The following is a 121,896-nucleotide window of genomic DNA, read 5'->3' as shown; positions in this document are numbered from 1 at the left end:
GCTGTGTGCAGATGTATTAAAAGCAAGCAGCCATTGAGTGATAGCACTGGGCTTCCTGATACATTGGTATTGCAGCACTGAGCTCCTGTGAGGCACAGGGCAGACGACTGTAAATAATGATAGACTCATAGAATCAAAGAATCATTTGTGTTGGAAAAGATTTCTAAGATCACCAAGTCCAACACTGCCAAGCCCACCACTAAACCATGTCCCCAGGTGCCACATCTATGTGGTTTTTGAACACTTCCAGGAATGGTGATTCCACCACTTCCCTGAGCGGCCTGAACACCCATTCAGTGAAGACATTTTTCCTGATATCCAATCTAAACCTGCCCTGGCATATCTTGAGGCACAACATTTCCTCTTTTCCTGTTTGCTACTTGGGAGAAGAGACCAACCCCCATCTGGCTACACCCTCCTGCCTGGCAGCTACACAGAGCAAAAGGTCCCCCCTTTGGAGCCTCCTTTCCTCTGGGCTGAACACTCCCAGCTCCCTCAGCTGCTCCTCATCAGATTTGTGCTCCAGATCCTTCACCAGCTCATTGCCCTTCTCTGGACCCACTGCAGCCCCTCAGTGTCTTTTTTTGCAGGGAGGGCCCCAAAAGTGAACTCAGGATTTGAGGTGAGCTCTCACCAGTGCTGAGCACAGGGGGACAATCACTCCCTGGTCCTGCTGGCCACACTATTTCTTTTACAGGCCAAGATGCCACTGGTGTTGTTGGCCACCTGGGCACACACTGGCTCATGTTCAGATGGCTGTCAACCACCCCCTGCCCCCCTCCCAGAACATTTTCCACCTGGCAGCTTTCCATGAATTCCACAACTTATGGAAAACATGACTGAATTCTCTTTGTGAAGTGTAAGAACCAGCATTCATTGATGCATTAACCTGGCAGTTTTGCTCATGCTCTCATAAAGGCACTCACAGGACAGATGTGCTCCTGCAGGTGTGTGTGCAGGGGGTCAGTCTGGCCCCGTGTCTGACTCCCAACAAGGAGGAGCCTGTGCATGGGCACACACAGGGCAAAGGCACACTGCACAGTGGCAAGCAGGCTGCCAAGCCACACACATGCTAAGCAGAGGCTCCTAGTGGGCAAGGATAAGAAGGTGAAAAGAAAAAATCCTTCATGCAGCTCTGCACCACAAGCCAGCCTGAGGGGTGCTAGTTTAGACACTGGAAATGCAACGATGTTAAATTGGTAAATAATTTTTGCCATCTGCCTCTGGGAAGCCAGGTGCATGTCAGGCTGACCATTTACCCATGTGTTTTCTCTACCCCAAAGTGCTGTGCAGAAGAGAAGTCAGCTATCAGGACGTGCACAGGTCTGGATTGCTTCCTTGGGCTTCTGCATGAGCAGAGGGAAGGGGACCAAAGGATACTTGAGGTTCTCCCTGAGATCCTCCCATATTCTGGAACTGTGCAAGAACCAAATCAGTCAATCTCTTCTCCTTGAGAACCTCCCATATTCTGGAACTGTGCAAGAACCAGTCAGCCTAGGTCAGAGAGTCTTCAGCTGTGTGCTGGCAACTGAACCTGCCAAGGTGGCAATACAGGAGGGCATTGGTGTCAGCCTGATTTTATACAGCATTGCCACTGCAGCTAATCCAGGGCTGCCTGCATGAGGCCCATGGAGCATCACCCACGATGGAGAAGAGCTGTTGTACAGCAGCAATCCAGCAGCAGGCCTCTCTAGCCTTGCTTCATCTTGAGCTGCAGTTTCTGACCCAGATGGGCTTTTGGCTGCTTTCCTCTGCCTTGTACCGTCTCACAAGCAGTGCTCGATGCTGCTGCATGGAATAATTTGAGTTACAGTCTTAGGCTGAGTGGGTGGGGGGGCAGATAGAAGGGCCCTTTGGGAAGATATCTCCCCCATCAAGTTTTAAGCAAGTAATTTTACAAGTAATCCCCTCTCTCCAGCCAGAGGCAAAGGCAGTCATGGGGCACAATGCAGGGGAGCAAACCCTGCCGTGGGAATTCAGGCCAGGCAGGAGACAGAACAGCTCAGCCCTGTATCAGTGCCAGCTGTGCATTCACCAACAATTCAGGTGTGCATTTACAGCAGGTATGAACTGCTCTGTGAAGGAACCTGGTGTGGCAGAGCAGTGTCTGCACAGAGGAAGGTTTTTTTATTGTGAATGGGCATTTTTTTCCCCAATAACCAAGAGTGTGCAGCCTGCCAGCTTCCACACACACCTGCTCAGCTCCTCTCTTGCTGGTGATGTGTCTGTGTCCTTGACCAACTTTCCTGCCCAGCAAGCACAGCCCCTGCAGCGCTTTCAGCAAGCTGCCCATTGTAGCTCAGCCAGGGGCAGCTGCCTCCAGGCTCTGCTCATACCTGGACGTTCCTCCCTCCCCACTCCAAACTTCAACTTTAAATGAAAAAAGTAAATTAAAAGCGGGGGAAAGGCGGCATTCGCTGATGAAGGCTCTTGCAGCTGCTGGCTGCACTCATCAAAGGGGAGGAAGTGGCAATTACTTCCTTGTAGGAACTGTTTCTGTAATCAAAGCGCTCTGCGGCGGAGCTGCCAACGCCGATTCCCGCCCGGCACAGCCCCTGGCTCATGAGCCACAACAGGAGGCAGCCGGCTGCCCACGCCCTCATCCCTGCACACTTCCACACAAGACACTCACACCTCTGTTTTCCTTGGGACACTCAGGATTTCCTGGTGAGTGAGGGCAGGCCAGGCTGCTGCTGCGGGCACAGTGTCACACTCAGAGCCCAGCAAACTCCCCAGCAACAAGCACAGGTGCTTCCTGCTCCCAGCCCAGAGCATCTTGCCACACTGGGAGGCTGGGAGAGCGAGGGGAACTGGATCACGTTTTTGCTGGGAAATGTCCTTCCTGCCCCCACCATTTGCTGTGGTAAGGCTCTTGCAGCCAAACAGGGAAGCATTACTTGGGGCCCATGCATAGACATTCAGGAAGAGTTGAGAAGAGCTCTTCCCAAGGACCTCCCAGGCTCTGGAACCTCTGTGCCTTGTAACACTATTCACAGGGGCTCAGACTTCATGGCAACAAGAAAAACCGTGTGCAAACATGGCACCAGAGAAAACATATCACCAAAAAAAAAAAAAAAAAAGGCTTTTTTGTGCTGTTATTTTTTTCCCAATGCTGGCAGTAATAATTTTGTTGAACTTTTTTTGTGTGCACCTTTAAAAAAAAAAAAAACAGTAGATACAATATTTTCTAGAGAAGCTTCTCTTATCCCCTAGAAGAGCACACACTCTAAAGTAGGAAATGAAGCTGGAAGAATAACAGATCTTTGCCCCTCCTATTCTTATTTTTTTGTACACTTTATAAACCCAAGACTTGTCTCAACCAAATAGTATTTTTTTCAGCTTTACTCTTCAGCGTCTTATCCTTTCCTCAGTTACAACGTTATATTCTCCAATTAATGAAGTGTTTAAAATAACAATTTTAATGATGCACCCAAAAAATCTCTGTAACTGTAGCAAGTGGAGTGCACCAGGAAACCCCATCCAAACACCTGGGAAGGCAGAGCAGTAGCACAGAGGGAGGTGCTGGCTCTCTCTCCCTGCTGCTGTGCCCCAGCACAGCCCCGTGACCTTACAGCAGCTGATGTTCTCATCCAGAAGAGAATCTCTTCTGCTTTGTTCATCCCAGCGTGCTCTCCTCCCCCCCAGATTTCGTACAGAGGAATACAAAGAACACAGACACACAAGTTTAGCTTGCTGACATAATGCCCATATTTAATCTTTTAAAACAAGAACAAAATCAAGAATAAAATCAAGAATAAAAATTTCATTTAAGTCATACAGTACATTAATCTTTCAGCAATGACCCAATCTACAGTACTCAAATGCCTGGCATGAAGTCTATTATCTCAGCATTTAACAAGTGTATAACCAGTGACACAGTAAAAGAAGAGCTCACAATACACAGCTAACACAATGAGTTTAGATTTTCTTCTAAGAGTCCAGTTAGGGTTTGTAATACATGGGTCATTTTTGAACCATACTTTAATCAGCTTTTTGTTCAGTCAATCTGTTTGGGGCTTTTTTTTTTTCTGTTATGTGAGTTTTTCCATTATGTACAGGAAGATTATTTCAAATGAAATTGCACAAGTTAGAATATCTATCTATAGGCATACATGGTCAATCTAACTAAAAAAATTTAATAAGCAGTAATTACTCAGTCCTGGTTATACATTCCTAAAGGCTTAATAATACAGTTTTAAGAAGAAAAAAAAATTAAAACAAAACACAACAAAACACAGCTGTAGGGTGGCAATCTCTGTAAGAAGCCTTCTTCCCTCCCAAAACAACCAAGGGCTAACTGTATTTCCATGTTTGAAATGGGGTCTACAAAGAAGTCATTTCAGCAAATAAACAACAAAAACCATGTGACTGTATCCTCTCTAAAGTCTGAATGGTTCAATGCATAATTCAGTGAAGCTCTCAAACAAATAATACTGGTAGGATGCAGACTGTTAACAGAAATTAGGACAATATGCCCTGATAGAACATTTGGGTAGCAAAACTGTATGTATGAAAGGGCCATTACCCAGTGGTTAAAGCAGCTTGAAGCAGGACAGCCCTGCCTGGGGAAAGGGTTGGCTCTTCTGCTCCTCAGCCAAGGCTACAGCTCAACTCTCCCCATCCCTTACCAAGCACCTGCCCTGCCTGCCCTCAGCCCCTTCCTCCTGTCTGAGCTGGAATCCCCAGCCCAAGGGCCAGGGGAGCATGCAGGGTGTGAGCTCTCTTCTTCCCATCCCAGATCCTGATGCTGAGCAGCAGGCACGGCTCTGCTTCTGCTGCAGCTCCACCACAGGCAGGAGGGCTCCTCTCAGCCCACCGTGGTGCAGGCAGGAGGGCTCTCTCAGCCCACCATAGTGCAGCAGGAGCTCTGCAGGCTGGAGGCTCCCTCCATCCTGGCCCTGACTGCCAGGAGCAGCCGCCCTCCCAAGAGCAGCCAAACACTACAGACCCTGAGGGCTACCTCTAAGGCAAGTTCACTGAACTAGGGTGATGGAGCATCTTCTTCCCACGTTAGCAAAACATAAATGTAACTAATTAACACAACTGCTTTGACTTCTTTTAGTCTCTCTTTTCTGGTGCCAGGTCCTGCTACAAATGAAAAAAACCCCATAGAGAGCTGCTTTCCTAGATGGAAAAGCAGCAGAATTTTACGCCTTGTGGATCTGCCCCGTAATTTGCTACTGGCATAAACAACAAAAAAAAAAGTCCCATTTATTTGGTTGGTTTTTGTGGTGTTTTTTTACGAAAAAAACCAAAACATTCCAGACCATCTAATGCACCTTCCCTGCACATCACACACGCTCACATGCACACACACCAATGGAGAACTCCAGAAGAACAGGCATGGGAACCACAAAGCCCAAATGGAGAAAAGACATGGGGAACCTCACACTTCTGTTTTCAATTCTCATTTAGCAATGAAGCAGCAAAATGATGTATTGCAAGAAATAAACAGTCACAGAACACACATACACCCGAATGCAACCATGGGTACATTTTTCCCATTTTTTCTTCTTCTGACAGACGTTGCTATTAATCTGACAGTTTCTTTCTGGCTGTGCTGAAGTTTTTGAAGAGCATCTGGTGCTTATTTAACCTTTATCAAAACACAAGAACCTCAGTGGCAATGGACAATCCATCTCATTAGTGCCACAACCAACCATCTCTGCTTGAGATTCTCTACAAAACCCTTCTGGAAGCTGAATCTGACTGCCTCTTTAGTGCCACTCTTGGTCGTTGTTTTTTTTTTTTTTTAAATTAACAAACACAGCATATTAATGCAAATTTGATGTTTTCTAAAAAATGCTCAGATAATTAGTTCAGCAGTATGCAAAGTGCATCTATTTGGTTCTTTCCATAGATCACCTTCTGTTTTAAGTTTAAATTCCTTCACAGTTTAAAATATTGTGAAGAAATTATATGTATACTTTATGTATAGAACTATTTATATACATACACATATATACACACAACTCTGTACTTTATATAGCCATAAACACTCACTACTTAACTATTTATATTATATACACATGGCATGAACACACGCTCAGTGAAGAGTTGGTGCAGGCTGAAACCATTCCATCGGGTTTAATGGAATAACAACAGTGAAACCATGAGTGAGTTATCAAGAGACACAGACGTACATCTATTAGATAAGTGAAAGACCAATTAAATCAGCTCTTTCATTTTCCTATTAGCACAGGATTGTTCCCACCCCATTCCATGCTCCATAAGCACATACACAGCTACTCTGCATTCAGTTTAGGTGAGAGGGCAGTGGTGGTTCTTTTTCCTAGATGAAAGAAGAGTCCATATTCACTCGGGCTCACCGCAGCCTCTCCTGCAGGAGCGGGCACAGCTGGGCCTGGATGCCGTGCACGATTCCGAGGGCTGCGCCGCCGCCAGCTGAAAGCACCTGCCAAAGCTTTATTGCATGGTTATGGGACAGCTATCAACTGTTCACAGTCTGTGAACTCGCTCCAACAAGTGGTACAACTGTATAAATACATACTTTAGCACAAAACAGTTTAACACGAGGCAAGTCCAAGTACAAATGAGACCTAAAGGCCTATGGGTGAACTTTAAAGGCCAGCAGTTCTTCAGAGTGCATGTTGTTTAAGGAACGCAAGTCGGGTAATTTCAAAAGGAGTTTTGTGAAAATAGAGGCTTCGTTTGGGTGATTTTTCATAATTAAGGTCCTTAATGCACGGATTAGTGTTTCCTGAAGTGCCTCCACAGAATTGACATTTTCTATTCCGGAGCGATCTAAACAAAAGGGCAGGGTGAGAGGGAGAGAGAGAAATTAAAAAACAGGAGGGTAGGGGGGAAAAAATTGACTGAACAGATGTAGCCTGCAACATAAAACCAGGGCAAGAATCCCTTACTAAATTAACAAGCACAAGAAAAATCAGATACTTATGCCAGAAGTTTTAAATCACACACCGGAAGTCTTTCAAAGGTTATTTAGCATTAACTTTTCAAAGTACTAAGTTCATGCCAAACTGGAAGCATTCAATCACTATTTCTGTGATCCCTAACCCATGTTTCCAGAGGATGACAGATTGAAGCAAATGTTTAAATATGTTGCTGAATCACAACTTTCAACCCAAGGAAAAAGACAGGGTGCATGAAAGTAAAAATTTCAAATGTTTCTTAAGGCTAGATATAGAATCCTAAAATTAAACTGAAGGTTTGAGGAGGAAATCCCACTTTGGACAAGCCACAGCTGTTATCTGCACAATGGAATTCTCAGGGGTAAAGGGAGTACAACCCTTCATATGACTGGGCACTATTTCCAAGTGTGTTCTGAAGCACTTAAAAAAATGAAACATGATGCACCCAAAAATTCCCAGCTGAGGAAAAGAAGAATGTCAACATCAAGACAAATATTGTGTTCTCGCATATTGCACTCCCACCACACCTGAAGCACTGCTTTCAAGAGAGCTGTATTTAATCTGAACACACCTGGTATCATTAGGTGGAACCTCAGTAAGCGGCTTGAAAGGATGAATTTTTAAGTAAAACATCTCACCACATAATCATGCACAGTAGCTGGGTTTTTTTCCAAGCTGTAGCTTCTTTTCTTAAACACTATGTAAATTCAGCAGGGCACACAGAGCCGAGTGACTGGCACAAACAGAAATGTGCTTTGATGTGTACATGTACTTAAGCACTTTGCAGAACTGGGACGTGGAATGACAACAGCTTTCTGGAGTAACACTGAGTCAGATCCTAAAGAGTGGGAATCCCTTCCTTATGCTGTCAGTGCCAATCCCATCAGATTGCTCAGGTGAACAGGCTAAGTCCTCCTGGACTACTCAGTGCAGTTCCCTACTGTTATAGGAAAAATTATTACGTAATCCAATTAAGGATGCATCTTGAAGCAGTTGCATGTGTTTTGTTCCTTTAGGATGATTGTTCCAGAATCTTCTACAATTAGGAGCTGTGGTTAGTTACTATGAAGCAATTTTTATTAGCACACATTCCACTTTTCTGTGAAGACTGTCCAATAGGTTTGACAGCTGCTGTCCAAGAGAACATGAGTGAGGAGACATCTCTGCCTTTATTTATTAAATTATCTCTCCTGCTTGTCCCCTGCTCTGCAAAAGCTTTGCTCTATTCTGAGCAGGTACAGTGACATTTGCACAGAACATGCCCAACAGAGTTCCACAAGAGCTCTGGACAGTGAGAACAGCACTGCCTTGCCTCTGAAGGTGGAAGAATGCAGCCCAGCCTCTCCTGGCTGCCCTGGGTGAGTTACTGTAGCCTCCTCACTTCCATTAGTCGAAGTCTTTCTACCCCCTCTCAGTCACTTCCAGTTGCTCCCAGTGGCCAGCAGAAGATTTTAGTATTATGCCAGTAAGGGAGAATAATAGAGGGTGTGTACTTCATATTCTTCTACCACAAAGCAAGACCCTTAGTTAAGGGATTATCTGCTCTCTAGACCTGCACAAACCACATTCCTTCAGCTTTGCTTCCGCCCTGCCTTTTCCTCCTCCAGTGGCCATGATCCACCTTACTACCTCTCCTGCATCTTCAACACATCCAGCCAACTGAAGCCAGAGGTGAAGCATTCTTTTAATTCTGGAACAGCACCAAGATAATTCTTCAGCACCACCCAAGTGTGATCCTGCTTTTTCTTTCTTTGTCATATGACATGGGAAGGAGAGGATGTACAAAGTTACAAACAGTCCTTGCTACTACCCCTGCTTCTTCTGTACATTCTAAATACTACTCCTAAGAGTGGTTATTCATCCAGTGTTAAGTGGAGATGTTTCTCACAAGCATTCTCCCAGCTAGCAGTATTTAGAGACCTAACTTCTTTTTCCATTGGTGGGTTTTGTTTTTTTCTTAGTTTTAATCAACTAAAAGTCTTTAAAAAGATCTTTATTACTGCAGCACCGTACTTTATATTGTGGATCACTTAATCAACATTCAACAGTCACACTCCTTTCTGCTTTTGGAACTGATGTAAATTTTGGCTACTATCTTCCTTTCAGTCTTTTCTAAAATAACTTGAGTTCTGAGATGAAGAAGTCATAATGGCCTTTTTCTTCCACCTTCAGTCCTTCTTACACTTATGGCATTTTTCCCTTTGCCTGCATCCCAATGACAATCTCTGATCCTGTTCTTCAACTCTTTATCTCCAATGAAGTGCCACCTCCCCTTACAGGAAATTACTTTTTTGGTTACACTACTCCTCAAAGAGTGGGATGCAGGGATCTGTCTTTCAAGATCTGTTTTATCAACACATGCCCACAATCCTTCAGTTCTATGGGCACCTTCTCCTCCTGGCACTCCCTCTCACTGTAAGCACCTTCCCCAGGAACTCTGCTGAGGCCACTTCTGTTCTGCACTACCTGCCTGAGCATGAAGCCAGCTCATTCACTCACTTGTGCAAAGTAACAACTGCAGCATTTCAATCCAGTCTCATGTAACAGAGCAAAGTTGCTCTGAAAATTTTTGAACTCACAGTGATCATCAGGGTTAGCCTTGTGTCTGGAATACAGCCCCAACACTGACTAATAAAGCTGTACTTTATAAAACCCTATAAAATTTTGTGAAGATGTCCAGGAAGGCCACGATCAGACTGCAGATCAGATCATGAGGCAGCTAAGATAGACAGCAATAATATCCAAAATATGACCTGAAAAACCCTCAACAACTGCAAGAACCCTGAATACCAAACACCTTCTCTTTGTCCTGCTGCATGTCCTGCTGACACCACATGCTGCACATGTTACATGCCATCCCTAAGCCAACCCCTGCTGGGAGCTGGCAATCAGCACAGTGCATTAAAGGCTGGGGAGATGGCACTGTGCTGGAACCATATTTAACAGAACAGATACACCCACTTAGACTGAAAACAGGTGGCAGAGACTGAGATATTCTAGGACCCAGGAGCTGAGCAAGCAAGAAGAATGGCTGTAAGCCTAGTAAGAGTGCACAAGAAGAAAAGAGACCTGGTTGTCAGTCCTTATTTTACAGGCTGCCTGCAGTTCTTGTCAAGAATTTCCAGAGTCTGGGAAGGCAACTAAGACTTCAGGTTTCTCTGTGCTACCTGAACATTTTCATTAACAGATTCCATGCTTCCTTCAGATCATAGTGCCATGTTTCCTTCACACTGCCATTTGTTCTGGCCCTTGAAGCTTGCTAATTCTGTGCCACCCTCTGCTCATTATCATGGCTTACAACCTGAGGAAGCGACAGCTGCCCTGTCCTGTGCTGTGACATTTCAGCTCAGCCATGCACAAAGCTAACAGACTGAACTGTCCTACCTTGTTGCAGAGGCCTCACGTGCCTAACGCACCATGCCCGAGTGCCCTTCCTTGGTAACACAGGGATCTAAATTGCTCATGTGAGAGGGCTGCCCTTGTTCAAGGAGTTCAGTGCTCCCAGCTGCGGCCTTGCTGTCTAAGTGGGCACTGTGAGCATTCCTGCTACCTACCCCTAGGAGAGCTTCTTACCCAGGAAGCAGGGATTCTGCATCTTGCATTCCAGGCATTATATGCAGAGCTAATGTACCTAATTTGAGGCTTGAGATAATACTGCAGAAGTAGGTGCTTAATCCTTCTTTGAATCTGGGCCAGGGTGTTCTGTCTATCCAGGGACTGAAACAAGATAGGAGGCTGGTGAAGATGTCAGTGGATTGGCAGGCCTTTAGTGGAGAGAAGTCACGATGCAGATGATGGGGCTTTCTTGCTGACATAGGCAGAGATCAAACTGGTGGATTTAGACTTAAGCAAAATACGCAACAGACTTAAATGACAGCACTGGGAAGCAAAAATACCACAGACTTATGCTGTGCAAGTCAGGAGTAATTTCAGTGATGCTGTCCTGTGAAACTCAGAGGAGCCAGACAAATAGCATCTTAATGGCCATGGAGCAGCTATTCGTTTTTGCATTACACAGAAAGCAGTAGGAAACATACGCCCATTGTCACCTTTTTTTTTTAAAGGCAATATTAGAAAGACTAGGTATCTTAAAAAGTACATTACAGGCTGCTAGTACCTTAAAACCTACTCAAGTGCACTTATACATGAAATAACAGGGTATACATTTTACAGAAAACTTTTAATAGTCACACTCAATTTTTGGCAAAGGTGCAAAAGTTAACTTTCTCTCCTTACCAGCAGATACCAGGACAACCGCTGTAAACAAACTCATCTCCTCATCACTAAGCTGCAGGGCATTTAGTTTCTCACTAAATTCAAACATTGAGTTGAGCAGATCACCAGCTCCCATTGAATGCAAGTCATCCACACTGTACTTCTTGCCACTCAGAAAGGTGACAGTACGTTCCTTTGCATCAAACAAAGATGCAAATCGTACCATTAAAACCTGGAGAAAGAAAAAGGAAGGAAAAAAAGAACAACAAAACCAGATAAATGCAGGTGCATTTGTAGAAAAGCCAAAGAAAAAATTAAACCTTTTAACATCATTCGAAGTGTCTCATTAACCATTCTAAAAGCATTCTATACAGAAACTGTCAGCATGCTATTGAGCTGCAAAACACAGTGCAAGCTCTGGCCCCGTAATCTGAGAGAAACAAACAAGTGACAAAATTAGGGAGTGGATGCAAGGGAGGGGCTACAGCATATGAAAGGCAGGAAAATTAAAATTTAAGCCTCAGACAGCCTGAGCCACACAGACCATGTCATTCATAAATATGCCGGTAGGACAATTTCCTTAAGCCACACAACAGCCAAAGGCACACAGAGCATTAAAAGAAATGTTTACTGGGCCACACTCATGAGGAGCAAAATGAAGGTACTGAACCAGATTCTCACTTGGCATAAAGTGGAGCAGCTCTATGGAAACAATGCTGATTTACACCACCTGATGATCGGGCCCCCTAGGCATTCTTTGGAAAAGTACCATGCCACATCACTGTACCCACAGGAATGCTAATGAGCTCTGCTAGAAAGGAGCCACATGTACAGCTTTGAAGAGGCTGGGGAAGCACAGCTTGAGATGGCACCTGGTCTGCAGCAACTGGGAATACCCCTTTGGTACAAGCACCTGGGCTGGAGCAGTTGAGGTGTGCTAAACTTACCCCTTTGGGCTGAAATTTCTCTTGTGGTTTCTCAGTTGTACTGTGAATGTTTCCCTCTGGAATGGCTTGTAAAGTTTCATTTGCTCAGGTTCAACAACCTTATTTACATTTCCAAGGTTTAAGTTGCACAGAACAACTTTCTTATTTGAAGAAAATTAACTAACTGGCATTGGTTAAAACTTCAGACTCACTGTAATCTCTTGGTGTGACAGCTGTCTCTTCTCATTTGCCCTATTAACTGCATGAATTCAAATGTTTACTACAGGTGAGAGGAGAACCAGGTTTTCAAAGACTAGTACCTTTGACAAGCTTAAAGAAAGGAGCGTTCAGAACAAACAAAAATATTTGAGAATTCAAACACTGTTCATGCACATGACATGACCTGCTCCTAAATTTAACGAGCCAAACAACATGCAGCAACCTCGATGGACAGAGGAGCACTATATACTATCCACTTTGGTCAGCTAAGCTATCTGTCCTTTGATGACATTAACTACAGAGTGCAGAAACCCAGATGCAGAAGCCATCAGAATACAACAGAAACAGGCAAAGGGCAGGCAGACAAAGCTGAACTTGTGCATTAGCACAGACCCACCAGGTATCCAGCAACCTTTCAGTTCAAAATGGTTTTCTCCCTATAGAACTGGGCTTTAGAAACATCTTTAAGTAACAGGAGCAACCAGGATTAGTGCTGATATTCAAAACTGAGGCCCATAAAGTCGCGCTGACTTATTCCTAGGTAAAGACCCCACCTATTTCAGTGCCACCATTCTAAACAAAGAAGAACAGTTTGGACTATGGCATAGCACAGGATTGATTCATCCCACTTCACTTCAAACCAGGCTCATACTTGTGCATGCTGAGGACACACCTGATCAATCCTATCACCTGACCATAGCAACACAGGCACATAAAAACCTCCACTCTGGAAGGTTGCTTGATCATGTCCCTAGCAGCTGTAGTCAAATCTGAGTCACTACTCAAAGGGATCCAAGGCCCTTGTTAGCTCTACCATCAACTACATTTGGAGGGGAGGTGGAGGAGGGCCCACTCAAAACCAGTCGAGTTCCTTATTTTAGGCTCAGTGCTGTTTCTGAGCTGGCTCTCAGAAGAAGCCATGCAAATGCCACCACGATACACTGAGCTCCCCAGTACTCCCAGTTCTGAGAGACCTTTACAGCTTGCCTGTGTGTGAATATAAATATAGCTGTGCAGCTTCTGCACCAACATTGTCTCCATGTGTCCTCGTACCCTCACAGGAACAGGCACTCCTCAAACATGAACTGCTAAGAAGCACAGTGCCAAGCCAGCCATACCAGACCTGGAGGCAGCACTTTCACTCAGGTTCTTCTATTAACATGCAGACATTGGAATGTCCTGGTTCAGTTACCCAGAAGACAGAAATGACCTTGAACGCACCAGGCTTTCAAGATGCTTCTGCCTCTATCGCAATGGTTTCGTTAATCCTGTTGTGGATTTTTCTCCACTGTTCTGCAGCCCTACCTTATTTTTTTTTCCTGTTGCTAAGATGCCACATAGGCCTTTAACTGCAAGTTGTAGCTCACTAACAGGAATCATTAATGTTTCTTATAAATAAGTGAATAGTGACAAGCATGCAGCCATACATTATTACTAATTCCCTGGATACAGAAACCTCCTTATCAGCAGGGCTTGTAACCAGCAAAAAAAGCACAGGAGTGAGGCCTGAGAAAAGCTTCAGGTGAAGGAAGGCCAAGACAAAATGCTTTACTTGCAAAACATGAAAGTTTGGCTTTACATTATAGAGACAGTTCAAGCCAAATTTTTCACTCTCCTCCTCCTTTCCAGAGGAAGGAACCAACATTTTTGTGAAAGGTAAAAGTAGTGCAGAAGCAAAAATACAGTCCTTTCACTACAGGAGTTGTAGATGAATATTAAAAGGTCAAGAGTAAGTATAACAGAAAAAAATACATAACAGCAAAATGAAGGAAACAAGAAAACTAAGAGACTCCAGGCAACAAGTCTTCCTGTATAACTTTTATCTTCCAACCCAACAATTATTCATTTTAGAACTGAGCTGTATAAATGCAGACAGAAGACCCAACACATCACACAAGAAATGTCTTCATTTCAGGTAAATATAAAATCCAGCATCTCTCTTTGAAAGAGTAAATAATGTAAACAAGAGCAAAAGCATCACCAATGCTACACTCCCCAGAAAAGCACAGTAACACCAAATACTTGGGACTTCGGCTCCTCTGACCCTCTCTATTCAAATTTCACATTTTAATATTTATGAAATGTGTTCTCTCTACTAAAATTTCACATTTGAATATTTATGAAACATGTACGGTCTCCAGTAGACACAAGGGTCTGGAAGGGCAACTAAAACATGATGTAAAGGTCATCTAGTGAAGGTCACTAATTATAAAACAGCACCAAGCTCTGTGGTATCATTTCCAAATTAATACCACTAATTCACATATACGTCATGACCACAAGTGGATGCAATTAACCACGAGGACCTAGTGGGATTAGTCTAGAGTAAGTCAGGCTGCAGCTGGCACACAGCATCTACAGAGCTGCAGCAGAACACGTATTTATCATTGTTACTGCATTGGACATGGGTGCTTCAGACACTCCCAAGGTGCCACCTAAGTGGGGACTGGACAGGATTGGATACTCTGGCTTTTGCAGGAAGCAGAGTGGCACAAGGAAGGACATGCAGAGCAGTAAACACATTCCTTGACAACACCTGTAAGTCAGACAGCTTTCTAACCTATCCACCCTTTCAGATGCAGTACAGCTCTCCAGAGTAAGCAAAGGTAGCTAGAAACCCATAATTATGCATTTATTCACGTCCAGGAAGGAGGGAAGAGTAGAAGGGCTGAGTAGTTTTGAGCTCAGCGGAAGAAGGACAGGTCACCAAAGTCTGACCAAACAGATCCCTCCGACACCATCACCTCAGAGAAGGCTCAGAGCATCCATGAACAAGGTGGTTTCACCTGATGCACCCCAGTTCTATTTGTACAGGGTCAGACTGATGCACAGCTTGTCAGGTTTGGAATACACACACAGTGGTCTCACCTCAAAGGTCCCAGCCTTCAGAAGATTGACCTGGTCATGCTGGGAGAGGTCTCGGAAACCTGGGATGCGCTTGGCAAACTCCACCACTTCCTTTACTGCAGGAGTAAAACTCATGGAAAACTCTTCCCAGATTTCATGGCCAGACTTGTTTGGGTCCACATGGGGAGTCTTACTCATTGGGCAGACCTGATGTTTGCAAAACACAGACAGAAAACAACTTTTAAAGGTATCATCATTCCAAATACTGACAAATACTCAAGAGAAACACGTTTATTATTCAGCAAAAGTCTGCAATAATGACATGGAGAAAAAAGGAGATCAGTATTCATCAATCAATTCCCAAAGAAACTGGATTTCTTCCCCTTGCTTTAAAACAAACAAAAAAATCCACAGGATTTTTAGCAATCTGTTTATAAATTCGTTAACTCTGGAAGCTACAACACTGTGTACTGCAAAAGACCTGACACAACCAAGGTTATGCTATTCTTCCCTGATCTCAACTGATCTGCTCTGACATCTGAATTTCTCTTTACTTGTATTATCCCTGTAATTTCACAGTAAATAGCAATTTCACAATCAATCAGTTGCAATCTCACAGTCACTACGACATTCATTCTCCTATCTTTCTTGTTCTGCAGGCAACTGAAGTGCTTCAGTCAAGGCGACAAAGATGTCAACACCAGAGCAAGAAAGCAAGCCTTGGTTTCCTGAGTCACAGGTTTACACCCTCATTACAAGGATAACCCTCTTCTGCAAGTTTGCTTTTACTTGTATCACTGAAGGAGAACACCAAGGAACTGGTATTCCAGTATTTCTCAGTCACAAGATAATAAAATGCTCTTTCTTTTATACAAATATACAGCAATTTTTTGTAGGAAAGTCTGAATCCATTACAGTGAGATCAGACATATCAGTCAGGGCTGACTGCCAATAAATTCCCTCTGCAAGATCCAACCAGAAGCTCTGCGATATTTTCAGTTCTAGCTTCTAAAATTTACATCTTTTAATGAAGCTTAAACCTTTTAATATTCATTTCACCTGTCACCATCAAGGACAAAAATTCCTTTTAAGTATTCCTCACAAGTATACTAAATGGTGTATGTAATCCTCCATAATGTCAGCAAAACAAAGAGAAAACAGTGAAATAAATTAGCAATTCCTCAGAGCTGTGCTATTTTTTCAGGGCATCTTGAATATGGTAACTGCCTAGCAATTCTTTGCGTGGGAGGTCCCAAGATTACAAGACTTAATATTTTGGCAAAAGAAAAGGTCTAGGCACACAACCAAAAGGACAGCAGATGCCAACCACTGCTCTGCCTGTGATATTGCAATGGTTCACACATAGGTACTGTTATAAATACAGCACTTTCCAAAAATAAGGAATGTCTGGTTCAGTACCCTGCTCTGTAATGGACACAAAAATCACCTCAATTTCTCTTTCTACAACAGCATACCCTTACCCACAGGCACTCAGTCCCAAGGGGAAACTACCACTTCCACACCCAGTGCATTGTGTCTGTGGTCTCTTGATAGACCTCAGCCCAAGAACCAAAATATTTCAAGTTAGAGGAGACCCATAGGGATTGAGTCCAACTCCGTGCTCCTTGCAGAACCACCTAAAACTAAATCATATGCCTAAGAGTTCCATCCAGGCACTCCCTGAACTCTGACAGGCTTCCTATGGAAGCAGCTGTCAGCTTGTACAGTCACCAGTTCTCTTCAGAGGAACCTCTTCAGGAATGACCTGTTCTGCTTTTCTGGTTACAGGGTTATTGAGTAAAAACGACCAAACCCCTGAACATTTGTCTCCATACAGGTTCAGAGCCTAATTACTTGCCCTTATTGCTGATGACTCATTTTGGTCAGATTCTGAACTCACTGAGTTCTTGGGCAAAACCCTCATTCATATCAGGGATGTGGGGCGGGGAGGGAGCTGCAGTGCTCTGCTGGATATGGCTTTGTCTCTTGATCACTGATTAACTCCTGCCTGCAGCTGCCATGCACAGGTCAACCTGACTGGTTGAGTCTCTGCAAGGCAGCACCACTCCCTGCCCGCCCATACTGCCAGGCTTAACCTCAGCTTCTCAGGAGTGCCAAGAATGCCGCTGTAGTGACACCACATACTTTCCCTGCAAGGAAGAAAAGGCTAGGAATTATTATTTGCCATGTTGCAGCGCCTGGAGTCTGGAGTCTGCAATTAAGGTCAGACCCTGCTAGGGATGGCATGGTCTATATATGCAGTAGACAAAAAGATCTTTTTCTTTTTTTTTTTTGAGAAAAACCCAAAAAACCAAAAAAGCCCCCATGGAAGTGCAGCACCAAAATAAACACCTTGACTGTGGAGACCTTTGGGGGTCTTCAAGAACATGTGAAGGATCTTCACAAAGTAGGAGGCAGAAAAACACTGGCAGCTCAAGTACCTCAGAAAGGTCAGGGGCTCGCGCTTCACACCAGGAGCGCAGGATGAGAACGAGGATGTTATGTTCTGTCATCCCAGGCTCCAGTGATAAAGAGAAGGACAATCTATTTTAAGGGGCTTACAGAACTGGTTGCCTGAATGGCAGAGAAACAGCAGGTGCAAGGCAAATGAGAGGGACCTGTTAAGCAAAGGCAAAAAAAACACCCAACTAAACCAAACCAACACCCATATGCAAAAAACCAGGAAGCATCCTTGTTAGGAATTCAGTGAGAAAATGATCTAGCAAAGTCATCTAAGGTACCCAGAAGTGTGTCCAGAGCCTCATTTGCATAAGTACTACAGAGAAGACCCTGAACTTCTCTCTAATGGTTTAACTGTGCATCTTCCCCCTGCCTCTGTTCAGATGTGAACATGTTCTACAGTGTAAAGGATGCACAGCCTCATTAAAACAAATAAAATCAAAAAATCACCAAAAAAGCAGCCTACCCTGCAACAGAGATTTTAAAGCCCATAGTAAGGCCTGTAGACTGGCTTATAATCCTAGCCCTGGGGTTTGACCCCAGAAATTTGCTCTTAAAACCCTTAAAGGAAATACAGTACCTCTGACTGTACAGATTATTTGAAATTAAAGTCTTCAAAAGGACCAAGTGAAAAGGGGAATTTATAAACTCCTGTTTTCATTTTAAAGTCAAGTCACATAAAAAACCCATGACTTTTTTTCAGCCAATACTCTTTGATGTTATTTTACTTTCAGTTAGCTAGAAACCAAGCCAAGAAACCCTATTACTTGTATGATTTCAAATCCTTCACATCTTGAGCCATTTTTGTCCCTGATCACAATTTGCACTATCAAACTTGTGTCACCCTTTAAAATTTCAGCAGTTGTGCCAACTGTGTGCAGCTTCACTGACTACTGAGGCACAGCTGGATCACACCCACCAACAACTAAGTCAAATCAAACAACTGATATCAATATACCAGATGCATTCTTCCTCCAGTGCTGCAAGAGTAAGTGGCGTTCTTGTTTGGAGAAAAGCCATCTTCTGGGATCCTCTCACACATTCGCTGAGTGTAACCACTGGTGAAGTTCATGCAGTGGCTGTTTGTGAAGCACACAGGGTGCCCACTTGGATAATGCATTGTGCTTCTCCCTTTGTACTGTCCACCAAGGTGCTGCTCCCTGTCAGGGTACTGAGGGCCACCAAGGCCACCAACACAGTGCTCGCTGCTCAGCATGTAGTGCTCGGTGCTCTTTGACACCCTCTCCCCACTCTGGGGCTGCATCATCTCTGCTGGGTTTTGGGACTGTTCTTGGTTGTACATGAAAGTGTCCTTGTGGGCCCTGGTGACCATGCCGATCACCTCCTCCTTGGCCATGTCAGCACTAGGAGGGGGAGAAGGGCTTTTGATAGTTTCTCGCTCTTGTTTGGGCTTGGAGGAAAGATCTTCTTGAGGTGCTTGGTCTTGATGTTCTGCCAATGCTTCGTTGGGCAAGTGACCGCTGAACTGACTGTTCATCATGGTTTTCATGGCACTCTGCATTTCAATCAACATCCTCTGTTTTTCACGTTTGGGAATACGGCCAAATCGAACAGCTACCGAGGTGGAGAAACGGATAGTGGTGGAAAGGGGGAAAAAAAAAAAGAAAAAAAGAAAAAAGTCAGTCCTGAAAGCGTTAGCATGCACACACAAAATAACACACCCCAACAAAAAAATCCTGTCTTTTAAGGCAAGATTTTAACTGCTCTCACCAATACTACAGCTTGGGTATTACCAGTGAAGTTAAAGAGCTTTTGGGGCACAGGACTGGCATGAATACAAATGTATGGCATTGTTTAGGGAGAAGGCAGCTCTAAGGCACACAGTCTGTAATGCCTTTTCCCCTTTTGCCTCAACCCTGGCTATGCATTATACACATAGTTGTGTTAACTGCAGAAGTGTCTTTATTAAATCAGCACACCTTCATGAGCTGATAATTAGCTGAATGTAAACACAGTTCATATCATCTTTGCATAGAAGTCCTACAAGACAGGTCCTTACGGATCAATTACGTAACTTACCAAAACAAGAGAATCAAAGCTGAATGAAGCTTACCTTGGCAAATTTTCTTGGTAACTTTGACTTGAAAAGGACACTTTCTGCTGGCAAGGGGATGGGCATCATTGTGGCTGCAGCACTTTTGACCCTGTCCTAGGGAATCTACAACTGCCTCTACCACCCTGTCCAACCGCAGCCGCACAAGGGCTCATAACCAGTTTCGACTGATGTAATTATGCAGCAGTCCTTCATTAATGTAACTCTCTTTCATTAAAGCAGGTGCAACCTTGTGCGCAAACAAGCGCCTAGGGGATGAAATAACTCCTATGCACGACAAGAACTCGGAACAATTATTTAAAATAAGTTCTGGCACTCCACCCACTAAATTATTAACAGCCTGAGATTCCTAGTTCTTGTGAAATAAACACCCAGAGAAAATTTAAAAGTGAAACAGAAGGAAGAGTTCTGGTTGTGGCAGTAAGTTGTAGCACACAAATGAACTACACTTTCAGTATTATTTATTAAAATGGCTCAAGGAGTGGACAGCAAGCAAGGCGGTCAGAGGCACAGACCGATATCAACATTTCCTCCTTGCCTTTCCTCTCCCTCTAAGAAAAGAAAGAAAGAAAGAAAAAAAAAAGGAGCAGATACATGCTCATCCTATACACCCAAAGCTAACTCTTTAGGCTCTATGGTGACTACTCTAAAGCTATCAGGTTGGGCAGAATTCCCTTTCATTGAAAAAGTAATAGTAACAAAAGAAAATAGAAAAAAAAAAACAAAAGACAAAAAAAAAAGAAAAATATGAGTCTTGTTCAGATTCAGGTAGGATACAGCTGTAAGTCTTAACATTAAACAAAAACTGAGACACTTGTTACAACCATCCCCCTAGCAGGCCACTGCAGCACATCCCACTGCATCAGCTCCACAGGCAGAGAGGTCAGCTCTGCAGCTGCCTGCAGTACCACCTCACCAGCCCAGGACCCTCATGGAGCAAAAAGACAAGCTGAACTAAATGCTCTCAGACAGGGAACCTCTCCTTGACAATAGGCCTTGGCTGCATTATCTGTCATTAAGACCTCAGCAATTGTTTTTGAGGTGGGCAGCAGATTCCCTCTCAGAGGATCCCTGCTCAGTACAGGAACGTACCATCTCTTGACATCCCAACAGACAGGCATTTTTTGAAACGACACTGCTGGCATCTGTTCCTATTCATTCTCATTATAGAACAGTTGTTATTCTTCAAGCACTTCTTATACTGGATGTTTTGCTGAATGCTTCTTCTGAAAAAACCCTGTAAACAAGCAAAAAAACCCCACAACTATCATTACAGCACATGTCAAATGCTTCCACCAAGATTCGTGTCTCTGCGAGCACAGTAAACCTCACTGCATCGCATCAGCAGCTTCAGAGCCATCAGCCCCAAGAGATTTTAAAGAACTTGGTACTCCTCATGACTTACTTCCCCTTTGTGTGTGATCTGTATGTAATGTGAACTAGTTATGATTTCTAATTACAGAAGATGCTAAGTCGCTCCCTGCAGAGTCAGCACCTAAGAGCAGAGTATCTCCAATATTACCCCTATCACTGCACCAACAGTTCCTAAGACATGCTCTCAAACACCTATGACATCAAGTGCAAAGGTGGGAGTCAAAACAACTTATTCTGACTTCCATCTCTGCAGTTTGCAATGTTACAGATTAAGAAAACACATATGTAGTTCTGGCTTTCCTCGTGGTAAAGAACTGCTTTTCCAAAGCTGTTTTGTTCTGTGTCCCAGCCCAGGTGACAACTCACACCCACTATCTGTTAATGCCATTAACATGCACATGTCTTGCGTGACACGGTCCTTACCACCTCTGCTTCCAGCTCTTGCTCTCTGCTGTGCGCTCCAAGTCAGGCAGGACTGGACAAGGGGTGGGAACAGAAAGTACTGCAGAGTCTGGAAAATGCTGTATACTCCTAAGCGGTTTGCCTGTTCCCTACAGCTTCTGAAATTTCTCATATTTAACAGAGAGCTATACCAAAATCTGTTTTGGCAGTATCACCCCTTTTTCCCCTATGGGGAGAATTTGAGCATTTCACCAGCAGAAAGGTGAGCAGAAATATAGCTCACCTTGCAGCCCTCACAGGCATGAACACCATAATGAAATCCTGAAGCGACATCTCCACAGACTTTGCAAAGAAGAACCATGCCATTAAATTCTAGAATCAAACAAAAAAGTCAAGGATATAGAAACCAGTGACAACCGCAGGAACACATTTCCAGCTTTTAAAACCTGGACTTAAATTGAAATATGTCAGGTCAGTTCAACACATGAAAAAATACAGCCGAAGAACAGACAACATGAATGTACAAACCCCCTGAACAGTTCAGAAGGTACCAGTGCAAGGGTGGGGGGAAAAGAGGACAAACATGAAGCACTCAAACAAACAGGGAGAAAGCACACATTCACTGGGCTGCCAGAGTAGCACTGCACTCAGCAGCAGAAAAAGAAAGTCTGCTTACATTTAAGCACTTTTAAAAGGACCATTCAGTTAACTAGGCCACCAAAGTTCAGGCTCAATCTGTTTTTTCCATCAGGACAAGAAAGCCTGTGAAAGGCTACAGTTTCCCCAACAGAGAATAAATACTTTTTCTTAAAAACCAGAAATACTAAAGGACACTTTAGAATATATTCAACACTGGCTATACACTGTACCTATCTGATAACAATTTAGGATAACTCAGCCATATCTACATTTGTAGAGACCACTCATTTGAGTGCATACCCAGAATGGCTTGCAAACTTGAAAATACCTTCTCAATCCCATAAAAATGCTCATGGCTTGGGTTTTTTTAAGCTTTTCCCCACCTAGTTTATTTCAGCTTGTCAATAAAATTTTTTTGCAAGTTCTTAGTGCTGGTCTAACATGGGTTTCACTGAAGCCAATGAGAATTTTACCAGTGATTTTAGTAACCACAAAGTTACCTTAATTCAACAGAGACAGCTGGAAATAGTCCCACAGAAACATATTCTACCAGAAGAGTAACTTATTTGACATTTGGGTTTCATTTGTAAAGTGGAACTAAAACCTTTTTTTTTTTAAGGTTTTCAAAAAGAAAAAGAGCCAAACCACAACTTTTTCTTTTTTTTTTTTTTAAGCATAGTTAGTACAGAGCTAAAAAAGTTACCTATCTAACTGAACAATTTACAACAGGTTTCATTCCAGGAACCTCTGCCCTGATACCAAAAATCTAGTTACTTAAGAATTTTTTAAAAAAGGTTCTTACTAAGAACTTAAGATAGGAATACTTAAAAAAAAAAACCCCAAACAACAACACAACAAAAAAAACCCTATTTGAGGTAGAACTATTAGACAGTTATTCTAGCTTCATAACAATCCAAAACAATAAAACAGTTCTGCCAGTAAAAGAATTCAGCCTCCAAAAGACTAAATTCTAGCTGTTTGCTGAATCACTCATTCCAATACTTATTTTGAATCCTGCCCTTCCAAAACTGTTCAAATATACTTCTCTATCACTGATCTTTTCTGATTACCAAAAGAAGTGTGAAGTAAATATGTAGAGATAGATTGTTATGTGTATTTTAAAAGGCCATTCTTTAGTTCCAGTTTATTAGTATTTTGTTTTTCACATCCACAGAATTATGACTTGGAATCAAAAAGATAACTGCTCCACCCACAGCTATAAAAGTATTACGCTTGGGTAATTTATTTTGTTCCTCACAGCTGGTGGGGGAGGGAAGGTGAAGGAGCAGGGGACAGAGTATGAAAGAACAGAAAAACTAGATTTCCAAGACAGCTCCATAAATACTCTTGAAGGCAATTTCCGATTATATCACCTTTACTTCATCACTTCTTCTTAACAGACTCTTTGATTTTCCGAAGATCAGTTTTCACTAGTGACAATTTGAAGTAAAGCTGGACTGTATTTATGGGCTGTTTGAGGTTGGCAGCAATGGGACCCCCATCGTATGAGCATTGGCAATGGCAATACCTTATGCATTACCACACACATAATGCCAAAAGATAAACATGGAGGCTTTGCTATGCACCTACACCACAAGCCAAAGGGAGACCTGGTTGTAACACACGGGGCTGTAACACAGAAGGGGAAAATGGTGTTTTCAGGAACTGGCACCAAACATACTTGTGACTCCATTATGGCCTTTTGTCAAACCAGCAACACTTGACTGGTTTGTTTTAATAGTCTCCTCCAGCCGATCGCTCTTGGGCGCCCCGTCAGAGCCTTCACTGCTCCGGCCATTGCATCCGCCTTCCGAGGAGGAGCTGTTTGGAGGAGATGGAACAGGCGAAGAGGACGACTGGAAACCGCTGTCTGAGCTCTCGCTGTGACATGAGGCTGGGCTAGATGCCGAGCTCGAAGAGCTGATGTAAGCTATCACACCCCCTAAGGCAAGAAAAAAAAGGCAGCACGTAGTGACATAACCAGCAGACATGCACCGCTGCCATGTGAGCCACGCCGTGACCCAGCACCACCAGATCAGCCATTACGTGCTCCTGGGAGCACTCCCTGCCCTCCCTCTCTCCCTCAAGCTTGTTTGTCTCCATTCGTTTTCTACCGCTGACCTCCCAGTCTGCCTCATCCCCTTCTCCCATCCTACCAGCCTCCTCTGGTCCAGGCCAGGATGAAATGGCATAACCAAAAGATGGAGCAACAAGCCATGGTGCTGGAAGGATGGGGCAGCAGGGACAGGGCATGGAGTGACCCAGAGAGGGTTTCCCTGGCCACCCTCTGAGCAGAGCTCATCTGGAGCCAGAGCCAAGACAGGATCTTACAGCGCTGTGGAGCCAGAATGCAAACAAGCTAGGTTAGGGACAGAAATAGGGCAGAGAGAAAGACTTCATGCAGGCTACACGCCAGAGGCACAGAAAGGAAGGGCTGGGAGGTGCTCACGATGCAGAAGGAAAGGGGGCAAGGGAAGGAAATAGCACTGCAGTCTGGTTAGCCTACTGAACGCCATTTGATGGACTGCAAGCCTTTGTAGCCTTCCTAGCAGCAGCTAAACTCCGAGTGCCAGGCTGCTATTTGCAAACAGCCTCTGTCCTGCCGCGTCTTGCAATCTGACACACTTGAGAATCCCTCCTATGAAACAGCTTTTTGTCCTCAGGCAGATCTGGGAGCAGTTCTGGCTTTTCACAGGCTCCTTCTTCTTGCTCGTAAGCAAGAGAAATTGTTTGCACTTCATATGAGTTTGTCTCCAAGACTCAGCATTTCAAAAGTCAATATAAAAACATTTGATATTTCGCTCAAGAATTTCAAAAGCCATAGCCATGGAACTGTTTAAATAAATTACACTCAGTATGTTCTACATTTTATGCCCTTATTGCTCAGTAGACTCTCTTCACTGATGACTCAGGACATTGCAGCAAGGCACTCCACACACCAGTAAGAATTCAAAACTTTAAAAGGGCCATGCACTGCCTGCCTTTGAAAGAGAAAAGCACTGGTGTCTGTAGAATCCTTGATCAATAGAACTGGCACGGCAGGCAGAGGCTGTAGCATCTTACATCAGCCATACCCTCCTCGCAGATAAAAAGCAGTGGTATTATACAACCCTGAAACATCACTGCTTGCAGGGACCAATTCTGACTTACAATTTTTCAGTACTTTTATTAGACATAACGGTCCCTTTGCAGCAGCAAAACTGGCCCACTTCCTCTTCAACATTTTATTTTTTCTACCAAGTAAACCTTTGGCAGGAGGGTTCCCTAAACAGGACACAGCCCAGGAGCTCCTGGCAGCACTGCCTGGGAGCAGAAGTCAGACCAAGGGGCCATGTGACACGTGCAGGACAGACAGACTGCTCACGTTCCCAGACAGCAGTGTCCCTGCACCCTGCCACACGGGCTGGTTCTGCACAGATTTTTTTTTTTTTTTTTTTTTTTAAGAAATCCTCCACTCAGCATAGCACGCATTCCGGATCAGGTTTTCGGAGAAAGGAGGATTGGCAAGGGGGGGGTCATGAGTTCAGCCAGGGCATGAGAAGCAAGGCATCATCAGGCACCCGTGCTGGGCTAAGGCACCACCTGTTTGACAAAGGTCTGTGCCATCCCCCAGCGCCGCACGCGTCTCTGCCAGGTGCCAGGGCAAAGCTCACTGTTCACCTGGCCCCAGGGAGGCACCGGGCTTCCCAGCAGGCGCCATCCTTATCGGCAGGGGCAGATCGGGACACGCAAGCACAGCCAGCCCCTGCAGGGAGCTCCACGTTTCTCCACGCTGCCACCGCGCCCCATTATCTTTAAACCCTGCTCGTAAAAGAGATGCTCTTTTCCCTCAAGGGTAGGGCCAATGTCACCGAGGAGCACAGAAAGTGTGTGCCTGTGGGGCAGTTTCACCCCTCTTCTCCTCAGAGCTGGAGGAGCTCCAGAGAGCTGGGCTGCTCTGGCACCCTACAGAGCTTGGCAGGCTTGCCAGCGTCACAGTCGCAATTCCTTGTACTTTCTGTTATTTTAGAAATTACACTTCCCTGTAAACCCTGCTTTTGTTTGGTCAGCAGTCAAAAGTTGACTCTCACGCAGAGCGCAGGGTGACATCTCAGAACAAAGAGCACAGACACGGAGCACGTACACGTGCACACGGACGCCGGCACTCCGCAGAGAGGGGGCACCGGGCTGCTCGGTGGGGGAGGCCGCCCCGGTTCTGGGAATTGCCAGGGATTTTCCTAGGGAACCCACCTGCCAGAGGGTGGTGAAATGAGTCCTCTGGGCTATGCGATACTGCTGCTGCAGCGGCGGCACCGCCGGCTCGATGACAAGGACCCTTTGGACTCTATCTGGCGGGATTTACTTTAGGGATGGGGCGGGGGGCACCGCAACCTGCTGGTGCTCCATTAACACAGATCTGGCAAGCGGTAACGCCGCAGGGGCGCCAAGCAGGCGGCGAACTGCCCGGGCGATCCAACCGGCCCGCGGGACGCTGCGGCTGCAGGGGCTCCCCGCGGGCAGCCCCGATCTCCCCGGCTAACAAAGCGGGAAGGGAGCGCGCTCGCCGTGCCCGCAGCCGCCCTCCCGCCTCACCCCATTCCACCGCACCGGGGCTGCGGCTTTTCCCTGCCGCGGTCACGCGGCGCCGGGGCTGGGAGAGCCGGGCCCGCCCTGCGCTGCCCCCGGGCCGCCCCCTCCCCGTTACACAACACCGCCCCCGCGCATCGGGACGGGCCGCGTGCCGCCGCCGCCGCACACGGCCGCACCGCGTGTCCCCCCGCGACCCCGCGCACTCCCCCGCATCGCGCCGCGCCGCCGGCCGCCCGGACACCCCCCGCTCCACCGCGGCGGGGGCGGAGCCGCGGGAGCCGCGGGGGCGGGGCCGTCCGGCGCCGCAGCTGCGGCGCGGCCCCACGTGTCCCCGGCGCGCCCCCGCCGCCGCCGCCGCCCCGAATGTAGGTCACCAAAACAGCGGCCGCCCGCGCGCCTCACGTGTCCGCGCCGCTCGCCGCCTCGCGCCGCCGCCCCGCCGCTATTATGCAATGCGCGCGTCACCGCCCCGCGCGGCCAATGAGCGGGCGCGCCGCGCGGAACGTAAACACAGCGCGCACATGGCTCGCCCGGCGGGTCCATGTGAGGCGGCGCGGGGCCGTCCCGGCCACCAGCGGGGCCGGGGCCGGGCAGCGCCGCCGCCCGCCGCGTTCCCCCCGCCCCGCCGCGCCCCGGCCGACCCCCGCCCGCACCCCCGCGCCCGCCCGGCCCCGCGGGACCATCCCGCACAGCTGCCCCCCGCGGCGGCCGGCCTCGCTTACCCGCGCTGACTTCCATGGCGACCTCCTCCCGCAGGGGCACGGGCGGCGCCGCGCTGGGTTCCGCCGGGCCCGGCTCGGCTCCGGTCGGCGCGGCGCGGCTCCGCTCGGTCGTTGTCTTCCCAGCTCCGTGTCCCCGCCGCAGCCCTACATGCAGTCGGCGGGAGGCTGGCTGGCAGAGAGAGGGAGGGAGGCGACCGCGCTGTCTCCTGTCAGAGCAGCGGGTGCGCGTCCCCGCCGCGGCGCCCTCCCCTTTACAACAAAAGCGCTCTCGGGGAGCCGCGCAGAGCGAGTGCGGCACCGCCGCCCGCCCCGCCCCGCCTCTGCCCCGCCCCGCCCCGGCGGCCGCCCCGCCCCGCCCCCGGCCGCCCCCCTCACCCAGTGACACACTTTCCGCGCCGGCGGCCCCGCTCACGTGCGGCGGGAGCGTGCGGCAGCGCGGGGCACTGCGGCGGCGGCGGCCGCGGGGGCAGCGCCGAGCGGGCTCCCCCCGCCCCTCGCCGGGACAACCCCGCCGGGGTCGCCGCCGCTGCCGCAGCCGCAGCCGGAGCGGCGCTCGCCCACCGCGGCCGCGGGGCAAGGTGAGGGGCGGCGGTGTGTGTGTGTGTGTGTGTCAGCTGCTCCGGCGCTGAGCACCGGCAGGAAATGCCACCGCTGTGACTGCCGCAGCTGACGAGCTCCCTCCTATCCCGACACGGGCATCTGACAGCTCCCAATTCCAACTGTCAGCGCTCCGTGCCCTTTTAACCGCGTGTTTTCTCACTGCCTGGAAAAGGGAATATCCGGGAGAGACCCTTCTCGGCAGCGCACACACACCGCTGCAGCCATAGTCTCTCCCTCTGCCGCCATAGGGAGAGGCCATCCCAATCTCCGTCTCCTGTTTTCTGCCAGGTCGTGATTTTGTCACTCCCAGAGCGATTCCAGCCTCTAATACCTTATACCATGCAGTGATGTCCCTGGGAACAGATCCCCCGCTACGGGGGAGGGATGCGCCTCCAGAGGACCTAAAGCAGGGGTGCCCCCACCGGGGCCCCCAGACTCCCGCTCCCAGAAGGAAACCCGCGAAGAAAATGCACCACAACAAAAAAGGGAGCAGAAACTTGGGGAATGCTCTCCATTAAGCTAATACGGAACCCAAAGTGAAGCTCTGGCCCTCCCTGACTCCGGGGTTCAGAGGCAGATGCGTGGCTTCATGGACTATATTGACCTCCAAACTGAGAGCAAGGCAGTGGAGTTAAATGAGGTTAGCCAGTGGAGGTTAAATGCAGCTAAATGTAGTTTACTGCCTCCTAATTTGGGTGAGTTTCCTCTCCTCTCAAATTAGGTAAACAGGTCAGTTTGTGTGAGCTTCATTGCTTCTCAAATAAGGTAAGAGGGTGAGTTTTCCCATTTTCCTGTGCGTGGTCAGCAGCTGGGAGGCATACAGCTTTCCTCTTGGTCCACACTCACTATCCATCACTATCTCCAGACCCTTCATTCCCCAGCCCCAATTTCCTACCGAAAAAGCTCCTCATATTCCCAGTTCTCCTCCTCATACCAGTTTTAAACTACATTTCCTAAGCCCTGCCATGCTGCCCTCTGGGCTCTTGTACAGTCCCTGCCTGCATGACTGGCAGCCAAGCAGAGCTGCCTGCCCTGGGCACGGTCAGGTGCAGGGCACAATGGCCCACACTCCCTTCCCGTGCTCAGGGCTCTGGCTCACTCCTCTGCCTGGCTGCTGGTCCTTGTGGACAGAGCAAAAATAAAACATATTTGATATCAGCCTATCACGGCATCTCAAACCTCTCAACAGATTAAATTGGCCTACAGACTCAAAGCAGAAGGTAGTGAATACATCAAATGCTATTAGAAAACCAGCTTGGACATCAGGAACAACAGCAGAGCAAGTTCTCTCTCTCTGTCTGTATTCTGTGTCTCTGGGATTTCCAATGCTATATTTGGACTTTAACAAAAGAGATGTTTGGGTAATGTTTATTAACTGGTGGGTCGTCAGCCCCAGGGTCTGCTAAAAAAACCCTACAGAACTGCACTGGGTGTGCTAAAAAACCCCTACAGAACTCTTGCTTTTGGATAAGGCTTCAATTTGCAGGTTGTGGTGGAAGCACCCAGAGATGAGTACGGAGGCACTGGCACTCAGACCAAAGGTCCACCTGGCCTGCAGGCCATTTGTGGTGCTCAAGGGAGGCTCCTTGGTGCATGGGTGCATGGACTCCATTCCACAGAGTGGTCAGTAAGGGAAGGACTGCTTGTTCACTTCCTTTGTGGGCAAGGATAAATGCTGCTGCTCCTGCCTGGCGGGACAAATGGGAAAGGCAATGTACGCAGGTTCATGGGGAGAGGCCATCACATTATTGCTCCCAATCTCAGTCTATCCTATTTACTGCCAGGACATGATTTTGTCACTCCCAGAGAAATTCCAGCCTCTAGTATCTTTTACTATCTACTTTTGAGACTCTCAGGGATCATTATAGCAGTTTCAGCCTGCTCTTGCCTCTGGTGCCACGCTTGGCAGTCCTGAAGCCAATCCCCATCTATCTTCAAGAATATATTTAATTTGCTTCCCTCTCCTATCTCAGAACAACCCATCCAGACCTAGGAGTGCTCTCTGTGTTCCCATACTCCATCCTTTCTGGTTCTTTCCCTGAGGTGGCTACAGACATACACAGTTTGCAAGAGCCAAGCACTTCCCTTAGGGATGTAGTATGGCAAAAAGCAAATGGTGGGCCCACCACCCAGCCTCACACAGCATCCTTGTCCGCATCAAGGGCACCAAAAGGTGTGTTTCCTGAGAGGGTCCAGCAGGTAGAGCTGTCTGTGGGTGGCCACAGGATGCAAACAGTGTGATTTCTGTCCTGGAATTTCCACAGGAGGTGTCAGAAATGGCCCATCCACTCCTGTGCTCTAGTTCTGCTGTTCAGCACAGAGCTGTGGACTGCCACAGCAGACCATGAGAGGCACTTCAATGTTTGGAGAAGAAAACTGTCTTAGAGAGCATTAAGGTTTTTATTCTGCCCTCTAACCTGGAAAAAGACTCCACTCTGCCAATGTAATAAGAGGGTCAAATTTTTCTTAGAGCCTCTTTCTGCCTACCTCTTCCAAACCCACACAAGCAAACACCTGGCTAACTAACAACTTGTGGCTCTGGGTGCTAGCCAAGTCGTGGTGCCTGGGCTTCTTCTTGAGGAGCTTCTCTTTGACTCTACTTTGGCTGCTAAAGCTTTAGTGTTACTTGCTGAGTGGCAAATAACATTCCCGTAAAGATGTGATGCTCAGTGGATGTTCCCCGGTCCCCACAAGGGTCTGTGATTCAGCTTTCCATGAAAGGCAAAACAAATCCTGGCTTTATGGAGAAGCAGTGTACTGCTGGCATTCACAGTGGCATGGCACCTCTCCAACCTGAAGGCTGGGCAGGCACTTGAATGATCAGTGGAGGAGTGATTGGGAATTTGTGTGTTTGGTCAGTCCTTAGAATCCTTCAGCCTCTGTTTACTGCTGCTGTCTGCAGAGGACCTGTGGTTCTGGGAACAGACTGAAGCGAGGCATTGAAACATGAAGGGGCAGAGGAAGGGAAAAAGCACAGAAGGTGGGACAGACAGCTTCTCCAAACCCCTTCCCACCCTTGGGAAGGAACACAAACATTTATCCCTCTTTCCTCCCAGCCCACACACATGGAGCAGCTCAAGCAGCATATTTAAATTCCAGAGGCTGCAGAGTGATTCCCATCTGTCCTACCTCTGGGTGGGAGATGGCACAATGTTGTTGCAACCAGCTAATGCTGACTTAAATGTTAAGTGCAGCCGATAGCTGGATGGTGGGACAGGATGCACTTTGGCCACCTCAGGAGAGGTATGTAGAGGCTGATGACTCTTTTTCCTCAGGCCTGAAATGCTGGTGGTTCCTCAGGTTGGATCCGAATGCCTGCACCTTTCTGTCCCCGTGGAGAGGCCCTCCTAATCCTGGTAAACATCCACACATCAGCCAGGAACGTGTGAGTTTCCATCAGCAGGCATTTCTGCTTTCGGATGAGTTGGATTTCTTCAGTGCCTGGCACATTTACAATAGTACTAGTTTCATCCCAAAACATAAACTTTGCTAAGAGAAAAAAAAATTGTTTACTTGAACAGTGCCAAGGAGCAGCATTTTTTCATGCCACAACAGCTCCTGAAGTTTTCTATTTCTTTTTTTCCTTATTACCTCAGGAAAAATTCCTAACCTCTTATTTGTCTTTTTGACTGATGCTCAGAACAGTGCTGACATTTGCACAGTAGATCTACAGTAAGGCCAGGTTCTCTTCCCTGGTTGTTTACAGCATACAATGGTTTAAATAGAATAAAAGATATTTTCCCCCATATAAAATTCTTTGTCATTCTGGTCAGTCTGTGTGAGGATATCCTCATGAAACCCTCTGTCTGCCCTGAATAATTTGTGCTCTACAACTTCAGATGGAACTAGTTCATACAAGTACACGTAGGTGAGGCAACTGATACCAAACCCATGCTTGCATTTCCAGTTTCTTTAAAGCAGAGATTCACTTGCTATCTACAGTAACTGCCTTAAATACTGCCCTCTAAAAGTCTTTATAAAGATAGCTGTAACTGTGACTTTCTTTCGTACATTAAGTGATATAAATAGCCAGAAGTCATCTAACTAATCTTAGCCTCTGGAAGCCAGTGGAAATTTTTCTATTGATTAGAGTCAGCTTGGGTCAAGCCCTACACAGTGTTTTCTGACCCCCTGCCCTACTTTTTCTCCATTCCAATTTAACATATATATCTCTAACTCTTTCAGTCGGTGCACTTTTTTCTCTCTGTCAAACAGAAATCCTGATAAGGAGGTCCCAGAGATCTTTAGCTTGTCATCACATCCCTTCATAGGCTGAATGTGTGCAGAATGCTTTAGGAAGAAGCAAAAGCTAAATATAGAATAATTTAAAGCTGCCCATTAAGGGCATGCCTACATGACACAAATGCAGCTAGCTTAGGTCCTGGGAGTGGTGCAGTCACAGAGCTAAGTATAACCAGGCAGAGGATGTGGCTCACAAACCATTCCCTTGCACTCACATCCTGTCTCTCGGTATCAGAGCCTTAGAGGAAGATATAAAAACTCATAATAGACAGTCATATACTAACTTGCCCATAGGGTAACTCTCTTCCTGATTAAGCTCCTCAGCAGTCAGTTTATAGCCTGAAGCACATAACCCTGCCACTTTTTTCTCTTACCCAGCATTATTGCAGGCGTGCTTTTTCTTCACAGACTTTGGTAGTACAACTGGTGGCCTGGGCTGGTCAAATTGATGGGAAATAACCTCATGCAATAGTGATGTATTACCACTAGCCTCATCTGCCCCTGTAGATCTTAATGGAAGGTGATGACTTGGACTTTTAGTCTAGGAGGATAAAGCATTAATTCTATGTTAATCAAGCCTATCTGATATGGCAGTAATATCACTGCCCTCCTTTTTCTTTTTGTGCTATAAGTTCCTTAATCTGTCAGTATATCATCTATTTATACAGAAATCAAATCATCACCTAACGAGACAAAGATGAGAATATATACTGCTTGATTGGGCCAAGTAGTATTTTTGGGAGAGAAGCAGAATGGATAGTGCAAAGGATGTACAAGGAGCTACCCTTTGCCTTCACTGAAAAAGACTCACACAACTTAGCTACAGGTGATTTCTGACTGTGCTGTCTCAGAGAAGGCATCAGCAATGTTGTATTGAAGGCACAGTCAGCATCCACCTGCTGCCTTATGCTCTGACAGCTGCCAGTCCCTTCTCCCCACCACCCAAACCTCTCCAGGGGCAACTGCATTTCCCATTCTGGAGTCTTTTGTACTAAATACCCTTCTAATTCTGGATTTTTATATTTTCCTCTGCCTTTTCCCAACTCTTTTATATCACAGTGTCCTGAAGAGCACCTTATTTCAAAGCAGTGATGCTCTCTAGGAAGTTAGCTAAGCTGGAGGCTGGCAGCAATCACCTTGGCACTGCATGACATGGTGCTGGCCAGGACATCCCTGGTGTGGTGTCACTGCTGTCACCAGATCAAAACCATTGCTTCAGAAGTCTTCTCGTAGCTCAGCTCCACCATTCCCCTTCTAAACCCTCCAGGCCACCAAAACATAAGCTCAGTTTGATTATTCTCTTCATAAGCTATGTTCGTTCTTGGAGAGATGTAGTGTCGCAACACAAACATAAAGCTCACCCTGGGCAGAGCAGAGATGCAAATGATGCCTTCTCCTTGTTTTGGGGAAATTCTGCAGGTTGTATGAAGGGGACACACAGACAGGAATGATAGCCCCAGCTCCTGCAAGGCTTTATGTATCGCCCTTTCTTCTCCCCTCTGCAGCAGCACAAACTTACTGTGATTACTGGTGTAATTTACAAGGAAAATTCCAGAGAAAACTCAGCTCAGTCACCAACAGAGGCAAACAGGACTTGCATCTGGGCCTTAAATATCATGAGTTTGTAGAAAATTAACAGCTTTCATTACAGGTGCCATTGGTCCCTGTGCACTGGCCCAGAGAGTGAGAACTGCCTTTTACGTCTAGGCAAAAACAAAGGCAGCTATAGTCAAATATGAAAAAAATCTCTAGGAAATAAACCAAAATGCATTTTTCCCCTGAGACTTATTATCTGTAACTACCCAAAGGACAGCTGGCAGCTCAAGGGCCAAGACAGCTCCAGGCTCTACACAGCACAGTGGTTTTTCCCCTGACTGTTGTCTCACTTGGAGTCCAGAAGATGACTTACAGCTTCAAGGTGCTGAGTTGAATCAAGAGATGATGCATGGGACTCTGCATTGGACCTTGTGTGCTGCTGGATTAGGCCCAGCTGGTCTAACTCTTCTTCTGAAAAGCTGGCTTCTGTATCCTGCTAAGAGCCTAAAGAGTTAAAGTTATTAACTGGCTTCTGAATAAAATGCATTAGGAATAAATATGCTTTAGGATAAACCTATTAAATGGATAAAAATGCCATTACCAGGGGTGAAATATGATTGTGTGACCTTTTTAATAAATAAGCCTGCTATGCACCAAATTATGTCAGATAATAAGCTTTATACATTATAAAGTCATGCAGTAGGTCTCAATCTTCAGGCATTCAATGAAATATCGCTAGCCATAAAGGGCTCCTGAAATGTTACACTAAAGAAAATTGCTTCCAGCTATAAAAACTTAACTGTTAAAACAAATGGAGTCTCTCTCATAAAACCCTTTGCAAGGCACTGGTAGCAAGAGCAAAAGCTTACTAGAAACAAACCTGAGGCATTTGCAAGTACACAGCGCTTCTTAAAATAACTCAGGCTCCAGATAAATCTGGAATAACTCTGAAGCAGAAGGGTATAACCCCAAAACACCAGCATGAGATCCAAATTATATTTGTAGGGCCTTAGAAATATGCTGGTGGGATAGCTCTGGGTACAAACATTGCTGTGTATCCAAACTGATCTGACTTGCAGTTTTGGCACTTGTGCAGGCAGTGGAAATGCCGACCTCTCTGTCTGTCCTGAATCTTGGGTCTGGCTGTGTCATGCCTCAGCGACTTGCCCAGATTACTCCTGACACAACAATATTCCTGCTAAGGGACCATTTGTATTTGATGGGATGGAAACAGAGCTGGATATTATCAGCCTTGTGAATAAAGGCAGACGTGCATTTAGCCAGATTCAGCTACCAGCTTCACATGCAGAAAAACTGGCTCTCTGCATCAAGTCAGAGTAAGAACTTTCTGCTCTAAACCATTACAAATAAGAGGGAAGGAAGCCAATTCTCTCATTCCTTCTAGTGATCACAGGCAAACCAACAAAACCTCCTGGTGAGGCGCTTGCAGTTTTAATAAAATCATCATGGTCACTTCATCTCTTGTTACATGAACATCAGCAAATAAACACAATTCCCAGCTTGGGTCTTGTGCTGGTTTTGGCTGGAACAGAGTTAATTAGTTTCAAACATAGTTCCAAGGACTGGAAATACTCTTGGAATTCCCTGACACAATCAATTATCTTCTTAAAAAGTTGCTGTCAGACATTGACAAAAAGGACCATTCCTGTTTCTTCTGGGTTTTCATTTTTTTGTTTGTTTGTTTGTTTGGCGGAGTTTGTGCGGGGGTGCTTTTTTTTTGCCTGTGAACTGGGAGAATGCATCCTAGAAAGGATCTTCTTAACCTTCATCTACAAACACTGATAATTTTCACCAAAGCACAATCCAGTGCAATCTTTTCCAGGAGGGGCACTTAGAGAGACATAGCAAAATTCAAGCACACAAAATTAGCCAGCCCTGCTCCAGTTCCCAAAGAGTTCACTCTCTGATCCTTAGCAAAGAAAGAGGTGCATTCTCCACAACTAGTTTTGGTGCTCCTGCTAAACACAGCAAGGTACACTATGGCAAACACAACCTAAGGCCAGCAGTGAAATTTTATCTTGTTTTCCTGAACTGGAGTGCAATGTCTAGAAGCAAATAATAGATCTGTTCCAGGCAGGAGCTCAGCTGCATCCTGAAGATGCCTCCAGGCACTTGCCATTTTGTTTTATTGCTGTTCCTCACACTGGTGAATGGTAAGCATTAGTCTCACAGAGAAGATACATTACTGGGGTGAAGGACAATGGCTTGTTATATAATCCTGCCAAATCCTTGATACAGCAGTTCTCAGCAAACAACCATCTTGCTCTGAGTCATCTGGAAAGTCTCTGGTTCAGTGAGCTTCCAGGAGCAGACCATCAAAACAGGTTGTATTTCCACTTCCCATTTCAAATTACAGGAGGCACTTATGAGTCAAGGCAGTAATTTTCTCTTTATCTGCCTTCAGATGCCATCCCGCACACGGATCCAGCCCGTGCACCTGCTGAGCCAGAAGCCCTGTGGGAGTTCCCAGCCAGTGCTGGATGTCACAGCTTGCAGCTGTCCTGGGTGGCTGCTGGCACGAGGGCAACCACAGTGCGAGGAAATCCTTACCCTGCTCTTCAGAGAACTGGAGATGCTCCATGTGGGGCTGGACTTGCTCCACACTCACCAGCCTTTTTCCAAATGCCCATGGCTGGTCCCTGCCAAAAGCAGGCACTGTGCCCATTAGACCTCTGGGCTGGCCCTGCATGGCCATTCACATTTTTTTCTTGTTTCCCTTTGAGGCAATGCCAAATCTTAATTCAGTGGTGGGGCACAGATCCCACCCAGCAAGACACATTACACTGTGTCTGTCTTGGAATAAGGAGGTCTCCTGCCCCAGAGCTTGGCCAGCTCAGACTCACTGCTCTCCCATCTCTGCCCAAACCCACTGCTCTCCCACCTCTGCTCTCCCAGCTTTGCTCAGCCCCATGGCTCTCCCACCTCTGCTCCTCCCCACCATGCCTGACAGACAGTCACAATCAGCTCTTGTGACAACAGCATTGGCACAAGAAGCTGACCAGCTCATCTTTTACAAACCAAACAACCACAACTTTGGCAATCTCACTCCTACTGAATAACAACAACAACAACAAAAAGAACGGAGTCAGCAGCAAGCAGTAGCTGTTGCACAGAGCTGTAAATAAACCCAGGACAAATGAGATGAGGCAGCTTGGGTTGGCTGGTGGGTGCTGAAAGGGCTGGTCCAGGGTTACCCTTTCAGGGTGGGCCAAAGTGGGGGAAGATGGAAGGCAGTCACTTCCCTGGTTTTCTAACTCCCTGCACAGGACAAAATTACACACTTCCTATGAAAGTACCATAGAATTCAGTGCTCAAGCTGTAATGCAATTAATGTGATTCTAGGACAATTTGCAGCATCTGCAAAAACCATCAAGTTTCATATCTGTGGTTCATTTCAACAGTCATAATTTGGCTAACAAAATTATTCATGCTCAAAACTTCTCTTAATTTTTTTTCTTAAAACAGGTTAAAATTTCAGAATGTGGTCAGAATAGCACCTACTAGAAGGTGAGATTGTTTGCTAGAGAGGCATTTTGAAGTTTAAGTTCTAAACAGATGGGACCATCAGTGGAGGAAATAGAACTCATGTATGCCATATGCTTTACATAGTTTTATGATTCTTGTATTTTTTATTAAACTAGCCAATGAAAGTAATAACTATACTGGAGATTTTCATTTAGTCTCAGGAGTCAGAATAGTGATTCAGTTTTTCATGGTGTTTTCACTTCTGTTTTCCTTCTCAGCAACATAAATCATAAATCTACGAGTTGTATTTTCAGTGTAACTTACAGTAATCAGCTTATTTTGTGTTTCCCATTGATATGGTGTAACTATTGCTTTAAAATTGCTGTTTACAATGGGCAGCAATCAGCTTCACAGCACAAATCATTGGTCTAAAATTAAAAACTTAGTATCTTACTATTAGCTTATATGGATTTTAGACTCTGCTTCTTAAGAAAGGACTACCAGGCATCCATCAGAAATAAAACTACTTAGATTAAGATTGGGGGTTAGATTCTACAGATTCAACAGAACCAATTGAATCAAGTATTTTCTATAATTCTATTTTAAAAAAAACCAAACCTCAAGAGAAGTCCTTTTATTTGCACACTGACTTTTCAGCTACACTGTGCAGCTGAATCTTAATTTGTGTCCTTTTCTGTAAAAAAGATCTTAAGCAGATGTTCTCCAACACCCGTAGCAGTAACTTGCAAAGTGAAAATAATACAAAACTTTCTGTTTTGCTTAAAAGGTTCATTATGACTTTGTTTAACTGTGCCTTGGCAAAACTGCTTTCCAAATAGTTGCAAACAAAGCAACTTATAACACATTATTTTTATATATGGCTCTGAAAGAGCTGAAAACACAAAGCTCAAAACACATAATTTATAAAGGTTGTGTAACTTGCTATCTAAACTTATCTGACTAATCATGAAACCCGTGAGAGAGGCAGGTGGATTGTAACAGCAGATGAGTTGAAGGGCTGCGATTCTCATACAAGGAAAGGGTTCAAATAATTGCTTGTTAGTCACAGAAAAACAATGCTGCAAGAAAACTGTATGAATAAATGAATGAGTGAACACTGGACTAATGAGCTACTTCCTCTGCTTGGTGGATGAGCTCTCAGGGGATGATGACTCGTTTTCGTTACACTCGTGAGCATAGTGAAGAGTTAACAGGGTCTTGGTTTCTGCCTGCTGCTCTAGTGACACACAGCCTGGTGACAAGGCCTGGGACATGGAGGGCTTGAGCACTGGACACAGGACATTTACTTCACAGCACCAACTGAGAGCTGTCCTCCTGCACTAGGTTTGGTGAAGTGCAGCCGCTGCCTGGTGTTTCAGGAGAGCAGATTGATACCAGAGACACGGTGGAGCTGTTCTGAGAGCTGTAGGTTTGTTCAGCCAGGTTTATACTGTGGGCACTGCGCCACACAGGCCTGGCTGATGAGCCCTGAGGGACCCTGGCTAGCTGTGGCCTTGTCTATCAGGTGTTCCTGACCCTGAGCAGCACCAGAGTACTAACAAGCCCCACTGAAAGCCAGCTTACTTGTTCTCTTCTTTTTTTTTTTTTTACTTCTCCCCCTCCCCTTCATGTGCCTCTCCATTCCTCTGTTTCCCAGAGAACTCCTCAGCTTGCACATGGACAGCCAGCTTGGGGCCAGAGGCATTCCTCTGCTGCTCTTGTGCAAGGAGATACAGACTGCAAAACCCCTATGGAGTCAGCTAGGGTCCAACATACTGACTAGAGAGGTTTTCCCAAAGCCTGGCACCAGAAGAGCAGGGAGACCTGAGAAGGCTTGGAAGAGGGATACCCGCCATTTGAGAGAGCAGTGTCAGCCAGCATTGGTCTTATCAGAGCCAGGCTTAATTTAATCATTCATCTGCTCTCTGATCTCCAGGATACCCCTGCTCTCAATTTCCCTGAATGATGGAGAGATGACAGTACTTAATGAGATTGACTGTCATCTTCATTACAATAACAGCCTTTCATTATATCATTGAACATCATTTGATGCCAAAGAAAAGCATGCTGTCTTAAATTTCAGGCAGTGACAAGGGGTCCAGAAGAACAGGGTTCCAGTCCTGGCTTTGCCAGAGGCCTCTTCTGGCCCATTAGGTAAGAGCAGGACAGCCACTGAATTAAAGGTTGTGTAAGCAGTGTAGCTCAGACACTTCCTGACTGTAGGGAGCGAGGCTCTGCAACCTAAACACTCTGTGTGTAATTATTAAATTGAAGCTGATTCAGAACCTTGACACATAAAGAGAACAACCTACAGGCTCTCACCTTCCTTTCATACAGCTTTACATTTCAAACAATTACTTTAAAAGAACTGGATCAAAAAGTTGGTGGTTGCTCAAAGCCCCAGAAAAGAGCATCCAATTCAAATCCAAATTGGATTTTTTGTGGCTGCAGCAGTGTTTCCATCACTCTGAGTATTTTGGCTTGGTACTCTCCGAACTAGACTTGTGTCTGCTGGAAAAGAAAAGGGATGTACAAAAATATGGTGTTTTTTCCCAGCCTGGAGAGTGAGTAGATAATAGAGTAGGAATCAGGATCTATTTTTAGAGCCTAGCTTTTTAATTCATTAGCTGCACAGAACTCTTCACAGGCAGTCACTTTTCTCTACTGGGTCAAGGCTAGGGAACAACTGCTGCATTACAAGGACAGAGATAAGTGAGAAAGTCGAGCTATAACTCTCCTCCATCACTAATTACTTCATTCTAAGGCCCCCACAAAAATCACCAGTGAAATTCCATGACCTTCTGCTGCAAGGAAGGAGCCAACTGCCTCCTCCAGCAGCATCTGTGCCTTTTGCAGGCATGGTGCCAGCGTGCCTCTCCCAGCAGCACACAGCTGCCTCGCAGAGATTCCCAGTGCTTCGGAGACAAAGCAAGGAAACAATCACACTCGCTGTTGATTAGTGAGTCCCTGCTTTGCAACCCAGCTCGTGTTGCCAAGTAATGAGCACTTCTATTAGCTATGTGGAAGGGAGTTTCCTACTTGCTTATTTAAAGAACATCCTAAATCACACAATCTGTTTTTACACATCCCACCCTTCGGGACAGAAATAGTGCCCTTGCCAGGTCCTCACCTTGTACAAAAAGCTGAGTGATTAACTAATCTAGGCAGCTGACACAAAAGTGAAATCCAGCCTAATAAAAGCTTACAGTCAACTATTTTCAACAGCACCTAAACCAGGCTGAACCAGCCTGGTACTGTACAGCCCCACTTCTCTGCAGTTTAACTGTGGTATTCATTTTGTCTTGCATAGAAACCAGACAGCTCTTTTAATTACATCCAAAACACGCCTGCTCAGACTGAGAAATGATCAGCCCTGCAAACAGAGCCAAGTAGATGGCTTGGAAACAGATTACTAGATTCCTCCATGTCTTAATAGATTTGCCTAGTGAAATTCCTGAAGCTTCCTCTTCCCTCCCCCTGCCCTCCTTCAGCTACAGCTTAGTGTCCCTGTTTCAGGCAGACCCTTGGTGTCTGGGGAGGACTGAACTCACATTACAAGCCTCTCACTAGGACTGTCTCAGGTGACTGGTTTCTACCATAATCTTAAGGAACACAGACTACCTGCAATCTCTAGAACTTGCAAAACAGGTTCAAGAATCAAGTAGGAAAGGCAGAGATCACATAACCTCTCTCTAACCCTGGCTTCCCAAGCCAAGAACCCCAAACAAAAAAGGTTTCCCTCAATGTTATGCCTTTTTGAAACAGAGATTAGTAAAATATAATTAGTCTTTCTACTTCACATAAATTCTGCACAGCAATGTCCCTTCAAAACCAAAATCCTGTCTTAAGATCATGAGACACTTGTAGCATGGAAAGACACAAAGGCAATCTCAAGGACTTGGAATGAGCTGTACAGACCCAGAGCATCCTCTGAAGGCACCACCATCTGTTTCAAATTCCCTCACTGGACTGCTAGATACCACACCCCTTTAGATACACTGTCATCAGCAGTTTTCAATAAACTTCAGAGGGAACAGTATTTTCTTTTAAAGTTCAAAGAATTACAGGACCACAAGGGCCAACCTAAGGTAGGTCTCTAGACCAACCACTTGCCAGACACCTGCCACGTGCTGCAAGGTTTGAAAGCTGGCAAATGACACAGCGTTAGTGCTGACTGCCCTGTCACCTGCTGTCACCCTCCCCCATCAATGACAAAGATCCCTAACAGCTTAACAACCCCAGTAGACTATCACCAGTCTTGAAGTTGTTGCCAAAAAAAAAAAAATCACAGATTTGGGTTGAAGGAACCTTTAAGATCATCTAGTTCCAAATCCCCTGCCATGGGCAGGGACATCTTTTTCTAGACCATGTTGCTCAAACATGCTCTGTACAGCTAATGAATTGAAAAGCTGGGCTCTAAAATGAGAGCCTGATTCCTACTCTGTATTTAAAATAATTCCAAAGGAACAGACACATTGGCCATACTGGCACTACCTGAAGCCATTAATCTACAAAGCAGACAGAGCAGCCCCCTCTCTGCAATAACCCCCTCCATGCTCAGGGGAGACCTCACTCATCAAATCTGCTCCAAGGAACTTCCACTTCCTGTCCTACAACATCACAGGGCTACCTTTCAAAAAATCAGTGATATTTTAAGTGGCTAAAAAAATCTCCCATGTTTAGAACAGATAGCTTTAATACTTTTTAACAGATTATTTTGCATTTTTCTTGTTTGAACCAAACAAAACATCATAAAAAATTGCCACCTTGAGCTGTAATTCCTGGCTTTGAGAACACACTGCCAAAATGTCTCTTCCTTAGACTACCACCCTCCTGTAGGAACTTGCACTCATGAACACAGTGGAATATTAAGTGAATTTCTCAGTTGAAGGGAAAATCTTAACATGTTTCAATGTTTAACATATTTCAGGAAAAAAACCCAAAACATTCTGCATCCCAAGCTGAAGCTCCAGGAAGACAGAAGACCCAGCTACTTCTGTCAACCTTCTTCACAGCCTTCTACCAACCTCTTTTCCTGTCACTACCTAATGGATATAATACAGAATGTGTGGAAGCTATGACAGCCATCCACCTAATTTACCAGGACCTGCATTTAATTTCCCAGCCTTTATGTGCAAACTGACTTCATGCTGACAAGGTCCCACTGCGATTTCACAAAAAGTAGTCTAGATACATTCATCTGTAACTGTTACCCAAATGTGTTTAGTTCTACCACCTAACCATGCAGAGTAAATCAGAATGCAGCTCTTTAACACAGATGCATGTTTTCTGTTCTGTTATCAAAAGGAAGGTTTAAGAAACTGTCCGCCCCTCAATCTTGGCAAGTGAAATACCTACTCTACAGTATTTTACTATTCAGCCTAAAATCTCATCATTCTTTGAAATGTGCACTCATTTTTAACACTGTGCACTGCAATGAACAGAGCAAGCTTTACCTTTCCATTCTGCACTTAGCTGATTTAGACAATGTTTGTAGCTGAGAGGCCCAAAAGCTGATGTACACTGAAGTACAAAAAAACAGAACTTGAAAAATAAAATAGCCATTAGTATTTAATTACCCATAAAAAATAAATGAGCACTTTCAGTTTACATCTCATTGCACAAGATCAAAGCTGGCCTTCAGTGCAAGCACAGGACAAACACAGACCCTATCCTACAAGCAGTGACTAAATAAAAGAGAAAAAAGAACATGGACCAGCCCTTGGGCTTTCAATACACATTGCACACGTCCTTCCACATTATCCAAAGTGAAACCCATCACAGAACTCTATACTCAGGGCCTACAATCTCCACAAGTATCAAATTACATTTTCAAAAGCCTGTCAAAACACGGAAACACCCGAACTCCTGGAGAATTCTACGCTTATCCACACGACCCAAGAAGCAGCAGAAGCACAGCTGAATTGAACAACCAGCATGATCTTTATTGGGTGGCCGCGCTTACAAGGGTTAGCGGTAGCGGTGCAGCTGCAGGGTGTTGCGCCTCCTCCAGGCGGCGCGGCGCGAGCCCCCGATGGTGTGGTGGAATTTGTGGCCCTTGCCGAGGCCGCGGCTCTTGCGCCCGGCCGACGTCAGCCCGCGCATCTCCCTGTGCTTGTGGACGGGCTTGGTGATCCATTGGGTATCGGGGTTCCTCCGGATGGTCTTATGGAAGGGATCGATCAGGATCACTTCAAAGAACTTGTAAGTGGAATCCTCGCCCACCCAATACGAGTTCAGGACTCTCAGAGCCCCACAGTGACGGCCGGCACGCTCCTAGAGGCAAAAATAAACGCAACAGGCCGTCAAACCATGGATGCAGGACACTCTTCATGCAGAAAGATTATCAACTCAAACATTAAACTTCCATTTTCCCTAGGACAACCTCTTTTCCTATAAAAACTCATCCCCTTCCAGATGCAAAGGTGCAACTGAAAAGAAAACCGTGTTACCAAAAAAAAAAAGGCTGTTTGGATTCCTGCATGAAACAGGATTTGTCAACCAAGCAGGAGCACCCAGTCAGTAAAAACACAATGTTAAGAATAACTTCAACATGAATATGAAGAGCATGAGCTGCACTTGGGGTGATGGAACAATCTTTTATGGGAAGTTATGAAAGTGATTAATTTCCACATCTAAAGCTACAGGGGAAAAAGAAATTTCTGCAGAGTGTAAGCCTGTACTGGTAGGAGTAAAGGAATAGCTGATGCAACAAATCTTTGTACCGCTGCTGGCATATTAGTGTGTGCTATTCCTATCCTCACTTGTGGTTAGGAAGACACAATCTTAGTTCAGAAAACAAAACAAAGCAGAAAATAGCAATTATGCAACTCAATCTGCTTCTCCTGTCAAGAATACTCCTTATTTAAGACACACTGTGTTTAATTGTAGAACTTTATCATCATTACAGGGAAGCATGAACTAGTGGACCCCATTCATCTTCTTCCCCAATGTGATCTTAACCTATTGTTTCAGGCTTCCCTACACAGCTTGACTATTTTCTGCACATGGAATAACATATTAAGTCCTTTTATTCTAGTGAGAGAGCAACACCTGTATGAAATATTAGAACACCAACCATCCTCAACCAGCTTCTATTTGAGGATGGGAGCTCCAACTGAGACTTTGCATTTCTGTAATCTGAAAAATATAAATCTTCTGGAAAGACTGTGTCAGATTCAGAAAATTTGAAGCTAAAACTGAGGGCAAATAACCTCTTCCATAGCTGTCCTAAGTGAGCATGTCATTAGCCCTCAGGTATCTGGGAATAACACATATGAAGACAATGCCATGAGCACTGAAAACAGAATAGCATTTTTAATTCAAACTCATCATCTGTGTTTCTTTTAAATAAGCATATCCCATTTATATTTCCCCCCCCCCCAAAAAAAACCCACCATATTTAAGTAGCAGAAGTCACTCAGCAATATTTTTCAAGTCCTGAGAACAGAAAAGTCTTCTGCTTCAAGTTGGAAAGGCAATGACCCTTCTTCCACAATGTCTAGTTTGACAATGCAGCCTGGTATTAACTCTAATCCACTGAAAGAGGGTTTTTTTGTAAAGGTGAGAACTCCATCTCTTCCAGACTACAACTGTGATAGAAATGAAGCTTACAAAATCTCATCAAAGTTTACATTTTGAGCATTTCAGTAACAAGATCTCACCTAAAAATAGGTTAACCACCAAGCTGTGTGCTTGTGAGGTACCAGTTTTTCATAAAGAAGCAAAAGGTCCCTGGCACACTGCCTCCAGCTCCTGCAATACATCTAAGGGTGCTGTGCAGCACCACTACACAAACAGGTGCTACAGGCTTTAAGACAGGAACTCACGTGTACTTTGTGAAAGGACATCACCTGCAGCTGGTGATCCACACCTTAGCACATGCACGTTCTTCTTTCTCATGCCTAGCTCTTTATTTTACTGTGGCTTGGACTAGTTATGTGTTTTTCATAACAAATATTGTGGCATACTTGAGAAGTATGAACTCAAGTGGTTTCCATGGACCCCATTTTAAAAGTCTGTTTTTTTATTGTCTCAATAGAGTTTTAAAAGACTGCTGCTTTCCTGCCATCATTATTCAAAATCTTACTAACAACTTATTAATAAAACAGCTGGTTTGATTCTGTATTTTTTGTCTCTGAGTATTTTCAGCTTTTACAGACTAAAACTTTCCAACCCAAATTTGTGAGCAATAACCAAGACACTCACCTCTGCTACAGACTGAAGACTCCTGGCAAACTTGAGCTGGTTAACACCATGATGCACGGGTTTACCATAGGTTGCACCTTTGGGGACTGGGCGTTTGCGGCCACCACGGCGAACGCGGACACGGTAAATAACGTAACCTGAAACAGACAGTGACTCAGGAACTACAGCAATTCCAGCAGCAATTGTACTGCACTTCCAATCCCCCAAAATGTACATGAAATGCTGCAACACAAAGCCATTTTACCAATTTTTACCAAAATTTACAACTTGGGGTGGATAGTGCAAGATGGTTTTGTTATTTTCATTACAACTGAGTAAGGAAAGTGATACCCTGAGGCAACTGGTTTTGGCTCCAAAGCAGAGCTTATGGCACCTTTTCACTATCCAGTCCCAAACCAACTAAGATCACCTACAGCTAAACTGTTTAAAAAAACCCTAAAAAAAAAAAAAAACAACCAAAAAACAACAACCCAAAAAAAACCCACCAACCAGCAAAACCACTACCTGAAATTCAGATGGCAGCACTCAAAAAGCACTGAGCTCAAGCCATCCACAAACCCTGCCGAAATCCTGTTACTGAGGAATGACAAAACTAGACAGTGACAGAAGTGTCAAGTCCTAGCTTTTTATTTTCTTTGTGAATAAACATACTGGGTTTTTTAATGGATTTCCAGAAGTTCCACATGGATAGCCACTTATCCCATTTCTTTTCCTGACCAGTAACTGTTTTTCAATGACAGTACAAACTCCACCATCTCGCTCAAGTGCATGCAGCTGTAAAACAGTCATAATATGACTTGGGTTGGAAAGAACCTTAAAGATCCAGTTCCAAGCACCCTGCCATGGACAGGGACACCTTCCACCAGACTAGCTTGCTCAGAGCTCCATCCAACCTGGCCTTGGACACTGCCAGGGATGGGGTACTCACAACTCCTCTGGGCAATCTGTTCCAGTGCCTCACCACCCTCACAGTAGAGTTTCTTCCTAGCATCTAACCTAAACCTCCTCTTTCAGTTTGAAACCATTTCCCTTGTCCTGTCACTACATGCTCTTGTGCAAGTCTCTGTCCAGATCTCTTGGTAGGTCTTTTCAAGGTGCTAGAAGGTTACAGTTCAGTCACCTGAAAACAGTCAAAGTAACAGAGTAAGGACATCCTCCAAACCTAGGACACTAAAACCCCTGCTCAGTTGTGTGGCACTACCATTGCACAAGAACAAAAACTGAAGCCAAAGCCCACCTGAGCTTCACCTGTTAGAACGCAACAGAAGGCACAGATGTGAAATTAAGTGAAGTTATGGTTTTAGGCTGTGGGCACTGCTACCAGCTGAGGACATTTACGATATTCTGTTCATTTCATGCAGGACACTTCAGTTTACTGGGGGATACTTCAGTTTCACTTAGATACTGCTGTCACTGCAGGAAGCCATGTCCCTCCACGGCGACCTGGCACAGGGACCTGATGTGTCGGTGCCATTACCTTGCTTGGCCTTGTAGCCCAGCCTGCGGGCCTTGTCGGGGCGCGTGGGGCGCGGGGCGCGGTGCAGGGCCGACAGCTGGCGGTACTGCCAGCAGCGCACGCGCAGCAGGAACCGCATCACGTCCGACTGCTTCTTCCTCCACAGCTCCTGGATGTACTTGTAGGCACCCATGGCTGTCTACCTGCTGGATGGAGAGCTCAGTGAAACACTGCAGCAAGAACAATTCCCAGCTGGAACATCTGCCACCAAACCACACACGGAGCGGCACCGGAAGACAGGGAGCTCTCACGCTTCTTCGTAGCACTGACACATCTGGGAACATGGATCACACCTGGCAGCCTGCAGCTGACACCCTGCAGTCACCATTCCCAGCCATTTTCCTCCTCTTTTATTTATTCTGAAGTGTTAAACTCCTCAACTGAGAAATTTTCAGCTGCGCTATGTCTGATACGACTGAACCCAGCAATTAACAGCAGAATCGAGTTTTACATAAAAAACTACAGGATTTGTGAGGAGTTATTGTTAACTCTGACTTTAGTAAAGTTTTTTCTTCTAAGTGAAAGCTTAACATTTTATTAATAAGTGGAAGTTTAACAGTTGCTTAAGAAATGAGCTGGATTGGAACTTTTGCTTCTTTAGAGCTATTCACATGGTACCACAACATCCCAGGAAAGACAAGGCCTCCCTCCACATCCACTGAAACTGGGTTTTAAGTAAAATATGGCTCACTGACCGTGTCATACTAAAAGAAAGTGTCACAGCTCAGTGTTCTCCTGCTGCTGACATTTGTGTTATGCTCCACAGATGCCCTGTGGAGGTTTTTTTAAATTGTTTTTAAAAATTGTTTCTGCTGGGCACCATTGGGGGTAGTCTGTATTGCCTTCAGCAGAGCAAGGGCCCAATACAAAATTCTTACAGGTCAAATTTTGTCTTTAGAAAACAATGATTATAACAAACTCCCTCTTCTGAACTGAATGTCTTAATAACACGAATATAATGTGAATATGTCTTAAATTAATATGCCTTAATAGTTGAAGGCGTTTAAAAAAATGACATATTACTATATTTTGTCATCGTGTTTACTGCTGTTTTCCCGAAAACCTCTGAGGCCTTACAGATCTGCAGCAATCAGCATGTGTACCTGAACTCCACCAAGCACCCAGCCCAACTCACCATCAGATAGACGCAGCTCACTTTATTTACACGTAAAACCACGCCACAAACAGTTCGGGTGTGATTTTGGATACCCCTCTTGCTTGAACCTGCCCAGCTAGAGCTCATCCATTCCCTTCCCCAGCCACCCCACCCTTTCACGGCCTAATGGCACAAAAAATGCCCACGATCAAACGACAAACCCGGAGCAAACCAGGGCGCACGTCCGTCACCGACCCGCACCCGCTGTGGCGCGCCAGGGCCACCCGGGCTGCCCCGCTCCCCTCCCCGCCCGGCCGAGGCGCAGCCCGCGGGCCCTCCTCCGCCGGCCTCCCAGGGGCTCCGCGCCGCAGCAGCAGCCCCATCCCGGCCGGAGCCGGGCGGGCGCGGCGGCGGGACGGGCGGATGGGCGCCCGGATCCCGGGATGGCCGCGGATTGAGGGAAAGGCCGAGCGCAGACCGGCCCTCACCTGATGGCGCCCAACGACGGAAAGGAAAGGCCCTACTTCCCACAAACCCTCGGGCCACACCACACTTCCGGCGGCGGCAGCGCTGCCTCATGGGTAATGTAGTCCTGCGGGGTGCGGGCCGCGCGTCCCTCCCCGCCCGGCCCGGCCCGGCCCCCCGCGCCCGCCAATGGGCGGCAGGGGCGGGCCCGCGCGGGTCCGGGGCCGGCCGGCACGGCTGTCTGTCCAGGTGCGCGCTCGCGGCGGGGGGCGGCCCCGGGGGCGCGCTCGGGGCCGGGGCAGTGGGGAACGGGGGCTGCTCCGGGGGCAGGGGCTTGGAGAGATGCGGCATCCCCCGAGACACCCCCGCTCCTCAGCTCTCATAAGAGCCCCGGTCCGGGATTGGGGTGGGACTTTGCTTAAAACCCTGAAAAGAAGCCTTAAAAAAAAATCTCTAAAATAATAATTATTTTAAAAATGGTAAGATTATGAGGAACGGCTGAAGGAGCTGGGTGTGTTTGGTTTCGAGAAGAGGAGGCTCGGGGGGAACCTCATCCCTCTCTACAACTCCCTGAGAGTGTGGTGAAGTGGGGGCTGGTCTCCTCTACTGTGACTGCAGTGAGAGGACCAGAGGCCTTCAGCTGAGACAGGGGGGACTCAGATTAGGTATTACAAGAACATTTTTCACTATTAGGACAGTCAGGCATCAGAATAGATTGCCCAGGGAGGTTGTAGAGATATCTTCCCTGGAGGGGTTTAAAAGGCATCTGGATCTGGTGCTGGATGATGTGGTTTAGTGGTTACAGTGGTAGTTCTGGGCTTATGTTTGGACTGGATGATCTAAAAGGTCTCTTCCAACCTAATGATTCTATTCTATCCTAAATAATAAATGCTATAGGGGAAAGAAAAAGAAGCCCTAAAACCAATCTTAAAACCTTTTGGATGGATAGGGAGAGGGCACCATGGAGTCCCTGGTTCTGCAGGCCCTGGCTTTACCACTGATCTGCTCCTGTCCCTGCTCTCCTCCCTCCTGCATGTGGCACGGCACAGGTTGGATGGGGCGTTGAGCGACCTGGTCTGATTGGTGCCATCCTGCCCATGGCAGAGGGCTGGAAGGAGAGGACCTTGAAGCTGCCTTCTGGCCCAAGCCACTCTATCATTCTGAGTAGGCTTTCCCAGCCTGCAAGTCCTTTCTGCCACCCTACCTGCAGCTGCAGAATGACCTTTCTGTTTTTCAGGGTATGCTTTTCAGGGCACCCTGGCTTGTGAAGCATTACCTGGTTAAACTGGAACTGAAGCAGGACAACGCCAGCCCCTCCTGGTCCAGAAAAGGTACTCTTCAGCTCTCTCTGTGGGAAATGGCTCCAAACAGCAAACTGAGTCAGGGCCTGCTGCCCTGCCATGGCTCACTGGCAGAGGGAAGTGCCCCAAGCTGCTGGATGCCTCCTGCTAGAACCAGCCCCCACCCATCAAACTGCTTTAAAGCAGACCAAAAAAACCTGCTTTCTGCATTTGCTTTGCTGTACTTCTGCCTTTAACTCACCTGTTTTGTACCTCCTAGTCCATAAAAGCTAGAAACTTTCTGTAAGCAGAATAAACGGGAAGGAACCATCATTTTCTTGCATTTCCAGAAGCCATCCTGGTACCATGAGATACCATCAAGCCCACTGCAAACCCAGGAAGCCCGATAACACCATGCGCACACACACAACAACAAACACAGCCCCTGCCCCGGGGCCGTGCATGCTCCAGCGCTCCCAGTCTCCCCAAACCTGACAGGACAAGTGTTGAGCCTGCAGGCAAGCATCAGCACCACTGGCAGCAGCCTAAAACCTGAAAAAAATGGTGTGGGAGGAAACTTGAGTCCTAAAAATATCAGTCGCTGGCAGGCGCTGGGAGGGAGCTGTGCCCCCGCTGCTTCGCGCTTTGCCTTGCGCCTTCCGTGGGCTCGGATCCTGCCCGTGCCCATCCCCATTCCCGTCCCATCCCATCTCCATCCCCATCCCCATCTCCATCTCCATCCCCAGCCCCAGGCTGTGCCGGGCTCACAGCCTCCCCTGTCTGCACAGGGCTCTGCCGTGGAACCGGCCCTCAGGAAGTATGGGAAAGGGCTACAAGGTGGTGGTTTGTGGAATGGCCTCAGTGGGAAAGACTGCGATTTTGGAGCAGCTTCTCTATGGAAAGCACACTGTCGGTGAGACTTTTTTACTTTTGGGGGCAGGTGGTTTCCTTTTCTAGCATCTTGGTCGGTGTGGGCCCCAAAACAAATAATGGAGGACTGCAAACTGCGCTGAGGTGAAGGAGGAAATTTATGGGGTTTTCTGGCATCTCTGTGCTGTTCTTAAAATTCATAGTCCCTTGCTTATGGATTTTTAAGAGTCATGGAGAAGAACCCATTCCATGATATTCCCAGTAATAAAACACAAGAATGTTTAAAAAGAAACAAACACTGAAAGTAGGAGATGTGCATGCTGCGTATTTAGAAAAGAAATACCTCGTTCCCTGAAAGATGCTGTAGACATCTAAAAATAAATAGCTGTCACATGATAAGTGTAGACGCTGTTTAGACTTTTGTTTCATCTTCTTAAAGCTTTATTTTGCTTGGTTTTGGCTAACATTTAATCAAAGCTCTGGAAAGAAAAACAGCTCAGCTTTAGGTTCCACGTTGTATGCTGAGTTTTGAAGGCCAACTGTCTCTGCTCTCTAAGAAACCCCCAGGGGGAAAACAGACTTGACAGAGGAACAGAGGATGCCTGATATTTGCTGTGCACAAAAGAGAGGGAACAAAGGCAGAGCCTGCACGTTTCCCTCTGTTTCTACATTTGGCTTTGAAAGGAAGGGCAATGATCATCAGGCTGACAAATTATTCCTGCCTCACCTAGAAACAAGGGGTGGCAGCAGGGCTTTGACAGAGGATGTTTTAGTCACTTTGCATTTTTTTCTTGAGCCAGTAAATTAGACGTTGGGGATAAGTTGTTGGATAAACACAAGGATTTTTAGCATGGTGCTTTGCAGCACTGCACCTTTAAAATGTGTGGATGGGAGGAATTTGCTGGCAAAGCGCGATACAGAACTGTGTGCTAATACCCGTGTTTAAAAGGAGGATTTCCTCTAATGTTGCAGCAACATCTGTTTCCAGCATCCTACTGAGCGCTAGGCACGTAGCCCCGTGTAGCTTTCAACGTGAAGGCTGCAAAGCCTTGCAGGCTGAAGGTTTTTCCCTTTGCTGCTGACCTGCCTCTCCTCTGTGCTGGCTGGGAGACTGTCAGAGACTTCTGAGCAGCATGGGCAAGGCCACGTTACTTCAATCGTATTGCCTTGCCTTAATTCCTGCCTGCTATTAGCAACCCTGCAGGAAGGATATTCGGGTGCTGCTGATCAGAGGAGCTATTTATGGAGCCAGCCATGTACATGATTATACAACGTCATGGACACTGGCTGACATAACCAGCGGGAGGCCTCGTGCCTGGGGTTTAGCCGTGGGTGTCCCTCTGTCACTCCCAAATGCCCTGCTCCAGCTTGGCCAGGGAGCAATGCAGACCTCTCCCCCGGCCCCCCTGCACTGAAAAAGATCATTTTTCCTTGCCTGCAGCTCTGCTCTAATTTTTTGGAGTTACTGGTAGGGGAGTTACTGATAGCAGATGGGGAGTGCAAGGGGAGAAGGAAGAAGACAGTTTCCCGTTTTCTGTGATTTTGGTCAAATCATATTCCTAAGACATTCAGAGAAAGAGGACAAGTAGCAGAGACAAGATGAAGATATGGAGAGGATCATTACAGAGCTGCTGCACCCCCAAGAGATGAGTGGCCATGGCCCAGCAATTTTGGTATCCCTTGCACAGGCCATCAGGCCCATTTGAGGGGATGGACCAATAAGCTGGTGCTTTTGGCAGTCCTGCTGAGTGGTCACCATCCCCCCTGCCTCTTCCTCAGCACACAGGCAGTTGTGGCAGGGGGTGCCTGGAGTTTGGGTTGGTGGAAATGGTTTTCCCAGAAGACCTTCAGCTACTGTTCCACTCTGTATTGATTTAACTGCTGAATTGCAGGGGCAGGATGCCATTGTGAGGATCTCAGTACACGAGGACAGAGTTTGAGGAATGGCGAGTCTTTAACTGCTCCTTAGCTGAGCTGCTTTAAACTGCACAATGGTGCTACCATTGCAGGGGTGGCCCTTCCACACCTGAAACATGATTACAGGACCCTGATCCTCGTTTCCTAAAGCTTGTGAGCTCCAGAAAGCTGATCTGTACATCTTGGCTGCTGGCCTTTTTGGCCGGAGGCAAGAAGGGACTAGTGTGTTTGCTGAAAGCCTGTCTGTTCAGAGCCAACCAGCAGGGCAGCTCACCAGGCATGGCAGCAGGGACGCAAGCTGTTTCAAAACCTGTGCTTCCTGACTGACGTCAGGGGCAGCTCTGCGGCCGCTCCAAGGGCCCAGGAGCCGCGGGGAGGATGGCCGAGCCAACAGGGGGAGTCTTCCCGTTCTCATGGCAGGCACATCCCCCTCTCAGTGACAGGAGGCACGCTGGAACTTGGTCGGAGGCTCAGAGCACAAGGTCTGCTGCCCTTCTCCAAGGTGTCACAGCCACTGTCACGAGGGTCTCCTCCTGGCTGTAAATCAGCCACGGGTCTGTCAGTGCTCACGTGCCTCCTGTTGACTTTCTGTAAAAAGGAGTGGTGGCACAGCTGGTGGCAGGGAAGTGATTAGAGTCCTTGGAGGTTTCACGCTGCTAGGTAAAGCCCTTGGCTTTGAGCCCGTGCTCCTGGCTGTGTGCTTGGTGGTGGTGCTGTAAACCCAGTTGCACTGTTTCTTTTCCTAGAAAAACAAGCACCTTCAGGTCTCCCTGGCTTGTCATGGATGAAGTCTCTGAGTGCCACTGTTACTTACATGGTCAGCAGCTAACACTTTTGCAAAGGCACCAAGATTGCTTGAGGTCAAAGAGGAAAAGGTACTTAGGAAGGAGGAATAACCCAAAAAAGGACTGTCTGTTCCCTGTATCTTGTAAACAACAAGCACAAAATTGGATTTTGTGCTAGGCCTTAAACGGCAAGGAAATTTACCTTGTGTCTGAAGATGGGAAAGGAGAGGACAAACACATGAGGGATGCTCTCAGAGCCATGTAAAATAATGTAGCTATTGCAAGGCAGACACTCTCACCAAACTAATACAAGGGATTAGAAAAAACAACAAAAGAAAATGTTTGAAATGGGTGCAGATTTAGCATTGAGTTATGTAGGGACTGTATCACCATAGGTCAGGGCGAATAGCTGCTAAGGATTGCACAGGTGTATGTGGTATATACACACTTACAGCATGTGCCCAGGTGGCCAAGCAGGCCCATGGCATCCTGGCCTGTATCAGCAGTGGTGTGACCAGCAGGGCCAGGGCAGGGATTGTCCCCCTGTGCTCAGCACTGGTGAGGCCACACCTTGACTCCTATGTTCAGTTTTGGGCTCCTCTCTACAAGAAAGACGCTGTGGGGCTGGAGTGGGTCCAGAGAAGGAAAATTAAGCTTGTGAAGGGTCTGGTGCACTGCTGTGGTAAGGAGCAGCTGAGGGAGCTGGGAGTGTTCAGCCCAGAGGAAAGGAGGCTCCAAAGGGGAGACCTTTTGCTTTCTGTAGCTGCCTGACAGGAGGGTGTAGCCAGGTGGGGATCGGTCTCTTCTCCCAAATAACAAACAACAAGAAAAGAGGAAATGGCCTCAAGTTGTGCCAGGGGTGGTTTAAATTAGATATTAGGAAAAATTAGGGAAAGGGTGTCAGGCATTGGAGCAGGTTGCCCAGGGAAGTGGTGGAATCACCATTCCTGGAAGAAAAACAAGATGTGGCACTTGGGGACATGGTTGAGTGATGGGCTTGGCAGTGCTGATTGAACAGTTTGACTCACTGATCTTAGAAATCTTTTTCAGCCTTAACTATTCTATGATTTGGTGATTGCCTGGTACCTGGGATGATCTCTCTTTTTGTGATTTCAGTGTTGGGTTCATCCAGATCCTCCACCTTGCTGTCCTGAAGAAAGAGGGGCCAGCCTTGTCTCCTCAGTCATGAAAAGGGTCCCTGACTGGCAGCAGGAGATTGTCCCACTGAGTGCCTGTGGTACCTGGCACTGCTTGGCCTGGCCTCTCTTGACCAGGCTAGCAGGAGACTTGCTTAGCTTTGGTGCACAGGACATGTCTGTAAAGAGGATGGATATTTTTCCTTAAACAGTGTTCCTGTTCAGTGATGGTGCAGAAGGGAGTCTTTCTTCTGCCTTTAAAATATTTCTGGCCTCTCAGCCTATGCTAAAACTTATCAGCTCAACAGGAGGAGATGAGAACTCTCCCTTGTAGAAGACTTATCTCTGCCTCTTGGCTGTGTAAATAGCTGGTATGGTCACATTATTCATAAGCAGCTACTTCAGATCTTACTAGCTAGGAATGAAAACACCATATATTACTGTGGTGGAAGCCATAATGAGAGAAATTGCCTCACTTGTTCCAGCTGGAGGGATTTGGGGTTTTGGCTTACACACTATGGATGTGGAGGCTAATTAGCCTAATTATGCATTCATAGAATCATAGAATGGTTTGTGTTGGAAGGGACCTTAAAGATCATCTCCTTCCAACCCCCTGCCATGGGCAGAGATGCCTTTTTACATCTTCACTTCTTAAGTTAAAACTACCTGGTGATAGAGTTGCAGTCAGCTTTGTATTTTAGAAATAGATGAAAATGGAACTGAATGTATGTAACTGAGGGTCAAAACCTGGCTATTTGTTGGTGGGACCAGTAGTTCTCTAGCAGCTAAATCTAAACAGATCAGCTCCTCTTGAGGTTTATCCACCTCTTTCCCAAGTCAGGGATCATCTGACACACTGTCTTTTGAGATCTAAATAAGAAATGCCTGTTATTCTGCAGTTTACAAACATAAGGAATAGCAGGTTTTAGGAGCTCTTTGCTGAATTCCTCTGGAAAAAGGGATTACACAGGAAATCTTCAAAAGTACTCAAGAAGACAAAAAATTTGTACTGCATTAATGTTCAAGATCCAACTGGGAACTTTGGAATTTCCATCCCTCTTGAAATTTCCATTTACTTAGGTATTTGCAGTTTATCTGCTGTGCCTGGCCTAAGTGTGCAGTATTCATTAGTACATTGAGGCTTTTCTTTTCCTCATTGGGAAGCCACAAGGGTTTGGAACAACACCCAGTTTATGACTGAGGCTTCCCGTTGCAGTTCCTCTGTGGCAGCAGTCGGTAAAAAACAGAGACCTTTCTGCCTCTCCTAAGATTTGCACTGGCTAAGTAGGTGCTAGAGAGTGGCGTCACTTCTGTCTATTCCTCCTTTCCCTCTCCAAAGTTTTTATATCTTCAGTTTTCAAAGGAGCTGTGACGTTGTGCACTCTCTTGTTAGTTCCCCTTCACCCCTCCATCTTCCGAACCTGACAGCTGGCCCGCTGCAGTGCTCTGCTCCATGGAAAAACTAGTCAAGCTGGCAGCAGTCTGCAGGACAGTAGCTTCCCAGCACAAGCTGCCCTTGCCCACCCAGGTAGAGGTGGTGGAAGGATGCCCAGAAATGCCAGTGAAGGGAAGGAGAATCAGGATCTTTGTGGCAGGGAGGATGGGATGGTGCCAGCATCTTTCTAGGACACTGACTAGTGTTGCTTCTCTTACAACAACTTGCCTGACCCATTTTGAATGGAGACCTAGGAAGTGTTTGAATGGTATGCTACTAACAAGAAGTGTAAATGTCATTGTCAGCAAGATACAGCTGGTACATGGCCTGGGCTTTAGGAGCAGGGCCTAGAATAAGGTGGCACAGGTATTTCTAAAAATTGTCTATGTTTACTTAGGAAACTGTTTGTATACACTCCCTCCCCCAGTGCATGTAGGTGAAATTTCACCTCTGGAATCTGATACTGGTGCATAAATTTCAACTCCCTCCTAAGTGCCCCCCCCTTATTTCACATCAAAATTTGTTGCTCTATTTTGCTGAGTTAAGTCCCAGGTCTTAAATTTTCCTCTTCACTATTAAATAGGATGTTAAAAGACGCACTTTTCACTGCTGCTTTTAATGCCATTAGGAAGAGATTGTCACAGGATAACAAGGATATATTAGAGGCTGTTGGATTACAGTGTAGCATTTAGAGGATGAAAAACTGTACAATATGATTTGTTGCTTTTGAAAAAGAAAACTTAGGTACTTGTGGTTCCTTCCTTCTTGCCAAAGCCATGTTTACTGATGCTAGATATTTCCTTGACCTGTCTGTACAATGCAGCAAGGCAGAGCAAGAATATAGTGCTGTGTCTAAACAATAGTGCTATATCCAGAAAGGGTTTTGTTACTACCTCAGTCTTTAAAAGTGACCCTTTGACACATTCTACAATCACACAGGATACATTTGTGCTTCCTCTTTTCATTAACCTTTGCTTTGTCCTTCTGTTCTGAGTTTTGCTCCCACACATTAGCGTGGCTATATTTGGAGGTGAGATAAATTAAATCTTTGGAAACCTAATAAGAGCTTGATCTATGAAGACTGCACAGAGAGGGGCAAAAAGAACAGCTTGTGCCACTTTCCTGCACAGGAATGCTGCATACATCACGGGAAACCATCAGCGTGGGTGGAATGCTTTAGCTTGTTTGTCAGTGTGAAGTGTTTTGAATAGTGTCATTGAATAGAGCAAAATCCTTATTTTCATAGGCCAGATAATCCCTTGTGTTTTCTTAAACAATACACTAAAAATGGTCCCTTTTTGACAGACAAAGAGAATAAGGCAGGACTCATTATTGTAGTCCTGCAGCAGCAAACAATTGTATATAGGAGTGCAGTGGAGGCAAAAACGTGGGTTGCAGAGGGCTTGTATGAATACTTAAAACCAACTCTGAAGGTGGCCCAGCTACACTATACATAGATTGTTTCAACCTGTAACCTTATGCACCTGCATCCAGGAGGAACACAAAGCTAAGGTGATTGATGTGTTTTTAGGTTTGGCTTAGGAAAAAATAATTTTAATTAGTTCAAAGCAAGCTGCCTTGAATTACCTCACATTTACTGTGTGGAGAGGAGGAGGGAAGGAGGGCCAGTATGCAGAGAGTCAGGGTGGAACAGGTGATACATATATGAAAGCTTGTTACCCTGTGCATGCTCTCGCCTTGCAGTAAATGAACTTGTTCCAATTTGAGTAATTTTAAACCCCTGGGGGATAGAAAAAGCTCACTGTGTATTAGAGTGAAAATAGCATGGAACTTTGTTTGTCTGCAAACACCCCCTTCCCTCTCTGGCTTAATTTTACGTATGGGTTAGTTATACCACTAATACACATTAATTTCCAGAATTATCCCTTTGGCTCCTGCTTCTGCAGTATGATCCAGCTCATTATGAGGCAAAGAAGTAGGTTAAAGATGTTAGTACTTGACTATCTGGTGTTCCCTGGCTGTTGTTCCAAAAGGGTATGTTTGGGCAGGCTTGTTTTGCAGCATGTTTGGCACAGAACTGGTGCAACGGGGTGGTTGGAGTTTGGAAAACTTGGGAGGAGAGCATATATCTTATCCTATTCTGAATGTGCATGTTGCATAGATTAATTTTACAGGCATAATCATGTGCTTAGATATGAATGTATTTCCAGTGTCACTATTGGAAATAGCTAATGCAGTCATCTATGAATACAGCCCTCCATGGAGATGCCAGGCAAGGTCAAGGCCTGGTCAAGTCACTCTGTAAAACACACACCAAAAGCTACTGTGAGGAAAAATTCTGCTGCACTGCAAAGAATTCTTATGGTGAAGCTGTAGTTAGAGCAGTGGAACATTCCTGCTTGTTTTCAAACAGGCTTAGAAGAGGGTGCCACGATTGAAGATGTGTATTTGGCATCGGTGGAGACAGACCGAGGCGTGAAGGAACAGTTGCGGCTTTATGACACCAGGGGTCTGCAGGAGGGCGTGGAATTGCCCAAACACTATTTCTCCGTGGCTGACGGCTTCGTGCTGGTGTACGCCGTGACCAGCCTCGAGGCGTTCCAGAGAGTCGAGCTGCTCAAAAAGGAGATCGACGTCTTCAGGGACAAAAAGGAGGTAAATGCATGCTTGGCTAAACTAGGAAGTTAAGGTCGCAAAGCCCAGCTTTTGTTTCTGTTAAAGTCGTGTACAAAGGAAAATGAAGGTACTCACAGCCTTGGGCAACCCAGCAAAAAAGGAGGCGTTCACATGCCAGGGAAGCTTAATTCACATGCCATGCAGGTCATTCAAAGGAATGCTTTTTTTTTTCCTCCTTATTTCCTCTACTACAGCTAAAATTCAGTCAGCTGAATGCACCAGCCAGGACACTTATGACTAATAAAACATATGGTCTACAGCAGTGCAGCTCATGTTTTTCTAGATATTGTACAGGGGAAGTCAAGTGCATAGAATAATGTAACGAAGGGCATTATCCTTGTTTGTTTTGTATTCATGTACTTGATGGCTTACAAACTAGTGTAATTGACAATGGGTCTCCCAGACATTAGTCAATTGGCAAAGCAGCTTTAATGTATTTTAACAACCATATTGAATCAATTCAATTGTGTGAAATGACTGCTCTATTTTCCCTTAGAAAGCAGCTAGTGTTTTCAGCTGACAGCGTTCCAGCTTAGCTAAACAAATATAACTTGCATGTGGCATTAGCATTACGGCTTTTCCTACAGTATCTATATTCTGGAGTAGTTTTCCCTGTTAAATGTCTTTAGCCTACAGCTTTCCAAATGCCTGTTTTATGCTGTTTAAAAGAAAATAAAAAGCATGAAGAATTAATTGGATAATGGTAGGGAGAGACTTTGCAAAAATGTAACTTGTTTTGTACTGACAGCACACAGGGTGGTAGAGAAGGCAGGCTCAAATTTGATGGCAGATGAATGTGCCGTCACAGGAGAGGCATGTTGGGTGGTAGGGCTGGTGTGAGCTGCAGACTGTCACGTATATCAGGGATGCAGGAATCAAGCATAACTCCCCTGCAGGGCAAGGAAAGGTGGACAAGCAGGAATTTTTTCCCAGGCGCTGTGTTTTGTGATGGCACTGATTTGGTACTATACAGCATGTTGTAATGCAGAGATGGAGGCACAGCCCCAACAGGATCTGCATCCTGCTCATCTGTGTTACCTGTTAGAACTCTTCTCTCTCAGTGCATGCAGGTATTTTAGAAAAAAGCCAATTTGCTTATCCTTTTGGAGAGCTTAAAACTGTGATTCTGACTGAGGATAACATGGTTAAAAAAGTGGTGCCCACAGTCAGATGCATAAAATAGTTTTCATTCCTATGATTTCTATAAAAAATAGGCGTTAAGGTGTACAAGGTGAGATCAGGAGTCTCACCTTAAGGTAAACTGTTAATCAGCAGATTAATGATTCTGTGACTTAAAGTCTGAGCTCTGCTAAAATGAATTCTTTACTGAATTGGGGATACATCTCCACACATGGTGCTTCTGAGCTGGCAGAACTTCAACTCGTTGAGTGGCACAGTCCCCTGTTGTGCGGCAGATGACAGAAGGCACTGATGGCTGGTTCCTTGCCTCTGCTGGCTGTGGGGGCTCTCCAGCACGCACCTTAAAGCCTGGCCAAATTTTATACTAAATAGAGGTTTTGTTCTGTTACACTGACAGAGCTTTGCCATAGCTAAAATTCAGCTGGAGCATGTGGTAAATACACATGAAGATTATAGCTTCTTTCAAAGCCTTCACACAGAGGGGAAAAACTCCTAAGCAGCATTTTTCCAAACACCCTGGACTGCTGTAGAAAAGAAAGGAAGTCTCAGACCTCACAGGAACAGGACAAACATCTCTAGCTGGAAAGAAGCAGAAGGCTTCTGGAGTTAGCCTGAACAGGAAAGAGCAAGCAAGTGTGGCCACAGCAAACCCCACAAATCATCATCAGGAGAGGATTTTATCACTTGATCTTTGTCAAACCACTAGTGTGGAGATGAAAACAGAGTTTGACTAAGGACCTTGAACTAAAAATGTAGGCATGGTTTCCCCCTAAGAGCTGGTGCTGGTAAAACATTTTTAGAGAACAGTTAAAATAAGGAGGAGCAGTATCTTCACATGGCCAGCACTGCCTTTGGCACTTCCTAGAGCTGAAGCACTGGGAAGGCTTCATGTACCTACTGAGCTCAGCCACGCTGGACTGTCTGGGTGATAGTGACACAAGTCACTCAATGGATCCTCACAACTGCAGATCTGATAGAGTTCTGCTGCTCTTGAAAGTGCTCCCCAGAGGACGCTGCTGGTGCTCACTGCCCCTCTCAGCAGACTGTCCCCTGCAGCCCTGGGGCTGGGCAGCCAGCAGGGCTGAGCTGGGAGAGGTGCCCATAGCCCAGCCTGCCTGGGCTGCTGGCACAGTTGGCTTTATTTATATTGCGAGATGGGGCTTGGGCAAGAAACAAACTGGGCAAAATCCACCGCTGTGGGATCCAGGCTTTCTCTGTTGCTGTGCATTTTTTCATCCCTCAAGCATCTGCTGCTGTGACCTACTCAGATGTCATGCTATTATCATTTGTCTAGGGCAGCTCAGTTGCCAAGTAAGTGGAGAATGGGGCTGTGTAACTTTGGATCTCTTGGCTATTGTTTCCCTTCAAGCAATCATTATGGGCAGGGAGTGGGGTGGCAAGAAGGGGAAGTCCTGCATATCCTATAATTAAAACAAGCTTCCAACCCATAAGCAGATGAGGCTAATTCAAATCCCAGACCCTGGTATTCCAATCTACATGCAACTTACCTTGTGCCAGTGCTAAGTTACAGAACAAGACTGAACTGTGTTGGTACTTGCCCACTGTTTAAAAGGATGGTGAATGGTGGATGGTTTTGGTATAAAGCTCACCCTCTTGTTTGGTTTGTAGGTTGCAGTTATTGTCTTGGGGAACAAAACTGACCTTGTGGACCAAAGGCAAGTGGAAACAGAAGCAGCACAGCAATGGGCAAGGGCCGAGAAAGTGAGACTGTGGGAAGTGACTGTGACAGATCGGAAAACACTGCTTGAACCCTTCACCTTCTTAGCTAGCAAGCTGTCCCAGTCCCAGAACAAGTCAACATTTCCCTTGCCTGGAAGGAAGAACAAAGGGAATAACTGTGAAAACTAGACTAGCTTAGCATTGTCTCCTGCTGCCAGGTCACATCTAAGTCCTTTTTGTGCCATTTGCTCCTTGCAGTTTCACTTAAAGCAATAATATCATTCAGCAATAAAATCAGCAAGCTTATAGCTAAGAGGTATCCTTTCTTCTCATAGACTTGGCTTGGAAAAGCTGCTGGTGGTAAAAACCTCAAAAAAGCACTTTAGGAGAGCAGTTATTTTGCAGCCAGGGTTATGGAGGAGGAAGGGATAGATGGATACCTCTCTAGCAGGGGCTTTTACTATGCCTGGATACAGCCATGTTGAGGGACAAATCAACAAGCTTACCAGTATGTAATCCCTCTGCAGATCTATAGCCTGTAGTCACAAAAAGTATTAACTGCAATAAAGCGTTCCATTTGGAAAGGTGATATATTTGAAATGGCAACAGTTCTTTTACCTTGACCTTCAACAGGGCCACAGGGCTTTTTGATGCTGCAAGAGGCTGAGACCAGTGTCTTGCTGTAGGAGAAGGATATGGAGCAGGAGAAACAATTACCAGATTTAGTCACTGATGTTTTGCTAGTGTCTGGAAGAAAAAAAACCCAGCAAAATCATAAAAAACCACCCCCACATCTTATGGGAATTACCCCAACATGAACCTTGTCAATGAAGTCTAGTAAGCAGTGCTTTCAGGTCAGGAATTCATTTGTAGAAACCAGAACAGCTCTCAAAGCTCATTGACTGAACAACAACCTAAGGACAACACAGCTGGTAGTTTGTTCCAGTATGTCCACTACAAATCCCAGAGGTGTCCCACGTTCCCACAGGTTTTACTGAGGATTGTATGGATTGATTTGATTGCAGGAGGTGGATTGATTGTATGCAGGAGGTTGATTGTATGCTGGGCTCTGCTTAGGGCACGCTCACCTGGCTGCTCAGGCAAGCTACAGCAATCCACCCTGCCTAGGCCAGGTAGCAGCTGGCACAAAGCTCTGTATGGCTCTGCAGGTGGGTCCAAGGAGGGCAGGAGGCTGCCTGCCTTTCTGGGGACATCTCTGGGCAAACACCCAGCAATACCCACACAAATGGCCTCGGTCTCCGTGCACTGCACGTGGTCTGGCTGCAGGAGCACAACTGCATGTGCTGTGTTTGACTCAATGCTGGCAAACCTGTGTGCTGCCGGAATCTGCTGTCCCAGGCCAGCCTGGCACTCAACTGAACAAAAGGGGATATATAGAGTGACAGAATGTGCAATTTTTCCTAGAGACAGGGGCCAGTTTTTGGCATCTAAGAACCTCCTGTACTAATTGATGCTAACTTTTCTTTATATTTGAAAGCAAGAGCAGGGAGAGAGTGAAGTACCCAGTTTCTGCATTTTCCATTAAATTAATCCTCTTTTGAACAAATACTGAGAATTTCACTATGAATCAGCAAAACCACAAGCATTATTTGCACTGTCATATCATAACTGCTAAATAATGTGCTTAATGATCACAATTAAGCTCATAGTATTGCTCTTCCTGAATACTGATTAATAAAGCCTGTCAGCATTACTAAGGTCTGTCAACATTATTATTGTCAGAGCAGCAGTACACTTCACTAAAAATTAAACAGGAATCCCTACCATTATAATGAAGGTAGACGAAACTGTTTATGTGCTTTGCTCAATGTGGTTTGAATTGCTGTGGCCAAGGAGTAAGATAAGAGAGCAATTATGAATGAGCAAGCTCTTGTAATGCCCTGCTAGGAACATACAATTGTTTCCACACTGCAGCTGAGTAAGCACGATAGCACGACCTCCCCGCACCTGGCCAGTAAGAGTCATTGTCCCCAGCAGGATGACACTCCCTCCTCACTCATTTCCTACTGAACACACGTGTGCTCCAGGCTTCTCCCTACCCAGAAGACTCCCTATCTGCCTGCATGCTTGGGAGGGGAGGTGACTTCGGAGCAGCAGTGGCTTACCTCCTCGCTGCAACCTCTTACCAAGGAATGGGTCATGTTCCTCTTCTTCAGCTCTGCAGAACCCTTCTGGAAGGGACTAGAGTCAGCCTTGGATCAATCAAAATAAGTGAAGATGTCTCCTAACAGCACAGCACTAAAGCTGACCCTTGAGCCAAGGGAGTGCAGGTTGACAAGTCAGAATGAACTTAAAATGCCTGGAGATGAAAGAATGGGGATGAGTGGGTCCTGTGCAGCTCTGCATGCTGCAGACTCGGTGCCAATTCTTCTGCCAAGACTGATGTCACCTGTAGGCTGCCAGAGCTGTGCAGTGCAAGTGCAGCTTGCTCACTTGCTCCACTGCACTCCCAGGACTTGACAGTGTTTTAAGACAGGCAAGAGAAACAGTATCTTCTAAATGACTAAGGCCATTTTTCCAAATACGCTACATAAAGGCAAACACATTTTCTTTGATTTGGCTAAATGTAGAGTTTAAAGAATTCGAGGCATTCAGTTAAAAAAAGAAAATCACCACCCACTGTTTTCTTTCATAAACTTACTCTGATGTTTTTCTAAATATCATAGTGTTTTACTGAGAAGTGATGGAAAATCTAGTGTCTCCTCTGCAAATGATATGCACACAGTGGCTGGTACTGAGTAAAAATGAAACTTGCTGTAGTAGAGTTTTACACAGGGTGAACAAACAAAGTACAGAGTATAACATAGTACCTAATGGCCAGAACATTTATTTTGTTCTTCCTGTTCCACTGACTCAAACCCTCTTCTAGGTCACTGGGATCACTTGGCTTCTGCAAAACCAGAGTCCCTTCACAAGATCACGGAGAAAACTTATAATAAAGAAGAAAAACAAATTAGTAAACAAAACCATCGTTCTCTGTTCCTCTACAGCTTGTTGAATAAACACTGTACAAATCACTCGCCCCCAACAGTTAAAACAGTTAATTTGACGTGTACTGGTGGCACAAAGAAAGAAGCTGGCAAAAAACTACTGAGATTAAGCCATTTACCTCTTTACTCAGTAGAGAAGGAAAGATTAGCAGAGATGCTCCTAGTGTGATGTGGCTATGTACCAAACAGCTGAGGGAGCTCATACACCAAAACGTGCACTGTGTCAAATGATGGCAGTTCAGCCGATGAGGGTACGGTGCTAGTACCCACCCGGAGAAGGAAAGGACACCTCTGATTAACAGATTACTTTGGACCAAATTAGATTTGCTCTGTATCTAGACAGCAAGAGAAGTATGTAAATGAAATACAGACAGATTTATTTTAAAGCACCAAACCAAATCCAAGAGCACAGATGACCACCCAGCGCTCACAAGAATGTCGCAAGGTGAAGCACTTGCCATGAAAAATGAATCTGTACTTCCGGCCCTCACCTTAAGGGAGTGGTCAGAAATGCCGTCTCCACAATTAACCGCCCTGTTGCTACACTCCTCAATGCAAATACCATGTCTCTAGGAGATAATCTTTATAGGTAGTTAAAGGATGTACAGATACTCCTTTATGGTGTTGTCTGCTACCTTACCAGGACACGATTCCTTCTCTTCCAGGTGTGAATAGACCACCAGAAAAGCATCAAGACATTCTTTTCTTCCTTTTACTTCCCGCCTCTTTCCCTTCCAGATGGCTTACACTTTTCTGGTAGTACTTTCAAACAACATGCCAGTCCTGCAGAGGCAACACTGTGAAAACTTAAGCTAAAAAGTAACTATTGTGGACTCTGTGGCAAGTTACCTCCTCATGGCCAGGTCCCTGCACAGAACACTTAGTGAACAGTTGTAAAGGTCTAATGCTGTCATTCACTGTATGGCTGTCTAGAACTGTCTTCCTAAAATAGCAGCAGTCAGTGCACTCACCTGCAGATCTCCCTTGTCCTCAACCACAGCATAAATCCTACAAAGCTTACAGAGACATCATTCTGGCAAAATGACAAAGTAAGGGACTAAGCAGAAATCTTTTCTTCTTCTTTTTTTTTTTAAACATCTTTTTATTAGCACAGTAACAAATGCAGACTTAAGTAGCCCACAACATACAACCAATCCACTGAGTGACTCCTATTCCACACCTTACAGTTAAACAGCTTAAGGTATTTCACTACAGGTTACCATAAGTCCTGATTAAAACCTTTATTCTTTTCACAAAGATAGTTTGGCTTATAAAATAATACATTAACTACTTCTCATTTCATATATGAAGCCATATATCCACCTCTCAATATCACAGATCATGAGATGACAGTCTTTAAAAAGGATTTGTTAAATACCAATGTGCCCTCCATAGGGAAAAACAATCCCAACATCTTTTTACAAGAAAAAAAAAAAAAAGAAAAAAAGGAAACTCAACCCAGAACAAAATAAATCCCTCAAACCCAAACAAACAAAAAGCAAAAACAGTGTGTAGAGTCTTAAAAGGACTTTTACATAAATGTCAACCTATGTACCTGTACAAAATTAAGCTGTTTTAATCTTTTACATATTGCAAGCAAACTGAAAACCAAAGAAGTCTAAGAAGTTTACATTCTTCTCGGTACTATATGTGAGCTAATATTGCTGAACTAATTACAGTCTTAAAGTATGCTATTTCAAATCCTAGCTGTCTACTGTAGCAAGATACCTTAAGTTACAACAACAAAATCTTAGGAAATAAAAGACTGAATAAAATCTGTTATAGAAATACCCTACTCTTTACCAGCACCCTCCCACCCCCCACCCCTTCAAAATCATAAGCAGCTCTTTCCATCACAGACAAATAATGTAAGAGTTTGACGAAAATCCAATTTATGTAGCGTATCTTTTGGTCCATTGTCTGGCCATTCTGTCATGCTCTGCTCTGTTAGTCATATACTGAGTGGCAATGCTTCCAACCAGGGGGTCAGCTGAAAAGGAAACACAGCGCTTATTTCAGACAAGTTACCCAATAAAAGCTTTTAAATAAAGCTGAAGTGTAAATTTCATACAAGGCAAACAGGTACAGGTAAGGTACATTGTAACAACCTAAACATACTGAATTGATGATCAGTATCTTCTCTGATTTTGTGTATTTATGGTAATGTACTAATCTGTAATTTAATAGTGTGAAATGCCAATAAAGTTTTAAGAAGTTTAAGGCACAACAATCAGTCATATTTTGCATTACTGAAGGTTTTCACCAATTCATGCATTTCAGGTTTATTTTATTCCTTCTAAGGGTGCCTGAGGTACTCATGCTAAGTACTTGTACTTGTAAACAATGTAAAGCTGCCTTCTAGGAAAGATGAAATCTCAAGCAGTGGTTTAGTACACTGTGAGATCTGGCCTTTCTCTCCTCTTTAGACATATAAAAATGCAACCTGTAAAATGACTTTGGAAGTGAAGACGTATTCATCTTAACTTGTGCGGACAGTGGGTGGGTTAGAGCAGCAGTGATGACCACTTGTGGCATAGTCGGCCACTTCTTTTAAATGGATGATGGAAAGTAAAAGGTCAGCCCCCCATTTTCAGAGCTGTTTGTGGCTCTTCAAGCTCCATTACTGATTTACTGCAGCCCTACAGAGCAGCAAAGGCTGCGTTTAGAAGGGGAAGGAGTTTTCATGTGCAGGAGGATCGCTTGTTTCCCCGTGGGTCAGCCTGAGGAGCAGTGAACAGCAGGCTGGTAAGGGATATCTCCCTCCACGGCCTCCAGCCCCTCTCTGACTGCCCCAGAGAGGGAAATGTGCTCCACCACGGGAGGCATGAGCTGAGCTGGCCATACCAATGGAGTGAGGAGGGCCACATTGTTTAGCTGCTGGGAGGAATGCAAGGTGCGGGTGGACTTACCGGGGTTACAGTCTGTGAGGAGGGAGCAGATGGAGAGGAGAACTTTAGAAATGGTTAACGCTGGACTCCAGTTGTCCTTTAAAATGTCCAGGCAGATGACGCCTTGGCTGTTAATGTTGCAGTGGTAGATCCTTGTCCGGAACGTTACCTGCAAGAGAGGGGTGTGAGGAGTGTGAGGAGTGTGAGGGGTGTGAGGGGTGTGCCGGGTGCCACGGGCTGTGCGGAGGGACAGGGCAGCAACCCCGAGCAGGCAGCGCCGGGCCCCGGCTGGGCCACGCCGGGCTCCCCGCGCCGCCGCCGCCCTCTCGCGGCACAAACAAGAAAGAGCCGGGCTTGGAACAGAAACGAGCAACAGTCTCAGGAGCCGACTTCCCGGTCACCGCAAAACCCAGGTCGCGGTGGGTTTAATTTCTTTTTCCCACTTTTTTTTTTTTTTTTAATTAATTTTTGTATTTTTGTTCCCAGTGACAAAAGGGCCCAGGGCCTTAACACTAGCATTTTTCTCCTGGACTCCCAAGGATATGCAAAATCCTCCAGACAGGCCAAGGCACTTGGAATCACAGCTTCCATCACTTCTTAGAGGCTCAGCAATAGGAGAAGTTAGTTAGATGTACTTATTTTCACGATGTGACCGAGCTAGGCAGCTTGCTACAGAAGCTATCCAAAAGAGAAACACAAACACCAGGAGCTGTGCTCAGAACACCATGGGATCTGCAGAGAGGCCTTACCCTGACTCACTGAGTGAACAACGACAACAAATTTGGTGCAATTTGCATGGATTAGGATTATGAGCATGAATAATTAGGATTAGGAATATGAGCTGGTGGGTTCATGTCCTAAATCTGCAAAATTTGTCAGCTATCCACACCTAGAAATGTTATTGTCTGTTTAGAGGTCACAGGAATATTTGCAAAACACTTGGTGTTTGGTACGACAAGAACACACCAGTGCTTTCTCTCGAGATGGGACAAGCCCACACACAAAACTTGCCAGTCAATCCTCATTTTTTCTACCGCCTTTCTGATGCAAAAAATTTCCCTGTGACCCTCACTCTCACAGGCCTGGGAAGCAGGCACAGGGTGGGGTGACAGCTACAGAAGCCTGGTGACTGGCATGTCCCCGTGCACTGAATCCATGCAGTGTTTCCAAGAATGCTCCCAATGCACAGAGCACATGGGCTATTTTTGGACTTGCAAAAGCAGTTACTTGTCACACAGGAGACACTCACACTGCATGCTTGGGGAGATTTTACGCTTTACTTCTTGTGAGCTGCTTGGATTTTGGATTAAAACAGGAAGCAAACAAAGGAAACCCCAAATCCCTGCACATTTGCACACTATGGGGGAAATAGCAAAACGACTGCAAGAGAGCAAGATGTGTTACCCTCCCACACCTTCTGCAAAAAGCTGCCACTCCAAAACCAAGAACTCCAGATGCTTTCTACCTAGGGAGCCTTGGAGGTATAGCAGACAAGAAGCCTAAATGACCTTTGTTTCCCAGATCATCTAATCTTTGGAGGAAAGGCAGCAATTACTCCCTGCAGTCATGTGGAAGTCCACGTGCACCAGCCTGAGCAGAGGGCGGATCTGCCCCTGCTGTACCTGCCCCCGCCCACACTGTCCAGGGTAAACACATTCCTGGCATTGGCAGCTGCTGGCAATGGCTCTGCCTCGGGTTCCTGAGCAGCCCTCAGCCCAGCCCTGCTGCTGCTCAGTATTTCTGTGTTTGACCTGCACCTCTGGGCTCCTTCCAAGAAGGTCTCTAACTGTAAGCGAGGTAACCATTTTGACAATTTGAACACCTCCAGAAGGGGAAGCATGGAGTATTTCCAAGCTGACACAACAAGGACCAAATTAACATAGGTCAACAATTCTAATTTGTAAAGACAGAAAGTTGTTAATCGTGATTCTCAGCACAAAAGCTAAATACTCTGTAGACAGTCTCTCAGTCCAGTTGACTAATAACTGATAACAAAGCATGAATGCTGTTTGCTTTTAAGAGTAAGATTTACTTTTAAGTTATTTTTCATGAAGGAGGGGAAAGTGAAAATGAAAGACTCCCATATACTCACAGAACAGTCTGGTTCCTTAACACACCTTAAGATACAATCCTTAAGGGATATATCTATGGCACTGAAAGCAGTTTTCTCCTGTTAGAGGAACTCTACCAAGCACTGTGGAAAAAAATCTAAATTTGTTTTCCTTTTAGCAGCAACTCAGAACTAGGATGGTGTTGGGCATGTGTAGTCCAGCTGTTTGCCATTTACGATTTTAGCTGATGGCACAAAAGCCGGCAGTGCAGGGAAAGCAAATGGAACTGGAAGAGGGAGAAACTGGAGGCTCACTTTAAAACAAACAAAAATATTTGAAGTAAATGCTCATTACACCCTTAAGAGGAAAAAACCCCTCACTCAACCAAGTACATTCAGACCAAAATCAAAAGAAACTGAGTTACTTGGAAGGTAGTGAAGAGAACAGCATGTGGAATAGCAGAAAAATATAGTGTAACTGAACAATCCTTTGGAAATGTCCCACCTGAGATTACATTAATGCAGTAACTGCATGGAGTTAAGCACAGCTTTTGAAAAGACATAAAAGAAGCTAATCTCAACCTTACCCTGAAGTGATAGCAGAGGTTAATTTACACAAGCAGCAGAATAGGAGTGGGTGGAAAGAAGTGGTTAGAGGTTATTAATACAAATGATCAAAGCACACACCCCAGGTCAACACAAGCTACTGTTTTCACCTCAGTAAATGGAATCAAACCCAACTATAATGTAACTCTTGGGAAAATGTCCATTGTAATAGTACTAATAATTAACTCTAAAAGTCTAATTTTACTTCTTTACTGGATTCTCCTAAATACAGGCACACCCAGCACGTGCCTGACTCATTTGCTATCTGAAACACAGGCAAAACCAGAATACAACACAAAATAAGAAAACTTAAAAAGCAGAGAACAGATTAACACTAACATTTTCAAGGTATTGTGTAGAATGCTCAATTAAAAGCAAAAGAACTCAATGAAAGAGAGTATCTGTCCCTGTATGAGACTTCTCCCACTGAAGTTCCTTGTACCATGCAACGCAATTCCAAGTCAAATTTTAAGATCTTTCAATTCCTCAACTTCAAGCACAGTAGTGCAGCCCCTCTTAATATCCTCACAGGAATCTAAATATCACTTGTAGCACAGTCTTTTGGCTCTCCTACAGGAAAATCCTCTCCAAGCACATTTGCTCCAACATACTGAATCAAGCCCTCAACTGGAGCTAGACCCAGTCCTCAAAGGCTGCACCTGCATATCCTTCATCACACATCTCTAAGATGCTCATCAACCACACTGCATTTGTCAGTGTTTATGCCTCAACACCTTCTCTCACACATATTCCTAAGGGCTTGGAAGCTTGCCAGGATGACCATTTTCACCTAATTTTATTTAAGAAAGTAAATCCTTTAATGGCATTTTAGTTTCAGGTTATGAAATGTGTTCAGCTACAGGCACTTCATCATTGGCAGCCCACCATGTGTTCAGCTACAGGCACACCATCATTGGAACTGTCCTCGCAGGAGTTACCAAAGACTCACAGAGGTTTTCTCCCACTGGTCTTACAGGGCTTACCAAGGAAGATTCAAGGCTTGCAAGTCCTTTTCCTTATAGAGCTTCATCTTTTCAGAGATCAAGGCTTTTAAAATGACATTCTACTCTATTTTAACATGACTCTACTGTTCTGAGAGTGCTTATCATCAAAGTGATGTACACTGGGTTTAGTCTCAATTAGCTGTTTCTTTATTTCTTGCCCTAAAAGGCACTTACAGGAAGGCTACTGTAATTACATTAGCCTACCACTTAAACATGATCCACAGACAGTATTTACTCTCTACTGCAAGTAGCTGGACAGTCTGAAATCAACAAAATAGCAGGAATAAAGCAGGAGCAATATGGTAATAATATTTTCCACATTACCACTGATTAACACCAGTGTAGATTTTAATACAGGAGCAGCTTTGGTTCTCAAAGGATGGTTCTTCATTTCAACCTGAAGTGTGCAAGTAGAAAAAGTGTGTTCTGTTATAGCACCACCATGCTTTCTCCTATATATCATCTCAATGAGACTGAAGTTACACATATTTTACTTCCATGCCTACATGTGGTTTGTAAACTGACTTGGACTTTGCTAGATAAAAAACTCCATTTAAATGAAACTGCTCCAATACAGTGAATCACCACTAAACTCACCTTTTAAGGCCTCAGCAAGTGGTACCTATCTGTTTGGTGCTTTAATCCCACCCTTCTTTTCACCTGGGTGAGGGTTTGGATGCAAAGCTAAAGACACAGCGACCCCAGTCGGAAGCACGGAGCAGAAAGCAGAGATGAGCTGGAATGACATAACTGTTTATTTGGTTCTGCATGGGGGAACTTGGCACACAGGGCTGTCTCAGCAGCTCTGGCACTTACAGCATGGTCTTGCAAGGGATGCTACTTGATCCTCGAAGCAGCACGGTGGGAACACATCTGAGAGCAAGGGCTGCAACTCTGACTGGGCCATTTGCACCACCTACCCTGCCTGTGGCAGATCCTTCTACCCAGATGGAGCTGCTGAAGGGAGAGGCTGCAGAGTGGATCTCTGACTGCAGGCAGTGTCAAGGCCTTTCTCCTGGGCAGGACAGCCAGCAGGGCTGCCTGCAAAAGTGCTGCCCAGGTGGAAACCTCCTGCAGCAGCTGCCTGAGCTGTAGGAGGCAGTGAGAAGCATGTGTGGCATCAGGGCTGCTGAGGAGGAGTTAGACAGCTGGTTCCAAACTGCACTGGACCCACATCCTATGGCCAAAGAGCCAGAAACTCCCACCAGCACACAGGCAAGGGAGGGGGGCCAATAATGCAGAAGAATGGGAGCTTGCCATGGCAAGGACCTGCAGGAAGAGACTTCCCCCAAAGACTGGGGTGTCCCCACAGAACCACTTTGCTGCTCTGAGATTGGAAACACCCATCCTATCAGAAAAGGCACTAAAGCCAAATAAGGCAGTCCTGGGAGGGACAAGAAAGGACTCTGGAGCATGGATAGTTTTTTTCATCAATCCTCCTGGTCAAAGGGAAAGGGTTCAACAGGGCTAGTGAAATCTAGCAAACCAACAAATGGTTATGGACTGGTACCACAGCCAGTTTGGCTACTTAGACCATGGGACTCGCCTTGGGAAACCTGGTCTGCTGGGCATTGATGGGATCTATCTGTCAGAGAAGAGGAAGGAGCCTGCATGGATGAACAAGAAGATCCTGGACAAACTCAAATACACAAAGGAACTGTACAGAAAGTGGAGGCAAGGACAGGCAGCCTAGGAGGAACAGAGAGAGGTGGGCCTGTGAACTCATGAAGTTCAATGAGCCCATGTGCAAGGTCCTTGTACCTGTGTCTGGCAATCACAAGCACTTGTGAGACCCCATCTGAAGTGTGGCATCCAGCTCTGGAGCCCCCAACACGAGAAGGAAATGGACCCGTTGGAGTGAGTCCAGAAGAGGGCCATCAAGACAATCAAAAGGCTGGAGCACCTTGAAGACAGGTGAAGAGAGGTTGAAAGAGTTGGGCTTGTTCAGCCTGGAGAAGAGAAGGTTCTAGAGAGACTTTAGAGTAACCTTCCAATACCTAAAGTGGCCCACAGGAGAGCCGGAGAGGGACTCTCTACAAGGGCATGGACAAGGAGTCATGGCCTTAAAATGAAAAAGGGTTAATTTAGACGAGATATTAGGACAAAATCCTTATTGTGAGAATGGTGAGGCACTAAAACAGGTTGCTCAGAAAAGTTGTGGATGCTCTATCCCTGGAAAGGTTCAAGGCCATGTTGGATAGAGCTTTCAGTAACATGGTCTAGTGGAAGGTATGTCTTCCCACAGTAAGGAGGTTGGAACTAGATGATCTTTAAGGCTGCTTCCAACCCAAACCATTCTATGATGAACAAGCCTGAGCTGATAAATGCTTCTGACCTGTAGCACAGAAAGCAAAGGTTTAACAAAGCACACATGGAAAAGCAAAAGATTGCTCTTTAAATGCTTACTGGGCTCACAACATAATAAATTGCATACAGTTGGTTGGACAACAAATTATTCAGCAAATTAAACAAAAAACCCAAACCAAAAACAAACAAACAAACAAACTACTTCAAACTGAATTAAATTCTGACATGAGAACCATCTGCGAATGCCAGAGAATTTCCAAAAAGAGATGGACAGATGTCAGCAGAAAAGCACTAGAGATGTCCTAAGGCAGAACATGCTGTTTGTGAATTGGAGCCCTATCTTAGAGGTAGAATTTAAGGATCTTCTACCAGAAATCTTGAAGTTATGTGAGCAAGAACAGGCAAACAGTTTCCTTAATTTGGCAAGCTTGTATTAATTTGTCTTGTGTAAGTAATTAGCATTGCTCTGTTGAGATGGATGATGGCCTGAAGAGGTCCTTTCTGCTGCAGACTAGACCAAAGTCTGAAAGATGTGTAGTCACTGGCATTTATCTCATCAAACAACTTTTAAGTAGAAAGTTAAACATGCACATAAATGCTTTCAGATACAAGACAAACACCAGGTGTATGCACAAGCACCTCCTGTAACCCAACACTTTTCCTGTGGCCACATACTGGAATCACCAGATAATGTTCACTTGCACTGGTATTTGCCTTAGAGCACTGGAACACAACAACAGTGGAATGTAAGAGCTTCACAAATATAACACACCTACAGAAAGTTTGTTACTGTACAAATAGGTGAACAACACAAGTGTACAACAAAACTGGAAAATTAAATACTACTTTGGTGGCCAAAACACATGTAACTCATGCTTACAGTACCTGAGTTGTTTGAGAAATAAGTATTTGTAGCATTTCTCCTCTTCTCAAGTTTATTTACTTTTCAGTTTCTCAGCCCTGTCCTAATGCTTGCACTAAATGCTTAGGACTTCTTATAAACAGAAGCAGGAAGAAAGAAGTCAAGCTCTAGGATAATTATCAAGAGGACTGGAAAAGTTGTTAACATTAGCTAATAGAAGCTCCTGTAACGTCTAAAATTAGCTTAAGTTTGTTCTTAAGAAGAGTGGATTTCAGATGGGCTGTGTTCCATTTACACTGCAAACTATTAATGTTCAAGATGTTAGCTACAGGTCTCTTACCTTTGGAGGCTTGAAGGGATATTCAGGGGTAAATGTGATGTCAAGGAAGAAAACACCTCCCTCATAGACTGAACCTGGAGGTCCTAGAATGGTTGATCTCCATTCATAGATGTTATCACCTTTGGGGCCAGCACTAAGAGATAAAAAAACAAAATAATTTAGAAATACTATCACAGCTCAAATAAATACAACTTCTTACATTCTTCAAGTATGATATAGAAGAAATATTTCAGTGTTACTCTTCATACACCACCTGAAGTAGAGACAGGGATTAAAAGAAGATTGAATGCTTTCAAACACTCAGAGATCTTACCTGAACTTATCAGTGTTCCAGACTGTTTAGCAAAGCTGAGAAACCAGAGGTGGGGTATGGTTTCCATTTTCTCTCTCTTGATAGTTACAAGAGCAGCATTGCCCAGAACTACTCCTAAACATACTACACTGTCAATACAATACAAGGGCTAAGTTTCAAAGAACAATTTCCTACTGTATTTCAGAAATGGCTCTTCCATCTCTGTCTTAATAAAACTGTACCACATTGAAGACCATACTAAACAAATTAAGGATTTATGTTCATTTTATGAATCTTGTGTGTTCTTTAAAATTAAAATATATCCTGCATTATTGTTAAACAAAGGCTCAAATAGTATAATTGAAGGAAGCCAAATGATGATGCTCTGAAATGTCAAAATTTTCTACACTTTTATCATTTCACTGCACATGATCTTATCCTGTTGATATTGCTTGCATTGTGGAACTGGGTTTTTTAGGGGGAATCAAAATCACTGTGCCAAATTAAAACAGCACTTTCTCAAATTAGCTCTGCTTATTTGAGATTCTGCCTAACCTGCCAGCATGTCACTATAAGCAGCACAAACTAAAGGTGTTGCAGAGATTAAATGTCTGCTTGGTAAAGTTAGTTTTACTGATATCCTCAGACACTTGTACTCGGTAGTGTGCCATATGTCACTGAGTATTTCTAAGTACAGCTCAACCTCTAGAGCCATTAATTGTGTAGGACTCCTTAGCTGGCTCTTCCCTTCTGTACTGCAATGGTAGTGTTTTGTTTGTAAGATGCCAGAGCTGGAAAAGCATTTGCACAACGGGAGATGCTGACACAGCTTTTTCCATCATGGATGTACCATGGTTTCAGACATGTCTTCTCCCCTTGTTCTGAAGGGGATGGATCTTAACGTTCCTAATACAATGAAAACTAGCCTTGCTCTTCTTTCTTCCTTCTTTTAACGAGGCTCCTCTAAGACAGAAGGTAAAAACCAGGCTCTTTTCATATTATAATAATCACAGAGCAGTATTACTTGAGAGGGAAGGCAATACAATGAATTCAATATACACATGACAATGTGCATTTGATTAACATGAAGGAAACCAGAGTGATCACTAAGTGTTAATAACAATGTTACAAACAGAAATACAATTGCAAGAATATAAACTGTCAACAGTGATCAGAGACTTTTTTTTCCCCTGCTTTTCCCAGTACTGGTGAACATCTTCTTGACAGCAGGGGAGTCAGGAGAGAGAAAGGGAATTAACTCTGTTATCAAACCTAACTTTTTTTTTCCAGATTAACCTAATAATAAAATTTCACAATACGTTGGTGCTAGATAATCCAACAGCGGTGAAGTTATGACTAAAAGCATGCTTCTAGGGAAAGGAAAGCAGTAGACAGATTCTCTGCAAATGATGCACCAGCCACAAGGGAAAGATTTTTCTCTCCAGAACACAAAACCCTGCACAGCTCAAGATCAGTATTAAATTAAAGTAAAAGCCATTCCATCCTGAACACTCCTGGCATCCCACTCCACCTTTATGACTTGTCCCTGTCCTATGCAGGTCCATATATTAGGGCACTCAGTACTCTCCAGCTACCACTTGTGCATTAGACTGGAAAAGTGTTGTATTTCGAGGGAAGCTCTGGCTCTGGAAAGACACCAACTTAACTGTGCAAACTTACTGAAAAGGACTCTCTGGGGCACCCTTAGCCACCGCTCCAATGAATCACCTCTTTATGTACCTATTAGCAACCTACTGACACACTGTCATTACTGCAAGTTGGCCGGCAATCATCCTCCCTCCCCTGAAGGTGGAGCTACCGAACGGGAACAGGCACTTGAACTTCGTTAGCACCGACTTACTGTTGGAATTTATATCGACACAACTGCCAACGGAGAGCACTTCAGCACTCAAGAAATGTGATGTGCCATTAGCACTGAATACAGCCCTCTGAGCCAATGAGAAATATTTCAACATTCTGCATTTTATTTCCAGCTTCAGCCCAAGGGACTGTCAATAAAAAACTCCCACAGACTTAAAAAATATATTATCATTAGTAATAGTCTTAGAAATCTCTTGTATCCTATTAGGTTTCCAATTAGAGCTATCACTGCACACAAGTAACATACTGCCCTATTAAGAGTGCACCATCTTTGTAAGACATCAGTAGGCTTTAACAATGATGTGCTAAGCTTTCCTTTTAAGCTTTTCATAATTCAATTAACAGTGTAAAATAGCTGTGCATGTCCAACTTTTACACATTAACATTGATTTCTTATAAAAGAAAGACTGAAAGAGAATGATGCAAGTCAGCTTCAAGTACGATACTCTTAGATTTAACTTAGGATTAGTAATACCAAATAGCTCATGAAGACCCAGTGAATAACAGAAAAATGACAATACTCGACCACAGTGTAAGAACAGTGGCATTAACTATTGGTGGAGATATGGAAACTATCAAAGGCTAAAGATTACATTCTTTGTTTAAAATCCTTGCAATTATGTGCTTCAAAAAGAAATTCACTGATGCATGGACATAGGGCTGATTGGCACAGCTGTCACCTTGGCTGATATGTGTCACCACTGTTGAAATTAAGTGTCTAGATCTACTAATGCAACGCTTTAAAGCTGTCCAACATATGACCACTAGGAAGACAATTTTAACCAATTAAATAGAAATTGTTTCCACTGCAAGATGAGAGTACGTGAGCAACAACTTTCTGTATTAACTCAGCAGCCCACAACCTCTTCACCTCCAAAGAAAGAAATGAATAAAAGACCAGCAATACAGAGTGAAAAATGACTCCAAAAGAAAACTGAAAAGATCCCAACCCATTATTATTCTATCAAGCAGCATGTGTTACACTTCAGTGCAACTGAGATGTCTCTTGGAAAAACAGTGATATATTCCATGAAGATGCACTGCACTCACTGTAACGACTGATCCTGATTGTTCCCAGTGATGCTAGCTTATCCCCCAGATTGATGTTATGACAAAAACACTCCTTGGGAAACCTCCCAGAGCCAAGGTACTGTTCAAGGAATATCTAATTTTCCAAGTCTAGAAGCAGGAAAATGCAAGGCATTACCTCCTGGTAAACCCAAGACAGAGAAAAAGAGCACAAGTGAGACCAAGCTCAAAGTCCTGCAAGGGCCAAGTCCTAACCAGCACTGAGCTGCTTTGGAAAAACCTGATCTTGCTCTGCCTCTCTTTGCTGGCAGGCGCCATTTTCTTTCCCAACTTAAAAATCCAACAGATAAATTAGAAATGCCTGGAGCAGAGGCTGGGGAGCAGAACGATGCCTAGGCAAATTAGCTGCAGATGCCTTGCAGTACTGAGCAACTGTAAACACAGAACTGTGTCTCAGAGATTCAGTGCTCGTGGAGAAGACACACACACACACACAAACACACACACTCTTCCACAAATGGAAAAAGCTGAAATGACAGAAAGTCTGCAAAAACACCCAGCCTGTGGCTTTTTTGTATGAAGCCTGCCAGATATAACCTCCACCACAGGTCTACAATACAGGATACTACCCTGATATTTTGCACACACAAACTCAGCTTCCTCCTCTGCCCTGGCATCCTGGGCACATCACACAAAATATGCCTATGCCACAAGGGAAGGCAGGACTTTTTGGCATTCATCACATATAGCTAATGTATGAAAATCCCTGGGAACACAGTGATGGTACTTTCCAGGAGAATGACTCAGTAAGACTCCATTGTTTATGTAAACATGCTGGTTCATTTAGAAACTACCTGGTCCTTTCTAGGAGTTCACCAATGCTAATGTAAGTGCTCGCTTTAGTGAAAATTCAGACTAGCAAATAGTTTAGTTTCTCTTCTTTGAGATACAGAAGGCACAATAGCAGATCACTGCAGTGATAAATCAAAATAGCTGATGCTACAGACACTAGGTTAATATCCTGATATACCAAAGCAGCACATATTCCTTTTAAAAGCTAACTAATTTAGCAGAGTAGTTTAGAAGTGCCACAGACTGCTATCTGTCAGCATGATGAGAAGAAGGGCAATTCCCTGGTATGATGAACGAAATAACACTTAATGAAAACCTGCAATATATTTCAGGTAAAATTGCAAGTAACAAACCCATGAACTCATACACCAACTACTCCATATCCCTAGGTGCTATTTTTGAGGCTATTTTGCCCTAAACATGAAGAGTCTGATGCTAGCAGCTAAGCTGCTTTGAAGTTGCACACTTGGGGAAAATAAACATAAATTCTAAAAACACTGCAGACATGACCTTTTCCAAGGGACATAGCTCAAATCAGAAAGCAAACAACATACTAATGCCACATGGGAGTTTCAAGGTGGCAGAGAATCTAATGATCTCTAAAGTAAAACTTCACATTACAAACTGACAGCAGCTTTTTTTTTTTTTTTTTTTTGCTGTTGCTTTATTTTCTAGTAAGAAACAGTTAGTGGCTGAACATGGAAGTGCCTCTTAGTTATGGACTTACTAGGCAGCTTTAGGAAATAGCTGACTGTTAGAAATCCCTTTTCTTTCCTGTATTTTCTTCTCCAAAGATGTAAGCCTAGAACACATCAGAAGTTATGACTGCCAGGCAGGTAGCACATCATTCTCACATGGAGTTCTGTTGCACCTTGATTTTTCTGAGGAACCCACCCCACTCCTGACCTTGGGGTAAACACACTTTCTTTTCTCATAGCCCACTGCGTGGGGCCACCCTTGAACTTGCTCACTTATTTTGTTAAGCTGAATCCAGTGGAGAGATTGGAAAAGCACCCCAGAAATACTGGATCACTGGGGGAGGCAGGTGCCACCTTTACAAAGAAGCAGGACAGCTCATCCATCTTAGCCATTGAAAACAAACACCAAATCCTCCATTCAAAGAAATTTTGCCCTACAGATCTTTAAGCAAGCTGTCTTAAAATAGGTGTGTTGAAGGACAGAGTGAAAACCCACAAAACAAAATGCAGCTAATCCTTTGGCCCAAACTTCACTTCAAAACTTTCATATTAATGCACAGTTCTAATTTTAGAAATAAATTGTCACCTTCTGCACATGCTTTAGCTACCAAAATCTATTATTATTATTTTGATTACTATAGCACCAAGACACTCCATTCATAGGTAGGACCCCACTATGCCAAGCCTGCTACAATACAATCCAAAGACCTGTGTACACAATTTAAAAAGGTTTTTCAATTATAAAATAAGCATTAAAACATTACACAGTTATTAGGAAGAAATCCAAATAGACAAAACAGAAGCAATTAAAAGGATACCCAGGGCCATCCATTTAATTACTATTTTTTTGGCAAAGTAGTTTAAAAGTGAGATGCCTCTCATTTTTAAGTCAAAGAATGGAAATTAAGGGAAAATAAAGGAAAAAAAATAATCACAACACAAGAAAACACTCCTGGGCAACTGTGGTAAATTAAAGGTAACATAGTGAATTACCACGTGCCTACGTGAATCAGCAGCAATTTTTGCCCACTGTCATGACACACAACCAAGCTGCTCCTCTGTGTTAACATAAAAATGATGGATTGATATTATCAGGTGAAATTCCTGCAGGCTCAATGAGAGGGAAAACTTTTTCTCTTGCTGTCTTTTCCCTCAATGAGAGGGAAAAGACAGCAAGAGAAAAACCTGCAGCCAGCTTTAGTTAAAACATAAGAAGGGAGCAAGGGAGGCCGAGAGGTAAGTGAGCAAAGATGGAACATAATATTGCTACGGCAACCCAAACATAAAGTTTTGAAAATAGAACTTAATTCTCCTTCTAGTTCATATTCAGGAATATGGTTCTCCAGTACAAAGCTGTAAATATTATTATTTTTGTAAGTCATTGAATGTATTGTGTTTTCTGTCTTCAATTTAAAATGCAGTCACAATATTATTGCATGAGCATAAGTGCCTTAAAAATCCCACCACATTTCCAATAGAGTTAGAGATAATATCATTCTTCTCTGCATTTCATACACAAAATTTCTGTTTTAACACCTGGGAAAGCTTTTCCCTTAAGTATCAGCCTAATGTAAAATTAGGAAGGTTCGAACAATTGCACAAAGCTTAAACTGGAGGATAAATGGTGCAGTGAATTACTTTCTTGCTAGGTTAAAAAAGGAACTAAATAACTAAATAGCTCTGATAATGGATCTGATAAGGTGTAATCCAGGGATTTATGGGACTTCAAGGAAAACTGATCACGGGGATTTCTTTGTGGGAATATAAAAAATTACTACATTTCCAATTTATATAAAAAATACTTGGCAATAAGATCACACAACAACCAAGAGTTACCACAGCCAAGATCTCATTCTTTTTCTATTACAATAGGAACAGAAATATTTCAGTCTCCGAAAAAGATTACTGAGAAGTTACTACTAAGCTACCTGGTGAAAAGGCCAACCCTCTTACACAATTTCACTGCAGAGTCTGATTTTTAAACCAGGCTCTAAAGATTTAAAATAAAATCTCAGTTTTGACCTCAGGGAGGTAAGGAAGAGACTTGTGATATTCTCAGGAGTGTGCTGCAGCTCTATTTAACAATAATCACTCCAATTTAGGAGCAAGTCGTTATAAAAAGGTTCAAGAGAAATTAATCCATTTAGCATTGGTTCCAAAATTGAAAGTAAATCCAGCCTGCTCAGTTCTCAAGGGTTTCAGTTTTTCTTTCCAGTGGCTTCTTTGTAGCCTTCTCTATGCAAAGTACTGGAAGTTTGTCCCACTACACAGGGGGAACATTTTCAGTATCAAACATGACTGCAGAAAGGCTGTTTCTCTAAGTCTGAGACTTTAGTATGTACAGTGCAGAAATACAGAAAACGCCAGACTAAGTAACAAATGAAATTATTTTCATTGTATGCAAATCTTTTTGTTTTCTCTTCATATATTTAGTTTGAGGCTGTGAACAAAAATTAAATAAATTAAAATGTCCAGCTTATATGTGACCTTACACATCCCATTAAATAGTACTTGGTATAAGAAACAATGAAACAAATGGGGAAAGAGTAACACAGAATCTGACCCACCTAACAATAAGCTATTTCTCATTTAAAATGACAAGAAATGTGATGGTAGAATCTGAGGTCTGCCAACATAACCCCATGTTATTTTTAAATTAGTTTCCTTCCTCCATTTGTCTGTTGACTATCAACTACCAACATGGAGACAGAAATTATTGCACATCATCAGACCTCATTTCCAAATTATTTATGTATTTATAGCACAGATATGTAATTTACAGTTGGTAAGCAAAACCAGGCAGTTTCACAAATGCACAATTTCTGCAACTACATCATTTTTAGGGGATGTCTTCATATTCCAACAGGTTTTTGGAAATTGGTGTAGAAATATAACCAGTGAACCTATTTATTTCTGCAACTTTATTGGCTGCATAAAGCAAGCATACCCTAAACTGGTTGCCTAGAATCAAATTGACAGACCTATAATTAAAGACAAATAAAAGACAATCAATATTACTGATAAATACGAAAGTTCTTGTTTCACTAATCTCAAATGTGGTATATTCCTGAAAAGAAAGCAAATCGACTTCCTCCTGGCACCTACTGGGATATAGTAGGTTCTTCGTACATGGAAAGGAAACTACCCCCTCTGAAAACTAAACAGTTCAATAATATCCCCTTCCCCTCCATAAGCTCCAGAGGGGCTACACTGAGTGATAACAAGGCTCTTTCCTAAATACTGTGCTTCATCCATTAAGGAAAACAGAAATCTACCACAATTAACCTACCATTCCAGAATCAAGGTGGGACCTACATCTGTGTTTCTGTCTATCATGCCCATCTTCTGTGCTGTTCTCACCAGTCTGAAAATATGGAAGGTGATCTCACTAAGCAGATAAAACTCCCCAGTACATCATAAATATTTAGGAGCCCTGTAGTACACCAATTGTAAAAGTAATCAATTTGAACCCACATGATCTGGACACTTCTGTCTCTTCACAATTTGCTTGCCCTGTCAAGGAAAAAAAAAATAGAGAATCCCACCTATTTCATAAGCCTACCTATCCAGCACCAAGCTAACATAGTGGACTGTTTATTTTGGACTTTATCATGCTTTTGCCCTATAGATTTCATTATAATTCTGTAGATCAAGAAATACATACCCTAAATAAATTAAATTGAAAGGACAATGTCAGCTACAAACCAACTTGAAAAAAACAGCCCCGGAAAGTTAAAGATGCTATGTAACAACTGGCAAGGTACCTCTGCTATGCTGAAAATTGAAAGCAAACAAGACTCTTGAGCTTCCTCACACTAATAAAGACAAAGTTCTTGAGGCTTCACCCAACTGCCTCCTTGAGCTAACTTTCTTACTTCATGGGGAGGAAAAGGGCTACTTGAAAGAGATGAGTCAATTCATTTCCAGACTAGAGATACACTACCATCTCTCTTGCACTGAATGAAGGAATTCTGCCTAAAGTCTGTACTAGGAACAGATGAAGTAGTATTTTAAGATTACTAGTTTATATGCAATTTCTAAGTTTTCAAGAGAGCATAACCTAAGGGAAAAAACCTTTCTCCTGTACCACAGGCACCTAAACTGTCCCATCATCTACCTACCTACCAACCAACTTGCCCTAAAAAACATGTTACAAATTAGAACAATCCATCAGCCAATCAACAAAGAGTCCCCTTCCCACCAGATGTATGATAAGTAGAGTCAACATCACTTAACCAGGGAAACAGGCCATCCCATTATCTTGGCTTACCATCTTTATATCCCTTCCCATCAGCATACCAACACTGATACTGATAACAATACGTTGAGGAACAAAATACAGTATGTCTTGAAGGACATATCTTAAAGATACATGAAAGATAGAAAGAAAAAAGAGTCTAATCTCCATGTCTTCCCCTTCTCCTTTGCCTAGATTAAACCTCCTTTCCTTGCCACTCACTAAATAAATCAAGATCACTGCATTTGAATGAACCCATTTCACTGTGGATGCTAACAGCAAAACTACACAAACCAGCAAATAACAGCTCAAAATTTGGTTACTCTTCTCAAAACAACAACAAAATATTCTCAATTATGCTGTACTACCCACAGAGAAAATTTTTCCTGATTTTCACAGTTCTAAACTATCAAAATTACCTGGCAGAAAGTAAAGTAATTTGAAAACACTGTCTTTGAGTTTTAAAACTCTGGCATGCACAGACTAGAAACAGAAATCTAAGATGAGAGTTTGCTTTAAGTAAAACAAGATTACCTACACTGTAATACAGCACAGCTGCCAGGCAACTACATAGCAGCCACTAAAAATTGTTTATATACCACTGCAAGTTGTTCCCATTAATAACATGAGCCAGTCACAATAGCTAGCTGACATTTACTGTAGTAGATACAAATATTTCAAAGCTGGTTAGAGAGAAAAAATTTCCAAAATCCCCAAAAACCTATCAAGAGATTTAATTAGAAAGATAGAACTTTGATTTTTCTACAGCAGATTCACATGCATAAAGGATAGCCTAAACAGGTGCCTGCAGTGACTTTTCAAACTTTTGTTACTTTTTTGTTTTCAAAGTATTAGGAACATTAAATTTAATCCTCATTAGGAGCCACAAGAGGACTAAGCAGAGCTCTTAAATGATGCATCCAGTTTTGTGGCCAACTTGCATGCCTTAACTTGAAGAACACATATAGTCCTTCACAAATTATCTTTTTTTCTTCAGAACCCTATTTGGCAATCGATATTAAGCAACTTCACCATGCATTGCAAAAAATGTCATAGATGAATTTCAAACTTCCCAATACCTTCACTTCATGACCCTTTTATTTGGAAATGTCCAAATGCCCCAAATGTAAGGAAACATTCATGACAATGAAGCAATGAAGTGACAAGCAATAATAGTTTCAAGTTAGGGCATTATGTCAGACCTTTTATGAAAAACATGTTACATTCATACAAGCCAACACTTGGTGTCTTCTCCTCCCTGATTTCCACCAAAGAGAGATGACCTAGCAACAATTTAATATGCTGAAAGACAACTCCCTTGAGGGGCAGTTAAATTCTGCTGACAGAGAACAACAGCAGGCAGGGAACAGGGAATTGCTAGGGAGCACAAGAAATTCAGGCATCCTCAACATCACTCCTGGTCCCACAAGGCTTAGGAATTTGCTTCTGCAGCTGATCACTGATATCCTTAAGTTTAAACTAAATTTAAACTTTTCAATGCCATGAAGAAAAAGAAAATCATGCTAAATTCATACTTATATTATCTGAAATCACTCATGTTAAATAATACTTCATGTTTGTTGCCATGGAGGCTTTTCTAGTCATTAAAAAAGAAAGACATTTTCCTCACAAATTTCTGGTGCAATCCAAGAAATACACAAAAAAGGGTCTAAAATACACATTTCTTCATTGGATGGTGGTAAAATTGAATTGGTAATAATTCTAGCAAGAGGTTTTCTATTGTACAGGCAGAAGGAGGAGAGCACACCTCACAGAAACATGCACGTGTCTTAGAGACAGAGAACAGCATACATTTTCTAACCTTTTAACCTCAGTATCATTGCAAGTTATACTTTGAAGCAAGAGTGACAAGATTAGGCGTATGTTTTGAGAGCTGAGCCTTGGTTTTGTTATGCTATAACCATTTCCATAATGCCAAGGAAACTGCAGAACTGACACAGAGATAGATGAGCAGTTTGCACCTAATATTACACTATTAAGTTTCTGAACACTAACTGAACACGTTGCTTCTAATTAGGCAAAAATATGGAAACAGCATAATAGCACACAGTGGTATGGCAAAACACCTGGAAGAACTGCCAGCCTTAATATTCATGCTTGATGCAATTTTCCATACATAACAACATAAGAGAAATAAATCTCCCACTAGCTACAAATTGCGGGGTTTTCAGGTATGAAGGTAGGGAAAATATCTCTAAGCACAAAGAAAAGTGATTTGTTTCCAGTCACCTCAGATTCATTCACTTTGATTTTTCTTATTAAAAGGCATTTCAAGTATTTCTTGTAGTGAAATAAAGATGTTCAAACAGCAATACATTTACAATATAAATATATTTACACTATTTACACTATGTTGGAAAATTTCTCATCCACTCTAGATAACCCCACCTGAACTTTCAAGATAAAATAATAAGCAGGTATTGCTTCATTTAAGTTTCTATGTCAAGACCTCAGTTCAGAAAGGCCAGTAAATAAAACTCTTAGAGTACACACAAAAGGCCTTCTCAAAAAATTAGTGAGAACAGACAATTTCCAAAGGCAGCTGACATTCCCATAATTAAAAGTGATTATCCTATTTTTTTAAAAAATATATTGGGGTTTTAATCAAATGTAGCTACAAGTTATGATGAGCCAACTTTTTTTCAAATTAAGGTAAAAAAGCTGAAAATAACTCTCCTCTGATGAGTTTGTAACCATCAGAAGAGCAGACATCCCCATGATGGTATCATTAACAGATTAGTAAACAAACCAATATTAGTATGATTTTTTTAGATCACTCTACATAAATATACACAAAACACATGGAACTTTCAAGCCATGAGTTAATGATACTACAAACTTGAAACCTGATCAGGTAAAGTCAACAAGCACTGAAGTGAAACACCAAAGTGAGTCCTTATTTTGTGCTTTAAGACTCAATTCACTGAGAGACATACTAATTTGACAAAAACATAAGAGAAAATTGTTTTAGAAATTACTCTTAATAGTGTTCTTTTATATATATACACACACACATATATATATGTGTGTTTCATACAACACAAATCTTTTTACAACTTGACTTACAAAGGTTTTTTTTTCTAAACCCATTTTTCCTCCTATAGAACAAATTTAAAATAAAGTTCAGTTCACACATTCGTATACTAGAGATAGTATTACTCCAAAGATTTTGATAACAGGTCAAGTGCAAATTTTATCTACTAGCTTATCAAAAGAAATATAGATCCATCAGGCTGGATCTGATCTGAAGTCCACCTAGTTTAACACCTCGTATCTCACTGGCTTCCAGTGTCAAATAGGTCAGAGATGGGCATCAGAAGGTTTCTGCCAAGTTTTCTGTTTTCCTCTACCATAACAACATCCCCAGTGGTCACTGCTTGAGCCTCAACACCAGGCACCCATGTTTCCTTTCTGAAATCAGTATTATGAATCAGCTGCAGTAATTCTGTCTGATTTTGCCCCCCATAGAAGCTTGAGACTTTTTGAGGCTTGTTTAACTCCTGCTTTCAGTAATGTAATACAGCACGGAACTCCTATGCCCCATTTTGCTTTGTAAAAAGTGAACAAATTAAGTTTCACTATCTTTTAATCTCATTCCATATGCCTTTGTTCTTGTCTTAGAAGGGGGAAAACCGTTCCTCTCTATTTTCTCTTGAGGTTAAAAAAATGAGGAAAAAGGCTCAGGCTCCTCAGGGAAGAGGTCACAGCACCAAGTCTGATAGGGCTCAAGAAGTGGTTGGAAAACATTGTTGGGCACATGGTGTCATCCTTGAGGATGGAGCTTTGCAGGGCCAGGAGTTGGACTTGATGATCCTTGTGGGTCCCTTCCAACTCAGTATATTCTGTGATTCTGTAAATGCTATGTTTGTTGGTTTGGTTTTTCAGGGTTTTTTTTTAAGGAAGCAATCCTTGTGTCTTCACATGAGAAGTTCCTCCAGTTCCTTTTTTTAAATAAATTCCATCTTTCCTCTCCAAAATCTGCTTACTCTTCCAATACACTCTTTTAGATAAAGTGGACAGCATTCCACAGAAGCTGATAGATGATCCATTACTCTGTATGTGTTTGAATTTAGCTTTTTTCTCATTCACACAATCCTTTTTTCAAAATGGGAAAACTTATCACCATAGGTGACAATACCTCTAGTGAGCACTAGGCCAGGAAAGACTAAGTTTCTTTCCCTACTTCAAAGTTTGTGGCAAACCACTCATTGTTAAAGGTCTATCCTGTGAGCATACATTTGTTAAGCCTCTTTCTAAAAGCAAGTACTTCTCTATCAGTCTGGGCTAGCTGAAGTCAATGACAAAATTCTATCAAGTTCAACAGAACTAATTCATATGCAATGCAGGGCACAGCAATCTCTTGGGAATCCAGCACAGTCCCCCCAACAAAATCAGCAGCAACTGCAAAAGCCAGATCACTGCAGAGCACTTGGATTGGGAGGCTGCCTCATCACACTTAGCCCAGTCAGTAATTATGGCATTCCTAATTCCCACTGTCAGCAAAGAACACTTTTGAAAGCATCCTTGTGGCACCTGCATCCCATGAAAATACAAAATACTGTATTTTTTATGGAAGACAAAAAGTTTGTTATCAATCAATGTTGCTGCAGGGCATCTTCAAAACAAGAAACAAGCTTTGCTTCTGTCATTAAACTGACACTAGTTTATAGACAATTACAGAAGAGCACAACCTTATAAGGAAAGCACAGAGCTTTACAGAGAACTGAACTCCTCTGCAGGAAAAATTTTAAGGTTCTTTTGTTTAAAAAATTTTGTATTAATTCAAGTTACCCTTCCTACACTCCCAATATGAGAATTTGGAGGCCAGGAGTATTTTGACCAAAGCCTAGGTATTTCTGTTTCTATTAGTTTTTGCTCAACAACCTTTTTCTTTTCTCTCTGAATCTACAGATGTGGGTTTGTGTTGGGTTTTTCTGTTATGTGGTTTTGGGTTTGGGTTTTTTTGGAGGGGTTTGTTGTGTTTTTTTTTTAAATCTTTAGCATATCAAGATATTTCTCCTCCCTAGTCCCAACATGTAGAAACTGTGTAGTTTAAAGTCCTGCTGAGATTTGCAGGCACAAATGTCAACTATAATAGTCTAGCCTTTTAACATATTTCCTTCTTCACTCCTGATATTTTTACACTCTGTGGAATTAATTCTGTAACCTGAAGTGCCACTTATTAAAAAGGCAAGCCATGGTAAAGAGCTTGCTACCATCATCACTTCCTTTACAGAAATATAGTGATTTCACTCATTACAGCACACTCAAGTTTAATCAACACCCTGGCTTCTGCTCTGTGTAGGTATTAATCATTTATAAGTTCCTGGATTCTATTGCTCACTTTGTAGGTCATTTCCGTAGGCATTCCCTTGCAACCCTATCAGACACAATGCATAAAATTAATTTCTGGGATGACCTGATATGGAAGGGGATGTGGAAAAGGAGCATGAAAAGGGATGGCATCAGTAAGGGGTGAGGATTTCTGGTCCCAAAGAGATACAAGACAGGTGTGCACATGTGTATGTGGAAGGAGCAAAAAACACTCTTTGTGCAAGCCAGGACTGAACAAAGATTTCAATGTAATGCTCAGAATTAAAGCAGATTTTAGTCCATAAGCAAGTTTAATTGGAAGAAACAAACAACTCTCCCCCAGCCCCAAAAACCCCTCCACAATGCTCTTCTGGTACAACATCTTAAGGTATCTTGCTTAAACCTAGGAGCAAGAGTTTAGTACTGCTCCCAAATCACCATAATGAATAACACTGACTTTGAACACTGATGGTAGCCACATGTCTGCCCAAATCTATTTCAAATTCCGTTATGTTCTTGGCCTCAATAATCTCCTATGACAGTACATTCCAGAGACTAATTATATGTGTAAAATACACATATAATACCTTCCTTTTATTGCTCTTCTATTTGCCATCTTTGATTTCAATAGAACATCTCTCTTGGTTCTTCTGCTATGAGAAAAAGAAAACAGATGTTTCTAATTTATTTTCTCTTACACTAGAATTCAGTGCAGCATGAAGTTAGCAGTTAAATGACTGAAGTATTTCATCCTGATTGTGTTCTTCCAGACAGAGTAAATGTCTGTTCTTACAGACTAAACTTACCTACCTACTAAGAGAATCAGAGAAAGAGGAACAAGGAAGTTAAGAAATTCAAACCTATGAACTTTAGGCAACAGGTTTATGACAGAAAATGAGAAATCAAATACCAAAAGCATTAAAAATGCTCCCCTATTCAATGCTGGTATGTCTATATTTGGGAAAAAGCTAAACCAAACAAACCACCCCAATGAACCACAAACTAACCAAATGAAACAGAGTGTGTATGGCTGACATACATGCTAGTGAGGGAGAGGGACAATTAAAAAGGCAAAAGAACAGAACTTTATATGTAACATCACCCAAACCTCTGGTATCACACATACTCAGCATGCTATTTTAAATCTCACTGTAGAAGCAATTAGTCAACAGTAGCAGCTTCCTTTGTGAGCATAAGCAAGTTCTCAGGTGCCATCATCATGGTCATGGATGAACAGCTTAACAAGGGATCAATGCCACCATTTTGCAATGACACTTCTGGTCACTTGCAGGAAGGGTGTATATCAGTATTTGTGGGTAACTACCATTATCTGGGTGTAAGCTGCATCAAACAAAAGCATGGCTTCAACCAAAACACTTAATTAACTAGGAATGTCCATGTAGAAGCAATGAATTTGTAAAAGCTAGTGGAAGTAGATTTCAGAGGGAACACACCAGATTGCAGACTCATGACATTGGTGTTAAAACTTCAGTGGAAATCTTGCTTGATTTAGTTATTGCAGGATAGGAAAGGACAATTCAGAGAAATTACAGAGCTTTTATGTTACTTCAGCTATAGGACTGATCCTTAAATACAAAGGCTGCCTGCTCTTAGACCCACTACCAGCCTGCACTGTGTCTTACTATACTCAATTCCAACTTTCCTTATTTATTTTAATGGAAACAACACTGCAGTTGAGGAAAAATACACACTTCAATGATTCATTCTGGAGGATGATGGGACCCTTGTTCTTTACACTGGATTCATTAGCATACATTTGATACACGTGAAAAAGCCTCACCTATATTGCCCAGCTTTGAGGACTTGAAAACAAATTTCTGGAGCAGAGAAACTCTTGTTGACAATATATATCATTCAGATTAGATTTTTTTAGGTGTATTTTTAACAGTGAAACAGATAATAAATAAAGTGTTCTGTTACAGCTAGGAAGTTCATTGCTCTAAAACACTGTAAAGACTGGAAGAAAGCCACTAGTCAGCTATGATTAGCCAAGGGCACAAGAGCACAATTAGTTCTTACTTGATGACAGGACCAGATACAGAAAGGAAACCCATGTGGGTGATACACAAAATGAGATGTCCTGATTGAGTGCAACAACATTCAGATTGAATTTTCAAAAAATGTCATACATCTTTTAACAAACTTGTGTGCTAATGGTCCTTTTATATCTAGCTCTGATCATACAGACACTATTTCATGTGTAAAATTGGAGTACACAAAACCTCTATAACCCCAGAGCTGCACTCACTCTGTTCAGTGATGTGATCACACATACTCCCATAGGGTATTCCATTACAGAGGATCTAGAATTGTATTATCATTTTTGCTACAAAACGACAAGAATATACATTATGGCAGCACTGATCCCTCTCTGTCATGAAAAAAAGTCTACCCTTTATCCCACTGGTATTAACTGGCAAGTCAGTGTTACCCTTAGAGTCTGTTTTGCACACCCCTCCTAAGAGACTTTTCTTTGTGTGCTTCTTCTCCTGGGTGATGCAATGTTTGCAGTTTTTATAAAAACACATACTCTGTCAACTTCTACAAGTCAAATTAAATGCTGAAGAAAAGGAAACTTGATCTTACAGGGATTCTTTTTCACACAGCTACTTCTGCACATTTGGGAGGGAAAAAATAAAGAAAAAAAAACCCCAACAACCCAATTCTTTACTTTCTCAAAACTTCCACGGCATTGTGGTAAGTGAATGGAAAATATGTGTTTGCACACACATACATGCTTTAAATACACTGCTGACAAAAAGCAGATCTGATTCAACACTGTTCCCTAGAGGTGTTGTCCCAGATAGCATTGAACAGTTTTAAAATGTTCAAATTACTATGAATTACCTCAAAATTTGCAAAGTGAAATGGCGGGCAAAATAAAAATCAAGCTAAAATTTACTTCATCATTTTGAAGTTGAAGTCTGGTAGTGGTTCAGTCTTCTTGAACAATTCAACTACTGCAAAACACATATTGAGAGGCACCATTTAGTCTTCCTTACTGTAAGGGATTTACTTTTAACTGCTGGCAAAAGCCAAGTACATGTTCCCCTCCTGAGCATCTTTTAATCTTCATAGTTTCTGTTCCTTTAATCCATGTAGAACAGACCCCCACCAAGTAGGTATGTCTCCCCAGGCCAGGTTACAGAGGGAAGGCAGCTCTGGTTCAGTGCCAACTGAGTTCAGGTGTATTTCTGAAAAGACCAGAAAGCAAGATTTAAGCTGTGCAAGCTCCAATTAAAGCAGAAAACCAGCTTACACGAAGAAAAAGTCTACCTATTAAAAAACTTCTTAGCAGCTGTGACCAGCATGGATGAGAAATGGCGAGAGAGGTTGCCCAGTGGCTGTTGTGCTGGTTTCACACACTTTTCCCGCTAGGGCAAAGAATGATTAAGAGACTCACCATCTCAGTGAGTACTTTTTATGGAAAGTCAGACCCTTAAATGTACCCATGTCATAATTTTACTCCTATGAGACATGGTGTTCTACTACATACTTAAAGACATACAGAAAGAATCAAAGACATAGCATAATTTAAGCCCTTGTTTTCTTCAGTACTACTTGTAAAGAGAAACATAAGAGAAGTCACCTTTCATACCCTGTGGGTGTGCTGAGGATGCACGTGGGCCTGACTGCCCACAGGCATGCAAGTACTAAAGAAGAGGAGTTAAACAGACCTCCCCTCATCCAGATCAATGTCTTACTGCACATAAATTTATCTTCTTCCTTTGTCTGCTCTATGCCCACTAGGTCTGCAACTCCTGAAGTCTCCTAAAACCAGAGGAATTTAACAGCAAAAGCAATGTAAAGGAAAGACAAAATCCCCAATCCTCCCACCAAAAAATACCCCAGCATTGCATGTGCTTCCTATCTTTTCTTATCCTGGGAAACAGAATAATTAGTAAGGAAGCAATGTGAATCTGTGCATAGCATTACCTTTTTTTTTAAACAGTCTGTATGTTTGCTTTTCATTAGCTCTCTGTGGTGGCAAAACTATAAATGTAAGAGTTAGAGACATAAAGGGAAAAAATAAAGTAGCCAATAGCAAAGACTTCAAATACACTTACTCAACCACAGTTTGTTTTACAGCTGCTTTACATAACAATAAAAATGTAATATACCATGGACTTTTGGCAGAGTGTAGAGAGGCAGCATCAAATGGCAATAACGGAGTAAGCGCAAATGATCTCTTTGGAACAATTAAGTAATTTTAATAAGATCATTATGTCCAACAAGTAATGGGCCCAAAGAGACAGAAAGGTCAAAAGTGTGAGTTTCTCAGCACTGACCAGAGATCACATTTATAACCCTTTGGAAAAGAGGATACCTTCATAATCATATTATATAACCCTTACTAGAAAACAACCCTATTTAGCACACTAAACAAAAATAGAGATCTTTCCTTCAGATGCCAAAGGCAAGAATGCTTTCTCTCAACCAGTTGTCTCAGCATAATTAATAAATAAATAAATAAGGGCAAAAAAATGCTTACCCTCTGTGCATAACCAGCTGAGAAAATCACTGCCTATACATAAAACAGTGAAGTGCTCACACAGTTCAGTAAACAGTCTGGCACTTTAAAGAAAAAAATGGGTAAATAATACATACTGTACATTAAACTCTACAGAACTGTTTTAGCGACCTTGAACTCTAGTAATATAAGCAGGGACATGCAAACCCACTTATTTCTGGACACAGTTCATTCACTATCTCCAGCAAGGACTGAAATTTAACACTGGACCCAGTGTGTCATTAGGATTTGACACATTATCTTTCAGGAAAGCCAGTCTAAGCAAACATTATATTTCCATTACTTTAACACCAAAAAAAAAAAAAAAAAAAAAGAGATTCTCCCTCTGAAAAGAAATCATTTGCTAAAACAGCAACTAAATGACTTTCCAGGTGTGACATTTAATGTGTACATGAGAGGAGGGTTAGTAAAAATACTGAGCAAAGAACTTTTCATTTGCCTGGTACACAGTTGTCTGCTGTGTAAATGCTCACAAAGGCTCACCTTCTGCACAGCCATATGCCCTCATAACTCCAAAGTGAAGTTTAGATGTATCCTCTTGACTAGAAACCTTTCATGCTAATAAAATACTTTCCCAATGACCAAGGAATAATACATAAAGAAAGATAACAAATTTCAATTTCTATGTTACCTTGCACTCAGGATTATCCCATTTGCCCATTTAAGCACTTTAAAAACACTTTCCTATTTCCTTTTCATCAAGCTACTCTGATTCATGACCCAGATACTTTAGCAATTAAAAAAAAAAAAACAACCAAACTATATTCAGTAGTTTAGCTGATCACTGCTACTTCATTTGCAAGTAAATTAACAAGACAGGAATGGTTATGTCTGCATATTTTTTAATTCCTAACATACATTTTCTTTCTGTCAACAGGACAACCTTGCCTTTTCAGTTCTCTGTAGGCATGGGTGTCAGACTTTGACAGATATAATGGCTTAGTGCTGAAGGATCAGTGCAGCCACCAGGAAAGAGAAGGCACCAGAACATGCTCAGCTCAGAAGGATAAGGAAGCAGGAGACACTACCACTGTTCTTTACAAGGCTGAGATGGCTTGCAGAAAGAGGCACAACTCCAGGGGCCAGAACAGGCACTCTAGCTCTTTCTTCCAGAACTTACACCACACTGGTGACTTGGAACACACTGGATTGTGATGAAGGAAAGGAAAACCTAGAAGAAAAGCACAGAGATTGCTCTGTCTCTGCAAGAGACGCTAAGATTTACTGCTGGAAAGGGACCTGGCAATATGCTTTTCTTCTCTCTTTTTTGCTGATTTTAAGAGTTACATCTAATCCCACCCTATATTTTCATTCTTTCCTAGTATGCCATAGTTCAGCCATCAACTCTAGCTCCATCCTTTTTTTCCTCATTTGTTCTGAATCACTGAAGACTGTTGCAAACAGAACAGATTTCAGTAGGTAAAAGATAGCTGTCCTTCCCAGAGCCAAATCTAAATCAGCACTCCAACCTTACCTCTCTAAGGGAAGCTGTGAATCACTAACAAATCTCACCCAGCTGTTCAGCCAGCCAAAGAGGTCACAGCACATCCCCACTCACCCACAGCCCTTGACTCTGCTGCCACCACTTAGAGCTGGACCCTGCCACCTTGTTGTATCCCCACCACAAAGTGTTACCACACAAGCCTCTACTACCCAGTCCCTACTTTTCAGTCTTTCCTGACAAAACCAGTACTAGTTAATAAACACATCCTAAATGACTAGTTCTGTGCTACTCAGCATGCAGTGAAATGTGCACCTGAACAATCCAAATGCTGAAAGATTTGTCTGGACTTCACATTTCCTCATAAGTAAGACTTCTATGAAATACAAGGCAAAATCCTTGAAACACAATGCAGAAAGTAGAGACTGCACAGTCTATGGGGTTAGAAAATTTGCATTTTCTGCGGGAAAAACAATGTACAAGACATAGCTAATACATTACAGAACCTCATATGTAACATAGTATTTATAGCCATTAAGAGTACACACACTGAATACTAAGTACTTGAAACTAGAATGTCTCAACACATGTAATAGCCATGCATTTTAACTTGTATTTCCCTAACAAATAGTTACAGTCCTCCTAGATATTGAGGTGGAAGGTGAAGTAGGAGCACAAAGACAGCAAAGAAAGAGATTAGCTGTTGGACAGCTTCATTATTTCTCTGCCACTTCCAGGAAGAAAAAAGCTCCCAACACTAATATATCTCAAAATACACTATCCTATTACAAAGTAGTTTATCACAAAGTAACAGCTGTGATAACCTTGGTGTGCATAAAACCAGAAAATAATCAAATCACATATTCAAGATAATACAACAGCTGCTGAATAAAACAACTCACTTATTTACCTCTATCAGATAAGGGGGAAAAAATTGCAATTTTGCAACATAAGCATAACTATTTGGGGAAGAGAGGATAGGGTGACACCTACAAGCCCAAAGACTAAACCTACTTTATTAATAAAGAACATTTAAACATAGATGGAAATTTACATACCACTTTGCCAACACCAACAAAAATTAAGGAAGTGCTTTACTCTGAAAAGTTTACAATCTAAATTCAGCAACACAAATGCATGAAGGTTAATCCTTCACAAAAGCAAGGAGAAGTGGCTAAGTGACAGGAAACAAGAGCTTGCTTTAAATGGCAAAGCATAAAAAGAAGAGAGGCAAGAAGGGCAGAAGTTGAACATTTTCTGTGGCTAAAAGCCATGTCAATTGGAACAAGGAAATAGAAAAGAGCCTGAAGTTAGTGGAGTGGAATGAGGGACAATGGGGTGGGGGAAGGAGGTCATTTTGTGGGTATTCCACACAGAACATAAAAAACCATTTGGGGTCATTTAACTCAGCCCCTTACTCCTGGCAGTGGTAAGAGCCTACTCCTCAGAATAGGTGATGGTGGATACTCTCTGCAGTCCATTCCCTTTGTACTCCCTCAGAATCCACAGCCACTGGACTAGGGGTGCTAAAGGCTACTTGCCTGACTTTTCTCTTTGTATCTGTTCCTAGACCTGTTGCTCATGAATCTGTTCAACCCACCTTTGAACATGTTGATACTATCTGCCTCCACAGCCTCCTGCAGAAGAGTTTCCAGAACCCCACTACCTACTGGGTAGAAGGACTTAAACTGTTCTAAAATGACCTTTAACAGTTTCAGTGACTATGTGTTTCCAGTATTATGGAATTTACTGAATAACAGCTTTTGCCATACTTCTCTTTCAGTTGCTACAAAAACAAGGTGTGCTCCTTTGGGAGATTCAGTTTCACATGGCCTCCAACAAAATTAATTTGCAACTTCCTATCTTAAATACTAGTCTATTTGTTTGGGATTGACCGAGTCATTTGTTTCTCTCTCCATTTTCTGCCCTATTCCTCCATTTCTCTGCCTGCTTTTCACTCTCTCTGCTTGCTATCACTTCCTCAGTTCTTTTTTTCCCCACTCCTCACACCTCACTGATGTGCTTCTGGGAGGACATGGCTAAAGAGTCACAAGTGACTCAAGCAGCAGTTCAAGGAGGTCTGCAAAGATACAGTGGGGCAGCAAAACTATTGTTGCAGCTTGTATGCTTTACTGTTTTAAAAATCTACTCATGCCCAAGAAGAGGGTGGCCCACAGATAGTCCTCCCCATCCACCAAGAGGAAAATGCCCTGTCTTCTGTCCCTTACAGTGCAAGGAGCAGAAAGTGGAGCTAAATTGCTGGTGCAGAAAAAGCATCAGTCTTGTCTCTACTTCCACCTTTGCTGCAACTATTCCAGCAACCAGCACAAAATCACCCCAGTCACCCTGATGGGCCACCTCTCTCTGCTGTCCCTTATAATCTCCATTAATGCTTTACAACCTTGCTACCTTGAATGATTTTATGTCCTTTTCTGCTCCTCATCTGCAACTCACTCATCTCCCAGTCTTACCAACACCTGCAATCTGATTAACCTCACAAGAGGAGTGAGGGAATGGGAAAATTGGAAAGATGCTATTCAAAAGAAAACATTAAGATTTCACTAGAGATTTCAACCCAGGGATGCAGTGAAAGACAAGCAGCAGGGCAGCTGAAGGCCTGGCACTAGTTACATTCAAAACTCCTAGGTCACTCTTGTCACTACTGTACATCTTCCTGCCTGATTTCCTAGGTTACAAGGGTGCTGTTGAAATTCAATTTAAGGTAAGAAGGAAAGCATTACCACAACTTTAATGCAATGGAGAACTCAGTGAGATTCATGATATTTTGAGACTTAGCATAGCTATTTAAAGCCTTCAGTCTTTTCTCTCTCCCACAGTCACCCAAGTGTAAGGAGGCATAAATACTTTTACCATAACTCAAAGCACTACAAAATACAATGAGAATCTCAAATTAAGAATTACCCCATCAAAAAGAAAGCTAGACAATTCTCACTGATAAATAACTTACAAGGAAGACACTAACTATAAAGGATTGTATGCATCACCTAATTTACTTCCTTTAAAAAGATTACTAAGACATATAGAAAACTGTGCAAATACAGTATTACAACTATCTGATTGATCAGAAACTCCTGATAAAATGACCTTGTGTAGTATACTACAGTATTGACCTAATTACTTTAAAACGGTGTTATTACAACTGTGTACGTTTTAGTCATCTTTCAAAACCTTCTGCAGCAGCTAAACACTGCTTTAAAGTGCTTTAAATTGCACTTTCTCCACCATTTATAGGCCACTTCTCAGAGCTGCTACACTTGTTCAGAATATAAAATAACACACTGAAACTTTCTAGAAGTTGTCCACTTGAGAACTGCAAATATATGAAATCCTTAACAGTCATAACCTAAATTAGCACCTTAAAACGTCAGTGAAGATATTCAAACTGCATCTAAAACCTTTGAGACAATTACCCTGGCAGTCTTCTTTGTAGAACAATCACTGTCTCAAATAAATCTGACAAAGTTCTTAGACTGTATAAGAATTAGGTTTTTTTAAGGAATTCTCCAATTGTGAAAAGACACTTTTGATTTCAGAATTAATTTTAATGTCTGGGGGCCTTTTCACTCCTGTGTGCAACTCCTGTGTGATCCCAGGCATCAAAAGAAAACACAGCAAGACCCCTCTCCTGATTTCTCCCAGCAAAACACTGGGATTAGCACACTGACCAAAATATTGCTCAGATACCCACAGCAGAAAAAGCATTAAATATTAGCAGTCCACCTGCTCCAGAAAGCTCCCCCCCCATTTTGCTTTTACAATTCTTTGTACCAGATCAAAATTCTCTGTGTTTCCAGCAAGCCCAGCAGCTCCAGAGGGAGAGATGAGCAATCTTTTTAAACAGTCATTTACACTGATACAAAGTACAAAACATATCTACTAACATGCTTATCTGATTAGGTCCCCACTCCCTTTTGACTCTAAAAGTTGAAGCTCTCAAAGGAATTGAGATGTAAACTCCACACTGATTCACAGAAACACAGAAGCAAAGAAATCTAACAGGACTCTACATCATTAACCATACAGCCGCTTTAATCCAATTACTTTGTATTTTCTCTTAAACAAATGAACTGCCAAAACTTGGCCTGGACCCAGTTCTCAAAACAGCTCAATTTCATCTTACCTGATCCATATTTTCAGATGTGGAACTATGGAAGGCACTGGAGGGAGTGAGGAGATTCAAACACCACATCTGCCCTGAGCTACAGTCTGCATGCCCCACTCTCCTTTTCTCCCCCAGCTTCCTTCCCCCAGAGTCCAGGTTAATAAAGAGCACTGCAAATTGGATATTGAAGTTAAGCATCCAGCTCTACAACATCTCCTTGTAATGTCAATTAGCCCCTTACACACAGAAAATATGTATTAAATGCATGGTTGCAACCATTACACTTTCCCCAAATGCCTTGGAATTTTAATTGCCTGTTGCTGAAATTTGCAAATTGGCATGAGAAACAAGAAAACCCCTCTGAATTCTTGAGCACACAGTGCTTATTTTGACAGTTGTAGTTTATTTATAGTACTTGACAATACATGTTCTCTCCTCGGTTTTGTAACATAATGAAGAGAGCATTCAGACCTCCACTATTAAGCCTCAGAGGGAAAAATAAGTATAAATTTATTTCATTCAAATAAATGTACAGATTGGCAAGATTTTACTTATAATGACTAAATTGCATCATTAATTTAACTTAGTTTGAAGCACTTTGTTTTGAGGAGAAAGCATAGCCCTTAACTTTGAGCATGGTGTGTGCCTGCACAGGTGTGCAGTAATCTCTTAACCCATTCACACGAAATGGAATCCTTTTTTTAGTACATTAAATGCTTCTGAAAAGGTGCTGCATGGAAGGCTGGTCTGTCATGTACAATTACAGAAGAGTGCAGGCTGAGGCTGCAGAAGTTTCACTACACACAAACTCACTGATAGCCTTAATCTGATGTACTGGTGCAGGTGAACTCCGTCTCCATCCCAGCACTACCCCCTGCAGCAGCGGGACCAAAGCGAACATGTGCCAGACACAATGACACCGGCTCTCAAACCAACCTGCCCTTCAGAAACCACAAGGCTCTGGCAACCTGCTCTTGCTGAAATCTTCAAACACAAACCCATCCTCCCTGATCCCCTAGACAAGCCACTATCCAAGGGTAATTTTGTCTTCATATAAAGAGGCAAAACAGATTCAAGCCCCAAAGTATAAACAGCACACATACATTGTTTCCCATTTAAATCTATGAAGTATCATACACATAAAGTGTAGGTTTCTTAAAACAAAACCAGACATATAAACTGCTACTATACACATATCCAATACAAAAATCTAGACAAGCAGCACTGGAAATACCACTGAAAAACCAAACAAGACTGTGTAACCAAGAGGAAATACAAAAATTTGTCAGATAAAATATATATGCAGCATCATAAACACAGTTGTACAATGCCCTCCAAGGGCAGCAAAACTGAAAGTCAAATAATAAAATTAAGTGGTATACAAGGGAGGGTGCACAGAAGGGATTTCAATCCTCTTTGTTCTTAGCCATGATACAATTTCACAGCCGCTCTCAAGATTCATCGTTTCCATGTTTGGCATGCAAGAGCACAGAACGCAGTTCATTTGGGAATTACCGAGCCAGGATGTGCAAAGCAAAATCTACCACAGCATCAGCCAGCTCCTGCCACAGTGTCCAAACAGCCTGGCCATCAAAACATTTCTGACAGTTAAAATAAAAACAGAAGTGGCTTCAGAAAAGTTAATTCCTGTAATATTAACTAATCGATCCTCAGCAAAGGAACTGCTCCTGTGCAGCCTTTGTCTGAGTACATCGGGCAGGGGACTTTGCCTGCAGGAGCTGCTACCTCCACATTCTTAAATTCAGCCAGTATAGAAATGTATTATTTTTATGGTTTGCAAGCTAGACCATACACAGCTGCAGAGGATCTCTAAATTAGTTAATACACCATTTCAAAAGGAAGAGTTATTTCTCCAGGGATCATGTGCCAAACAAAGCAAGGAGAGAATGCTGAACCGCTGGTAGTTTATATGACAAAAGATATTTTTCAACTACATGCAGCACTAATCATGTAGGTCCTTCCTATCCTACATCTGGAAACTTATCACAGAAAACACTCACATTTTCAACACAATACGAGGGGAAAAAAGAAAAAAAAGACTTCTAATACCACTTTTGTAAGCTGATAATTTCACTTTCTTTAAAGGTGATAATATTTTTTTATTTCTACAAGGAAGCAAAAGCTGGCATTTGTGTCATTCCTGACCTAATAATTTGACTGGGCACACTAAGGAAAAAAGTCATAATGAAATTAAACTTAGAAAATTTAAAACCGGAAAGTTGATGCTATAGAATCCAATACTGCTCAGGAAGGGCTATTTCACACATGAAAATAACAAAACCAACACCGATGTTAGAGTTTAACAGTGACAATCCATCCTTAAATAATATGCTAGATTTAAAAGCAAAAGCACTTAAAGCATTATTGGAGTTGAAAGTATTGAAAAAATACATTTGCAAAAAATTACAAGCACCATAAAAAACAAATGTAAGCAAGACAAATGCCAGACCTGCATGGTATGTAGATGAAATATATTAATTATAATATGAAACTGTTGAGTTCAAAACTGCCTTTGAGCCACACATTTTATGCAGACTTCTCTCAAGCCAAGAAATCTTAATTCCACACTGCAAAGTTTTGAAAACTATTAATATTCCATACATTGTAAGGGAGAGCACTTCTCCCCACCATCTTTACTGAGACACATATTTATTAAGTGCTGACAGTTAACTTTCACGAGACTCTCAAGGAGATCTGGTCCTTATTCTGCAAATTGACAAAAACTGGGCTGAAGGTGCCAAAAAACACAACTGTATTTTATTATTATTTAAATAATGAATTTGTGATAGCATTTTACTCTGAAGCAATGGAAAGCCCTGCAGGCAAATGCCTCCTTCAACAAAGGTTTGAAAATTATTTTTGTTTAAATAACAGCTGGTCTCGCCTATATGGACTTAAATGAGCCATGTGGAGACAAACTTGTTTCAGTTTAGCTAAGATAGATTAAAAAACATTAATTCCAGTTAATATCCATTTTGGTCCATCTACACAGATGGGAAAAATAACATTAAATTACCATGCTTACATACAGTCAATACCAGACACCCAATAAAGCACAAATTCAAAGCCCTGCTCATAATGCAACTGATGCACACAGTTCCAGCAGAACAGCTCAGCTGCAAGTTAGCTTGAAACAAAAGAAATTTACATTAATTTCTCCACTTTGCCAGAGACTTCCTGTATGACTTTACACAAGTCACTTGTTTTTTGTGGGCTGTAACTCCCCACCCCTAAAAATGGGGAAAACCACTTATTCCATAACCTCACATCAATAAGCAGATCTACCATGAAGAGATGCTTAGATACAGAGGTTGAATAAATTACACAAAAGGAATAAAGAGTACTTAAAGCTTGAATTAACTTCTCTTAAAGCTTTGGACGCCTCATCACTGAGACAGAAGGTCTCAGACAAAGCTTCTGCACAACACTTCTAAGAGTTACCAGCAAACAGAAGTCAGGACTGCATACATAGCAAGACAGAACTGTATTTTGACATCTGCACCCCAAAGCAAAGGCATGACACCTCCTCTGTCACTAGCAGATATGATAGACCAAAAGAAAGAAGTTTCTAGTTACCTTCTTTGAGCTCTGAAACTGGAGTTAAACTCTCTGATATAAAACAAAACAGGAGGAAGAGATCGCCAGATACAATCTCAAAAGATTTTAAACACTTTAGGTCCAAACAGTCCTTCTCCAATTCATCTTAACCACTAACCACCTTTTGAACTTGAAAGTCATATTTAACTTTCATAACTCAGTATTAATATCGGGAGTCAAATCATCTTGCAGAAATTAAAGACCTCCAGAGCACTGGCCTACTGAAAATAATGAAGAGGACTAAAATCTATTCAGAAGTAGCTGCCAAACATACATTACACTAGGACAGTCATGAGGACACAGCACTGGTCCCAGCAGGAACGCATGAATTTGCACCATGTATTAAATATATCTTTTTAGACAATGTTTTCAAGTCCAAAAACCTGCGTTTTAAATGCAGGCCAAACAGAGACTGTTTCCACGCACATATTCTGCACCTCTGCACAACTAACTGCACTAGTCTGTGAAAATCAAAATCACAGCCTGAGGAAGGAGACACAGGGAGTATGAGAAATGAACCAGCCAATGACACACAAGCCCAGGTAAATTTTGGGGGACACAGCAAGCTATGAAAAAACCAGAAGCAAGGAGAGGCCCAGCAAGTGCTGAGGAGAGAGGAAGTTCTGGAATAAGCTTCCCCTCATATTACCCACATATGTGTAAAAACCACACAGCCGCTCAATCACAGGGTGTTGAGTGTGCTTGGGGTTTGGGTTTCTTGGTTTTTGTTTGTTAAACAGATGATCTGTGGGTTACATACATGAAAATACAGACATTGAAAGCTACAAAAATAAAAATGAAACATTTATTTTTAATCTATTTTGTTTGAAATGTCAAATAGTTGTCATTATTTGTAATTGCATCTTGCATGTCATGTTTTATAAGAAGAAAAATACCTCATGTAAGATATGGTAAAACAGTTTCTAAAAATCATTCACAACCTGAACCTTTATCTTTCAATATGCAGAGCTACTCTGGGATGTGGTAAATACCTTGAACTGCCATTACTGCAATAAGACTGAAAGAATAACACTATTTTGCAGTGAGGCCAAAAATTAAAGCACAGCCAACCATGAACTTATATCAAACGCCAGACATAAAACAGGGGAAAATACAAACATGGTAGTGGAAGGTGTAAGAACAGATGTCCAGAAAAAGAAAAACGATTATGGTGTTTCCAACATAACACAGGATACAGTTTCGGACAAACATTTTCAAATGTGAAAATGTTGAGGCTTTGGCAATCCCTAAAACTGACAGTACAACAGGTAGTACATGACATCATACATAATGCCCTGAATATGTAAGTTCTAAGATTAAACTTACAGGAAAGAGTGAGATGCCTAAAAGGAGAGGACTGGCCTCTCCTCCAGTGACAAAGTGTCTGTAGAGGCACAAAGGCAACAGAGATATGAGGGGCAGGAGGTCAGAGGAAAGGTTAGAATAAGCAAAGTCATAAAGGCAGGAAATTGAAACTAAGTTCTCAAACTATGTATTTAATACCTCCTTCACAGCATGCCAGTAATGCTCATACGAAAGGAAAAAGTATAAAGCAAAGCAGTGACACTGTTAGCAGGCTTCCCAAGAATAAATTCTGGCACCCTTAAACATCATGCAGCAACCACAGTCTCTCACTTGCTTAATCTCCTCATAGACATAAATTGACTATTTCCATTTTTTTTTTCTTTTCACAAGAGGTGAACTTTCCCCACAACTGCACTAGCTGAAACTCATCTCACTGTTGTGGCAATCAGCACCTGCCTGCCTTTTTACAAACCAGCCACTACAGGGAAAAACACCCCGTGCTTGACTGCACAACTGGAGCCTTCCTAGCCATAAGCAGAGCTGCTCTTCTTGGCTCTCAGCACTGTGTTTACAGAAGCAGGATGACTTCACCCCAAGATGAGCAATACCAAAACTCCTTTGGTCACACATACACATACAACAAACCCCTCCACTCACGTTTTCCTACCTATCAACATATTAAAAGGCAGTAACAACTACACCAGTTCCATGCATTACTTGCAGGAGTTGCCAGCCTTCACTGTCACTCATCAGAAAGCCAAAAGGAATGCAGAATACTTATAACTCCACTATGGATGAAGATTAATCATTGCTATTTGTACTACACGCTAATTTTTACCATTAGAATTATTTGTAAAGGCTGAAATAACACAAACTTACTATGTGGGCCTTGAAACATGTTATCTTCAATGGTCTATGTAATTAAAAAAGAAAAACCAACACTATACTGTATTTTTCTAAGCAGTCTTCTAGTTCATCTTTACCTGTGAATGAATCTAATTAAAACAAGGACAAATTAGGGTTCTAATATCATTTACACAAACCTTCAGAAGAAACACACAATCTGATATACTCATATACTATCACAGCTTTTGGATAGACTTGCAAAGCTCAGCCTGAAGTCCCAGCACCTTGACCATCCAGAAAATGAGTGCTTCTGCCTAGTTTCAAACTAACACCAGCACACTCAGTTTTCTAGACAGCAAGCAACAGTGTCTGAGATGTGCTTCTGTGTTTCTTTCCCATGAAAATCAGATTAAAGTGGGAGGAGGAGGGAAAAGCATGTGGACTTCGTCCTGACACGGAGCTAGGATGCACACGGGACAGACATCTTCAGCCCAAGAACTGGAAATTTTATAATATTCAGGTAAGTCATTACTGTCCCTAAAAAAGTATTATCACAAATAAAGATTTCAAAACTTACTGGTTATCATCCCAACAACAGCACAAAAATCTTCTTAGTATCAGATTAGATGTCACACATCACATTCAATCTCTCCTTCAATTAATTATGATCCTAGGGACTGGTACTGAAAGGATGGCTCTGGATCTGTCAGGGTAACTCTTGTGCTAATGCCTCCCCACAGACTAACAGTGGCAAAAAGCTTCAATAAAAATGTTCATGTATATTTGTGGGTGGAAACTCAATACGAAAAAGACCAATTTAAACAGTTATTTATGAACATAATTTTCTCTGATTTCTGCCATAACCAACATCAAAAGACATCAAACCTCAGCTACAGCAAGAAGGTGGGAACAAGAGTTATGTGTTGGCAACTACAGCAAACACAGACCAGACCGAAAGCCTCTTTCCTCTTGGACGAGCAAGTATAACTAAAGATGTTACACTACTACTCCCTCCTCTCCAAATGCAAAGAGGTCCAGCGACACCATGCAATGAAACAAATCAACCTGCCAGAGGTTTTAAAAAAACAATGTAAGTTTCTAAAACATACCTAAAAACAAGCTGCTTTATAAAGGGCAACAGAATATCCCTGCTTTCTGTTTCATCAGCTAAGATGTATGTTCCAGTGGGGCACTCACTGAGTGACGAATTCGCACTTCACTTCCACTGTCAGCTGCTGTTCACAACAGAACTCTGAACTAAAAACCTCAGAGCATTCTCTGCTTCCTTGGCAGGACTCTTATTTATATAAGATTAGTGCAGTCAGGCATTAGATTTATAAACCAAACCAAAAACAAACAAGAAGAAAGTTTTCACACTCCTCTTTATAAACCAGTTTCTGAAATGTACACACACAAAACAATATAACATATTGACATGCAATTGTTAAAAAAATAAAACAAGCCCCAAAACAAACAGAAAACTGGTCAAAATACATACAATCTCTGGAGGTATCCCCTCCTGGAAACTATTTAAAGCATTCACAAATGTACTGTGGATGGAGCCGTTCCTCTGCTCCATCCAGAGCCTCTGAGGGCAGTTACAACACACGGGGCACACTTCAGCCCCTCACCTTCCCCCACCCTCCTCAGGTAAGGAATCGACACCAACCTGCAGTTGGGAGGTGGATCTAAGGTGATGTCAGCCAATTCCTTCTGAATCCTGTGGCAATAAAGCAAGAAGGAACAAAGGTAAGCCACTGAGTGGGACAGCAGTTAACACATTCTCCTTGCAGACCTACTGTCACTGTGAGCTTGCCACAGCACGTAAGAGAAGTGCTCTCAGCTGTGGCCTCTCACCAGTGCAAACCCCCTCAGCAGGACAGGCACCCTGCCCTGTTAAAGAGACAGGCAGAAAAGCACACAGGCATCGTGCACTGAACCCAGACAGGTGTACCACTTTGCACTCCCACAAAGATGCCAATCACACAGTGGAAAAGACTGTCCTCTTTGCTCTGCCAACCAGCCTGTAAATGAGGGGAAACCTCTGCAAATGTGATGCACCAAGAGGAAACTGCAGCCTGGAAAGGAATTTTGTCTTACGGGATTGAGAGAAACAGTCATTGCCAAATTGGCTCCCTCCTCTCTCCCCAGCTTCTCATCACCATCCTGAGAAAAAAAATCCACAGCCCTGAGGGAGTCAATAACTGCGCCATTCTCAAGGACACTTTAAGGAAGGTGAATGTCTATTTCCGACGCTCCTGCACTTCCTACCACCTTCAATTCTCCCTTCTCTTCACCCTCAAGAGCCACACAACACCCCCATGTCCCCTCCCTAGGATTCCAGAAGCTCCCTCTCCCCTGTGCTCAGCCAACACCCTGTCCTCTCAGCCCAGACTATTCTGGGCTCACGCTGCTTCTGCCACAAAACGCCCAACCAGCTATCATCCTCTTCCCTGGAGTCCCATTACTGTCACTCAGGCTTCCCTTCCAGATCTCCCCACCCAGCACTCAGCCTGCCTCCCTTCTCCTTTAAACTCAGCCAGCATCTCCTGCCACTTGTCACACACAAGAACCACAGCCTTTCCACAGGAGGCAGTTTAAAATCTTATCCTTAGATCAGCGAAGGGCACAACACGTAAACAGTGCTTGCCACTATCTATGTCAGTTTGCCATGGAAACCTGCTGAGTGGAGATCTGGAATAACCAAACCACCTAAATTCTACAAAGCCACAGAAAACTCAGTTGCTACGACAGGGCATTTGCATAAAACCCCAGTCACTTTAGACACCTACTGATACAACCTCTCTGCTGCTTGGCAAAGCTCTTCAGTGAGATGGTTCATTATTCTTACTGAAGTACTGCAAGTTTGCTTGAAAACCTCCATTTGTCAGCTTAGCTCCCTGGAGCAGGACGGTGCTGAACTCAGGTGACACACAGAAAAAATAAGAAAGGGTAACTTTAAAAAAAAATTAGCAGCTCCAAGAGTCTGTCCAAGTGAAGAAAACTGACATAGCTGTTCTGCAATTCCTGTTCTATGCAGGTGTCTCTCTCTACACATTATTCTGGAATAAAAATTACTTTATTCTCAAAAAAAGCCCAAAGTCACTCTGGGCTGTGAGCAAAGATTATTTTAGAGGAGAATGTCCACAAGTGGGCCTGCTGTGGATTATTTACCCCAGTTAGCATCCAACCACACACAGAAAATTCAATATAAGTGATGAGCAGACAAAAATAACAGATGTGTACTTGTTGGTAAAGATCTGGGGCTATATTACACCCCTCACACTGCAGCGCACTCCTCCAAATCAAGCAAACCCAAAACTTCACAAACATTAATTAATCTCCAAATCAGTTCTGGAAAGAAAAAAAGACACTCTGGACTCTAACCCACAAGAGAGTGAAACAGATGTTGAAATGCAATGCTTTGCTTGGGACCATATAGCTTCCAGTAGCAGACAAAAAAAAAAGGTCTAAATGTCAATCCTACACCATTCCCACAACAAATGCAAGTCAGGAAAAAGGAAAAGACAGCAGAAATAATTGAGGGTCAGAATAACAGCCCAGAAGAAGAAAGGCCAGGAAAATATTCGGAACAAGCAGGAAGAGGGACCAGAAAGAAGTGAAGTTGGGCAGACACTCACTGCAGCGAGACACTGAAAAAAGTGAGACAATAGCAGCTTCATGCAGAAAGGTTGAGCACAAGGGCTAGGGATGAGGAATGGGAGCAGCAGGGGAACAGCGCAAAATAAAATGAGGAAGAAGGGAAGATGCAACAAACCAGTGAGAAAACTGACTGCAGCCTCACCTCTTGGCACTGGTAGATAGCAGTTTAGAGTTTTTACTCATGCTGACTTTGCTTTCCTTCTTCTTAGGCGTGCTTGTCTCTTTCTCTGTCTGTTGGTTGGAGGATGAAGATGAGGAGGAGCTGGTGCTGGCCCTCGAATCGTCATCCGACATAGCGACCCCCCCACCACACACCCCAACCTGGAGAGGAGACACCATGGGGCGCGGGGAACAAACAGTGAACACAAACACACACAGAGAAAGGCTGCTGACAATCTCGATCTGTGTTTGGGTCATGCTCCTTTTAAAGGATCCTCGTGTCTCCCTCTCCTCTCTAGGCCCTACAGCCATAGCAAGAGGAGCAATAGCTTCCCCTGCACTAGTAACCGAGGAGCAGGGGGAAAGGGACTTTAAAAGCTTCCTCTCAGAAAGCAAGTGCGGAATGAGAGGAGACTGGAACGAGGACAACTGCGAGGATCAGGGAAGCTCAAAGCAATTCTTTCTAATCTCCCCCAAACTGCACACACAAGAGGAGCCATCACCACCACCCACCACTATCGAGCCTAGGGGTGTAGGAGATAAAAATGGCACAGCTCCCGTCCCTTGGGTTCCCGGGAGGCACGTGGGGGAGGCAGGAAGGGACGAGGCCAGGGGGGTGCCCGTCACCAGTTCTAAAATGGAAGTGGGGCATCACTGGCAACACAGGGAAGACCCTGGCAGATGTGTGATCTGTGGTGGGGAAACCCCTGCCTGCTGGATATCCCCTGTCTGCGGGATCGGGCGTTGGGAGCCGTGAGGGGAGGCGGGCAGGACGGGAGCAAACCAAGGGGAAGGGCTGAGCAGGGAGTGGGGTGCACTGGTGGCACCCACCGAGGCCCACAGCACCGAGGGGCATGTGCCAGAGGAGGGGGAAGGGAGCAGAGGGTCTGTGCCGGGGGGGACGCGGGGGAAAGGAGGACCAGGGCCTACGAGGGGCGAGAGGGGAGGCCGGTGCCAGGGAGGGGGGGCAGCGGGGGCCAGGGGAAGGCAGCCCGGGTCCATGCGGGCGCCCCGGGGGCACGGGGGAGAAGGGCGAGCACGGCGGGCTGCCGAGGGCAGGTCCGCACCGAGAGAGGCGAGAAGCCGTCGGGAGGGATGGGGGGGGGGGCTGGCAGGGCACCCCGGGAGAGTTCGGGGGAAGGGCTCGGGGGACGGCCGCGGGCCCGAGGGGGAGGGGGGGGGCGACACACGGCCGCCTCCCTCTGAGGGCCACGGGCCCCCGGGGAGCTCCCTTGCCCCCGCTGGCCGAGAGCCGGAGGGGGCCCGGCCGAGCTGCCCCGGCCGCGGGCCCGCAGGGCCGGGGGACAGCGGTACCTGACAGCCCCGGGCGCGACCCCCCTGCCCCGCCGGCTGCCGCCCCATCGCCGGGCCGCGGCCGGCCCTGCCCCTCGCCCCTGCCCCCGGGGAGGGCGGCGGGGGGTGCCCCGTCCCCCTACCTCTCCCTTTGTGTCTGGCTGCTCCTCCTCGGTGCGGCTGGGCCTGGCCACTCGTGTCTCTCTCGCTGGGAGAGAAGCGGAAGTGCTGCAACAGCAACTATTAAACAGGCAATGGCTTCCCTGGCTGCCTCCCCCACCGCCGAGCGGGGCTGGGGGGCGGCGGGGCCGGGGCGCCACCCGGTGCGGAGCGGGGGGCGGCGGGGGCGGGCGGCGGAGCCCCAGCTCCGGGGATGGAGGGGGATCCCGGCCGCCACGGCTCCCTCTCTTTCCCTTTCCCCCGGGGAGGGAAGAAAGGGGCACACGGAGGGGGACGTGAGTTTTTAATGGAGACCCTCTGAAAAGTAATCTGCAGGGGTGTCGGGGGGCACAGGGACAGGCGCCCTTCCCGGCTCCGCTGCTGCTTCCGTGCGAGAGCCCCGCGGGGACGTGGTGGAAGCAGGTGGCTGGGAGAGGGGCAGCTCCCGGGGCTGCTTTTTTTAAGGCTCAGAGGGGGTGTTAGGCTCGGCGCGGGGGCTGCTTGCTTTCCTGCTATTTTCAGAACTGTTTCAACCCCAAAGCTTCCCCCCTGCCTCACCTGCTTTGTCCCTCCGGCGGCAGCAGCAACTTCTCACCTGTCTCAGTTTGAAAGCAATGAGGGGAAAAAAGAAAGGGGGGAAAAAAAAAAAAGGAGCCTAGCCCAAAGCCCACTCGCCCTCACCAATCCAGGCAAAAGGAATCCCCGGCAGCTTTCCCGTCTCTCACCTGTTTCAGCCCTAAAGCAGCAGCTGTGTCCTCCCTTCCCTCCCCCGGCTCAGCCCTGAACCAGCAGCAGGAGCAGCCGCTTCCCACTCGCCCTCGCCCGGAGTTCAGGATTCCATTGTCCCCCACACTGCATTTGGTGACATCACTGACACACAAAGAAGGGGCACTTCGTGATGTCATCAACGCATGCTGGGAGAGAAAACAAAATTCTGGGCTTGGCAACGGCACCACTAAAACACAGGCGCACACAGATATACACACACAGACCTTTCAATTTTCCAAAGGTAAAAGTGTTGGGGATTTTTTTTTTCCCCCAGTCCCCTGATGGGGAGCCCGTCTGCGGAAAAAGGCGTGTTGTATTCGCTAGCGTGTTGTAATCGCGAGGCGATTTACTCATTTCTCCGAAACCTCTGCTGTCCATCTCTCGCTCCCCGTCCACCCAAGGCAGAAAAGTAATTTGGCCGGAGCGACCCTCTGCCTCCGGCCCAGGCGCGGGCAGCAGCCCCGGTGGGCAGCCGTGGCTCTTCCTGGAGGTGCCGGACCACTCGGGAAGGGACAATGGGGACCAGCATTCCCACCGACCTCACCCGGGGCACATTTGGCTCGCTGCCGCCAGTTTCCACAGCCTATCGAGGGATCGCCTATCGAGTTACTTGGTGTCTTCAGTGGCCGAAAATACACTGGACTGTCACCACCACGCAGCACGATAATGGATCGGAGTTTGTATGTCACCCTTTCTCCCACGGGAGGACCTCGAGGCGATCCGCAGGCACACAGCACCGCTGGCTCCACAGGGCGCTGTTACGACACGACACCTGGGGAGTCCCGAGGGGTCAATTACAGAACCAAAGCCGCAGGAGCGGCGGGGGACGGGGGCGGGGGGACATCCCAAGGCTGGGCATCTCCGCTTGGCAGGGGGAGCGGGGGCAGCCGAGGGGCTCCTCCTGAAGCCCGGGCTTCCCGTCTGACGCTGCCCGCGCTGCCCCTTCGTTCCCAGGCTGCCAACATGGCCCCAGCGGCGGGCGCGGGTCCCTCCCCGTTCCCCCGGCGGGCGGCCGTGCCCAGCCGCTGTCCCCGGGCTCCCGTGGGAGCCGTGGTGTGGAGCTGCCCCCGGGAAGAGCCTGCCCCTTAGCCCCTTAGGGCGGGCGCTTGAGTGGGGATGAAAGGCTTCAGGCTGGGGTCGGATAGTGGGTGCCTGTGGCTTCTTTTGGGGTCAGCTGTCAGCCAGGCTGCCTGGGGATGCCGAGCTCTTCCTCCATGGGACAGCAGCTTCACACTTGGTGACTCAACACAAGGATCTGCTCATGGCATTGGCCTGTCACAATTTATATCCTGTAATCTTTGAGCCAGAGGTACTCCTAGAGTGGACATCCTTGCAGGGACAGTCGTTTCCTCTGTCACCCTCTCCTCTGCTTCCTTGGACTTCTGCATCTGCTGCTTCTCTCTCTTTCTCTTCCTCACCCATTTTCTGCACACATCTCAGCAGCACCTCATTTCCCCTGGGCCAGTCCCTAATCTACCTACACTCCCCAAACTTGCTGCCTGGTCTCCTGTTTGAGACGTGGAGGGTGCTAGATATGTACACTCCAGTGACACTGCGAGCGTCACCCTGACAACAGAAGGAATTCCACTGCAGCATCACGCTTAAATGGTCTTTGTGTGTGGGTTTTGATTTTGGGGAGTTTCCCCCTGCTAACCGTGCCCTTCAGTCTTTATTGCCTGTAGTACCATGTACTAGGCTTCAGTGAACTTTCTCCCAAAAACAGTTTGCTAGCAGAGACAACCTATCCAGTTTGACCTGTGGGAATGACGCTTGGGAAGCTATGGTCATCCTACCTTCTAGGAACTGTGGAGCTGTGGTGTCTCCACCATTGACCATGGCCCTGAAGACATATAATAAATGTAATGAAAACTGGCATTTAGATAAAGGTGGATGATCTGATTACTTCATGCCCCTCATTGGCCCGACGGGGTCAAAGTTCAGCTCCTGAAAACTGCGATGAGCCCCTCTGCCAGCATTTTCCTAACTGACCCAGGGGGCTGTGGAGGATGGGGCTGGCAGTATGGTGCTGTGTGTCAGCTGACAAATGCAAAAGATGTGACGACACAGAGCAAAGTGGCCTGGCTTAGCATATTTCGCTGCTTATATGGAATAGCTCTTTAAAAACAGAATATCTTCATTTTTACCGCAAAAAACAAACAAAAAACCCCAAAAAACCCCAAAAAAAGCCCCCAACAAACCATACCGAAACAAAAAATAATTTTAAAAAAACAAACAAAAAACCCTCCCAAAAACTCCAGCTCTTTCCTGTTGTCACAGGAAACCTTCAGTGAAGTCAAGTGAGATATTAATAATGAAAGCCCTGCAGTTCTGTAAGAAGGGACAAGTGTAAATATTGCTACAAAATCACACAAGCACTTTTGCATTATGTTAATAATCTTGGTAGGGAGTTATCTGTAGATTAACCTTTTCTGTAGGACACAATCCTTGGTAACCCCGTTCAAAGTAATAATATGATAACCAGCAGCAGCGGTTATTTACTTTGAAGCCTACCCAAAAAATGCTTTTGCTGAAAGCACCTACTAATGTCAGCGCTTGAGCAGCTGTTACAGTGGCAACTCCCATTTTATGACTCACCTCCTAGGTCAGGGCTAGGATCAGCAATGGGCCGTTCCCCTGTGGTAGCCATGCCATACCCAGAGAGAGAGGGAGCCAAGAAGCCCACTTCTATGCCCAGAAGTGTTTTTGCATCTTGCCCTTCTTCCATGCTTGGCCTCTCAGCTCTGCACTGACATGGAAAAAAGGGAAGAGAGTGTAGGACATGATTATTTTTCCACCAAATGGAAGAACTATACCTCCTTTAATCAACCTCATACCTCCTTGGGAATTCTGACAAAATGCTTCTATTTCTTTCCTGTAAAGTGTGTGCACTTTATTGGGTGAGCTTTCCTTCTTATCAGTGCTTCCTCTTCCTGTTTCCTTAGTTTTGTTTTTGGTTGTTTTTTTTTTTTTTGTTTTTTTTTTTTTTAATTTATTTTCTTGGCTAAGTTGTGCAAAGAACTTGCAGAGGAAAACTGACCCAGAATATTAATTTTCCCTGCGCCCCAAGCTTTTTTAATCGATGGCACTAGTTCAGTGCAGCAACTGAATAGGATTAGTCACTTTTCCCTCTGGACTGAGTTTGGAGGAGGCTGAAAAGATAGATGACTGGAATCGAGTTGCCTTTGGGGCATTGAGCTTAATTCACAACAGAAGGTAGCCAGTTCAAATCGTTCTGAGTCTTCTGCTAAGGGAAGGTGACTCAGATTAGTCCTTTTGTACCATCTCAGTTCTAAATAAAGTTTCAGCATTATTTTAGCTGGTCTGTTTGTGTCTGAGCCAAGGCGCCTTATATTTCCAGCAATTCCAGTGAGTTCTGCATCAGACCTTTTGTGGGGAGCAGAAAGAAATTGTCATTTCTTTGGCTCTCCTAATGTCAGCTTGCTGGTAATATCATGCTTGCAAGTGACAGTGGCAAAGTGAGAAATATGCTGACACCTCACACAGTCCTGTGATGACACACTTTGTCCTTTCTGTGTGACCCTGTGATACAAAGTGAGGTGGCAAGGAAAAGTTACAATAAGCTCAGGACTTATGATACAACTATTTGAATAAAGCTAGACAGAAACTCTTCCAAAAGAGGAAGGAACTTCATTGAAATGAGACAAAATGTAACAGAGAAAACACAAGTGGCCTAAGTATGTGACATAAGATAGTGAATTTACACATTGGTTTCCTGTTCACAACTATCTTGCCATAACTTAATAATGCATCAACTAATGCTCCAACTTCCCTTGCTGTAATTTTCTCACGCAATATAGCTCTTAGCCCTTAGAATTATATATTTTTCAGTTCCTTACAGAAGAATGAAAGGATCCACAAGCAGAAAAAGACTTGTTTCCTCTTCTTTTATTCCAGTACAAAGGAGGACTTGTTGTGAAGGAAAAGTTTAGGTCTCGTTGTCAGACTCTTGCTATTTACTACTTGGTTTTGGTTCTGTTTGAGGTTAGTTCTGGGACCTGAAGGCCTGTATGGGACACTCAGTGTGAACAGAAATACCTGAGATCTGTTACATGTTTTTGCTTTGTTAAGTCCTGGCTGAACCCCTGTAGATGCAGAGACTGGCCAGCAATTAATTCCAAAAGTTTAAGCAGAGAAATATAGCTGCCTACAATTCTACATATCTTCTGCCTCTACTGTGCTTCTTTTGTGCATCTCCTGGTATATGGTCTGGTTCGTTTTGGTAATTGAAAAACTGGGGATACTTAGATCAATTCAATTTCACAGCCTCATAAGAAGTTTCACAAGATATATTTCCAGGGGATTCTGCCTCACTTCCAGGTGATAAGATTGAGTCTTAGAATTGCTTTACCTTGAAGATAGAATGATTCACTGCTTTCTCAGTTTGCCCAATCTATAGCTATTACTTAGCAATCAAGACTGAGATATGTGCTGCTTCCCTTGTCTGTGTTTCTGGCACTGACTCCATATTTCTGATCTTCATTTTCTAGCCTGTAAAAAAAGGGAATTATATTTATCTGGAATTAGACTAAAAGTATAAATAGAGGTGCACATTCAGACTTCACTCATAGCCACTCATTAGACTTTTTTGTCACTTCCTTTTTTGTGCCTGATGGATTGATCTCCTTTTCTGCAGAATGCTGCCTCTCTGTGCTTCCAGTGGTCTCTGTGCTTCCTTTGGGCTTTGCAGTAGCTGGGTCTGCTTTTCTTCATGGAATCATAAAATGGTTTAGTTGGAAGGCACTTTAAAGATCACCTAGTTCCAACTCCCCTGCCATGGGCAGGGACACTTTCCACTAGACCAGGTTGCTCAAAGCCCCATCTGGGTTCCCTGGATTCCTGTATTCCAGACTCTTTGGCTTTTCTGTTCTGGCAGTGCATGCTCCCCTAGTTCAGATGTTTTCCCTGTTTCTGCCTATTTTTCAGTTTTTACAGGAACTGTTACTTTATTGATCATCAGCAGCTTTCCATTTTACATACCCCTTTTCCTTGGCAGCAGTACTCAGGTTCTGAAGAAACTCAGATAGTGGAGAGATTATACTAGACTGAGCAGTAAATGTACAATCATCAAACAGTACTGCCACAGGAAAGATCCCAGGATGATTACATTCCTGTTGTCAAGTGCTCTGGAAGAGATGAAAGATGTGGGCCAACATGACCCGACAAATGTACTCCTGGAAATGATCAGGGTCAAACTGCATCAAATACACTGCTTTTGCCTCTCTTCTCTTGCTTGCATGCAGGAAAGTAAAACTTGTCATTTAAACTTGTGTTTGCTTTTCATTTGTCACCACTGAGTTGTCAATGGCAGTGTCCACTGCTGGAGCAAATCCGTAGCTTTTGGTTAGGTTATGACATGCCTATGCTGGGATAACAGCAGGTGTAGCCCAGTAAAAACCAGTCTAAAAGACTGGTTTGCCAGCACAGAGTGCACCTCCTGACATTGCATTTGGTCTGTACAGCTGTATTGCCTGCACTGCTACCCAAGAGATCTTTTTCTGGTGTAAGCTTAACCTCAGAGTGCTTCTGTCTTGAAACACTCTGAGGTTGAAACAAAACTTGAAACAAAATAGTCAGATAGGGGAACTATTGTAGATGGCTTATTAATAGTGTAGGCTCACAATTTATGCCTCTGCCTGTGATTTTGTCACGTTGATAAAATCAGATTAAAAAGGAAGGATATTTATCATATGGTCACCAGAATGTTAGATTGACCATGGAATATATACCTTGGAAAATCACTCCTTGTGGAGATGCAGATCTGCAATAAGACATATAAAATATCAATCACTTGTACTGAATAGGTTATTTAAGGACTCAGTAATAAGTGGACAAAGTAATTTTCCTAGTATTTGAGATAAAAGGGTTTCTTGCTTTATAAATAATATTTTTATTTTAAATAAAAAGGACCTACAATCTTTTCTTCCTGCACCTTCAAATATTTCTCAGTGTCACAGTAAGTGTCTCTCTGGCTCAGATGGGTTAGTACAAGAAATTCTGCTTTGCTTGCTCATGCGCTGAATTGGTAATATTCTGGTTTATTCTTTCTATTAGAAATGAGAGATTTCCCATCTACTACAATTCTGTGGGTTTCTAAATCCATGTGAGGAAAAAAAAATCTACATGTCCTAACTTCTTAGAAAATGTATTTAGTGAGGATTTCAATTGAGTCTTTCAACCTCTGGCTCCTCATCTAACAAAGGTTCTTCTCAACAGAGAAGGATCAGGAGAGGTGTTCAGGGCTCAGTAATTTCACTCTGTGGCTTGACTACAGTTCAAGACTTCAATGGTCTTCAACTGCAATTTTTCTCCCTAGGCCTTCTTATTATCAGAGCCTTCAAAAGGAAGCAATAGAATCACTCAGACTTTTACAGATCCCTGATGCTGCATTCTTGAGAAAGCAGTGTAGTTCAATTCTTTCTTCTCTTTTTGTCTGACCAGTACATGAAAGCAAAGAATAGAACATGCATCTGATTGTTAACCAGTACTTATATTTAACACCTGAATCATATAGTTTTTAATCTTTATTGAGCGATTAAGTGTTCTTCATTTCCCATAAATGAATTGAAACAAAAAGTGTAAGTTGTTAAAAACTCCAGCTTTAGAGAGCCCTTCATTTCAAAATTTCTTAGAAGTTATTGTCTATTTTTTTTTCTTCCTGATATAGACCATGGTAACTCTTAGATTATGCCAAAGGTTATAGAAGTGTTCACAGCATGGACTAAAACTTCACACATAACACTTTTTCATTATCCCTTCTGTCATTCATGTTCATGAAAGTTCCACGTAGCATATTCAGCAATTGCTGACATGGAAGTACAAGCTTAGGAAGCCTAAACGTTTCTGAGTACCTGTAAAATACCTTTTTTGTTGTTGTTAAATAACCTTGTGCTGTTTTGTTCTGTTCCCATACCACCATAAAAGGTGCATTTGAAATGTGGCTTCTTGCTAAGCTAAAGAACATCATGTCTATGATGTCATGCCATCGTTTATGGCCTGAAGGGCAGCTAGATATTTCAGACTTTATCCACACAGACATGTTTCACCCTTCACATCAATGCAACCATACAGACACAGTTAAACAAGCATAACCCTACCTGTGAACTCCTATCCCACTGTAAAAAGGCTGTCTCTGGTTCAATTAATAGCCTTTCCAGAGCAATATAAGTCCAAATTGGAAAAAGGTTCACTTCTAGAGTGTTCACATAAGGTACTGTATAATTATATAACATTATATAATATAACAACCTCTTTGGTTGCACAGACATGCTTTAGAAAAATCCATGGTGTAATGAAGTTTCTTTGCCAATCTCTTCATCCAGCATTTCTGGGTTAGAACTGGAGCAGAATGAGCTTCCTTTAATGCTGCGTTTGCAACTCTTTTTCAAAGAATTTATTGTAGCTTTTCTACCCCTCTGACTTTATCTTTTCTTTCCTTCTCCAAATAGTCTGAAGCACTGTCTTTCTCCACATTTGTATGACCACGATCCCCTGATTGTTTTTTTACTTTTTCAATTTCTTCTTCCTTTTCTCTTTACTTAACTCTCTCCAAGTGATTCCCTGAATTTTGGCCAGTATGTCCAGTCGGGCAGATTTTTTCTCCCATTGTCTCCAAGCCTACAAAATGGCCAATAGTTCTTTTCCCCCATTCCTTCCTAATAAATGCCACTACACAAAGTCCTTCTCCATATTTCCTGTTTCTTCCGGGCTGCTCCTTGAAGGGCTTAGCAGCTGTCCATGGGAGCAGCTTTCTCTGGGCTGATCAGTAACAGAGGAAATGCTCTACAGCCTCTCAGGTCCACAGGGACCTGCAGTTTGAGAACCATCACCTCTTGCATCAGTTGTTATGATACAAATAGGAGCCCTCTGGGCATGAGCTTTTCATTCCTACACCATAACTGGGCTTTAGGCATTACCACAATATGAACAGGCCATAAATAACAGAATTTTAAGTCCTGTTTCAAGGGATTTAACTCCTTTATTTTTTTTAACCATACCCCAAATCAATAGATATTTTCATAGAAATGAATCTATTGTAGTAAGATGTCTACCAGCCCAGAGACATGTGTCTGGTAAGACTCCAGTGATGTGTAAGCTTAGAACAAAGCGAAGAACATGCCTCCTATAGAGAATACAATGTTTAAGGTGTCAGTGAAACCGCACAGCTCTGTGGCACTTTGGGTGGCAATTGTGCCACACCCTGAAATGGTTTGTTTTCAAAACTGAGGTTGAAAAAAAATATATAAAAGACACTGAACAACAGATGCCAAGAGTACTTCCTCTGCTAGGTATAGTCAGAAGGAGAGTTGCTCTTTGAAGATAAAAAGTTGCTCTTTGCACATAAATTGTCGTGTGCTCAAAAATGAAATTTGCATCTCAGATCTCAGAATTTATGTATTGAAACTACAGGCAGTCTTTACAGCGTAGGCTGATATGAAAGGCATATTAATATGATTTTTTAAAAACAGCTAATAAGAAAATGGTGTATTACCATTTCTTCTAGGAATTTGTTGGCAAAGAACTTGGAGATTTTTCAAATAGCAGAAGCAGGACTAACACCTTTCCAATGCCACTTCTAATTCTGCCATTATTTTTGCTTTAAACATCTGCTAATCTCAGAAGGTGGCCTTTTTTTTTTTGTCCATGCCACAGAAAGATGACACTCACCCCATTAAATATACAGTGTCACACAGGACAAACAATGCAGCACAATCATCTCCAACCTGAGAAACAGTGGGTTTGTTTAAAATAATTGTATTTCACCAGTTTGCCTTTTATTTAAGTTCATCGAGCCTCAGATACTGATTGATGAAGCCAGCAAGATTCTTTTCATTACTTTAATATGTTTCAAATCAAGCCATTGGAAAGGAGCAGATTTTTAGAAGCAGCTCATTAGTGGAAATGCTGCTGCTTTCTGCAACTCGAAGGTTGCCATTGGGAGAATCCTTTAGTTGCCTTAACATCTGTGCTGTAGCTGTGTGTTTTGGATGTGCTACACAGGTATTGTGGGTTTCTTTAATTTACCTGCCTTAATATCCATTCAGTTATGTTTTTTCCACTGCTGTGAAATATTATTTTCCTGTCTTGCAGTTTCTGTGCTATTGGCAGCCGTTCCTCTGTGCTTATCAAAAAAAGCAAGAGAGAGGACAGTGTCACACTTGAATGATTTTTTATAAGGTTGGGATATACTGTGGGTTTCACAATAAGATAGCCTGGCCAATGGAGTTTGTATATAGAGATTTTTCGGTTTCATTACAGCTATGGGATTAGGCAGCACAGCAAAGGAACAAAAGTCAAGAGAGGCATTCTGACTTTGCTTTGGCATAACTCTTTTGAGTTCAGCAGGCTTACTCCAGGTTTACACTGGAATAAAGGGAGCTCAGAGTGATGCCCAATAGATCATTTTACAGCGCTTTTGGAGGCATCAATTTACTCAGTCACTTGGAAAATCTTACTCCCCTACTGCCAAAGATCTGGGACAATTCACAATTCTAATATATTTGTGGTGTGTAGATGTGTTTGCTTAGTAGAATTAGGAATCTGTTAAGCAAATTTCATACAGCAAGCCCTTCCCTGTCTTATGCTCAAGGGCAAAGTAGCAAATAAGATGCACAGGGAATTTCCCACCCCTGTAGGAAGACAAAAATATAATGAGTGCTGCTGGCCTGTAACAGACCTGGATGTAGCCTTCTAGCCACTGCTTGCTTACACAGCCCTCAGAAGCAAACACAGACACAGGTTTGAGTGCTCTTGTTCATGGGGAAAAGGATGCCAAGAGCCTGCTGTGAGGAGCCCTGTCCTGACTGATAGGATTTCTCCCACATTCAACACCAGCTTTTCTCCCCTTCATTGGATGGGCAGTATTTTCATTCATCTATTAAATGGCTTAATATACTGCCCTTGTTCTGTCACTGAACAGGCTTAAGCAAACTTGGAGATGTGGACAAAAAGGCTGTTCGCTTCCTGTATCAGGGGCAGCTATATGAAGTAAGCTTATATATGTTGCTGTTTGGAGGTTTTCTGACAGATTCTTTCTTTTTTTTTTTTTTTTTTTTTTCCCTAGGTGTGAATTGCCACTTGGCAAAAAGTATCTGGACGCTAGAATGTGTCATTTGGTGCCCTAAATGTTTATGTCCAAACCCCTGCCACTGGTGACACAACATGCTGCAAGAACAAAAGTCTGTTGGCTGGAGTCTGAACTGGTTTCCTAATTCACACCTGTGCATTGGCAGACAAGCAGCCATCAATCACAAACTCTTGCATATCCTGGGTATGCTCTTATGGGCAGGGCTGGAAACATTTCTGAGTGCTGATGGGAGAGATTGGGTAAGAAAAAAAACAATAGAAGAAAAGTAAGAAAGCAAAGGTAATAGATTTATAGGAAACGGGGCTGCAAAGGATATCAGGAGGCTGAATTGACAATGCTGGTGTAATTCCTGACAGACGAGATTAAAAATAATCTCTTTGAAATGCATTATGGCCACAGAGCCACAGATAAAATGTGTTAGAAACAAATTACTCTCTACGTCTGCTACATCTTAAAGCACCTTCCCAGAGTGCTAGACAGGAGTTTGAGTTGCTGCATGAAAGTTGCTATATCTTGTTTTATTTGAGTATGTATAAAGTATCTGTATAAAATATTTATCTACAGGATGGAAGAGTATTAGGTGTGTATGATTTTTGTAACACTCTGACAAGAAATGGAATTTTCCTAGACTAAGGCTTGTGTAGCATGCTTGAAATTGGGCTCATAGCCAGCTTGTACATCTTTCAGGTTTATGGATGGATTTTGTGTTTAAGAAGTAGAAGTAAATAAAAGCAGATAAAAAGAATGTGACTACTATGCAGCTAAATCATCTTTAGGAAGGTATCAAGGCCAGGTCTCCTCATTAGTTTCTTTCTTCATTAGTACTGGAAGAACAAAGAACAGCATTTACTCTATATTCTAAAGATTAATTGAAGTGGGGGATGGAGCAGTGAAATTGAATTAGTAAATTATTAACCAATTTCAAAGTAATAAGAAATAATCTATTACAGAGGCTATCCCTCCATCTAGAGATTTGTCTTAAGCATTTGTCTTTGGGAGAGATGGAAGGAATAAAGGGATACAAACTAGAGACAATCCATCAAGTCAACTATTGGAACATGAATAATGAAGACCTTTGAACTTGGCAAATCTTCCAGATCTCTC

At 43.7% G+C, this 121,896-nt stretch overlaps 4 protein-coding genes across 9 annotated transcripts; 1 reads left to right on the top strand and 3 right to left on the bottom strand.

Annotated features, from left to right (window-relative positions):
* Positions 1-3,684: 3,684 nt before the first annotated feature.
* On the bottom strand, positions 3,685-27,595 carry NR1D2 (nuclear receptor subfamily 1 group D member 2). The gene is made up of 8 exons (XM_058809882.1): positions 27,341-27,595; positions 23,731-23,991; positions 21,694-21,782; positions 20,727-20,871; positions 18,519-19,135; positions 15,122-15,307; positions 11,130-11,340; positions 3,685-6,765 (listed from the first exon to the last, which is right to left on the bottom strand). Exons 1-8 carry the CDS (start codon positions 27,354-27,356, stop codon positions 6,569-6,571), a joined length of 1,722 nt encoding a protein of 573 aa, XP_058665865.1. The 5' UTR covers positions 27,357-27,595; the 3' UTR covers positions 3,685-6,568.
* Positions 27,596-43,124: 15,529 nt separating this feature from the next.
* RPL15 (ribosomal protein L15) lies at positions 43,125-48,577 on the bottom strand. 2 transcript variants are annotated; one of them, XM_058804844.1, is made up of 4 exons: positions 48,513-48,577; positions 46,890-47,071; positions 45,413-45,549; positions 43,125-43,480 (listed from the first exon to the last, which is right to left on the bottom strand). In XM_058804844.1, the coding sequence occupies exons 2-4, from the start codon at positions 47,059-47,061 to the stop codon at positions 43,175-43,177; spliced, it is 615 nt and encodes a 204-aa protein (XP_058660827.1). In that variant the 5' UTR covers positions 47,062-47,071; positions 48,513-48,577; the 3' UTR covers positions 43,125-43,174. The 2 variants fall into 2 exon arrangements, with proteins under 2 accessions (XP_058660827.1, XP_058660818.1); XM_058804835.1 differs by having other exon boundaries at positions 46,890-47,074; positions 48,513-48,570.
* A 116-nt stretch (positions 48,578-48,693) lies between these two features.
* NKIRAS1 (NFKB inhibitor interacting Ras like 1) lies at positions 48,694-65,887 on the top strand. 2 transcript variants are annotated; one of them, XM_058803386.1, is made up of 5 exons: positions 48,694-48,738; positions 49,727-49,820; positions 50,558-50,682; positions 58,287-58,528; positions 61,319-65,887. In XM_058803386.1, the coding sequence occupies exons 3-5, from the start codon at positions 50,589-50,591 to the stop codon at positions 61,556-61,558; spliced, it is 576 nt and encodes a 191-aa protein (XP_058659369.1). In that variant the 5' UTR covers positions 48,694-48,738; positions 49,727-49,820; positions 50,558-50,588; the 3' UTR covers positions 61,559-65,887. The 2 variants fall into 2 exon arrangements, with proteins under 2 accessions (XP_058659369.1, XP_058659379.1); XM_058803396.1 differs by lacking the exon at positions 50,558-50,682 and having other exon boundaries at positions 48,717-48,738.
* Positions 65,462-111,249, bottom strand: LOC131556614 (ubiquitin-conjugating enzyme E2 E1). Of its 4 annotated transcripts, none has more exons than XM_058803374.1 (6): positions 111,232-111,249; positions 108,451-108,539; positions 106,315-106,365; positions 74,438-74,570; positions 67,290-67,437; positions 65,462-66,370 (listed from the first exon to the last, which is right to left on the bottom strand). In XM_058803374.1, the coding sequence occupies exons 2-6, from the start codon at positions 108,489-108,491 to the stop codon at positions 66,273-66,275; spliced, it is 471 nt and encodes a 156-aa protein (XP_058659357.1). In that variant the 5' UTR covers positions 108,492-108,539; positions 111,232-111,249; the 3' UTR covers positions 65,462-66,272. The 4 variants fall into 4 exon arrangements, with proteins under 4 accessions (XP_058659357.1, XP_058659331.1, XP_058659349.1 ...); XM_058803348.1 differs by lacking the exon at positions 111,232-111,249 and adding an exon at positions 110,645-110,824; XM_058803366.1 differs by lacking the exon at positions 111,232-111,249 and adding an exon at positions 109,904-110,030.
* Between the last annotated feature and the right edge of the window lie 10,647 nt (positions 111,250-121,896).

The sequence above is a fragment of the Ammospiza caudacuta genome, chromosome 1 (genome assembly GCF_027887145.1).
Source record: "Ammospiza caudacuta isolate bAmmCau1 chromosome 1, bAmmCau1.pri, whole genome shotgun sequence".
NCBI lineage: Eukaryota > Metazoa > Chordata > Aves > Passeriformes > Passerellidae > Ammospiza > Ammospiza caudacuta.
This window is presented reverse-complemented; position numbering and strand designations above follow the sequence as displayed.

What these genes read in the sequence shown, in the direction of transcription:
- NR1D2 (XM_058809882.1), bottom strand. An exon ending in AGGCCATAATGGAGTCACAA is followed by an intron (nt 21,783 to 23,730) that starts GTATGTTTGGTG and finishes GTTTGATTCTAG; the next exon opens with AATTTAATGGCATGGTTCTT. An exon ending in ATGCCTGTGAGGGCTGCAAG is followed by an intron (nt 20,872 to 21,693) that starts GTGAGCTATATT and finishes GCTTGTTTACAG; the next exon opens with GGTTTTTTCAGAAGAAGCAT.
- RPL15 (XM_058804844.1), bottom strand. Translation starts at nt 47,061, where the DNA reads ATGGGTGCCTACAAGTACATCCAGGAGCTGTGGAGGAAGAAGCAGTCG. An exon ending in GGGCTACAAGGCCAAGCAAG is followed by an intron (nt 45,550 to 46,889) that starts GTAATGGCACCG and finishes TGTCTGTTTCAG; the next exon opens with GTTACGTTATTTACCGTGTC. An exon ending in GTCTTCAGTCTGTAGCAGAG is followed by an intron (nt 43,481 to 45,412) that starts GTGAGTGTCTTG and finishes TTTTGCCTCTAG; the next exon opens with GAGCGTGCCGGCCGTCACTG.
- NKIRAS1 (XM_058803386.1), top strand. Translation starts at nt 50,589, where the DNA reads ATGGGAAAGGGCTACAAGGTGGTGGTTTGTGGAATGGCCTCAGTGGGA. An exon ending in CTATGGAAAGCACACTGTCG is followed by an intron (nt 50,683 to 58,286) that starts GTGAGACTTTTT and finishes GTTTTCAAACAG; the next exon opens with GCTTAGAAGAGGGTGCCACG. An exon ending in TCTTCAGGGACAAAAAGGAG is followed by an intron (nt 58,529 to 61,318) that starts GTAAATGCATGC and finishes TTTGGTTTGTAG; the next exon opens with GTTGCAGTTATTGTCTTGGG.
- LOC131556614 (XM_058803348.1), bottom strand. Translation starts at nt 110,824, where the DNA reads ATGACATCACGAAGTGCCCCTTCTTTGTGTGTCAGTGATGTCACCAAA. An exon ending in GATCCACCTCCCAACTGCAG is followed by an intron (nt 74,571 to 106,314) that starts GTTGGTGTCGAT and finishes TTTATCTCTTAG; the next exon opens with TGCTGGCCCCAAAGGTGATA. An exon ending in ATCCCTTCAAGCCTCCAAAG is followed by an intron (nt 67,438 to 74,437) that starts GTAAGAGACCTG and finishes CCTCTCTTGCAG; the next exon opens with GTAACGTTCCGGACAAGGAT.